Consider the following 136904-nt stretch of genomic DNA (forward strand, 5'->3'; position numbering starts at 1 on the left):
ATACCTTAAGAAAACCAATTTAAGGGCAGCAGCAGAATATTTTTGTCTTCAAGTTAGATTTGGTTAAAGTGTAATCCTTACAAACTGCCCACCGTTACTAGAAAGGTAAAAGCTACAGCTGTGTTGAGTCCCTTTTGCCTCTACAACTGTACTTGAAACCCTATTTGTCTTAATATAGCTGCTGGTTAAGAAATGGAACGTCACAGGAGGTTGAAAACACACACACCTTTGGAAGATACCAGGCCACCATGAGCTGGTTGTTTCCTGTTAATCCTCTCAGTGTGGGAGGTCTAGCCATAATGAAAGTGATGGTACTGTAACACGTGCCTGAACATTACTGATGCCATAATGTACATGTGTCAGGTGGATTTCGTAGGCTGCTTCCGTCCGGCTCCAGAGAAGTAACTATGCTCTACTTATATAGAGCCAAAGTGAATAGGCGCTATTATAACTGCTCCGTTAATATTAAATGATCAGTTAGACTTCAGAGCTGATGACACGCGTTTCCTACCCTCACCTGAATCCAGACTTTGTGCTGACCTGCTCCTTATTCAAAGTACTTAGAGAGTAACAAGCAGTACGTTTAATTTTTTTTTTTTCCATTCAGCTATTCTACAGTAGTGTAAAATAGTTCCCCACTCTTCTTGAGCCTTAACCTTTTTCAAAGCTGTAAGCGTTGATAAATCTGAATGCTAGGCCTTGGATTATAATATGGATCTATTCTTTGGTGCATAAGATGTTCCATGTTAGACATAACTGAAAGCCAAAGAATTTACACTGCAGAGACTGTCACGATACAAAGACAACAGCAAACCGAGGACTGAATTCTGCCATCTCGTGTGCACAGAAACTCATGGAATGAGGATGGCTACAGGCTAACTTGACTTATCTGTCAAGATGCTGATTTTTGTCCATCATATGGAGTAGGTTGTTTTTTTGTTTTCTTTTTAAAAAAAGAGGCAAAACAGCAATGAACTTTTGAATCAGTGAATTTCTCTTGGTACTTCACTTCATTGTCTGTCCAGAACTTTTGATTCTGTTCAATCTGAAAATATGTAAGGGTGAAAAGGCCACAGTGAAAGCTGTGTTGTACTGGCAGATGTATTAGATCAATGTATGTACTTCTGCCTTAAAGGAAGCCTTTATTATCACGTTTTTAACAACTTTCTAGTGAAGCACAATCTCATGAGTTTCTTGTATAAAATCAAAGTGGTACAATTGTTTACACTGAGATTTTTCTAAATAAAAACTTTTTAAAAAAGCAGTCTTTCTATAATGATACAGCACAATGAATATACAGTGACAAGTGCAATAAATTATAGCTTATATTTACAAGAAGCCTTTTAAATGCAAGAATTAGAGGTAAGTGCATTTAATACAAGTTTAATATTGACCAACAATTTGCTATTAGCTTCTGCTAGACAAACCGTGGCTACACTGTGAACGTATCCTTTATACCAGTTTGTTAGTTGCGTGAGTTGAAGGGGAAAGGTTGGCCAAGACTTGCATATGTTGTTGACATTCTGTCTTCCTGTAAATAAATGGTCCAGCTAGAGAGTGAATGGCCCCTAAACTTTTATGTCTGAATTACAGCTGTAGAAGCATCCTGACTTCCTTCCTGGACAAGTGGTAGTAGATGAGGCAGATCTGTGCGGGGAGTGGAAGGAAGTTGCATAAGAACAAGTGTGTAACATTACGTTGCTCAGTCAAATAGTGAACGGGAAAGACCAGCCAGGGCCTGAGCTCACGCTAGTGTTCCTAACACAGGGTGCAGCTGAGCCACCTTATGCTTGCAGGATCAGACTTAACCTGTGCTTGCAGAATAAGAGAACTGAAACAGTTGCTTTGGCACAATTTGAGATGCTTACCGTCATGACAGATTTCAGGAGGAGATTAACAGTCAAGGTGTAGTAACTGGTCCTTCTAGACAAAAGGCAATTAGGATGTTTTTATTATTTTGCACAAGTTGTATGCCTGAAGTCTGAAGTACTAACAAACACCACTTTCTTTACTCTAGCTTCCCTGTCTCTCCCCTTGTCTTTCCCCCTCTTCCCCCCAAAAAAAAACCCTCACTTGTTTTGAGTGTTTCATGCCCATCTGGTAAAACTGCAGCACACATCCAAGCAACTGCTAAGGCCAAGCTGCTATGTGAGTTTAAGACCATCCCAGCTAAATAAAGTGTGTGTGGGCATACTGTTGCTCTGCACGCCGTGGCTCTGCAGAGCTGAGCAGCCACCGTGGCGTAGAGTCAGTCTGTGAGAAGTCCAGGGGGTTGCTCACACCCCAATGCGTGCTCCCCACACGCCTTCCTTCCACAAGGCACATACGTGGTGTTCTGAAAGGTGGTTCTTCAATTATTTTTTTCTCCAAGGGCAGGTAGTTCATGAAAGCATGGAAGGTAGTATGGAAGTTCGTGGTAGAATCACAGAGTCCATGTGAAGACTGTTTGTCAGTGACATCCACAAGCTCTTACTACCATATTCCTGTATTTCTTCAAGATTACGTTAGAATTATCATCGAAATAAAGAACTGATATGGCATTTAGTTTGGTAGGTGCACAGCATGGTTTGGGAACGTAATCAGGATTCATAAGGTGAACCTGTTGCCAAAAATAAAACAGAACTGAGACAATGGTAACTCGTTTACAAATTCACCTATTGCTTTGGCATCTAGCTTTCTGGAGACTTACCAGAGTTTGTACAATGGCATGATTGGTCGCGTTCATGTGGGCATTGAGTGGGAATGAGCACTCCCCATCACAGTAGTTGGCTGCGTAGCCCTTTGGAGCGATTATCCAGTCCTTTTTAGGAAACAAACAGAACGTGATTCAAATTAAAAAGTTGCCAACTTGCACAGACAACTGCATGCAATTAAGAGCAGCTGAAAATTTTCCACTAACTCTTTTCTTGAGGGTGAAAATGTGTTTTCACTGAAGCTATTAGGGTTTGGGTTGTGTGGTTTTTTTTTGGTGAGCCATGACTTTTCCATGGGCACACTGATTTTACCATCCAAAGAATGGTTCACATCTATGTACAGCTTAACTGCCATGAACTAGAAGAGTTTTATTGCTAAAACTTGCTGGGTTGCCTTGTGGGGACTGTGGTTTGGATGCCTTTATGTTCCAACGTTTCTTACAGGTTAGGCCCTCTGGCTGAACTACCTTTTCTAGGTTGGATCGCAGCCTCACCTGGTGTCCCCTCCTGGAGAAAATCACGTACGTGCCTGCATGTGTGTGCACACATGCACAATTCAACCAGGGAGCTCCAGAACAGGAATATAAAACACTGATGTGGTGCCTCACAGACATTTGACCCTATACAGTCTTCTACCGGGACGGTAGTCAGCTAAGGCCACAGTGGGAAGTTTTAGCTGCATAACAGCTTCACCTCTGCCAGAGTCCTAAAGCAGGGGCAGGCCAGCCAGCCTGAGCTGCCTCTGCAGGCAGGTGGCCCCCGTGGCGATCTGAGCGCCACGCTATGGAAGAAGGCAACTCTTCACCAACATGCTAATGAAAAAAAAATTATAGCTTCTCTGCTGCTAACACAAAAGAGCGAAAGGTAAATTAAAAGCATCACCAATTAGCAGGAGACATGCCGCCTCCCTTGGGGTCAGGCTCTGCAGGTCACCCTGCAGGAGGACATACTTCACGTGCACATAATCCTTAGCTGATCTCACCTTTACCTGACAACAGTTACCTGGGTTAGCCTGAATTTTGCTGCAGCGGGCCTGAGCAGGCAGAGACGTTGCTGCAGCTTTGCTAGCCAAGTTTGCTGTTGGGTTGCTAACATGAGTATACTTGGGCATAGAAAAACCACCTCTTCATTTTACTGTACTAGCTCACCCATAATTTGCTCCCGGTAAACCAAGCTGTTTTTCATAAGACAGTCGGTCTCCTGCTACAGAAGCCAGTACAGACTGTATAATTAAATTTGTGGTTTAATGCAGTGTAAGGATAAGGGAAGTGCTCCACTAAAACCTTGATGGATGGCTGCTGCCCTGCCTCCATCCTCTCTCTACAAGTAGGATCTGGATTCCGGCTCCTGCAAAGAGCCCTGCTGGCCCGTGTCCTTCCTTTGGCAGCATCTTACCTTTCTGCTCAAGTCTGCAACTAGAAGGGTGAAGGCAGTGCCTTCAAGACCGTGAACTTCACAACTGGAATACGCTTCCTGCCTGGAAGCAGGGCAAGCGAGCTAAGGAGGGTTGAAAGACTGAACACAAGTGAAAAAAAAAAAAAGCCACTAACGAGTAATGGAGAATGGAGACAGCACGCAGCCACAGTTGTGGCTAGGGGGCTGGTGTTGACATAAGCTACAAAAAATGCTGCTGTCCCATTAGCTGGGAGAGGACTTTCACATGTAGGGTATTACAGAAGCAGCGGGGGCAGCCCTGGAATCCTGAATTATAACCTGGTAAAAACATTAGCTGATAGAAATGGGACCTCCCTCACAAAAGTGCTAAGTGAGAGAATAAAAAAAAAAAAAAAAAATAGAAGAGAGAAGATGAAGGCATTCTTTGAAATGGGACGTTTGATGACACTATGGCCTGGCCCTAAATAACTTAGTTTAAACAACTCTGTGGCCTCACGGTGTTGCAGCTAAACCCAATTTTCAGTCCACCTACCACAGATAGTGCTAATTGTGGGGCAGAGGGTGGAGGACTTCAACACAATGGCTGATCACTAGAAAAAAAACCTCTATTTGGTTAAAATCACTGCTTAACATCAGATTTTTTTTTTCCCTTATCATTAGAGGTACACAGATATGAGCCCTTGCCCGTACCGTGACTCCCATGAGTGACACAGAATGACTGTATACTTGAATCTCATAAAGTATCAAGCTTCCTCTGGATCTTATCAAATGTCACAACTATCAATATTTATTTGCCCTTCCCTGTGACTGGTTTTAGTGAGGAGGCACAAGGGACATTTTAAAGCGTAATGGCAGCCTCGAGTGGAATTACCATGACACTGTTTAGATAACATTTCATAACAAAATGTCTAGTTTACCCAGAGAGAAACATCACACACCTGCCATCCCAAGTCTTGGAAGCTAACGTAAAGCTCATGCTTTCTGCACGCCGTTTTTAAATCACTGCTGTTGTAATCTGTTAAAAGAAAAAGAACAAACCAGGAATTTAGAAAGTAAAACAGGCAGAGCATTGCTGGAGGGCACAGCTGGCCAGATGTGTGCTGCTATGGGCTCAGCAGCGAGAAACGGTGAGCTCCCTCAGCAGCCAAAAGGAGAAGGGTGTTGAGGGACATCCAATACAGGGCTGAAGCTTTTAAGATGCCTATGGGAATGGAAGCACCCAAGTAACAGTGACTTGGTTATAATTCCTTCAGCTGCCTTTAATAACTTGACAAGCAGTGCTTGTAAAACACCTCCAGTAAAATGACTTCTTAAAAATAAATCTGCTCCTTCAGGCCATATCCCTGCTGGCTGCTCAAACTCGCCCCCGCTTCCTCGGCTGCGGTTCCCAACATGTGCCACCCTAGGTGGTAAGCCCAAAATGCACACACTTACCGAGAGAATTACAACCCCGGGAAGTTTAATCACGACCTTGTGCCCCTGTACCTATTAGCAGAAGTCCTTAAACAGCTATGTGCCACCGGTGGTGCAGCCATGTCCCTGTCTCTCTGTACCTTGCCCCAAGCCTGCCTCGGACATCACACACAGCTCCATGCACCACCTCTGCTCTTGGACCTTTACAAGCCATGCTATGAAAACCAAGTTTCTCCTTCCCATAACCCACTTATCTGCAGATGAGAAAGGATTTGACACACTCTCAACATTAACTTGCTCCACAGTGCTAACACTGCACAGAAGAGGGGCAGTGCAAAGCCCTGACCAGAGACCTTCCCCCTTGCCACGACGCGAGGTACGAGGATGTTTCGACCGTGCAGGAGCAGCTCCCGATGGCCCTACAAAATGCAGCTTTTGACAGCAAGTGGAATTTCCCATTTATATTTGGAAAGAGAGGCGGCTCCGCACGCAAACACCTGGAACCGCAGTGTGCGGAGGAGCTGAGCCGTGACAGAGGGGCCTTTCACCCCAGGGGTGGCTGCACACATCCAGCCTTGACGGGCGGTGGCGGATGTCGTCACAACTCAGGCGGCTGCTGGACCTCAGCGCAGCAGCCACGGAAACCACCTTGGCAGCGGGGTGCCTCGAACCCGTGCTTCGTGCCCACCAGGGAAGCACGAGAGGAAGAGATGGTGGCAAATTCAGCCGAGTGGCGCGGTAGCCCAGGTCCCCATCCACGCAGTGACACTGGTCCCAGAGCTGGACCCAGACTGGCCGTGTTCTCCTCCCATGCCTTACCCACACGGGCCTCCTCTCCTCTCGCACGCCTCATTTGCAAGTAAAGGCGCTTCCGTCAGCAGGCAGATGCCACACGCTGATGCGACTGCCCCCCGCTGCCCTGGGCCTTTCGGCTAACCAGCTCCCCCGGAGCCCCTAACGCGGCTTGAAAGGGCACCCTCCCAGCGTAGCTTTCCCCAAATGCGGCAGCTGGGATAGAAAAATATTTTTAGTGACTTTTTCCTTGGCTCTGAATAAGCCTTTCTTTTTCTTCCCTCCACCACCACCACCCCCCCCCCCCCCGCTGCCCCAAGTTTGGGAACTACAAATGCAAATATTTATTTGAAAGAAAAACTATAATACTAAAAGCACATCCAACTGACATTAAGGGCAGCACAGCATTACAGCTGGGTACAGTTAACACTGAGGTCTGAAAAAACCCTACACCTCAAACCTCGCCTCCAAACCACCAAAGATTAGAAAGTTGTTTTTAGAAGCGGTTTGGGTTTTAAACTGTAAGGATTGCATTTCGGACTTTCAATAGCTTCGCTTCAATCACGGATTTAATCAGGTGAGCAGAGCTGGTTGACAGCCTGCTGCAGCATAAACATTCGCTCTTTCAGGAGCACTTGGTAGCAAGGACGGAGGCGAGTTTCTCTATTTAAGCTCTCCATTTTCAAACCAGACGTAGCCCGTAGAAACCAGGGTGTGGTGGGTTTTTTTCAGATGAAGCTTTTCAGTCCCTGGCTCAGCCTGGGAACAAATTTCTAGCATCCCATGTTTCTAAATGAGCTGGTCATAACAAGGGGAAAAAAATGAGCAGAAGATACTCTCAGTGGTCAAAGGCTTTCATTTAAGTACCTGAAAACATGACTTCAGTGTTCTTCAATGGAAAATATGTTGTTTGCTTAGGGGAAAACCATCCGTACTTTGACAGGGACTTACAGTGGAGTTGAGCTATTCACAACCGAGTAGGCAGAAAAATGCTACATTCCAAATCCAGCTACAACTTACCCAAATCAGCTACGGGAAAGGGGAGAAGGCAAGGGAGGCAGGGGAAACAGGAGTGGGAAGAAAGGCTGTAAGCAATCACACAAATTTAAGAAAACAAAGGAAAAAAAGAGCTGCTTAACAAGCCACACAGAGCAGAACATGTTATGAATGTGTCCTCTCTTGCGCTGCCTGAAATCGGCCCCCCAAAACGCGCCCCGGTTCACTGGTTGGCCAGCGCATCACCCGATTCACACCCTGCATGGAGCACTGGCTACTCTCCATCCAAGGCAGACAGACAGCTCTGCCTCCTCTGCCCAAACTCAGCCTTTGCTTTCTTAAATGCCGACTTACTGAACATCCCCTCTCCCGGGATTCGCACTCTCCCCTGTTTAACCCTTGCCCCACGCTCCCCTGCCCTCTCTCCTTGTTACATTTGCCTACCGTGTCTACTTTACGGAACCTACTTCAGCCCAACTTCAGGGATGTTGCAAACCTTCAATCAACCCTTAGCAATGGCTTTCTGAGTTGGGGAGAAAAAAGCAGCAATACAGATGCATGTAATAACAACCCATTCCCTATGGCGTGGGGTTCGGCGTATGCCCTAGAGCCACGTACATCCAATTACAGGCCTGAAAAAAAGAGGAATCCACACAGTAAAGGGTTTTTGGTGGTGAGCTAAAGCTCGCTGAGCTACTGAAGTTGGTCTCCATAACACATTTTCTCCAAAGCCTGAAAAGCAGTATGAGCTACCCCAGTGGAGCGTGTTCAACCGTTTTAACCCAAATTGATGTTTGAGGTGGTTGGCAGTGCAAGACCCAACATCTAAGAGGCAACAGGGTACATGTCCCTCCCCAGCAGCCCTGCAGCAGAGGGACCCGGCAAACAACTGCTGTGGGGCTGGCTTTCGCTGCCACGACACAATTTGCAAGGATTCCTTGCCAGAGACCTTCGAAAGGTCTGCGAGTTTAGGGAGATGCTTTGGGAGCTCTTACAGGCTCACTGTGGGTTTAGCAAAAACATCTTCCCCCCCCCCCCTAATGTACCAATTCAGAAACACTAGCTTGGCATTTACAAGGCACTGCATTTAATCACACTGCCAACTATTTTGTCTAAAACAGAGATTTAAAAAAAAAAACCCAAACCCCTAGTTCTGCACTTAAAAATAACTTCCAGGGCAGCGCAGTTAAAACGACACAGTTAAGACGGCTTGTCTCTGCGGCTTATTTGTAGTGAACTTCCGTCTGCCTTCACCAGAACCCAAGTCTGACTTTCTGTGAGCACAGATGTTTCACTTAAAGCTGGAAATTGGCATTTGTGTTGCTGAAAGGGGAGAGAGAATAGCCCAACCTTAATGGTCTTCCTCCTACAGATACTTACGCATCCACCTTAGATTTTCTATAACCTCTCCCACATTAAGTGCTGGCAAAGAATATATAAATATTTACTGAGGTCGATATGTCTGAGAACACCCTTACTGCTCCCAAGGTGCCAGCTTACCAAATTCCACATGGTAATTAATTGCTTCTGTGGTCCAAAATAGCTTTGACAGGGGTCTCCAAGGCCAGCCCCTTCTTCTTGGTGTTTGACTTTGGTGATTTGTCCGGATAAAGCTGGTGTAAACTGATGGCGCAGTTAATAACAGCCCACTTCTCGTGAAAGCGGTTTGCTTGGATGGGAAGAAGAGGAGATGTCGGGCTGACATGGACCTGCATGTGAAGGCACATACGGAAACACCGGCCACGCCGCTCCTATCTGCATCTGAGCGCTCTAATGGGGAGATTGGATGCGAGAGAATGATGTTTATTAACAAGACCCTTGCCACTGCGAAAGCATTTGGCCTTATTTGCCTCCAGTGTTTGTGCGTGCTGCCCTTTGCAGTATTTAGTTCCCATACATGTGGAGAAATCTGCCTGGTGCCGTGCACGTCTGCCGGAAGGAAAAGCCACTTGGAAGGCCCCTCCATTTCTCATGGAGCACCTCACACCGGTCCCAGAGGCCTTGGGGTGGCTGAAGAGAAGGACCCAAAAAGGGGCGCTACATGAGTTTCTCTCAGAGCAGCAAGTGCAGCCCAAAGTCAGATGTTTAAATGCAACCCTCCCCATAAGGAGGGACTGATGGGAAGGGATGTGCCTGAAGGCCAACTCGCAGAAGAGGAGGGTTATTCCACTGGACCAGGAGAGAGCCCCATACAGAAACCGTAACTCATGGAGGAGCTGGTTGTGTAGAAGCAAAGTCCTTAGGCTTGAGCGTCATTGTCCTTTACGCTGAAGACAGTCTCCATCTCTTCAGATTAACTAGAGGGTCAGCCTGGAGCCTGAGAGCATGCACTGCAAGACACGGCTGGGCAAGGGCCTCCAGACCTTGCAGACAACAGCAGAGAAACACCTGCACGCTCCTCCCACCCACCTCGTTCCTCCACGTCCTGCGCCAGAGCTGGCATATGATTTTCTGCCTCGACAGACGAAAGTACTTCCTTTTCTTCCTGTTCATCCTCCTTCTGCAGAAGAACAGAGCTTGGCTCCAGGAATGCATTGACGCAGGACTCTGTGTCAAAGCAGTTTATAACCATGGGGGTTATTCAGTTCTGCTTTATATAAGCCAGTCATAATTACGTGTTTATAATACAGGGAAATGAGCATTCTTGGCGAAAAAATACAGACCATTGAGATTCTTATGCCACAGCCATAACCTTAGCATCCGAGCACTTGGTACTGACTGCAGGACAACAACTGCACATCAAAGGGAGCACAGCGGGGTCCCAGTCCCGCACGTAGCAGCATGCCTTCACGTAACCGCCCGGCTCACCAGATCCAGCACCAGCCCAGCAGCACACTTCACACGCTCCGAGCTGCAGGACTCGAAACGCTTTCCATATTTAGATAGTAAATGGGGCTTTTTTAAGCATACTGCCCCAGCCCAACTCGCAACATCTTTTGGGAAAGGGGTTAATTTTTGGACTGAAGAAAGAAACCCCTGTGTGTATTCACTAACATAAGGGAAGGAAGGTTCAATCTACAAAAAAACCATCAACACCAGCCACTGCCTTGCTGCCTTCTCCAGGAGAGAAACTGCCCTCAAGCCCTGATAGGCAGCGGCAATCCGGGCTGGGCAAAGAGCACAGACCAAAAATCTGACAAGGCCTAAGATACAGTGAGAGAGGAAGACATGCAGACGGGGAGATGCACAAGAGGGGACCGTAGCATCCCAGTTCTGCGGCTGCTTTGGGTCCAGATGCATCGAAGCACCCTCAGAAGAGCAAGGCAGCCTCTGGGCTGCCTCCCTGGGCTCACCTCCTGCTGCATCCTGGGGCGAACACTTCCCCAGCCCCACCGTGCATCACCAAGGCATGGACGTAGGAACCCACACAACTAAAAAATAAAAAAACCCTGTGATCTCTTTAACGCTAAAAATGCATATCGGTCATTGGTGCCTCTTGGGCTATTAAATCAACCACTTCTTAAGGAGAACAGAGTCCAAGAGGGTGACACTTAGAAAAGAAAATAAGCTGATGTAGTCTCTCTTTTCTAAACACAGAAACCAACCAAACACACATCTTAACTTTAAATTCCCTCCTCTCCAACGCCTTAAATCCACAGAGGCTCAACTATACCTTGTTGACTACTGAACTGCCAAATTCCAGGTTTTAAATTAAAGCTTGCTTTGAGCTAGAAGAGCTCAAAAAAGCCCTTGAGACCACAGAACAACCAGCTATTTTTTCCCTTTTTGTCATTTTATAATTTTACGACCTGATGTGTGGCATAGTCAAGAAAGCAGCGATATAAAAATGCCCCTTTTTGCCCAATATATCTGCTCCCTCTGGAGCTTTGTGTCACATTGCCTGATTTAATAGTAGTCAAAATTTGGTTTTAGCACTGCAACACTTGTGGAGCTGGGGAGAGAAGTTGAAGCTTATCCTGACTCCTCTACCAGCACCACAAAAGAGCAACTCAGCGAGCATCTTTCTCAAAGCACTGCAAATGCATTAAAAAATTGGCTCTCGTGATGAAGTGAGCGTGGCAACCAAGCCCACCTGTGTAGGAGAACTGCACGCTGCCTGCGTAAAAGCTGGGCTTATTGCATATAATGCCCAGATGAAAAACTACCTATGCCCTTGGAGAGGCCATCACATGGGAAAGTAACCCAGGGAGCAGCTGTGATGGCCACCTTTAAAACTGCAGCTTGGAGACCCCCAAGCAAGACCAGGACTGAAGTGGGTCTCAGCAATTGGGACCAACAGACAGCTCCATCTGCGGGGCTGGCAGAAGGCTCTCACGCCAGATTAGATGATAACTCTTCTGGCAATGCCACGCTGGCACTGGTCAGCGTCCCTCAGGGAGGTCAGGCTGCAGGACTGAGTTGCTCCTCCTGCCCTTAAATCTCTGAAGTGACATTTCACACCCAAAAGACTCTGACACTTTCATGGCATTGCGTGGGAACCCACAGCCATGCTGTGGTGTGCACCATGAGGACACGCAACAGTTGTTAGTGGCCAACTGCTGCTGGCACGCGCTAGCCCAAAGGGCAAGTCCATCACCATGCTGGGCTGGAGCAATAGGGCTGCATCGGCACACTGCCACACTCAAAGCCTGGCTGCCTGCCCTGAAGGGGTTCCCAACCTGGCTCTGGCTCTCTGAGCACTCCCAGCGCCACGGCCAGCGTGGGGCCACCTTGGGTGCAGTGTGGCTCACCCACAACCTAAGCATGCAAGCGCAGGGGACAGCCTACGGATTCACACCAGCTAAGTTTTGGCAATGCTGGCTCATCTCCCTGTGCTGCGTCTAGACACAGACTAAAAAATACAGCCGCCTCTCTTACTTGGGGTATAGTCATTTCTAGACATGGGAAAAGCAGGGATCCGACTGGAAATGAAGGGGGCAGCATAAGCAAATTAATCAAGTAACTTGGAACGGGCTGAAATGTTTCAGAGGAGAGAAGGTACTCGATGAACGAAGGACTTGTAGCGCTGCAGGGCAGAGCGGCCGGAAAACAGACAAGACTTAGAAGACAGGAGAGACTCAATTTTTGCCAAAATTTCAGAGTTATCCTAGTGTCCCACCAGCCCGCAACAGCAATCCCAAGGCTGCTGTACACCACCTGCAACATGCAACCTTTCCACAGCAAACAGGCAAGCCTCTTTGCCTGCCTGGAAATGCACTTCACTGTGTATACACTGCTGTTCTCACAAGGAAAAACAGAAAGGGTCCCGTGCTGTTCTACCAGCATTTTTCCAAAGAAAACTGAAAGAGGACTCAGCTGAAAACGCGTATGTGCAATACCACAAATCTCAGTGTACGCAGAGATGGAATCTTTTAAATATTGCATTTCATGTGGCATAATTCTAGGTAAATACTGTGCAGCAAGCAACCTCCAAGCACAAAATTCAGAGTTAAAATGCCTCACCCCCCTGAATGCAATGGCTGCGACTTCACATGGGGGTCTGGACTCCACCCTGGATTCAAGAGGACTCCTGTAAGTCTCATTATGGGAGATTCCCTCTCCCATCCCCTCGCAGGTGTAACCTGCTCCCCCCCAAGGAAGAGCATCCCACCTCACATCCCCCTTCTTGCTTTTGCACTCCAAAGCAAATAGAAACATTGCAAGAAGTTGCCCCAGCTTCCAGACAGAATGGGTGTTGCATGATTACCTGTGACACTAGACACTCTGGAAACATCCTGAGCCTGGGTGGAGCGGTTGCGACTCTGTTGCCTTCGCCTGCTCGTTGCTGACCTAGTGGTCCGAACATGGACTTCGCTCACTTTGAAGAAGGCCACCATGAAAGGCTGTTTGTCGTAAGGGCCATCTCGGCCTATAAGGCCTGCTTCTCTAGGATTTACACCGAAACCTTGAAATCAAACCAAAAAGTGAGTGTTAGAGAAATGGTGCTGTTGGATTGCTCCTTCCAGAATCACGGCATCCCCATGAGCAGTGTTTCCTTTCTTCTTTCATCACTAAGCACTCCTCTCCTGCCACCATGACCTACAGACATTTTTACAACAGCATTCCATCCATCCTGGACAAGAGGCTCCACGGCAGCACCTGGCTCTTTGGTATCCCTATGGCATCTCTACTCCAGTTTAGGTATTGAAGAGGTATACACATAAATATGTGAAACACAAAGCCCAGATGGGTCATGAAGTTAGTTCTGCTGCCCGTGAAACACAAGAAGTAGAGATTAGGAGACTTCTAGGGAAAGCAGAGGGCAAAGAGATGGGATGCTTTTGTCAGGAGCACAGGGATGGGCTTTTAGCCCATTTTGTGAGGGGGAGGCTGGCACTAACATTTCCTCAGGGAGAACTTTGGACAGCCTGTCTGGTCTCACTTGACCCCACAGGTGTACCAAACCCCAGCATGAAGCCACAGGAAGAAAACATAAGGTTGGAGACTGGTTCCTATAGAGGGAAGATGTCACTGTCATCTTTTTGGTCACCTTCAGCCCATCTATATCCTCTCCTGCCCCACCCCTTATCTTCCAACACTCCATTTCATGCTCTTTTGCAGTCTCTTCTCTCCTTTTCCACCTTTTGAAGTTTCTGTGGGCTGTGAAATGCTATCATTGCAGCCACCCTCAGAGGGACCAGCCCCACACAGCAACCACATCGCTTCTCCAGCGTAGAGCTCCCAACTCAGGTTTAATAAGATCCGAGCAGCGATGGCAGCAGCCAGAGCAGCCAGCAGGGCTGCCATAAGCCCACATGGGAAGACACATACCCATATACTGGCCGCCTTCTCTTCCTCTCACCCCTAAACCTCACCCCACCTGGGATCCCGGCTCCATGCCCCTTTCCCCCTCCAACTCAGGAACCGGGACCCTACCCCAGCCCGCCTCCACCACCTCATCCTGGTACTGTTCAGAGACACCTGAACTCACTCATGGGGAATGACAGGTCTGTCACAGGACAGCCAAGAAGCTGAGAGCCCTCAATCTGGGCCCTCAGATGCTTTGCTCAAGGTGTTGTCTACAGCTGCCTACGAAGGCAGGGTGCTTACTCCCCACATCACAACTGGACTCTGTTAGCACCGCTTCTAGACAGCATCCGAGAGGCTCGTGAGGTTACCTGCATGAACTGGCCCGTAACCTACCATCGCGGGTCACCACGCTCAGCTGCAGTCCCATGTTGTGCTGAGGATTCATCACCCACATGTTACTGGTGGCAGTGACGTCAAACTCCAGCCAGCCCTCCTCTGAGGCCCACACCGCCCGTGTGTCCAGCAGAAACAGGTCAGAGGCTCTGCAGAGGAGAAGCGTAATGACAAGATTGTGAGGTCTGGGATTTTCTCCCCTGGCTTTCACTGAAATAAGAAAAGTGATGTTAATAGCTAGTAAAAAACAAAAACAATCCCCCAAATCTGCCTGGTTTCATCCGGACTTTTGCCATGAGATGCACATACTTCTGCATGTGAAATTCAGGATTACAAAGGTTTTTCACCGTTTTCAAGGCTGGAGGAAAGCAATCCTCATCCTTAGGTCCAGGTGTTTCTCTATCAGCAAAGGGATTCGTAAGCCACTCTTCTTCCTGAAGAGTGTAATGCTGGCTCTGGCATGGCAGTGGTCAAACCACCAGCATTTCCAGGTATTCAGTGGCTTTCGTCAAAGGGGTTTCATGGTTTCAGCCCACCTTCCACAACATAGCTAAGAAACCAAGCATCAAACAGTGAGGGAAAATGAACCTCTAAAGGTCTCTAAAGGCGTTTTTCTGAGGATTAGCAACAGGGATTAGAGCGCCTTGTTCCAAGGCTGTCGGTACTCTGTCTCCTTCATGGGCTTCAGCTTCAAATGCTACCAAGTCTATACCTTTTTCGCAGCATCAAATGCCTATCCAAAACTCAGTTCAATGAAATCAGCTGCAGAAGTATCCAGAGAAATCCCACGTACATTTTCTCACTGTATTATAGGCATTATTTCCCTGTACAAGAGAGCTACAATTCCTATCCTTAACCTGTGGCCATCATCACAAAATGGATACCAGGTGTCAATCCCATCTTCACCTGTCTTTTCTGCCTAGACTTTTTTTTATAACAATAACTTAATGAAAATGAGAAAACAGGGTACCTGTGCCTTCCACCCATCAAAGGTTAACTTCAGAAAAAAAACATTTTGATTGAGTTACATTTTATTTTTGGCCAACTGCTACGTCATACTGCCCAGCAGCTTGGTTTGCATGAGATCACACATGGAAAAATAAGCACTTAAGTATATTAGGGCTCCTAGTGAAGCTATTTTTACAGCGTAGAGGCTTTCCTCCACCTCACTGGTAGCCGCACGCTCTGTGGTTGACTCAGCAGCCTTTCCCACAGGAGTCTTTGCCACCGCTTCTCCAACGGGAAGAGGGTTCAGGAACAACTCTGACCTTCACCTCCAACAGCAGCAAGTGGCTGGGGCTGGCCAGCTGCTACATGTTTTGGAAACCTTAAGGTTGAAAGATTCGGGCTTTCCCAGGAAGGGTATATAAACTGAAGTGTAGCTTAAGGGAGACCGCAAACAGCAGCTGCAGCTGAGACCACTCTTCCCCTCTCCAGGTTTAAGAGAGGAATGAACTGCTAGATCATTCCCACCTCTGAATATGACTTACACATCGGTCCTCTTCAATGGACAACTATATTTGAAAAGGGGTTTTCCTAGCACCTGTTCTGACCTTCCCCCTCACACCAATTGCTTTTTGATCATCTGTCCCACCTCCCCTCCTCTAAAAGCTGTACTCTCCCTGGCACTCACCCACTCCAGAGAATGTCCCACTGGAGCCTCCAGAGTAGAGTACCTTTGGCATTATGCCCTCCAAAACCAAACATGTCTGGCTGCAGAGCTGTTGGGAACTCTGTAAGAGCAAACCCTCATGAAAACTCAACCACATGTGATTAGTCAGGTCTACAAAAACATGTAGAGGGGTCTCAGAGCCTATATTCCCATTGCCTTGCACTTTGGGAAGACACTTAAAGACATCAGAGAGCTGTAAAGCCTGAAAGGAACCACACAGCATCATCCAACCCATTCCCCCGAACTATGGGCAGGATCAACTGCATCCACGTCACTCCTGAGAGATGTTTGCCTGACCTGATCTTACAGATTTCCAGCCTCAGGAACTCCACCGTCTTTCCAGGAAATTGAATAGGTTTCACTTGAAGCACTTTCCCACCCCCACCCCCACCCATAATATCTAACTCGAACGTCACAACAATCTCCCCTTCTTATTAAAATAACACCTTCAGTCTTTCCTTGCAAGCCGTGTTTTATAGACTTTGACTGCTCTCATTGCTCTTTATAGACACAACTCAGATCAAGATCTCACTGATGCTAAGTACAGTGGAAGGATAATCTTGATGTGTCTCACAGACTATGCCTCTAGTCATACATCTCGGAATATGATTTTGGCTTTTTCACAAAACCCACACTGTTAACTCACATTCACCTTGTGATCCACTATAATCCTTAGATTCACGCTGCTGAACCGCAAAGGATATAGTCATTTCCTGTGGTGTACTTACATCACTGATTTTTCATGTCCAAATGCAATTCTTCTTTCTACCAATCACACTTTTTTTACCTCAGATTGAACCTCCATCATTATTAGATTGCTTAGAATATTCACTTGCCTTCCAGTGGGTCTCCCTCATCTTAGTGTCCTCCACGAATGTAATAAGCAAACTGCCTGACCAAGGTATAATTCTACCAAACGAGAATGCTCCACTTAATCCCAGTATGTCACACTCACTTTGGAAAGACTTCAATTTCTTTGGAAAATGCAGGAAAACAGACATCTGTGCTTTCCAATCCAGTTAACTCTTTGCAAAAAGTTTCATACAGGACTGGTTTTCAATCAGCTCTGCTATTCAACTGACTTTTGCATTGCTCGACCGGATGAAGCCAACACTGAGGGTTCACCCCACAGGTATTGTAGGTCATAGTAATAATGCTAGCAGGTAACACATCCTAACACTTTCTACTTAAGCGTGTTTTCAATTCATGTTTGTCATCCAAACCTCACAAAATTGCATATAATTTCTTACTAGTTTTGGTTTTGGCATGATGGTTTTAAAAAAATATTCAGTCACCTATTTCCAAAGACAAAATTAGGAAAAAAAATATTTAATTGCAGAAAAAAGAATCCCAACTATTTAACTCAGAGTCTTTAACCATTCCTTTATTTTTCAGAATAGAAATGTTGCATGTCCTTCCTTCTTTAAGAAAATCACCTCAAATTTGGCCAAGCAGTAAGTACTTGAAAATTGCTGCCCACACAGACTCAACAGAGATTCAGAGCTTAGCAACAAAATCCTCTGGACCTCTGGACTTTTTGTATGCAGGGAACATACTTTCCCCTCCTTTCCCCCTTGATAAACCAAGTATCATGTATCACCTGAGGGCAATCTGCTCTTCCCTACAGCTACATGTCCGAGAAGAAACGTGCTTGCTACTCCTTCAACAAAGCCATACAACATATGATTTTGGAACAGAGACTGGAAGATCTCCCAGGTTGGCCACAGGTGGAAGGGAAAGAATATCTAATTAGATGGGGAAGGGTGAAGGATTTGCTGCAGTCATGGAAGATACATGGACATGCAAGGCCTAGATGGAGAGACCCTGGATAAAAGGAAAAAGACTGCAGAGAAAAGGGAGCAGAAAGTACCCATGGCCACCACACCTCTATGAATCAGGGCTATTTTTCCCGACCCAGCATCCTTCTGTTTCTAGAAATAGTTGGGAAACTACCAGCATCTTCCTGCATCGATGGCTCACAGAGGGCTACAACCTCCTCCTGCTGCCATTTGCAGCAACACAGCTGCCAACAAACATGGTGAGAGATGTCAGCGACGTGAATCTCACTCTTCCAGTCTTGCCCCAGTGTTCACAGGGAAATGCAGCCACACAACTGGATTCCCCCTCCCCCCCAAGTTCTGCTTTCTGAAGACCACAGAAAACACATTTATTCCATTCCTCTCCTACTAGGGCTGCAAAAGGAAGGAAGGAAGCATGAGAGCTAAAGCTACTGCGTAGCCTTATTATCACTCCTGATGCTGGACTGATTTTGGCAGGGACCATTTTTGCCACTGGTGTTTGCTTAGCAGGTCCACACTCTACAGCCCTACCTGTTGCAAAAGTTGGAGCTCGCACAGCAGATGAGCAGGGGATTCCTGCAAGTCAAAGGGCAGTGCTGGAGAAAGGAAAAAATATCTGAAAGTGGCAACTAAACCTAGCGGAGACAGTTGACCCTCATCGGTATATGCATCAGTTTCTCATCTGTGTGATGAGAACAACGCCACTAGCTTCACCTTACAGCCATGTCAAAAAAAGAAATAGTTTAGGAAGCAGTCAGATACCTGCTGAAGAGTGCTACACACAAGTAGATGCAAGCCCATAGTCAAAGCAAAACCTGAAGAGTGGACAAGAAGGTGTGAAACAGATCATATACCGCACAAGTTGCATGAAACGAAGTATTGAATTTCTAGTCATTAAGTGATGGCATTGATCCTGTGCAGTGAGGCGGGCAGTGGCTTTCCAAGAGAAAGCACGCAACCATGTACGCGGTCACATCAACGGAAAGGCATCAGAAAACTTTGGCATTTGAGAATAACAGAGGCAAGATGAGACCTGAGGGAAACTGGAAGAGAGGATGAAGAATGCAAAAAACTAGAAAAAGAAAGGCTGGAAGAAATGCATGAGCCAGCGCTGTTGAGCAGAGAGGGAGTATTTGATTGCGGCACATACTGAAGAAAACAGTCAGTCCAGAGACTTCATGCCCAAGCAACCCCGCATGTGAAGGACACCACAGGACCTCTGGCACCTGCACAGCAGGACTTTCAAATTCAGAGTACAGAAGAGAGACTTCATCACCAAAGCAGGCAGTTTCTTAACATCCTCTCTGCCTAAACCTGCCCCTGGCTTATCATACAGCTACTGTCATCTCATAGTCACTATGGTGCCTGACACTCTCATCTTTATTTTCAGTGTGCTTAACCATCTGGATGAATTCAGTTAATTATTTCCATAATAAGGCTGCTGCAAGCATAACATGTATTAACCTCAGATTATTAAAGGGAAGCAACTAAATGGGGAGAAACTGAGGCAATGAGCTGAAAGAACTTTCCTGAGACAAGAGAGGACGCTAAATGGGAAGATGCAAGTTAGAGATTCCCAACTCAAAACAGGAGCTCTTCGTTCTGGATCAGGGCCCTAAAGTACGTTCTCAAGTCCCAAGAAATAAATGGGAGTGTTTCCATGGCCTTCAAAAGACCCTGGAGGAGGACGGAGAAGCAAAGGTCAACAGAGCAATCACAAGTGGCTGCAATAAACAGAAAGAAGTACACAGTTTACCAGAGAAATATGGCCTGTGTAATTCAGAAGGCAGGATTTAGCTCCAGTGTTCTCAGAGAGCGAGCTGATTTGTCAGATATAAATATCAAATATAGCTACTATTCTTAACGCTGGCATCCCAACCATGTACTCGGGGCACTTATAGCAGAAACAGCTTGCATTTAATTTCAGTGCTTTCCTCCCCATAAGATAAATATTTTGTTAACTGAAACCTCTGTGTAAACCTTTCAACGAAATGTCTCTGGGTGTTAATTCTCTTTAATTGAACACTAATTAGATTAGAATTTAGTCAAATTAGTAACCAGGTCAAGTGGTTAATCTTAGTTACTACTTAGTGAAATGTTCACATTAAAATAATTTCTCTGTTCTGGGTACACATTACAACATGGAACTTTGTTACAGGAAAAACACCAAAGCCATAAAAAGCTAAATTTAAAGAAGCATCTGTTGAACTAGGTTTTTTACTTTCCCACCCTCCCGGGCCTTCTTTCCCCAACCAGGCAGAAGTTTTACCAGGGAGACAGCGAGAACAAACAGAAATCTCACCTTCAAAATGACCAAGTTAAAGGTCTCTAATTTTAATTACAGATCTCGGAACAACATTTTTGGCCCAACTTCAAAGCTCGCAATTACCCAGGTGTTTAAAGGATTGTTACGCATCAACAGCCATTTACCAAAGCATTAATTACTGTAAGTCTCTAAAACTTTCCTCAGCTGAACCTTTTTGTTTACTTTTCTTCAAAGACAAGTTGACATAATAGTCTAGACTGCCTAGCAGCAGTTTCTCAAAAGAGAATTTTGCACAGAAGTGTGTGGGATTTACATTTTAATTAACGCACTTTCTAAATGCTCTTCTCTTCTGCGTACCTCAGGATCTCAGTCTTCTGTAAAAATTATCCCGCATATAGCAAACTAGCAAGATTGTTTGTTCTTACCCACTAATGACGGACTAATAACTGCCCTCACAACTGACTCAGTCTTACAGAGTTGAACAGAGATCCACATAGATAAAACTTTGAAATCACAGCCTTTTCAAACCTGTAAAGCCATCGTCTTGCAGCAGATGTAAGCGCTACTTTGAATTTTTATTACTTATAGAATGTTTATTACTTATAGAACAGACTGTATGTGGAGCTCACGCAGCATGAGGTACTGCCAACAGATGTAATACAAAACTTTAACAACTTAGTATATCCAAATGACCATTACTCCAAAGATTTAAAAGCATCGTACAAAATTTAATCAATCAGTGCTCGCTTGTACAGGGAGCCTCAGGCAGGGGAAGGTATACCATCTGTGGGCCAGGGGACAAGGAGAGACGTGCCAACCTGTAAGAGCTCCTTAGAAACAAGGAAGGAATTATTAAGAGCCATCAGCCTGCAAATGAAGTTACTTCCAAGGTGAAACGGACGACCAGCAACTGGGCATTAATTTGCAGGGATTAGCAGCCAGGGAGGAAAAAGCACTAAACAGAGATGCCTAGACACTATGGAGGGGGTCTGCAACTTGGCACAGGCAGAGAAGAGAGCCATCCTGGATGCATCCAGACATGGGAAGGCACCAGAAGGGACAGGCAGGTAAGCTCAGCTTCTCGCTGCTCACTTACCAGCCCCACACACAACCGCGCTGTCTGATAAAAGCTCCCCTGGGCTGAAGAAGATGCCCTGTATCACTGTGGGCATCGCCCCTGGATGTAAAGTCTGCAGGGGTGGGGGGTTAAGTCTTGTAGACTCTCTGGAAGCGCAGCATGGTGAAACGTTGGTTTCAAGGCTGCATCTGGCAAAGAGCAGAAGCTCAGAGCCTAGAGCAAGAGGATGTAGCCTCCCCGCACCAAGACTGTAGGAAGCTCTCAGCCTACAGGTCCGTGATAATCCCCAGCAAAGCCAACACTGATGCTTGAGTGCCAAGGTGTCCCCCCACATCCAGCTCAAGGTCTTCTGCTTCACACCTCTGAGGAATGAACATTTTGCCAACAGGAACAGTGAAGAAAGAAAAAATTGTCCCAAGTCACAGGGATAGGAGACGTATTTCTCATTTCCTTGACTATGATTTAATGAGACTACGGGGTATTGTAACTGTAGTGATGGCTACAGTACTACACCTCAGAGTTTAAATGCAGTTTGAGGCATAAAGGTGGGGGAGAGAGCAACGGGGTAGTATTTACCTTTGTCCTTTAAGAAAAGAAATAAGGCACCGATATAGTATTCTTTAGTTTTGCTAGAAAGAGCCAGCTGCTTACAGAACAAGTAAGTTTCATCCAGAATAGCTTTGACTTTTAAACTACTAAAAACTAACCACCCTAAAACACAACAAATTGCATACCCACAGTGGGAGTTCAGCTGAAATGCGGACAGACGCTTCTCTATAGCATCATGGAAACAGCTCTATCATATACAAATATATGCACACTATATACAAATCTGACCCCAACTTGAAACAGATTGATGCTAGCTTTGCCATTTGTATTACACAACCCATTCCAAAACCCAGTCGAGGACGGTTATTTATTTTCTAAGCTATAAACACTGCCGGCAAATCAATTTGCCCTTTAGATTAGAAGCTCGGATCGCATTTGTATAAATATCCTGTTGCAAAGAGGAAGACTTTATTACCACTGTAACTGGCAGCTAAAAACCGACCAGTGCCTTAACCCTTAAGGAATTGTGTTCAGCAGCAGAACCTACTCCCCGGGCGGTCGCTCTGCAGGGCACACCTATGTCCACACGTGTCTGATCATACAGGAGGAATCTTTCTGCACATCAAGTCCTCATATTTCATTCTGGGTGAAAACGAAACTGTTTAATAAACTTTGACCATTAAGGTACCGTATCTTCCTTTGATCACTAACACAGGCCACTGTGTTTTTCATAGATCAGTTGTTTGGACAGTGTGGGAGTGTTTTGAGGTCTGCATTAGCAGGATATTTACACTTGAAAACATACTGATGATCCAAACCAAGGACTAACATCTTTGATCAACCACAAGCTAGTCCTGACCTGACACCTCTCTGGGTGAGAGCAAGGAATTTTCGAGAAAGAAAAAGAAATTAATGAGCTGTTTCCAGGGACAAAGTAATTTCTTCCCTTCCCTTGCAAAGGTCTCGCTTACGTGGCAATCCACTCCCAAGAGGTACCAGAAGTCACAGAGGGCTTTGCTGCTGGTCCCTCCACAAAATCAGCGCTACACCTAGAAATAAGCCCACGTGCAGGGCTCAGCTGTGCGTTGGTACCACCGACAGGAAGGGAGTTGACGCTGTGCAAATCCTGCCTGCTGAAACTAAACGCCCCCTCAGATATGGCCAAGGTGGGACAAGCACCTGGAAGCTGACGCTACTTTTAGTCTTCCTAAAACTGGTGCTTTGGCAAATCTCCCCACTTTCTGCACACACCAAAGTAAAGAAAAAAAAAAAAAAGACAAAAAAAAAAAAATCCCACCTTAGCACAGTCTCTTAAAAAACTCAGGGGAGTCAGAACCTGAAGGGCGGCAGCATCCGGCCACCGTGTGCCTATTCCCCTTCCCAACGTCAGCCCTACAGCCCATGTCAAAACCCAGAGTCGTCCCCCTCAGAGCAAACCAGACGTCACCTCAGCCTTGTTTGCTGAAGCCTCTTCTCCACACAATCCGACACGCATACCACTGACGGCTGGCCACAAGCTTGACCTATCCTGAGGATTTCATTAATCTCTTCGCAGCATCCCACTGACAACTCCAGCAGTTTGTGTTATGACAAAATGTGGCCGTTAACTGCGGTTTGGTTATAAAACAAAAGCCTAGTTTCTAGGCACTATTTTTTTTACCTTACGAAAGGGTGGAAGGAATGGGGAGATGAAAATATTACTGACATAAGTGAGTCAGTATTAAAATGTTTTCTTTTTTAAGAGAGAATGTACTTAGACCGCGCTGTCCTCAATGTGCGTTTCACTGCCTGGAGCCTCCACAAGTATAATTTTCTTATTTCTGATGGCTTTGAATGAGAAGAGGGTCAAATTTCTCCCCAAAGGTTATTCTATTTCAATCAGCATTGATCTCTGATCGTTTGCGCTCTCGCCACATACACCCCTATCTAGGAGACCCATATAATCCTTGCTTTTAGCCTTGTCTACAGAGGCAAAAACTCAGTTTGATAATTCAGTAACGGGTAGAAATTTAAGCCTCAGGCTTGGTTTTCGTTTTTAGCCATCAGGGAATGGCCAGCAGTGCCTTGCAATTCCGTGCAGCAGCACACACATCTGGGCTGGAGTCACACGCTTACGTTCTTACTGTCCAGCTGAGCTTTTTTATTTTTTTTCTTTGCTCAAGTAATCCTGAATTAAGCCACTTCATTACACTTAATCGGAGCCAAGGGATACTTCCAGGCTGTGAGCTTTGGTGAAGATTTGTATTTACTGAATCTTTCTCTTATCTCCTGCCCTCCCAAACTTGTTTCTTTGAGAGGAGCAGCCAGGTTTCTTTTTCTTTATGTTTTTTCACCTCAGAGGTGCACGCTGCCTTTCTCTTATGGACTGTTGGTTCAAATCCATACGTGCCAGCTGCCCTGTTAAGAACCATTTGCACCCAAAAGTATTTTTTTTTACCTACCAATAATCGCCTCAGACAACTGTTAACCTCATAAAAGCCAAGATTAACATGGTGACTTCAAACGTTGTCTAGAGACTGCCAATGTTGACTCAACAGGCACTTTCTGTGGCCTTCAGAGACGAATTTCCCTGACCAGAAGGAATATTTGTCAGCAGAACAAGATGAAAAAAGGTGCTACTTCAACTCCTTCTGTTTCACCTGCTAGTTCGCCAGCTAGACTTCAAGATCTGTACAGACTCTTCCTCCTTATGCAATAAAGTATCATCAAATGTCAGGAAATATCAGGCTGTTATTCAAACCATTAGTCCAAAGGAAGTGTGACACAACTTTTTTTAGGTTGGGTTTTTTTTAAGTCAAAGGCAGCTGTTATTTTCTGGCTCATAAGATGTCTGCTAAAATGCAACAGAAGCCTTACAAATATTTAGCAAGTTCCTTCGAAAAATAGTGGTTTGGGGTTTTGGGGGGTTTGTTTTGGTTTTTTTTTTTTTTTTTTTTTTTTTTGTAATTTAACCTTCTAATGTTCACTACAGGAAAAGAAAACATTATCTTCCAAATTAATCCACTGAGACAAAAGGAGGGGGAAAAAGCACTTTGGACTTTTTTTCCACACCGTAAAAGCAAGTAAGTGAGTTGATGATCAAAACCCAAAACCCCTCAGAGAATACAGCTCCTTAAGGCACACCAGAAGAATCTGAGGCATTTTTCTCCTCCATGCAGAGATATTACTGAACAGCTAAATACAACTTTTTAGTATTTGTTTTCAAGAATGTTTACAGGCCAAAGTCCAAGCAGGTCACCAACACAGCTGCACGGTTGAATCTACAGCAGCAGCAGCCCATGGAGTCAGAACCTCAACTGAAGGTAACGCTGAAGTGGTAAGCAGCTTCTAATACCTTATTTTAACTGTCTTTTAAGATCCGTGCATTTTTAATAGAGAGGACAATTACTATAGATAACAATTAATATATATACACTCTTATATACAGGCACAGAGAATACATACATATGCACATATTTATACAGAAGGACACATGTTTTCATATGTGCTTTTATGTTTTACATGTACATGAAAGGCTCCTTTAAGCTGAAAGGAAAACGGGCGGAAAAGGGCACGTCCTTTTTGCAACTGCAAGAATCTGTGAGACACGTTTTGGCCCCCTCTGCGCAGATGGTGTGACAAGTCCCGCAGACTCATCCCAAGCGCAACTTTCTTTAGCCAAATATCTCCCTCCTTCCCACCAGTAAAAATAAATAAATAAAGAAGGAAAAGAAACAAAAAGGGAGCCTTGAGGGACCGGATGAGTCAGAGGTTAGTAATGAACTACAGACACTCATCCGTGGGTCAGCGGTTCACGCCTAGCCTATGTCAGGAGGGACGGCGAATTGCTGGCAGTCTAGACCTAGAGGAAGCCGCTTTAGGATTCCCAGTCCCAACGGCGGGATCCCCTCAACACAGCTGCCGGCAGCGGCAGGAGGAACATGACAGAAGGGAACTGAAACACCCAAAATACTCGCCGGCTCTGGAGAGAGACCACCCTGGTGGCCCCCATCTGAGCTGCTGCCTCTGCTCCATCCGCAGGGAGGTCTCTAGCACCCAGTGATACCCAAGCACGTGGAGCCGCCAAACCGCCCAGTGCCAAGGGACACGTATTGCAGCTTCACAGCGCAATGGGATTTTGGCATGCTCCTGGCATGGTATTTGAAACAAAGATATGAGGTGCCAGCATCATTGCTGTACACAGAACTAATAGCCACTTTCAGAACAAAGAGTTTGCAAACTTGTTAGGAACAGGGTCCGTTAGGGGCTGTATTCTCTACTTTTATTCTCTTTCCTGCAATGCATCACTTGTTTGCTCAGTTTACCCTGAAAGAAGGTTATATGCATATAAAAGTTGACAGTTCTCCTTAGAAGGGGGAACCTTAGACCTGACATACTCTGTGCCCTGCTTTGGCGACCGACCCAGAGCAGCATATCGACCACTTCCACAGTCACTTGACAGAGGTTTTCCTCCAGCTCCAGAGGTGGGATTTCTACTTGTGAAATCTAAACCAGACCAACACTCACTATTTTTTATTCAATGTGGCTACAAGTGAACAATACAGCTAACATCTACGAAATCTGCATGACCATCTCGACTTCCTTCAGCTCTTCAAGTGGGTATTGAGGTAGCATCCTAACCAGCAAGCGTACTACCCCTCGAGGATGCACTCCTGCAACCCACAACTCAAAGTGCAAAGGGAACACTGACCTTTTAAAACTAACACCTTCTTCCCCATCATTTATATATCCTCGTATTTCTCTCCATTACCCCAGAGGCCACATTCGCCACAGAAAAACCATTAACTATTTGATGTTGCCCTCACAAAAGCAAACGATCAAAGGCAGATCCCCCCAAATTATATCAACGGAAAGGCTGGAGAAAGAAGGACCAGAAAGGAAAACACCCAGGAGGTCTTCACAGAGGGAAGAAATTGAGATTTTTTAAACACTGCTGTTCCCAGTTGCAGAGGAACAGTTACAGTCCTGACACATTTCAGCAGAAGTAACAAAACACTTTTGTACCACAGCATTACTCTGACATTTAATCGACCGTGTATTTCTATCTTTTTGCCTTGCATGATTCCCCCATCACAAACATTACCCTTTTAAAATTAACCCCTCCATTTACACTTGTTTGGATTTATGTGTGACAGTTTCTATTTGGCCTCTCTTTTGCCGCTCTCATTGCCACTGAAAGCCCAGGAGTGATTTTGTACCTGTGGTCAGCATGCTGAATTTTCTTCTGCTTCATTTACTTTAATGTAAATCCACCTGAGAGCAGGTCGAGTCTGCACTAAATACCAGTATTTTTCAAGCAGGCTATGCTTTTTATGCCAGTAGTATTAAGTTGAAAGGGGATATGTGTATTTCAATACACAAGAGCAATGCCATCATAATAACTTTAGTTTAAAAATCTACTGCCTCACATCAGATTCTTGCTCTATTTAAAGGCAACACAAAGGTTGGAGCTAAGTGACATCCTAGGCTACAATGGCATGGACTTTCTCGGGCTGAGGTTCATTCTGCACCCTACCATGCCCATTTCCCACAGGGAAAGGATCATGCAATAAAATAACCCCATTAATGTGAACAGAACCGGTATTTATTTAGCATGAGTTCAGCCTTCCCCAGGACAGCAGCTGGTGGCACAGAGCAAGTCCCCTCTTGCGTACCTGTTCTGATGTTCCTGTAGCACTTGGTAGATGCTGATAAGGAAAGTTTGGTTTTTAAAGCTCCCCACAACGCAGTCCTTGTAGATCCGAAACTCAGCAGCTGTGACGGCCTCACCCTCAGGAATCTGAGACAAATTAAACTTGAACTCCTTGTGGTGCCGCTGGTGAGGCGTGAACTCCTTGTCATACTCAACTGCAGATGGGAAAAGGAAAGAAAAGGAAAAAAGGGAACCGTGACTAAAATTTAACAACAAAAGGTTTCCGCATGCTGCCACCTGTTCCTTCAAAAAAAACAGGAATCCTATTTTTTTCTCCAAAGATAGCCTCGGCAAGCGCCAGGAAAGCTTACGCAGCTAAAGCCCTTCAAATGCAGTACTTGGAAAAGATGAATGTTCACCTTCTCTAGCCAATGCCTTTGAGATTTCCCATTTTTTACAGAAAAGCCAGCTTCGACAGGTGAAATATGACCATGCATTTTGCTCCTGTGAAACACTGAAGCTGTGACTTCCCCAGCCATTTTCCACCTGTGGATCTCCATGTTCTTTACAGCATTTCCTTAAGCCTCGCACCCCTCTTCCAACAGAGGAGACAATTAGCTCCATTTTGCTCTAGCACATAAAGGCACAGACAGGGCTAAGTGCTAGCACCAGGTCAACCAATTCCCCAACTGTCCTAAAAACTGCCGTGTTCTGGCTCCCAGGTTTGCGCGTTAGCCATTGGACTGGCTCGTGAGCAGAGTAAGATTAACGTGACATTTATTTCAAAAGTTAAAGTTAACCAGAGCTCCCCCTCCTTTTGCAGAAGCTTATTTGAGAATGAGAGAGCTGAGAAGGAGTTGACCCCTTTTGCTTTCTGGCCTTAGCCCTCCTCAGGTACGCTATCAGATATAGATATAGATAGATAACCAGAACCCTTCCCTTCTTCAGGCCTCAGGATTTGCATTTTCTCTGAGGCTCCCTTTGCAAACCCTACTTCTAGTCCCCCGTCTTGTATTACTTGCTTGCATCTTGGTTTAGTCTGGCTTTGATTTATGGTTTGTTATTACTTCTAATTTTCTATTAGAAATTGCTTAAAATATTAACATATTATATAAACACACAAAATTACATCTTTAAAGCCCTGAGGGGAAAAAAATAAAACCAAAAAACTGTTCCCACTGGTGCAACTGAAGAAGTGTATGTCAATGATGAATAAGTCACCATTATATTATCCTTAGAGACATGACTGCATTCAGAGAAGGTGGCGAGGGAAGTACAGAACCCTTTTCATGTTCGTCTTTGTGCTCACTTTGTGTTGCTCCCCCTGCTTAACACATCAAACAGCAAAGGCGTCCATAAGCCTCCCCTCACAACATCCCATGAGGTAAGCAGCAATCCCGTTTTACAGCTGGGATACTGAGTCACCAGGAGAGTGACTTGTCCAAGGACAGGCAGCAGAGGCTCGTGGTGGAGCCAGGAACGACGGCCAACGTGCTTGAGGTTCATTGCTTTACCCACAGGTTACCTCCCTGGAGAGCAGATACGTCTCCCGGTCGCTGGAAACAGCCCATGGAGATTTTCCCCTCTACCTTTCCCAGCTGCCCATTCCTCCTCATCCCCCAGTCCCAGTTTCATCTGTGTCCTCTCCCTTTTCTTTGGCAGCCCTTTCATGCGAGCTGCCTCATCTGGCTGGGTCCGTGTCCTGGCTCCCTGCGAGACAGTTAGTCACATCCTTCTCTTTGAAGCTCGCCTGGAAATCTTTTCACCTCCCCATGACTGCTGCCGAGCATTTTGTGGGACACCGCACTGGGAGATGTTGTGTTACGAGCTGCCACGGGGCGAACAGGCAAGCTCACAAACCACTGTTAGTGTCAGACGCCGCTGCCGATTTTGGCAGTCTCGCATTGCATCTGTCTGAGCAGTTTAGATGTCAAACGACTGACACATGTGAGGGACCAGACCCTATGGCTTCCAGAAACGAGGTGGTGACACCCAGCATCTCTGACAGAGATTGCACTAAAGCAAATGACAGTACCGCCCACTTCCAGTGCCACCTAGGAACTACCTCGCTGGCCACCGGTTACCAGCGAACTGGGCTTCCCTTTGAAGCACCCAGCCCTGCTTTTAACTGGGAATGACTCTGGCCATGCTGGACCGGTTGGTGTCACTTGTGTGTACAACCTCCGAAAAAGAGCCCGAGCTGCCTTATTACTCTCTACCCCAAGGTGAACGCCACAGGACGCGCTTCCCAAAATGGAGCGGCCACATACTTTCAGAAACTCGCACTCATCCAACCAACAAGAAGCCACGTTCGGCTGCTTGCAGCAGGACGACATGCCCAACTTGGCCTTTTTACTTGCTGCTACAAGACAAGAGGATGTAATTAATGGTGAGGGAATGTCTAAATCTGCAGGTTTGGAGAGACATGCGTATGAAGCAACAATTCTCAATTTAGAACTTGCTAAGTCCTTGCTCATGGATGCAATGAGCAGCTGAAATCCACATCCCCCCCTGTGCTGTCACAGGGATGAGCTGACCTGCAGTCGGCTTTGCCCGGGGCTCACAGCTGAGGATGATAAAAGGAGGATCAGGAAGAGCAAGGGGAAGGACACAACCAGGATGAGCAGCAGAACCCCATCAGGATGCCGGAAAACTAAAATTACACCAGAGAGAAACAGCAAAGGGAATATTCGACACTGCCTGCCAGCTACGGCCCCACATCAAGATGTGATGTGGCCGCCAAGCACACGAGGCAGAGCCGTCCCACCCAGCACAGGGCTCAATACAAGCCAAAATGTCACTTTTTATTGTTACTTTCCAACCTCAAGACAGCTACAGCAGCCTGACCTCCACTCGCCTCCACTACAAAATACACAGTTTAAAAGCAGTATAGCCAGACTCGACTCCTTTAAATCAGTATTTTCCCACACCCCTCTTTTAAAAAGTCAAACACAAGCCACAAGAGGAAGAAAAAGCCACCCAACCACTCACCACGGAGCATCAAAAGTAGCAGCAGGTACGATGCTTGACTCCAAGTACCCTTTCCCAGTTTATAACTTGCCCAATATATTTACAATAGTATTTTCCTGTTTTTTAAAACTTTCTTCCTTTATCCCTGTCCTTGTCCGAATACCCCATGCAATCACAGAAGCTGAGTAAACTGATTACAAGGGAAACTTTCAGACTGATTTCATTATCAGGCTTGGCAGAATAAACAACCTGAAACACACAAACAAGGAAACCTTTTTTTTTAATCCTTCAGACTAAGTGATTTTGCTTTTTCTGTTATGAAAAAGGCACATTCAGAAAGAAATACTGTTCAGTTGATGGTGTCCTCCTCAGCTGCGTTCAGAAGCGTCCCTACAACATCACAGGATGGAAAAAAGCCTACATTAAGCTTGTATGAAGCAAGTATAAAAGTTTAACGACTTGGAAAGTTTTTCTGGCTATGTATCTTCCCATGATACAATGGAGGGTGGGTTTTTTTTTTCTTTGTGGGAGTGGTGAGATATTTAAGTTCTATATACTCATTGTCACCCCATCAAGTTAATAATCAACTGTTTTCATTCAGCAAGACAGCTTAAAAATATAAAATGCCAACAGTTCTTCTCTGGGGGCTTTTTACCCCCTGGAAAGTGTTCATTTTTAACAAAGAAGTCAAGTTTTAGAACAGTAAAATTTGGACAGGCAAGATCTAAGCTGCCGGTTCCCAGGATTACCCAGTCTGTATTGCTATCGCGCTACACTGCATCAGATGACCTCATATTCAAAATGCAGAAAGCATATGCCAAAATGCCAGGCAACAAAAATAAGAACAAATGCTTTCTCAAGCTGCTGTCCAAATATTTTTTTTCCACCTGAATTCGTTCAAGTTGGTCAGATCGGTGATATGTGAAACCCAAAGCTAATTTCCATCTGAAGATGGACACGTGCATGTCCCAACTGTGCAAAGACCTCGCAGGGAAGAATCAGGCATCTCACAGCCAGGGCAGGTTGAAAGCAAGCAGATATGAGCGGTGCTGGCCTCCCATAACCTCTTCCCAGTACTGGCCAGACCATCAGGAGCAAGCCAGGCAAAACCAGGGATTGTAGGGTCATGACGTGAACTACAGCCTTATAAAATTTATCATCATGGTCAAACTAGATTATCCTGAACATTATTACTCATTTGCCAGAGTAGCTCCTTGGAGACTACAGACTCAGGCACACACGTACCAGGGCGAGCTGGGAAAGGACATGGCAAATAGAGGTTTTAGCCCATCATGGGTGTACATCCTCTGAGCCAAAGGGACTGTCGCTCCACCATGGAGGTCTCTGCCCCCATCATGGCTGGGGCTTTGGCTGCTACTTCACTCGCAACACAGAGAAGAGTCTGAGCTGTGGGCACCAGGAGTACTCGCCCCCAAGTTTTCATTACAGCTCATTTCTGAGCAGAGCGGCCAAACACACACAAATAGTTAACAGAGGAGCCTGCCAGTAGCTCTTTACATTCTCCTCAACAAATATTTTTAAATACTATACAAACACAACACTATTGTTGAGCAGTTAAAAAGGCAAGAATGGCAAAATTAGGGTTACTGTGGTTTTGAATTTTGTGGATTCTAATTCTAACCCAGTGTTGCAACAGCCAATTTCAGCACAAAATGTCCTTGGTTTAAAAATAACATACTGTTTACAATACTTGTTACTTTAAAAACATTGCACTGAAAAAAAATAATTAAGAAATTAACACAATGCATCTAGTTTGGTAACTATACTATCCCACTTCCATTGGAGTGCGTTGCATACACCTTGGACCAAAAGAAATGTAACCCTAATGACAGCCATGGAAATAAACTCTCCTCGTGTATAGGAATGTTCAGCATTTCTTTTTCGATCTGAAGTAACTGGAAAGAAGAAATGACAGGACAACAGTCTTTCCTGAGTAAACACAATTTTCACTCAGAACAGTAGCACCAAGCGTCATGCTATTCGGTGCTTTTCTCCAGTTCTCAGCTGTTAAGAAAAGTGTTAGGTCATGTCCTCAGGTGAGAATCTCAATGGTGGCTTAAGAAAGTCTTTAGCTCATACTCTAGGAGATAAAGCCAAAAATACTACCACGTATACTCAAAACCTAGAGCTCCAAAAGCAAACTTTCTAAAATACATTGTCTATATAAATCCTTGTAATTTCTACAGCAACCTGGCTCCTTGGAGGGGGCGGAGAAGGAGTGGGGTCGCAAATGAATACATGACTATTTGAGATCACGGAATCATGGAGTTTTCAGAGTTGGAAGGGACCTCTAGAGATCATCTAGTCCAACTCCCCTGCTAAAGCAGGATTGCCTAGAGCACATTATTCAGGACTGCATCCAGGCGCGTCTTGAAAATCTCCAGGGAAGGGGACTCCACAACCTCCCTGGGCAGCCTGTGCCAGTGCTCTGTCACCCTCACCGTAAAGAAGTTTTTCCGTGTATTTGAACGGAACTTCCTGTGTTCTAACTTGTGCCCATTGCCCCTCGTCCTGTCACTGGGAACCATTGAAAAGAGCCTGGCTCCATCCTCCTTCAACCCACCCTTTAGATACTTGTACGCCATAATAAGGTCTCCCCTCAGCCTTCTCTTCTCCAGGCTAAAGAGTCCCAGCTCTTTCAGCCTTTCCTCATAAGGGAGGTGCTCCAAGCCCTTAATCATCTTAGTTGCCCTTCGCTGGACTCGCTCCAGCAGTTCCCTGTCCCTCTTGAACTGGGGAGCCCAAAACTGGACACAGTATTCCAGTTGTGGCCTCACCAGTGCAGAGGGGGAGAATGACCTCCTTTGACCTACTGGCCACACTCTTCCCTATGCAGCCCAAGATTCCATTGGCCTTTTTGGCAACAAGGGCACATTGCTGGCTCATGGATAATTTACTATCTACTAGGACCACCAGATCCTTCTCCTCAGAACTACTTCCCAGCAGGTCTACCCCTAACCTATACTGGTGCTTTTTGCAACCATCCTGTCCCCAGCAAGGCTAAAACTTTTGAATGATTGTTTGCACCCCAAGATCTTCAGTGACGACTTGGTTTTGCAGGATCACTGCAACCACACTCCTGCAAAAATGACTAGTATTCGTCACCTTATGCACAAGTACTGTATGAGTTTTGCACAAATTTTCATTAATTCAGTTTGAGTTCAAATGTAAGCCATTCCTAGTCATTTATTCTCAGCCTTCATGCACGACCCCCTTCCTAATAAAATGAGAAAGCCCCTAAAAACCGGAGTCACCAGCAATAGTTTCGCCACCATAGCTACATAACAAGCTCAGAGGCAATTTCTCCATTTTACGTCACCAATTGCTGCATTAAGTCAACAGCATTTATCACATCTGGAGCAATGAAGCAGTGGATTAAGCCCCAAATACTTTAAGCATTACCACAGCTTTAACAGTCCCCTCTAATAAAAGGACCATGTACAACATATATTACTGATCTACTGCTGCAACCTTACAGCTGCATCACCAGAATTTCTTCAATAATAGCTGTCAGTAGTTTACACAGGACAAAATTTATGTAAGCTTAAAAAAAACCCTCAACCTTGGTCACAGGTGTTGTAGACAGAAGCAAAAGGCAATAAGAATCAAAGCGTAGGGCAGGATTAATAGAGAAGTCAGTGGTACTTTTGTAAGACTAACTGACACACGGTGCCGGAGGACAGAAGACAAGCTTTCAGGCATGTAAGCCTTTTGTGCATCCAAGCTGAGGGATGTCAGACTTCAGTGCAAAACTGAGTCTTCATTTGGGTCTTACAATTTGCCTCCTATTTCAAAAAAAGTGCTTACCTAGACCATCCGACACAGGGATAGTCACGTATGAGACCTGCAGCACATCTTTTTCACTCTGAAGAGATGTCCAGGCTATGCCTGAAGGCTTGACTGTATTTTCCTTATCTATCAGGTCAATCTAAAAAAAGACATCGAGTCTCCTAAATCATCCCACCTCCCTGGCAGATGATCACATCTGTGGAAGTAGTGTTACTACTAAAGATTAAAGCTGACCTTTATTACTAAAATAAGCAGTATTTCCTAAATACGGTGTAAAAAAGAACAAAGAGTACAACCCAAAAAGTACAAAGTACCAGTTTAACATCTTAAAATGGGAAGAACAGAAGACTAAAAGGCTTCACACCTACTTTCTGCTGGTTAACAAGGAAACAGAAGTTATGCTGTACTGAGCGGACCCGCAGGTGCAACAGCAGGTCAGCAGCAAAAACAGATGGCTCCTGGAAGTAGCGAGGATGCATCAGGGAAAGAAAGGACCGCTGCTGTCTGTTTTTCACACTTACATATACGGTACATGCCACTCTCAGTTGGACACCAGGCTAGAGAGACGTGCTGTCTAACCCACTGCAGTGACACCCTAAATCCACTACTGCTTGGACATAGGACTGACCACTTTACAGTAGGGACCCAAAAGAACGCAAAACCTTCCCATTCTCCAAACTAAGATTTATTAGCGTGCCATTTCCCAAATAGTGAGAAAGAAATTTCTTTAAAACAGAATGAACTCAGGTGAGATATTAAAATAAGAGGTCTGAAAGCAAATCCTCCCCTGCCTAACTTGCACAAGGGTGGGGGAGATCCTTTCTTCCCACCTTGCTCTCCGCCCAGTGCCTTCAAATACTTTCCATGATTACAGCAACTCTACACAGCCCCTCAGGCTCTCTAAGACTGTTTCTTTCCATCACCCCAATTGTGGTGACAGATCCATCTCCTACATCAAGCGCACTGCCTACAGCTCCTGCTGCCACTCTCCAACATGCCAGGTCTCCCCAGACCCCCCCCCACCTTCGCCCCCCTTTCTGAAAAGCAGAATGAGCAAAAATAACTAATTTCAAAAACGGAGCAGTCCCTCTGCTTCCCAGACATCTCCCCTGGATTTGCAGTACAGCATCCCCAACGAGCAGACCAAGGTTTGTTCTCATAGATAAGAGCACGTAAAAGCTCACTGGACATCAGCAATGAACTTTTCCTGCTTGCACTCTTGGTGATAAAAAGCAGTTTCTAAACAGAAAAAAAGTTAAGATACTTATGGTTGAATCTGGCATTGCACCTTTTGTTGATCCCTCTGGGTCCACCTGAGGTGGTCTGGAGACAACAGCTAGCTGTGCTACCATAAACATAATGCCATTGGAAGTTAATGCCTAGACAGCTTAAAAATGAGAAGATTCAAGGCCAATAAACTCCAAAAGAGTGCTTTCTTCAAAACAGCTATAATATCACATCTGGGCCGCCACAATATAAAGTGGAATTATTCCACTAACTTCAGTGGAGCGATGCCAGTTTACATCCGATGAAGACCTGGCTTTATGCTCACTAGCTGTGAGTGCCAGAAAAGAATGACTCAGAAAAATAACCCATCATTAATCCAATCGCTATGTAATTATGGAGATTAAATTTAAACAATAGCAAATCACTTTCTAAACATAACACTCTACAGAAGATCTTCAAAGGAGGAGGGCTTTTTACTTTTGGACAGAAAATACAACCAAGCTCTTCTTTGGTTCTTTGTGCTGGGAATCAAGCTGGAATCGGCTTGTAAAATCAGATTAAAACAGTTGCACAACAGCTTCCTTTCAGGATTCTTGAACCAAAGGCAGTTTAAAAATCAAAATAATGCACTAACCAAATATGTAATACCATGGGACACCAGAAAGTACTAAAAGGCATTTTCACAGTATCCACAAAGATGCCTACTGTATGGCCAGTAAAGCTTTTCCACTCTGCACTGGGAGGCAGGCGGCAGTGGAGACCAGCCTCGCTCCGGCACATGATGGGAAGAGCTAAAGCAAAGGTGAGGAAGAGGAGGAGGAGGAGGAGGAGGAGAGCCTTTGGCAGAGCACTCTGGGGGGGAGCTAAGCCTGGGAGGCTGACTGCAGGCCACTGGCATCTCCACCGCCGGCACTCACTTCTGGGCTTTCTGTGCTGTCCCCCTAGCAATGACAGAGAGCGCTTTGCAACTGGCAAAGGCGGCCGCCTCCTTCGTCCCCTCCCCACGGCTTCCAAACACAAACGGTAACAAAACTGGTATTTTCTTTCCATATGCTGGCACATACGGCAGGTCCCTGCACTGAAAACAGCGCTGTATCTTAGGAAAACAAAACATCTTTCTGCTTGAGAGATGCCAAATTGCTTTATCAAAGGCACTACTGTTTGCATTTTTGTGGCAGTATTAATGCAGTTCCCACTGAGAAGTTGATAAAGACCCTGCCTGCAAAAACACCCCTCTGGAAGAAGTGATCTGAAGCTATTTCTGTATGGAGTTTCCAAATAATTTATGATTAAAATAATATTATGCTTTCCAAAAAACATTTCTACTTCACAGCCAGGTTTCATGCACGCAGACCCAGTGCCCGGGGAAGAAGGCGATGCTGTCACCCCGCCGGCAGGGACATGCCATAGGAAGCGCTTTGCAGCTATGTACATGGAAGCAAGAGGATGCTCCTACCGCTCCTGCACGTTCCCATGGCTTTACGTTTGCTCCTGCGTCCATGCCCACGCAGTCATCACCCGGGACACTCAGAGCCACCCGTGGAAATCTTCTGCTCACGGCATTTCCCACCCTTCCAGGCTCGCCACAGGTCACGCCGCATTTCCTGCTGGCATGGCCGCCGGCACGCATCTCCCTGGAAGTGCGCAGCTGCCCCAGGTGCACCGACTGTGTCTGGAAACGTTTTTAGGATTTTTTTTAAATGGCGTAGCAGTTGCCTGGCTTATCTTGCATCATCTCTCAAAATTATCTGCCCTTCCGCAGGAATTTAAGGCAGTCCAAACCAATTCACTTGCACGTTTGAGCTAAATTTCAAAACTGAGGTTGTGCAAAGTGGGAAAGTTTTTTTTTAATTTATGGGAATTTCCCTCTCTGTTTTTTTCACAGGGGAGGTTTCATGTTTATCAATAAGACTGTGAATCAACCAGCAGCAAGTAGGAAAGCAGGCGACATAAAAATGTTTGCAATTTAAGTTCCACGCTTTCATTTTGTTGAGCACTCATCTCTCCACATCACAGGCAGGTTTCAGCTTTTCATTTAATAGCCCAGCTGAGAAAGGTATCTCCTGAACACAATGCAATCACTCCCTGTAAAAATACTGCCCAGAGTGCTTAAGGTTTTATAAATTATTGAGAAGGTTTAATCCAGCACTCGAGACACCGATACACAGAAAAAAATCAGCCGTGCTTCCGAGCTTGTCACGCCGTCCTGAAGCCTACACCACCACACTGTAACGGTACATGACTTGTGACTCCAGCGGACACCATGAAATGCTGTTGCGTCACTTATTTAGCGTTTAGTATCTTACAGCAGGGCTCCAATTTCAAATGACTGCGTTAAGCAGCATCCAGCCAAAGGACCACTGAAGAGCATGAGCTTTGAGGAACTGGCAAGGCGCTCTGTGAGAGAGCACAAAGGACACCAGACTTGATATCGGCCAGAGAAAAGGGAAGACATGAGAAAGGCAGAAGCCCTGCACCTAAGGAGAGCAGAAAGTGACACCAGGGATAAAAAGAGTAAAATCATGGTCTGAAGATGCCACAAGTTCCCAATGTTCGACACAACTACAGAGCAAACGCTCTCCAGGAGAGTCAAGGCAAGAAGACGCCACAGCTCTGAAGACTGAAGAGAACAAATGCGTGAAGTGTTTGAGGAAACATGAAATAATTTTAAAGATCATGATTCCTGGTCATACATATTTGTCTAAGGAGCAGTGTGGTTTGGCAGTGAACCCCCTCCCTGCCTCCGTTTACCACAGGCCGGCTCGGCACACAGATTTGGAGGAAGCAGCTCCAGCGCATCACCAGGACAGGAGGCTCCCAAACACTGTTGGGGTTGGGCACCACCACAGCACCAGGACAACCCCCTGTGCCAGCTGGAAGAGCCAGAGCTTTGGAAGACGTCAAGCACCCTTGCTAAACCTGCTGTTTCTCTTGCTGCCTTTCTTATTTATCACTCCTTTCTCCCCAGCCTTCTGCCCTGGGGACTGGGAGAGACACAAGGCAAAGCAAACCCTCTCTAATAGAGAGGTGAGGAGCCCCAGCACTGGCCACCCCGATTCCTCCCGCTCTGCCGAATCACCTCTGAAGGCTTTGTCCCCTACAGGTAATGAGAAGCCTGACTGCCCGCAGGGTGTACATAACCCTGCTCCCCAGCATGCCCTTCTTGTAGGGCCAAAGCAGAGGGCTGGGAAGGAGAGTGAAGGACAAGAAAAGAGGGATGGAAGAAAGGAAGCCTCACCACTTCCACAGCCTCCACCAACCAAGGCAGACAGGCCATGAAGGCCCTTAGGGATGGATCTCACTGCGCAAACCTAACACCTCTGGGAAGCACGCAAAAGCCGCAACCATGAAAAGTGTGGAAAATTTAACAAGAGACAGAAATCCCAGAATATTTTACAGCAACTACATCAATGTGAGGTTACTGTCCCTCTCTCTGAGGCAATAACATCTTGCAGAGCTCGCTCCCCACGCTTGCCCCATGTCACTTTTCGTGGCCACCATGCACATTTCCCCAAGTTCACACTCCTCCGTGACAGCTGCATTTACATGGGACTGGCCACGCCAGCCCCAACCAAAGCTCCCTGCCGCCCGCCTCGCACCTCCTGAGAGCAGATGCCTGACAAAAAGCACAAAAAGCAGAAGAATGGGACAAGCCTACCCAACACATCCCCAGAGCCCTCTCTTCGCAACCACCACAGTGCAATCCCATGTCCAGCACTACCCAGACCCTGGTTTAGACAAGATGAGCTCTGAGCTCATTCGCCCTCCATGCAACCAACCTCCAGGAAGGATGCAGACAGGGGCAACCAGAGGGAGCTCCTGGCATGCCTTGGTCATAAAAACGGAGGTCTCCTGCCCTACCAAACCACTGAAATCCAATTTTTTTTTTTTCATCTGCCCACAGGCCATGCCAGCAGGGTGCAATCTGGGAGGTGACTTTCTTACCTCTGAAATCTCATCTGCTGTCGACCAGTGATGCGGAGAGCCAAGCAGCTGTCAGACATGTAAAAATTTGCAGCCGCTGTGGGCGGTTGGAGCAGAGGTCACAAAATGGTCATTAATAGTTTTACCTAACCTGCAGCCTTTCAGCTTCTCAAAACACAGCTTTAAAAAGAAAAGAAAATGACATCACACAGCTTTAACAATCTGCGTAGGGGTAAAGAATTTCACCCTTTAAAAAAAAATTAAAATAAGAAAAAAAAACTTGACAAAAAGCCCCGGTTTGCCTAACAGCTTTTCTCTAAGCCTTCCTTTTTCATTATTTTTTATATTCCTATATCCCCCAGTGACCAGAAGCATACTTGGAATGTCTCTGTCCATCTGATAAAGCCATCGGCGGCTGCAGCCCCGCACTGGGCCCGCGGGGGACACAGCTCCTCTTCCCGGACGCAGAGCAGGCTCCCAGCCTGGTCAAAAGCCAGGGAGATGCAGCGCTTTGAGCAAGACGGGAGAGTCCTGATCAGGGTGGGAAATCCTAGGGAAAAAGTAAAACTTGAGGAAAAACACCATTAAAAGAACTACTAAAACAGGATTTGTGGAATAATCCTTAGTTCCACATTGTTGGCCTGACTTTTATACAGTAGCATAGCTGGGTAGTTCACCTGAAAAACATCCAGCAGGAAAAGGGACAGCCTCTGCCAAGTTCTACTTTTCCCCCCCCCCTCCTCTCACTTTCACCAAATACACAAAGCAATCCTTGGGCTCTAGGCATTTAAAAATCAAAGTTACGTACAAATGGTCTTAAAGTAACAGCACATAAATTGACTCCAGAAGTCCTCAGGTTAACAAATAGGAAATTAATAAACCTCACTGGTTTAAAAACCCACTCAGTATGTAGGCATTTTGGCTTTCAGTTTATCTTGACCCTTTTCCTTAAAATATCATGTTCCTGGAGACAGAATTTAAAATGAACAAAAGAGAAGGTGTTAAAATTCTCAGCAGAGCTGCTTGCCCACAAATTAATTTTTAGACATTTGGCTTCTATATCTTCCCTCCTTGCGATTCCTGTCCCGGCTGTTTGGCTATCCCAGCATTTCTCTGCCCCACCCAATCCAGCCTTGTCATCACTGATTTTATTTTTCCGCTCCTTCTCTCTTAGTAATGCCCTCCTCTCTTGCCTTGACTGGTCACATGCCATCCTTGGAGAAAAACATCAAGACTCTTCCAACTTTTAGTAAAGACAAATATATAGAGAGACATCGATTTAAATAAATACCCAAAACCAATTTCAAATTTTGGTCTTAAAATACATCTTTTGTTGTGCCTAAGTGTTTTCAATGTTGTCAACAGCTGAATTGCCCAGACACAGACTTTAGTTTATGACTCAGTGGCGAGCATATTGGTTACAAAAAAATTTGCCTTTATTTTTTTTTTAAAGTCTATTAAAATCTTTTTTTCTTTTTTAAAGTTACTGCATGACGGTAATGATATAGATCTGAGTGTTAGCAAGACTCCAGGGAGATAGCTGCCATACCTAGTCGGTGTTTGTTTGTGTTTTAATAAGAAAACCATCAACCGTTAAAAAGTTTGGATCAGGCTAGCACCTCAATGCACTCTCTTTACAGTCATACAGACAGTAGGGCGATCTGACAAGCAAAACTCTTTTTAATACACATCTACTAACTCATTTTTACCCCTGCAAACTAAACCACCCTAACAAGTGGGGTTGTGGCTTACGTGAATGAATGTTTTTACTGCCGGTCTCGTGTAGAGACAGCAAGGCTAAAGCTTTAAATAATGTTTGCATGCAGAAAAAAAGGCAATTAATTATATGGCATATCCCAGTAAAGAACTCCCTCCAGTCAAAATAGGAGAACAGGAACCTAAACGTTGTATAATTGATGTTATTAGCTGCAGCTGCTATCATACTCGGAGAAATCTCCAACTCAGAAACAGCAGTGATGAAGCGCTCCAAGATGAGTAATAATATGCTTGATATTAAGGGAGGGGGATAAAAAGGATTCTAAAAAATGCGCTCTCTGGTACAATAACAGTCTCTCAGAGAATTGCCAGGCAGAAAACACTGCGGGACACCAAAAGAAAAACACACCACATTTGAAGAGTTGTCTCCATTAAACTGAAATTGAGGAGGGGGGGGAAGCGGGTAGAGAGGAAACCCCTTGTATTTACCTAACCTACGTGAATGCTAATGCTCACATGTGTGTTGTAACAAGATTGGGGACTTTGAAAGCTCTAATCAGTAGGTGCATGAGTAAATATTTATTCTGATCCATTCCAACTCTCTGTGGTTTGTAAATCCTCAAGAAAAAAAAAAATCTGCAGAACAAACCAGTCTAGACCACAGATTTTGCCTACTTTATGCTAGTTAGAAAATTACAGGAAATAGGCCAACTCCAAGGGGTTTTTTGGTGGACATTTTTGTTTGTTTTCTGAAGACCTGTGACTACCTGATGTACGCGCACTTGTTTGGATAGCCGAGGAATATTCTGTCGGGCATTCTTTAAAGCATAATCACCGCAATATAGAATTCCACATGCTTGATGTCTTGGCAAGGTGTTGATATATATAACCTCGCAGACTCTTTCTGACCCACGCTTTTCATCCGAAGACATTTAAAAAAAAAAAAAAACAAAAAAACCCACACCAAATAATAACGCCTTTGTATTTCAAGATCCTGAAGAGTTTCTAGCAACATTATCTCTCACCCTGTTACCCAAACGCATGGAAAGAATCACTCTATATCTTTCCATCAGAGGAAAATCTGAGCTGGAAAATATTTTAGATAGAAGGTTTATCTTATTGGGGATAGCATCCATTCAAAGTGTTAGAAGATCTTTCCATCCAGCATTAGAAAACTTTTATATGGGATGAAGACAAAGTTTCTGCCTTTACCATGTGGAAAAAATCAAAAGCTTGAGCAACTCTGCTCTTGGCTGAGCCAGAAAGAGTCTGGGTGAAACAGCACTCTCGGGTCCTACTGTAGGCACTGAGATAAGGCCGGGGACATAGAAAAATGCTGGTAAATACATTATATTTTCTAATAAGTATTTCCATTAGAAACGCTTTTCTCATAATTATGCTTTTAATATTTTGGATTTGGGGTTGTGTTTTTTTTTTTTCAATTAGGGAGAACAAAAACCCCACAATGAGATATTTTTAGTGGGAAGAAATATTTCTGTTCAAAGACTAGCTTTTATTATAAATACAAAAAAAGCTGATGCTCAACAACAGCAAAGCTGATACAAACCTTCCTGAGTATGTACTTTAACCTCCTATTTCTGGTTCAATTTTATGAAAAGTTTTTTTCCTCTGCCATCACCTTTCTGCTGTTTTTCATAGCTGTTCACGGTGGCAAGAGCAGCACCGATGCAGTGACAGCAGCTGGGATAGTTATCCTGCAGTCAATGCATCATTTGCCATAGGACCTACCCGAGTTGCACCTCACCCAAAAAGGCACTGGGCATGGGCAACGGTCTGATAACTGACAACCTGTCTGACCTGAGATAAGGTTATTAGCACCTGCGATTTACCACAGTCATATATTTAATTTGGCTCAGTGTGTCACAAATAAATCCTCTTTGGGTACTGCAGGATTACCAAGTGTAAACATCAAGGTCTTTAGACAGGTATCTGAAACAGTATAACTATTTAATTTAACAACAACAAAAAAAAAACCACCAAAGAAAATAAAAAAGCCCACTGTTCTCTGCACAGAGAAGAAAATGCAATAGAAAACTTTCAAAGAGGCACCCAAATCTGAATCCTGGCATGGGAGCTCCCTTCCCCTACAACCTCCCCTGTCCCTAATTGCCTTCAAGGGGGGAAGCCTCTCAGCACACAGACTGCTGCTGCTCAGCACCTTTCAAGAAAACGACCTTCCCATGGGCAACTGGATGACCTGAATGCTCCGCAAATTCAACAAGCTTATTTTGTTTCCCTTGTTCAACACAAAACTACTGAGCCCCTTTGGGCTGTCACCATCACTTTCACTCGCAGCAGGGCCAGACCATGCAAACGCTACTCCAATCTCAGTGTCTGCCAAAGTCCGTGGTTGCTGGTCTCAGAGCACCTTGGAAAGCCCACTCCGACACTTTTCTGGATAAAGTGAAAAGGAACGGAGTAAAGGAAGTGTCTCGTCTTCCCTCCCTCTTATAGTATTTTATTTGCGGCAGCTTTACAGTTAAGTTTGCAAAGGTTCTCTGAAAGAAACTAGATTTTGGCTCCTCCTCCCTGTTAAAATCCACTTTAAAAGTCATATTGCTTTCAGAATTGATGAGCTTTCCATAAATAAACACATGTTTAGAAGGATTTGTTAAGGCCCTTTTATTTTGGTTATGTTGCTAACAGCAAAATGTGCACTGATAAACTTTCCAAGTTAATACATATGTAAGCGTGGGATTCATTCAGTTCAAATAAAAAAGAGTTTTGCTACTGTAATATAAAATATCTCTATAGATTGCCTCTATGTGAGCAACTTCCCCCACATTATGGCAGGACCTCACAAGTCCTATAAAAACAGAAGCGAAATAGATAAATGGGTGCAAAATGAAAACTGAGAAAAATTAATACAGTGAAGTGCATTTACTGTCTGCTAATACATACAAATAGCCAACTCTCAGGTTAACATTCTGTGCTCCTTATTGCTGGTGTCCTACAAGCAGAACAATAGAAGAGATTAAAGTTGCATTTCTGTACGGCTCAGGTAAGGCTGTAGGTTGTATTTTCACTATATCCTTCCTCAAAGATTTGTAGTTCTTGTACACACAGCTTTAATGTTGCATTTCCTGACATGGATTAGTATTCTTAAAACTGAATGTTCTTGAAAGGCTGCGCACTATTAGATAACCAATATGGGCTGAACCAAAAGCCTCTTAGATAGATACATGCTATACTCAGAATACAGCAAATATTACTTCTTTCCCTTTTTCTTGTCCAAGGAGATACACCTTAGAAGCTCAAACTTGCCAGCATTAAGCAACAGCAAGAAATTGCCTCTCAGAATCCCTTCTGACACAGCCGCCTTTGCTAGGAAAGTTAATGGTCTTACTTGATTCCCACATTACAAGAAAACAGAGCTTCAATAAGGAATATTACTGAATAAGCAGTAGAAATGTCTTATTTTTCATCCTATTAGAAATTCTTTACAAACTTTGCAGATACCATCATGGCTTATATGCCTTACAGGTAGGCATTAAAATCTGAAGCTCACGGGAACGCACCTAGTCATCTTAAAAAGGCCCGGGATTGCGAGAGGGCTAGGAACAGAGCTTCCATTTCCAAAACACCAACACTTCCAAGTGGATGCTGAATAATGTCAGACTGGAACCAAAACATCACAAAGTTAAACTAGTGAACCAAAAATACTGAAATTACATTTTGCTCACGCAAAAAGTTTCATGCTAACAGTATATAAAAATTCAAACTTGCAAGAAAACAGGAATCACTAGGTGAAAGGATACAAACAGCCTAATTTCACCTCTATTTACTCGGAAGTTAACAGATTATTTTTTTAAATGAAATCGTCTTGCTCCTGGGAAATACTTCTGTTTCAAACAAAACTGTGTTTTTCAGCAGAAAACAAAATTTTGTCCCAAAATGCCCACCCAATCCCAACTGTGATCCTAGCTGCAGCGCTGGGTGTGCCCTTGGGCTGCTGCCCCCACCGAGGACAGTCCCACCCCTACAGGGAGAGCAGATCAGCAGAGGACCGGAATGCTGCAGGGGTCGGTTCCTCCAAAACAGCACCGATCGCTTGTCCAAAAAGTTTAGCAGCATTGGGAAGTATGGTGGTACCACTGTACTTTCAAGGCACTGGTATCACAACAGGTAGAAACACCATCACCACCACTAAGACAGGTTAGTCCTCTATGTGGAGGTCCACGGATCACTGTGTGTATTTCCTCTTATGGATACACTTGATAAAGTCCTTTCCAGAGACACAGGTGAGGTTTCTGCAGTGATTTAAGCCCAGCTTTACACAGACCCTGGGTGATACTGGGGCGGATGGCAGCATTTCCATCATGTTGCGTGAAACTGCCCATCAGAGAGGTCAGAACATGCAGAGAGACAGCGCCCATGGAAACCTGCCTGGTTTCAGGGGAGGCTGCTGCTTTGTAAGACAGAATCCAGAAGTACACTTCAGCCACTTCAGATTACTCACAAATTGCTCAGCTGAGCTGAAACGGTTATCAGAAAGCCAGAAGGTCTTGCACGCACCTCTGCTTGGGCCAGAAGGCTCAACCAAAACCAAACCTGACACTCTTGAGTTATTTGAAGAACTGCAGTCAAAACTGTGTCCCTCAACTAGAAACACTGTAGGACAAGTTATTTTATTAACTGATGTAACAGCCACACCTTTCACAAACCAGCAACAGGTAAGTTAAGAGTCTCCTGAAAACCCCCTTCTGCTCTTAACTCATTGTTAAGAGTCTCGTGAAAACCCCTTTCCATAATGCAACCTCTCTCCAAGTTATTTGACCAACTGCAGGTATTTGCTTCTGATATAAAAACAAACATGAGTCTGTTTGCTTTTGGTTTTTAAAAAAAAAATACCTTGGAAAGAACTTGGGAAACTAGAATGTAAATTATTTTGCAGCTTCCCTCACAATGCTTTTCTCTCTCTACAAGATGAAATATTTTGCTGGCATCTGTAACAAATCCATATTTTTAATACCAGTAGCACACTGGACAAGCAAGGCAATTTAATGCTGGAAAATATTCTACTTGATTTTCCTCATTTCCCAATAAAATTGGCTGAACTTTATTTGGCTGTTCACCTCCACCAACTAAAGACCAACATCTGCTTTTTGGTAATAGAACGTTTCCATTTATTTAGAGTTCATTTTGTGTTCTTATAGACAGCAGAAACTGTAACAAACTTTTGCACTTGCAGGAAATAGCATTCACATCACAAGGTATAGTAGTAGACATTCAGAAAGACTAGAAAATAAAAATCACACCTCATGATCGAATACTGAATCATCTGTTTAGCTGAAAATCTATTTAAGCTCTTAAAAAAAAATTACTACTGTTCATCCTGCTCATTCAGTGTACAATGCATGCACTTGCTATACTTTTATCTACATTACCAATGTAATAGTGTAAAAAATGTGGTTGCAGACCATGTCCCAGTTCTTACTGTAGAGGTAACTGTGTTTTATAAGCAGGAAACAGATCAGAAGCAGATGGCATCATCCAGTATCCGCGTAGGTGCATCAATAAAGGCATGGAACCCTCCTTCTCATTCGATCACAACAGTATAGCCACAGATGAACTGCGCTCTTACCGTTCTTTCTCCTGCCCACCTGGCTGCACCCTTACTATGGGTCGAAATGGCAAACGCTGTGTACACAAGTGACTGCCTTCCCCCACGCAACCCACCTGGAGTTAGAGCTCTCCCCGCGACCCCCGGGCACAGACAAACCAGCACTCGGTTTAATTTCATTGTGGGAAATGCCATGAGTACTTGTAGGTCCCTCGCAAGCACCACCAGGTACTATCCCCACCGAGATGAACTGCTGAAGCTCAGCTAGGACGCCTTCAACACTTCACAGAAAATCCTTGCCTTGCCTTGCCTTCTTTTGGGACAGGACTCATGACCACGTTTCCCTGCGTAAGCAGACGTTCATACTCCTGCTCATAAATTCTTATCTCTGTGGACCTTCATGGATGCAGTTCTTGCACTCCCCAGCTGAGCTGGCTGTTTCCAAGTGTACTATCCCTCGCTCTCTCACACACGCTCACTAAACCAACAATAGTGGGATGGGGTAGAAATGCTTATGTTCATTTTGGTGATGAGAGACTGGTAATAGGCATGTCTGCACACATGTTCAAACTCACTGTTTTCTTGCATGTCGAGTTTGCATCCACATGATAAAGCCCTTCAGTCCTCCCTAACACCAGCTATTACCTAGGGAGGACCATGGCTTTGTATCAGCTGATACTCACAGTGCTGTACCAACTCCAAGCAAGACACTTGCCTCCAGCAGGAAGCGAGAAGTGTCTCTGTGGCAGACATACTCCATCCACTTCTCTTACCTCTTCAAATAAGAGATTAAGAGAATTGTTTAAAAATTAAATCTTGCCTTCCCTCTTGTTACGTGCATCAGATCATTTGTATACTGCATTGTCACAGACCACCGGTGAGATACTGAGAGAAGATGATATTGTCCCTCTCTCTAGCACCCTGAAAAGTCAGAGAGGGAAACAAGTTACTGGTTCCCTGGTCACTCCCAGCACGTTCACCTGCAGCACCAGGAGAGCGGTGGCAAAGTCCTGCCTTTTTCTTACCAAGCACAGAGGTTCATCAAGGTGCTGAGAGTTTTGGAAATATGAACTTCTTCCGCATCTTAGATTTAGCTTTAAACAGTTGGACAAAGAGATTATATATTACGTTATATATAAAGCCAGTTGTAGAGCACACCAAACAGAATCAGTGGAGCTGTGAAGAGCTTCTAGGAATGAAAATGGGAATTTTGGCCTCTTTTACCTGTGGGAAAGGCTAATGAGAGGACTGATGGAAGAGTCTGTTTCCAGAAGCTTGACCGGCCGCACCAGTGCCCATGCAAGCTCAGGGTGATTAGCAGGGGCTCGCGCTCTGCCAACTTTGTGCAACCCCGTGGCACGCTGTGAGTGCTGGGACGTGGGCTGGGAGCACTGGCCCAGTTCCCGGGGGGGCAGAGCTCAACCTCTGAATGCAAGTTTTAAGTGAGTTAGACACACAGTTCTCCATATGACGTATTGGAGTTGAACAGGGTTAAGCCATCTGCCCAGACGTAGCCAACTATGCTTTGAAATAAAGCCTTTTAAGACTAGGGCTACTCAGTACAGTATTTTCAGAACTTTATGCTACTGTACTCAAAGAGCTGGGGGTGGAGTGAAAAGAGAGAAGATGAAACCCCTTCCATAAGGGCAGCTGAATCTGAGGTTTAGGTCTACAAATAAGTTTAAATCCCCAGGAAGAGCTTGCAAATGCCCAGCATAAATTCCCCATTCTTTGTCTATTGAACCTTTTCCTACTATTCCCAGCCCAGATGAAGCCTCAAGTTCAGCTACAAACCCAATTCACCAGCTGCAAAAGCTTAAAAGAGATACTCACAATAAATCACCCCTCAGGAAAAAAAAATAAAAAATGAAAATCTCTTGCCATTGGCTTTCTTATGGATTCTGAAAATCCCTAATGGGTGGTGAGTGGGATGTGGTCAGTGGTCAGCAATGTCTCCTGCGCATACATGCTTTCTGTGCAGTCCTCCGAGGAGAACAGTGGTTGTCTGCAATTGATTTCTGAACCACATTTTCGTCCTTTTCTGCCTGCACCCAACCACAAAGAAAAACAACATCCATGCCGCGCATTCTTTTCCCAACTCAAGAGCTGCTCTTCCACTTCTCTTCAGGACTGCTCATCTGCTACAAAGCACTTCATCTCACAGCCTAGCAAGATAAGCTGGGGTGCAAACATCAAGACCGTCAGTCTTTTTCTGGGGGGGACCGCCAGGCTAATTAGCGCTTGTGGGGATGCCTATCTATTTCTGTCTGCAGAGGGTTATAGACTGAAACCACTTCTGACGGCCCAAGTTAAACTGCAAAGAGGAGGAGGAGGGTGGGGATGGGTAGGGGGCGAAGCCCTTCCCAATGTATGGATGAAAGACGACTGTGTAGCCTGTCATTGTTTGAAAGCACTGGAATTTTTGCCAGAATCTGTGTGGTTTTTGAAAGAAATGACTGTAGGCTTTCTTTACAGTTTCAAGATTTCAGAAGTTTAAGGAAGCACCAGAAATAATGAGAAGCGGATGATGCTGGTTACTGTGGTTCAGCCAATTGTCCAATTCTCCCTGCCTCTCAAAGTAAATAAAAATAGACAACTCTAGTGCCGGTGGTGAGGAGGAAATATCAACATCTTTCTTAGCCTTTCTGTTTCCTAAGAACAAATGTTCAATCAAAAAAAAAAACATAAAAAATTTCAAAACCAGAATCTCAATTGAGCTATTTGTTGCCTTTAGTTCAGAGTAACAGATTTTGACATGCTGGCTTCAGCTTCAAGACACTGAAAAGGTCTCAGAAATAAAGATTTATGAGATTCATAATCCCGTTTTAGAAACATCCCTCTGTTAGGCCTTGCTGATCAGAATACTTCCTCTGGCACACAACTTAGGAACAACAAGAGCCATGAGAGGACCTCGACAGATGATACATCTAGAAGAACGTTAATCTTAAAATTTAAGACATTTAATTAATCATGCTGCCTTTTACTAAATCATATAAAAAGTAAGCCACAAATCAATATACACTAATTTAACTCGTCGTCCCACTGTTTTATACAGCCACAGAACTCAACGCTGACATTATCTATGCCTTTCTGAAATAAATGTGCCAGAATTCTAGGTTAAAAAAAAAAAAAAAGTCTGAACGGACAATGTTAGCACCATAAAGATTTGCTTCTCTTAGATTTTATACTGTAGAGACTATTGCATTCCTTTAAAATTATGACTAAGGCAAATTGTCCTCATGCCACTCCAAAAAAGGCAGTATATTAAGCAGTTTCTTAGCCACTCTCTTCTGAATTATTAATACTCAACAAGGCATGATAAACCACCACAAAAGTAACATTGCTGACAAGATCCAAGAACACACCGATTTCTCCTTAGTTACTCATTTAAGACATCCATCACTACAGTTAAAACGTCAAAAGTCACCAGAGATATTGCGCGGTATGTCAGAAAACCTCATCAAAATGGTTTTAACCTGTGGACATTAGGTCGGCATTCTGTCTGCTAATTTTTGCCACAAAAATTGCAAGAACATGGGATAGAAATCTCCTCCCTTCTGGATAAGGGTTTTTTAGGGGGTTGGTTTGGTTTGGTTTGAGGTGTTTTTTTTTTTGATTGGTTGGGGTTTTGTTTTTTTTTTTAAGATTTGGTATACAATATGAGGAATGGGGAACGTAAAGTCAGAAATGGGAAACTCTTGGGGGGAAAAAAGGCAGCGCTTTCTTGCTTGACCTAGATTGGACACTTGCTCTCTGAGACTCTCATAGTCCAAGACTGACATGTTTGTGTAACGTAATTCATCCTGGCAATCTTTGAGGATGCAAGAGCACAGATTTGCCAGGACCACTCTGTGAAGAACAATAGGATTTGAGAAAAATATGTTCTTCTGGTTTTGTTTCAGCTCTCTCTTGCCAGCAGTAACAGCACACTGTCTTCCTTGAAACGGGTGAATATGAAAAAGTCCCAATCACAGACGTCCACAGGGTTAATTTTGTATTCTCAAAGACTTAAGTTTAAATGTATTAAACATTAATCGTTTGCAATGCTTTGAGCCATAGTGCTGACCTGACCCATTAAAACAGAGCAATCCCTATGGGTGAAAAGCGTGTAGTCTTTTTAACCTGACACTTCACACTTCAGCAGTAATGAGACTAAAACCCAAATGAAGTCATGTGTCGCTTTGACTGGCGATAAACAGAGCTAACTCTGCTTTACTTGATGACCTCCCATAGTGTGGGAAGGCTCAGCCTGAAATTTTTCACATACATATCTAAGGCATTGAAGCTTTCGTGACATTTTTCATTGTACAGTATTTTATGCTCTCGTCTGCGTCCTTTGATGATCCTCTCTGGGATTCTAGTTTGCCTTAAATGGTTCTGCAAGATCCTTTTTGAAATAAAGACTGCAGAACCCACTGTTGATGCCATGTTTGTTTTCTTTCGTCATAATGAAGTATCAAGTAATTGATTCATAGTCATTCTCGTTACATGAAAACTTCAGCATGACCCTCACTAGGAAAGATCTGGTTTCATTCCAGAGTATCTGATGCATCTGCACAATTAAAATGCCATCTATCCTGAACCATTTAAAACAGAGATAAGCTATAAGAAGAAAAGGAACCTGTGGAATGCAAAAAATATTAGCATCTCAATGTCTGAACTGTGCAAAGTTATCATAGGGAAACAGTTAACTCCAGTTTCCTATTCAAGCTAATTACTGCCCAGATAACAATCTCACCTGTGCTGAATAGATGCAGAGCCCTTCTCATACCTGTATATCAGTATATGATTTCATAATCCAAAAAACACGAGGCATGAACTATGCATTGTTAGGGACATTTACAATGAACTCACTTGTAGCAGTTTGGCACACCAAGGCCAAGTGAGTCAGGATCTGACAAAGGCTGGTTTGTTGTAAAGGAATATATACATTTCTCCCTTCCTGCTTGCAAAGCAGGAAAACAATAGGGCATTAAATGCCACAGGTGTTTTAACAAACACGAAGTTTTTACAATCATCACAGAAAGAAAAACATAAAGAGAAGCCCTCAGTGACAGCAACCACCCTAACATTCATGCTGACCTTCACAGAAGCGATGGAGGAAGCAAAGCCCAGTGCAAGCGAAGCTGGTTACCGTATTTCTGATCAATTAACGGAAAACTGCAAAGATTTTTAAAAAACAATGCTTTTGAATGATACAAATAGGTGCATGGGGCATAGTACGGACTACGTGTGAAAAGCTTTCCGTTGTATTTTTGTTTCTTTCAAATGAAGCGAGGGAGGCAGATGCTCTGCTCTCCTCCTGGTACAGAGAGGAGTTTCAGGATGCTCACTGGGTGATACAGGCTCTCCTACACCAAACATCACATGGTTTCCCAGGGTGCAGGAAAACAATGCCAATCCTCCCTCCATTACTCCAAAATGTGTTATTCCTCATGTGACGTTAGCTTAGCAGGCTTTGACTTGTCACTCACTCGGACTTTAGATCAGCAAGACAGGCGCAAAAAAATTAGGAAGGCAAAAACTTAGTTGTGACAGAAACGTGATAAATCTTTCAGATGAATGAATGAATCTTCCCCCATTGTTCTCCAAAATGCTCCGAAGACGGAGCAGCCAGCTTCCCAACCCAACGGCAAACAAGAATGGCTTTCAGGAGTTGAACAGGAAAGGCAGAAGAGGCATGAGCCAAGAACCACAGGTTCAAAGGGCAAGGCCCCTTATGTTTCTTATGGGAGATTACATGATTTACATAAGGTCAAAAGGGAGCCAAGGTTCAAGCCGCGATCCGAATTCAGACGTTTTTGGAAGCCTCATTTTTTGACACAGTTTAGAGTGTTTCATCTTATCAGAAGAGAGCCTGGGAGTCTGCCTCAACATTCCCAAATTAAAGAGTGCTCAACTAACCACATGCCCTGCAATTCCTCTTTTCCTCCTCCCTTCAGGGCTTTCAGGGACAAGTTTTTCCCAGGACCCTCAATCCCAGCCAGCAATAAACACAGCAGGAGTGGCATCAATCTACTGCACCCTGGGAAAGCACAGAGTAACCAGCTGTGGAGGGAGTCTGTAGCCCACACCATGTCCCTAAGCGTCCCCCCAGCACCAGCTCAGTATCAGCCCACTCGGGCTCTGCCAAAAGGAGAAGACAGGTTCCCACAACAGCCACCCACAGGGGACACCTCAACATCAGCATCTGGCATCAGCACTGAAAATGCGGTGTGGAGGAAGCCCTCCTCCTCCTGAAATGCTGTCTCTTTGCCTGCCCAAGCAAAGCCTGTTTGCTATAGCTCTGCCGAGCAATGAGGATTCAGTCCTGGGGAGCATAAACTTTACCAGCATGCTGAGTGCTAGTTGTACTTTTACAACTTTGATGTATTGAACATTGGAAAGACTTCTTTTTTTCCTTGGGACTTTTTTGGGGTGGGAGGAGGAAAGAGCGCTTGCTCTTAGGAAAAAACCTGTAAGAGATTATTGATATAGAAGACTCCTGAGCATTTAATAAAGTGGAAAGTTAGTCTTTTGGGGGGGGAAAATAACATTTATGGCCTTCCCAGTGTCTGTGCCAAAGGTAGACCTCTTCAGAAGTAAACTCAGTGTCCATCAGGCAAGGATTAGTAGATTATAAGGAGCAATTGGGCAAAGATTATTCATCACACCTATTGATTACTTTGCAGCTAATACAACTCAGTGTTTGCTACTCGTATTTTTTAAAGGTTACACCTGAGTACGGCAGTAGAAACGAGTGCCATCCCCAGCACAGGACCAGGATGCAGAAGGGGAGGTGTGACTATGGTGGCCTGCAGCATTCTCTTCTCCTCAGACTGCAGAACATAATCTGCAAATTAAAGCAACAATTTAACCCCCCTGTTTGGTCTGCTTTCCACCCCAGGTCTGAAAAATCCCACCGAATCAGTGGAGAAGCCCCCTCGGAGGTACGATTAACCACCCCTAGGAGAAGGCACAGCAGATGCCTGAGGAGAGCACCACACGGGGTACGAGGAGATACCACGCCAGAAACAAGTCCCAATATTCTGTCTCAAAATGCTCCATACGACACACACAAACACACTAAAAGCCGCTTCAGCTCTCAGCCAGATCAAAAGCAAGACAAACTTTTTGGCACAATAAAAGAGAAAGCAAGCAAGGCTTTATCATATGATTCCAATCACAGACAAGAGGCCTTTCAGCCCTCCAGAGATTAGCTTGAATGAGCAGCGTAGGTCTGGGGTGGAAAAACGCTCCATTTCTTAGGAAGTTAATCTGTCTAATTTTGGCAGGGGATGGTGAAGGGGGCTCTCCTCCTCAGGAGATAAGCTGCTTTTGTAGTCTTGGAAATTCTTACAGCTGCCAGGGGCATTAACAAGCTTCATACACACAGCGTGAACTTCTCCCTTTTCAGTACGAGCAAACCTAGAGCTGCTGGCAGCCCTCTTTTACAGACATCTCCCGACAGGCAACGATCGGGTCACGCCACTGACAAACAGGTTCTCTCAAAATGCTTCCCAAAGCATTACCAGATTGTCTGCATTAGTTTACAGGAGACTTCCATTTGCGGTCTTTTTTTTTTAATAGGAGGCAAAGGAAGTTTCAGCATTTTCCTCAAGGATAACTATGTTTCTGACATGTTAATTGCTACTCAGAAAGCCTGCAATTAGCCAAGCCTAACATCATGGCTTTCCATGTCTATCACTGAAATCATCATTTCAGACCAATTAAAGAAGCCCTTCACCCACCTGATGAATCGGGTCGGGCTCCTTTGACAAAAACCTTTTGTGGTGGATACAATTACTTGTCTGATGATGCTAGCCCATTCACCAGTTGGATGAAGGCTCTCAAATAAAAGTTTACTGACAGAGATCGAAGTAATTCTGCCCCTGACAGAAAGAATATAAAACTACTTTGGGACCATCTTCGAATCCCGTCCATCCCACTTTCTGACTTATGAACAAAATCCTTCAGTTTGCGTTAGCATCTGAAAGGCTACTCACGTTCGAACCTCCCCACGGGATTTGTGTCTTGTCATGCTCCTCATAATCATCTTTCATTTGCCGATGACCTAGTATTTTTGGCCATATTCTCATGATACAATCTCCAAACCATGGGGGTTAGAGACAGCAGCAACATGCTGCTGAGCCCGCCACCTTCTCGCACCTCCTCTGAAGAAGACCGGCACCTCTTAACATAGCTCCTTCCCAGGTGTTTCTATTCATCGTTTTCTTTCCCCAGGTGTGTGACAGAGTGCTCCCAGGATGACCACCAGACACAGGAGCGACCCTGTTAGTAATGTCCATTCGTACCAGAGGACTCAGTGCATAGTCCAAACATAGCATCTGCACTTACTCATTTTGGATACTCTCTGCAATTAGACTATCAGCGGAATTTGTCCGTGTGGTGGGTTGACCCTGGCTGGACACCAGGTGCCCACCAAAGCCGCTCTATCACTCCCCTCCTCAGCTGGATGGTGGGGGTGGGGAAATATAAAAAAAGGCTCATGAGTCGAGATAAACACAGGGAGAGATCACTCAGCAATGACCACGACGGGCAAAACAGACTCGACTTGGGGAAATCAGTTTAATGTATTACCGATCAAGTCAGAGTAGGGTAATAAGAAATAAAAACTACATCTTAAAACACCTTCCCTCCACCCCTCCCTTCTTCCCCAGCTCAACTTCACTCCCGATTTCTCTACCTCGTTCCCCCCAGCAGCTCAGGGGGACGGGCAATGGGAATTGCGGTCAGTTGATCACGTTGTCTCTGCCACTCCTTTCTCCTCGGGGGGAGGACTTCTCACACTCTTCCCCTGCTCCAGCATGGGGTCCCTCCCACAGGAGACAGTCCTCCAGGAACTTCTCCAACACGGGTCCTTCCCATAGGCTGCAGTTCTTCATTAACTGCTCCAGCATGGGTCCTTTCCATGGGGTGCAGTCCTTCAGGAACAGACTGCTCCAGCGTGGGTCCTCCACGGGGTCACAAGTCCTGCCAGCAAACCTGCTCCAGCGTGGGCTCCTCTCCCCACAGGGCCACAGGTCCTGCCAGGAGCCTGCTCCAGTGTGGGCTTCCCATGGGGTCACAGCCTCCTTCAGGCATGCACCTACTCTGGTGTGGGGTCCTCCATAGGCCACAGGTGGATATCTCCTCGATCATGGACCTCCATGGACTGCAGGGGGACAGCCTGCCTCACCATGGTCTTGACCACCATCTGCAGGGGAATCTCTGCTCCAGTGCCCGGAGAACCTCCTCTACCTCATTCTTCACTGACCTTGGTATCTGTAGAGTTGTTTCTCTCACATATTCTCACTCCTCTCCTCTGGCTGCTGCTGTGCAGCAACTATTTCCCCTTCTTAACTGTGTTATCACAGAGATGCTGGCACCATCGCTGATGGGCTCAGCCATGGCCAGCAGCGGGTCCCTCTTGGAGCTGGCTGGCATTGGCTCTCTTGGACATATGGGAAGCTTCTGGCAGCTTCTCATAGAAGCCACCCCTGTTGCCCCCCCACTACCAAAACCTTGCCACACAAACCTGATACAGTCCATGACCACTGTTTAGCTGCCTGAAGTCAATGAAGCCATCCTAAATGCTTTTGCCTCCTGCGAATTCTCAGCAATATTTCTTGACACAGACTAAGATAATCCTCCGACTAGATAGAGGTTTTCTGAAGCTGCTGTCAAAATGCATAGGGATTATTTTCAGCAACATATTACAATTTTGGAACTTGATTGTGGTATCTGCCACAGAGAGAAGAGTTTCCTGACAAGCCACCTCCATAAATTCTGTTCGCACATTGGAAATCACTCCAGGGAGGTGACTATCTGTAAGTTTTATTCCTTCATTACTGCTGGCGACATGCAGAGCAACTGCAGAAGGGAAGCGAGGCATGAAGTTCTAATATTTATTTTGGCTCTTCCAAAATATATGTAGTGTTTTACTCTAAATTGCCTGAACAACAGTAGCATAACAATAAACTTAACACATTCTGGCTTCGTGCTGGACCTTTTCAGCCATTTCTTAAACCTACTGGAGAATATGTTAGAAAAATAAACATCTACGCAATACGTGACCTGGCAAAATCCATTTATATCCTGTCTCAGTATCTAATTACAGTAGATTACAGCATCAAAGCCCAAATTCTGCCCCCCTTTGCTACAGGGGTAGTTGCACAGGTGCATCTGAAAGTGAAATTTACTCCTAAAATGCTGATGAAGGGGAAACAATTTTCCCTTCACCTGTATTTCCTTCCCCTTAAGAAGCACTCAGACCCAGCCAGGCAAAAACCAACTTCACACTGTGAGTTCTCACAGGTATCTTTCTATCAGGTTTCAACATATCAAAAACTGCTCTGGGTGGTACCAACAGCAGCAAGCCCAAACTCCTCCACCCCTCACACCGCCTTCTTTGGTCAGGGGCGGCTGGATCCCAACCCATCACGGGGGCGAGGGTGGCAAAACTCAGCAAAAAAACAGTTTCATGGGGAAAAAAACAGAGAGTCTTTAAAGGGTGACAAAAGAATTACCACTTAACTATATTTGCTGTGAATTTAAGTAGTCTTTTTTTTTTTTTCTCCTCTTCTGAAGGCTCATAAGCAGAAAGGAGAAAACCTCCGACAGGTTAGTTAAAGGCAGCGAGTTTCTGTACAAAATGCAGCTGGCAGCCCACCAGGTGTTAGCCCGGGGGTATTCGTTTCCCTGAGTCCGGCAGCTGAACCACAGGAGATGCTGTGCCGAGGATGACTCCTCCACTTCACTGGAGAAGCCTAAGCAGAAAATACCACTGTTTAATCACTCTTTTTCCTATACATCTGTCACACCTGCTTCCTCCTGTGACTAATCCCCTTTTCTGTTGCGGAAATATCTGGTTATGAAGACGGCGTGGGCACAGAGAGGTGGCTACAGGCTACAGCACTTGCCACCCGTCCATAAACACGGGAAGTAATGGGAAGACCACCAAGAACAAATACACTGATCTTCAGTGCCAACATGATTAACTAACAGCTGCAAAACACAGGGCCCAATCCAAAGACCAACAAAACGAACGGAAGCTTTTCCATCGGTGGCCAAAGACGCTGACGGCAGCCTTAGCAAGGGCTTCGTTACAAACACTTGTGCCAGGTCCTCACCAGCAGTGCCACTCGTATGACCCACCCACCACCAAGGACGGCCACCGGAGCCCGGCACCACCTCAAGCCAAGCCACGCAGGCTCAGCTTCTGCTTCTCTTACATCTCCCTCTACACACAGGCTCATCTGGAGCAAAGCAAAGGAGCACCCGTCTGCCTGCAAGCTTGCCGCAGTCACAGAGAGCCTGGGACTGAAACAGCTTTGTGACAAATCACTCTGCTTTCTAGATTTCTGTTGTACACAGAGGGAAGAGGCATTTTGCAGGATTATTTATGGGTGGGATTTTTAAGAGCGCCTGAAGCCTTTTCAAGGAGGTCCCCGCGACCTCAGCTGACAGGGGAATTCATTAGTCCTCATCTGTTCGTGTTCCGCGTCAAATATCTTAAATCAAATCCTAACTTAACTCGTGGTCCAAGTCAAGATACTGACTTTGGCGTTCACGAAAGCACATGTGAACATGTCACACACAATGCAACACAAAGACAGAGGCTAAATAAAGTTATACTCCAACTTGCTCTGCCTAATGAATGTGTGTATAAAAAACCCTCTGACCAGACAGTCACGAAGATAAAAAAAGATCACTTAACATGCCAACAACAAAAAGCAGTCACAAAAGAAACACCACGATTTTTGCCTTCAGTTTCTTTTAGTATTGTTAAAATGTGCTTATGCTGGTCTTTAAATATTTTTCTGATCTCCAGTTACTGCCTGGAGGCATCTCTCTGAAGAAGAGTGTTCTTTCCTGCCCGTCTCCAGTAATATCCTATGTTAAAAAGTGAGGGTTTTTTTAAGAAGCCAAGACTGAATACACGATTTAGTTTGTATGTCCAGAGTCGCATGATATGTGACTTTTCTTAATGACAGTAAGATCCTTATGACACAGGTGTGCTGCTGAAATGGTGACATTTCTAGCAGTTTCCAGAAAGATTTCTCCTTACTGTCAGTGCTGCACCAAAGCGTGCCCCGAACAAATAAACTCCTGCTGAAATGTTTGTAACCATTCATGAGGGACACAGTGACGGGAAGGGTAGTGGTTGTTCCCAGGCCAGGTTCTAGAAGAAATGTCAACATCTGGAAGCCATCTCAGATGGAGTCCTTCCAGCCAACCCCTGCGGAAAGGCTCCTGAATAGACAGAGGGATTCAGCCACCATCTCCTCAGGTGGAGGAGAGAGGACACCAGTGGAACAGCACGGCACAGCACGTATTGCTGCTGCTGCCCATCCCAAATGTGCCTCACAGAACTGCTAAGGAGTACCAGGCAGCGGTTCAACCCTCCTGCTTTACGCGGCAATATGTTCATTTTTCCAACAGGGCTCACTCCTGCCAGTGCTGTGAGCTGCAACTTGTTTTTAATCAAAGCAGAGGGAGGGCCGGTAGCAACCTGGAGTCATCAACAAGTCACAGCATATATTAAATGCCTGGTCAAGAATGGCCGGTGGGAGTGTCATTAATGCAGAGACTTTCATTAGTGCTCTGCCTGTGTTTCTTTGCAGACTGAGCTGATGACAGTTGAGGCTGCAGTATTTAGGTCCAAGACTCCAGCAGAGGTGTCTCCATTAGCTTTGCACTTTTCCAGGCTCTTACCAGGAGATCATTCTGCCATTGTAACCTTCGGCTGAACATAGCTCAATTAATCCAACTGTGAAAGAATACAAAGCATATCAGCAAAACAGTGAGTCTCATAGCTTAAGATAGAGCTTTCATACTTTTTCTATGAATTTTGTTTTTATAAATGTAAATCTGGAAGCAACAAAAACCACCGTGCTTTACTATTTCTGTCTTCCGGTTCCCCTTCAGCTTGTAGGTAAAGCTACTTAACTGCATCTAGTTTTAATTAGACTGTAAACTCTCCTAGACAAGGATTGATCCTTACGTTGACTGTCTTGCACAACAGGAGAGGACCAATTCAGATCAAGGCTTCCAGATGTCACCAGAACACAAACAGAACAGGATGTTCATAAATGTCAACGCTTGCCCTGGTATGGAGTAGCTCTTAAGGGGTAAAAGGTCATTTGTTTATGCACTTTCTTCACATACTTAGGCAGGAAAACTGCACTTCCACTTGGTAAGTCTCATAAAAGCAAAGGTATTCCCTCAGAATTGTTTGAAGACTTGGGAGTGGCAAGATACACAATCATAATTTTACAGCCGTCAATTGACATTTTCTTAGCTAATTAGGATGCATACAACCAACATAAATCAAAGATACTAGAGCATACATCGAATTTTCATAAGCTTTTGGAATCAAGCTGTTTGGAAATGTCGCTTCCAAGTTCATATTTAATATACTATAATGTTTCCAAGAGGGAATAATATTTTCTGCTCTAATTCTATTATGTAAAAGTATGTTTTCTCTGCCAGTAAAACATATGGGACAGTTTTTCTGTTGTTAATAACTGAAGTCATGCAGTACAGATTTTCACATTTAGTATTCTGAAACTAAGCCCTTTTTGGTAAAAATGTTGGCCAAAAATAATCCTAAACAGAAGTGAAATTAATTGCTTTCCCATCATCTTCTCTAAGGGTGAATTTACATACAGTATTTTTTTAATAGTCATTGAAACGCAATAATCATGGGCGACAAAATTTCTTAGTGCAGATCTACTGAAGTCAGTCAGTAACAATTCTGTAAGAGGAGGGGTTGTAGAAAGAGGCTCTCAGGAAGATGCACAGTTGTTCTTCTCAAGCTAAACGGAACAAAGCAGTGCTCCCATTCAGTTGAACCTGAATGCAAATTTTTGCTTCACCAGTCCGTGAATGCCTCAGCCCTCCAAAATGGTATTCATGCGCATGATTTCTCAAGTTGTATAAATTCCAGCCAAACTTAAGGAGTCTCCTCTGAGTACACAGGTTTAAGCATCAGCTTCAGCTTTTGTGGAATTCAAACATAAATCAGAAGCAAGTAGGTTTTAAAGAGAAAGAGGAGCTCCTTATCTAAGCTAGCATCTGGGCAGGACTGGTAGGTTTGTATGAATTGAAAAAAAAAAAATCAGACCTCTTATTTTTTAGTAATGAAGGTGCCTCGCTTTAGGATATTAAAAAGAAAAAAAATCCTGACTCTTACTGCTTAATAAACCTTAGCAAGTGGTTTTGTCCTAAAGAACATCTTTACAAATATGAAAGCCAAATACACCTTTCTAACCTTATATTGGTTTTCATATCGCATTTCCTAATACTGCAAATGCCGTAATAGGGAAGAAATTACAGGAAAAATTTGCTGCATAATTTCTTTGCTGTTGCCAAACTGCCTCTCGCCATGCTAACTCTGAAGAGTTTACTTCAACAGCAGATAAGCTCTGAAACAAACCAACTGCTGTAGCTTTTGCCTGACAATAGAACCGAAGCAAAAAGAGCTCAAAGTTACTGCAAAGTACCCAAAGTATGGAAGCGAGTTAACTAGCAAGTACCATCCCTGGTTTTGGCCCTCCTGACTCAGCAGGCAAAGAAACTGAGTTTTATTTTGCACGATACCATGCAATTCTGGCATGTTCAGCTTGAACCCACTTAATATGGCACGGGAGAGGCAGATCACTCTGACAGTGATGCAGAAAGGGGAGTCCTAACAGAAGCGATGCATCTCAAATGCCAACAAAAAGCAAGATGCAGAAGCAAAGAAAAATTAAAACCAAGAGCTGGTCAAGGCTACATATATCTTCTGTAATGCATTTATCATTTCAAAGCAAGCTAATGATTTCTAAGTAGCTTGCTCAGCTCCATAATGTACTTTGCACAGGGCTTTGGAAACTGCTCAGATCTTGCCAGCATATAGAAAAGACCTAAAAGCATCACCCTGTGAGAGCCTTTTTGCCCTACAACACTGTATCCCCTAAATATTTACTAAATATCTCAACTGCATGACCCGCAGCAAACACAGATAACCAACGCCTGTGGTCACAGCGTGCAGGTACTACCTGACATCCTCCACTTTCAGGACATCTGAAACGGCCAGTATTGGTTTTATTTCTTTAGCTGGAAAGTTAAGAAGTTAATGTTTCGACCCTCCCAGCTCCAACTAGCCCCATCTATGGTTATTCCGGTCTGTTTATACACTTCACTTTCAAGAGCTAAGCTGAAAGATGTTTCAAATGGGAATTCACCACCATGCGCTGTGAAACTTGGGGACACACCACCACTTGCAAAGTGGCAGGCTGCTCAGCAAGTGGGAGAGGGAACGGTCCACCTCTGATCCAACCGTGTGTGGAAACTGGGCCACAGGCACTCCTCCTACACGCTCCTAAACTGGGCCACAAGTACTCCGCCTTACACACCCTTCCCTTTCACGGGCACTCTGATCCCAGACCAGAAGGTGGGTGCCACCATGTTCCTGCCTTGACCCTCCTAGAAGGGATCCTGCAACCTTCTGGCTTCCCTGCTGCACAAGCACACACACATTTGATAGCAAACCAACCCAACCAAACCCACCCCACACATTTCTCCCCCGCCCCTGGACAGGCAGGACGCCCGGCAGGGGTGCTGCCCTCCAGCCCCACTGCTCCTCTGCCACAGGCGACCTCCGCTACAGCCTCCATTGAGGATCTCCAGACATAAGTTAAGAATGAAGACTAGCCTCCAGGCTCCCTGTCACTCCTCTCCAGGTCGTGGAGTTCCCTGCCAGCTTGCATAACATTTATTCTATTCAAATTTGATTTCTCAGTGCTTTTTCCTTCCATGCCAGTGCTGCCCCCACTCCACATGCTCTGCAAGAAGCCAAAACGCGGTGGCTATTTATTAAAAGAGAATTGCAGCATCTTGCACTCAGTTTTGCAACACCACACGGTTAATTTAACTCAGTGCGAGGGGTGACCAGATGAGCCCTTCTACAAAAGAATCACACAAAATGCAAAATCATTTTATCACTCGTTTCTTTATCCCACAAACCCCTTTGGTTTGGCATCCAACCTTCCAGCTGCTACTCCGAGAATGTGCACTGAAAAAAAATTAACCTTATTTCTCAGAGTTGCAAAGTTGTCACAAGTAATTATCTGCCCAGCCCAGACGTGACAACGCGATGACGAAAGAGCTGACAGGCCCTCCGAGTTAACAGAGCCGGACCTGGCCCTCAACCAGCCATCTCCCTGAGCATCCTCCAGTCCAGGCGGCATTTGGAACCTGCCATTATAAAACTTGAAACCTCATTTAGGAAAAAAGGCAGCCCTGGGTTTATCGGCCTCGCACAACAGGAGCAAACAGGGCTGCAACAACCCCGGAGCCCCACCAGCAGCATCCGCTTGCCCTGCGCTCCTTCAAATCAAAGAACCGCCGTAAAGAAAATCTGAAAGGAAAAGCAGCAGATGGAGCATATTCATGATTTTGCAAACAAGTTAAGAAACAAACAACTTTGTTAGAGAGCGGGTGGAGAAAGGATTCATCTTTGGACTTCCCCCCCTCCTCCCCTCCCCCCCCCAAAACAATCCGCAGAAATCTGTCTGCTGAAAGGGAATATGAATGGGAAAAAATCCGGCTCATGAGCCAAGGATTGAGTCGCAAATGCCTGGGGATTTTTGTCCGCTGGCCAAATAGGGCGCTCTGGCTTGTTTTCATTCTTCCTGCTTCCCATTACCTGCGACTGAAACACTTATATATGGGTACGGGACACATCTTGGCACATCAGGGAACACCGGAGGGGCTGACAGCAGCCGCAGGCGAGCAAACGCATGCTCTCCACCGGGATGACAGACAGGGAATGTCCCTGGATATTTTAATCCGCAGACCTCACTGAAGAACCAGAAGTGAGGCAAAAGCCACCCCACTGGCGTGCCTCTGGACACCATAGAGGGGCCTCGACGCAACCCACCCTCCTCTCAAGCCCTTGTCCATCGTCTTCCCGGGTCGTTTTGGGAAAAGCTGTAGGTATGTTGGGTTGTCCACCCCAGGGGCTGAGCCCTCCGGACCCCTGTGCCCGGGGGGTTGGCCACGACGTGCTGAAGCGAGCCCCATTCTGCAATAACAGGTGCTGCCCGGCCCGGGGGTCTGCCCCGGGGCCTCCGCCAGGGCTTCCACCGAGGGAGCCCCTGCCAGGGTTGTGAGCCATCAGCCTTCCTCAGGGACTTGATAAATAAAGGGAAAAACAGACGAAAGACGGGAAAAGCAGCTGTTTGGAAATGAACTGTAAAAACATCTGTAGTGCACCACCGACCGACCGCCTCTGGCTGCGGCCACGGAGGGTTTTAAAGGGCCACGATGCTGCAGCAGAGGAACGGGGCCTCGCAGCCACCCAGGCTCGAGGCGCGCTGGCACCGAACAGCGCCCCAAAGCAAAACGAAAAAACAAAAATAGAGAAAAACCCAGTTGTGCCGCCACAGCAAGCCCTCTGGCTTCTGGGGCCACGCAGAAGAAGGAAAAGAGGAATTAAACCATAAATAAGGAGAAGTCCTTACTAACACTGTACTACTACACCTCCAACAGCCCCTCACAGGTGATGTGCTTTTCGGCAAGTGGCAGGGAGGGCAGGTTTAAAGAGGGCTTCACAATGGTTTAATTTACTGCTGGAAGGCCGGCGGCTGCACTACTGGAACTGGTTAGTTCACACACAGATGAACTCTGTCGCTGCCGCACTTGACTAGCTGACAACATACCGAAGAAACATTAAAATCAATCTATTTGGCTTTGGTGCGTATCATTCCAACACAATTTTATGCATTTGCTTCAGACTTGGGGGGGGGGGAAGAAGGTTCAAGGGTCTAAGTAGCTCAATTTATTTTTCAGTAACTAAGTTACCAGAGACTTGTAGGGAGATTGTATTTATTTTCTGAAGGAGGCTCCAAGTTGGCAGAGAGGTCCTTGGAAGTACATATTTCTTCACGTTCTCTTGATCTCAGTGTGTGGAGATTCACTTAACAGCTGTTTTATGTGCAAATGTTTTTTCAGGCATGTCCTCCCCAACCATAAACAGATTTTTAAAGGAAACCCTCTTAAAAGAAGTTAAGAGACAACAAATCTCTGAGCCTCTTCTCACCCAGAGCTGGAGATGAGATGTCAGCAAAGCCCAGAGGGTCTTCACACCACAGAAGATTGGGGGGTGGGGGGTTGTTTTGTTTCTTTTTTTTTTTTTTTTCCATGTATCAATACTGTAGTGGCCCTTCCAACAGAAAAAAAACAATGCTCTGCCCTCTGCACAGCTGTACTTCATTCCTTTTTTTACATACATTCATACGCGTTCCTATGTGCAATATCTATATCAGGTCTACCTACATTTAATCTTAAAATGACAAAAACAATGAGGTTTTCTGGCAATGCAGAAAGCAAGAGAGACAGTCATCTTACAAGCACAGCAATGAAATCATGTAACCATTTGGCTACCACACAAACTAGGCATATCCGTAGGTGTATATACGTGAGTGCATACAGGCAGAGACAGTGAATTCAGGGGAGGGGGGAGGCCATCACTTCCTAACGTTTTCTGGGGCACAGATTTAGTAGCAACACTTGGGGTTACTGCTTATCAACCCACCTCAGAACCAAGGTCCTACAAAAATCACTTAAAGGTTCTACATCGTACTACTAAATTGTTTATGTTAACTTCTTCAGGTTCATTAGAACATGAAAGGACCCAAAGGCTGGGCATCAAAACAAATACGTAAATTGTGCCTTTAATGAAAAACTGTCAAGAAATCCAGCAAGAAATAAAACACGCAAAACTGTTTTGAAGCACCAAAAGGAAAAAAAACAAAAAAAAATGGAAGAAGGAGGAAAGACAAGCCTTTGAAGGGACTAACAGCCAGCAGCAGAAAAAGCACTTCCGAGGCCACCTGGAGAGCCAAGACAGCAGATCCCAGCTCTAGGAGAGGGTAGTCCCACGTCCTACACGTCCTTTGGTGGCAGAGACAGCTTAGAGGTTGCTGTCTGCCTTTCTGCTTCCAGGATGCCATTCTAGACATCTCCTCATCCCCAATGGCTGTTGTTGGCCCCTTGTTGTGCTGAGTGAAGCATCTGTGGAGCCAAGCTCCAGGTCAGATCTGCAAAATGATCTGGCTAATAAAACAGAGGGAAAAGGGTTGAAAATCAATATTAATGCTGATGCTGTGGTTTGCTGGTACAGTGAATCCAGCTTTAAAACTCCTACTACCAAATCCAAAAAACGTGATAAAGAACCAAGATATGGTAAAAATTTCCTCTGGTGGTTTAAGCTTGCTCCACTCTTTGCTACCTATTTGACTTTGTATTGGCAGGCTCCTGGCCAAGTCATCCATCAGTCTGTGCCTCCCACAGGCAACATAAAGCCAACATAAAAGCACCGAGGTAGCATTAAATCCCACATTGTCTGTTCTCAGCTGATCCAGATCACATCCATACTGCAGAGTGATCCAGTCCGAGGCAGGGACCTGGGGCTGGATCATGGATCCATGGCTGAGTCATTGCCTCACATGAATGAGTAGGCAGGACAGTTGACAAAGCACTGATGAAATCTGCTTCCTGCATTTAACAGTGCCATTACCTCTTCTGTCCTGAGCTGTCAGCCAGTAATTAGGATCTTGCAGGTTGTTTCCATTAGGAGATGAAATCGGAGCCAGGTATAGAGCTGGCGGAAAAACAGGATTTCCAGTTGTCAAGAAATTTTCATTTCTTTTGAGTACGGTTTTGGACTAAATTGGATGTACTTCTGCAGCTGGGGACCATGGTTAAGATCCTACATTTATACCTGTGCTGGGATTGGGGGCCCCAAAACTCCCAGCACCTCCTGCCACGGGGGAGGGCTGCTACATCCAACGTGTTTCTCCTGGACTCTGGATTCAGCAGCAGCTCAGCAGCCCAAGATCTTTCAAGTGAAACAACCTAGGCTGAGCTACTGGCATTTCCTCCTCGCTCTTGACAAGTATTTCCTCACGCTAATACACCTGATTTACAGAGGATTTATCCATATGGAAAGTCCTACCCCCTGAATACAGTGGAGGGCTCTGCTGAGTTCTCCAACATGCCTCTCGCATCCCCCAAACTGCAAACCAAATGTGTACTATTTATGTTCTGAACACAGAGAAGTGATAAATGGTCACAACAAAATTCAAGGTCTGAGATAAATTGTCAGAAGCACCTAAGAGAAGTGTATGGAAGAAGCAAATCCTGCCTCTTGGAAACCCATTGGCCCAGAGAGTAAAGAGGAACGATGGGAGCTTGGCTGCAGATACCTCCCAGGTGAACCAGGGAGGGCGAGGGTGATTCATACCACACTCACTTTTCCTGAAAGTTGCTATGAAAGGCATCTTTCTGAATTTTAACTTCTGAAAGAAAAAAAAAAAAAAAAAAGCCTTGAACTAATGCTCTTTATTTAGTTTGTAGTGCTTCCCCCACCAAGCACTGCTGTTCTCAGTTACTAACCCTACAAGGATTCAGCCAGCCAAAAGATGTTATTCCTTTTGCCAGTCTCCACTTGCCAGTTGTCAATGAGTCGTTTGCGAACATCCCAGATCTGTCAGTTGGAATAATCCATTCCACTGTTTTCTACAATTAACTTCCAGGGACTGTCAGCTGCAAACAGGCAGTTCACAGCAGCAGTTCACTGTCCGACCTACTGGCTTGTTCAGCGGACACTAAATCTGCAGCTTCTTTTCATTCACATATACAACCCCACTAAAATTTTGTGCTCATGCTTAGCATCAGCAACATGGACATTTTTGCAGGCTTCTGGATAGGGAAGTTTCTTTCTCCTGTTTTGGTCTAATAGTTTTCCAATACAAACACAGAATCACAGAATGGTCAGGGTTGGAAGGGACCTCTGAAGATCATCTAGTCCAACCCCCCTGCCCGAGCAGGGCCACCTACAGCAGGTTGCACAGGACTGCGTCCAGGCGGGTTTTGAATGTCTCCAGAGTGGGAGACTCCACAATCTCTCTGGGCAGCCTGCTCCAGTGCTCTCCACCCTCAGAGTAAAGAAGTTCCTCCTCACGTTAAGATGGAACTTCCTATGTTCAAATTTTCTAATTCAAAATTCCCTTTCTATTATCCCATACTCAGCCAAGTTTTAACCCCTTCACCAACATCCCTGCCAATGTATTCACTTGTTTGCAGACAACAACATAGAAGGAGGCACAAATACAGCTAAAGAAATTTATTTTGCAAGAACAAGTATCTATGAAACTTTTTTTCTTTATCCAACTCCATGTCCTTCTATTTAATTGTTGTCAACATAATTAAAAGGCACTCCTACTAGTAACAGCTAGCATCAACATGATTCTCATTTTTCAAGACAAATATTTGGAATCCAGGTCCCAGCCATGCAAGTATCAGTATCTGTCTGTCATGTAGGTCGATTCCCAATTATCCACTCACTTGACACACACACACACACGAAACAAGCAGATTCTTGCAGGATCCAAAAAACACACAAAAACACAGCTTTGCCCCCAAAACACAACACACAGCATGTGGACTGGGGCCAGTCCCATCGCAGGACCGCTGCTCAGCAAAGGTGGCAGAACCATGCAGTGCAGCTGGGGGCTCAGCTCCCCCATCTGCTCCATATCCACGGGTCAGCAGCGTCCACGGGCACCAACACAGTTTGCGCTGGCACTTACTTTCCGAGTCATTTCAGGACTTTCTAAGTCAGTTGTAAGATGTCCCTACGGTCTTGAACCAGAACTTGGCATAAAAACACCCCCTGAACTAGAACTGGATACTTTTATTCAAAACAAAACAAAACAAAACCTTGAAACAGCTGTTTGCACTTTTTTTCCCCCCTAATTGTAGGTATGTCCAAACCAAACAATCTTGCCTCAAAGGCTTACCATTTGTGCGTGTTCTCATAACATAAGCCCCATATTAATAGCGGGTTTAGTTTTTTTTTATAGGTCTATAGTTTACCACTTGGGTATATGCTCAAGGACCTTTAATGAACACATCTAGAACTGAAATATCAGTTACTGGTACCTATGAATTTCTCATCAGCATAACACACCTCGCCTGGTGCAAAATCTGTCCAGCGGACAACAAGAAGGGGTTTCCTGAAGCCACAATGCAGCTGATGCCCTCGTACCATCAATATTGCACTTCATCTCATTCCCAAATTGAGATGTTTTTTCATGAGTTTTATAATAAACTTGTATTTTTTTTTCACATATTCAAAATCCTTGAGTCAGCCACTAAACTAAAGCAAACTCCTTTTCGTATTAAATTATATATATAACGGTATCTTTCTAGGCTTCTACAGGAAAACTCAGAAGAAAAAAGAACACCCAAAAGCAAAGAACAAAAATATTAAGCATCTTGTTCTTTTCGGCCAAGACAACAACCTGAGGAGTTTGATCTTTGTTGTTTGTTTCTGCTGCTCTAGAAACACAAGGAAAAGAAAGGCTGGCAATCCCACTCCCTGCAGTTTTCACGTGGGAAAAGGCTGAAGGGGGCAAAATCACAAAAAGCTGTGATTGTGTGCCCATGGCAGTCTGCTCACAAGTTCCTGTCCTGACAGCAGGCTGCTCTAACACAACGCCCAAGCAAAGCCTTCCAGGAAAGAAGACCGACAACAAATGAGCGAAGGGACAGCTTCCAATAAAGTCTCCCGACGCTGCTCTATGACAAGCTCAAAAGCTGAGGGATCTGCCTCTGTTTCAATTGCTTAATCAAAATACACAGTCACCAAAGTCTGCTGCAGGGCTGAGGCTGAGGCTGATCCTTCAGTCTGTGCCATAACACTGAGCAAGTCACGCTTATTTACTCACATGCCTCAGCTTAGCCCTGTGCAGAGCAAACAGCCACCTCTTGGGCCTTCTTGGTTTCCCATGATCTGTAAAATGCTTTGGAAAGAAGGTACAGCCACAATCAGTCACCTCTGTCGAGCACTGAAATGGTTCATCATACAAACAGGTAAGACTCAAGAGCTAAATCCTTCCCTTGTGCATGATGAATTTGCTCAGAAGCTCATCCAGGACACAAGCAGACGTCCTTTGAGGTATATTCTTAGAGCCTAGGCTAGGTTGAAAACCATCATTCTTTTCACTTGACGGTTCTTTGGATTTTAAAGGTATGAACTCTGCAGTCATGAAGCCAAGGGATTGGTAGCCTTTCCCCATGGGTTTCCACCATCGTATTGCTGATGAGCTACATGCTGCTCGCACCACAAACTGGAGAGCCCTAACTAGACAAAGTCAGATTCATGAGATCATAGAAACAGCCTTAACGGACTCTTTAAGTTAAGAGTCAGGCAGCCCAGCATCTTATCTCCAAGGGTGGCCAGTAAGAAATGTTTAGGGACAAACACAAGGCAAGAGACGAGACAGAAGGATCTGCACCCTGACACATAGTCCTCCAGCCATCAGAAGCTTAGCAGCTTCCTGGGAAACAAAGACCATCACGTTTATCAGTTACCAATAGATGTATTATCTCCATCCTTTTTGGAACCATTCACACCTCTGGCCTCCACAACATCCTTTGGCAATGGCTTCCATAATGTAATACTGATGCACTACAAAGGGAGTCTTTCAGGGGGTGGGAGAAGAAATCGCACTTATAGGACAAATTGAACAAGGACTGATAATAAGATACACACAGCCTGCAGATAGAATCTAAGCCAAGCAAAAGTTGGTAAAACAATGAATGCTTAAGAACAAAATTAATGACAAAAACACATGTTCTGAGATAAAATCTGAGAAAGACAGCAAAGGAATTTTTGAAGTACTGTGGAAGAAAAAGTTATGAAAAGGCAAGATCGACACTGTGAAAGAAATACTTACGCATGACCGCATGAAAAGAACTGATTTTTCAATTATTTTTAATAGGAAGCAAAAACATTGCTCCAAGGTTATTTTTTTGCTCCTGGTTATTTTCTTTGCACTCTACAAGCTAACCTTGGTATTTTTTCCCCCTGGTGTTTTTCACAGTGCATGAGATGCATGTTTTCTGTATAATTTGTCTGGACTAAACAGTTTAATCTTTGCCCACTGCATATCTTTTGGCTGGTTCTCTCATTATAATCTTACTCTTGGAAACAAAAAAAAAAAAAAAAAAAAAAAAAAAAAAGAGGACAACTGTAATGCAGAGATCCACTGACAAAAATGGATTCAAGAGACCAACTAGGTAGCTCCAAATGGTAAACTGAGCTCATAGCATGAAAAACCCTCCAAAATGAAGTAAATGAAAAATGAGATTTTTCCATATTTAAAATATTTTCTCCAAGAAAAATGGCTGGGGGCTCTTAAAAAAAAAATGAAAGAAACTTTTACAAATATCCACCGCATATGCCAGTAAAAGGATGGAAAAAAGAATCTTTCTTAATGGAAAAGACACTCTAATTTTTTCATTTTCTTCCCCTTCCCTTTTTCATTTCAATTTCAATAGAAAAATGAATAACGTCCTTAAAAAGCCCAAACCATAACACTTTAGCTCTTTTGTTAAAAAAGCTAAAATGTTAATTTTTCAAAAAAATTGACCAACAATAATGCTGAAATCCAGCAATGCAACTCATGACAAGTCATACTTATGCAATACCATAAGGATTCCTGGCACCCAGAGACCAAGAGCTTTTTCCCCATTCTTGCAGGTGCAGTTGAGACTTAGGTTGGAGAGCGCCACTGAAAGTCAACGGTACCAAAATTACAGCAACTTGCTTTGCAAACTTGTCCGCTCCCGCAAAACGTTGCTCACGGGGTAATTCAGTATCTCACAGCTCTTAAGAACGCTCTTTCCATTTCTTTAATGAGATCATTTACTATCCCTTCCACAAAAAGCACTGGATTTCTGGAATGCTGTCCCAGCTACCACCAGAAGCACAGCAGCACCCTTGCACACAGCCTTGAAGCCCAACCCGCTCACACAGTGCGCCGGTAAGCCACCTCGCTCGCTCCCGCACGCACTTACTCACCTGCCCAGGGATCCATGCAGAAATGTTCTCGCCTCACGCTCACCAGCTCACCCATTTTACCAGCCCCACTTGTCTCTCCCCTCCAACCTTGGCCAGTGCCTGTCCTCAGCCTCTGGCCACTTTTTCCACCCTAGCCTGGCTTACCGCTGGGCTCTTCTCACCACCAACAACCAGGGGCCCGATTTACCCTCTGAATTCCTCACTGCAATGTATTTCAGAGGAGCCCATAAACGTCCACACTCAGCCCAGAACCCACCATCTCTCACCCATGAGGGCCAGCAGTTCAACGGTGCAGACCACAGGCTGTACAAAGCCAGCCTAGAAGGCACATCGTGAACACTGGCTGGACTGCGGTGGAGGTGGCTGCTTTCTTTAGAATGCAGAGCAGGAAGCTCAAGAAATGAAGCCCCAAGAATGAAACCTCAGCGTTTACCTAATCAGCAAACAGGAGGCTTAAATGTTAAAATCCGAGACAGTAAGGGTGCGACGTGGCGCACAGCCTCCCACACTCCTCCACAAAAATGTGACCATCTCAGAATTACTTGATCAAATTACAAGCCGTTGCACAGCTGAGCAGACAATGTTCCTCCACCGGGGCATGGACTGTCTTCAACTGCTGCAGATAGCCCACAGCAAAGAAACTCAGAGCTGAGACAAACACCAACTTTATGGTAAAGAATGGGAACATGTTTTCATTTCTGATCTCCTCGGGCAACTTTAGTCCATTGTTCACCCCACCTGGTCTCAGTGATTTCACAGTGTGGACATCAAAATGAATATTCATAGGAAGAACGCCAGAAAGTCCATCCAGCAGACATGGGAAGAATGTGCTTCTCCCCTATGGGGAGCCCATAAGCTCCCCTGCAGAATATACCACCAAATGCAAAGCCATCCCTACGACCTCTGAAGATGCCTACAGCAAACCGTGGGGGCAGGAAACGGCATGTTACTCTTACCTCAGTGACTCCTTCGTGTCACAAACCCCACAGGACCTCTTGCCATCTTCCCAAAAAAACTAAGTTTAAGGGAAAAGGTTCTTTTCCATCCGTGTTTGGGCTGTGCACTGAAATAGCGATTTGTCCACTCTCCTCCTGTTCAGTTGACCAACTTGCGTCCCTACATGCACGCTGCCCAAAAAGCAGGGTGATTCTGTATATTCTGCCGAGACCAACTGTCAATACAGGTCCATCATTTCACAACAGAATTGATTCCTCTGCTCTCCCCCAAGCAGAGTTCAATACATCCCTTCATGATCAGATATCCAAATTCTAAACCCAGACATCACCAATGCCTCATTTTCTGTTTCAGTTTCACCAACCTAAAAATTATTTCTGTGTACACATGCTTCCCAGGGACACGGAAGCAAGATTAGCTACAGAAGATTACTCTGCGCATACACAAATAAATTTTGTCCGATCCTTACTTTTCCTTAAAGAGAACAAACCACGTAGATCTCCAAATGTTATATGAAATACTGTAAACTGCATGTTGCCGCGTAACTGATACATAACACACTGTATTTCAAAAAAATTTGTCTAATGTGGGTAGCCACGTATTTATCTGTTAATCTCTGTGCATTTTGTTACTCTGTCCTCCACCCCTTTTGTTACTCCTATCATCCCGTCATGTCCTCTTAGCTGTCAAGGGCAGAGCTGCCTTCCCTGTTATGTATTGGTACAACGCCCAGCACGGACTTCTCATTACGAACTCCAAGCCCCGTTGTAAAAGAAATAGCAATTAAACCCATGAACAAATAGATAAATTTCTGAAGAGAATGTACAATTTACATAATGACACAAATTCACAAAAATGCTGGTTTCGTGTTGGTCAGCACTGCAAACGTCAACTCCCTTGAGAACCTCCATATTTTATAGGGCTTTTTATGGTGCACTGGGACAGAAGTGAGAAGATGACAGCCTGAAGCCAGCTCTTAATCAAATGCAGATTTACCTATGGAGCACAGACCTATGATTAGCAAGTTACATTAGAAAACAGCTGGGGAACCAAGATGAGTCTTGATGCTAACTAAACCTCAGCTCACCTGAATTTAAAATAAAACCCTTGAAGAAAAGACTCTTCAGTTAGGCGTCATTTTTTATTACCGGTATGTGGGACACTCCCTGCTACAAATTCCTGCTTCTCTGGGTGGAGACTGATCGCTTCTGAGCCATTTCTTCACTGAGTCTGAACCACCCACATCTACCAGGAAAATTTATTGTGATGAATAGACCTATTAATACCAGCTTCACCCCACCCTATACTGCTTCAGAGTATGGAAACTCAATGGATGTATCTGGTTTTGGTTAATACGCCATGACTCTCAAGTTTTACAATGGGAAGGCGGAGGAAACACATTATGTATTTTATTGTGGTATTTTGGCACATTCTCCATAAAAATGGAAAATTCAACTTATCAGGGATCCAATTTGCAGTCTTTGCTTATCAAACCTTACATCCTCCTTTGCCTTTTTTCATGAAAATTCTTTTCTCCTTTGTTCCTTGCCTCCTTGTCAGGAGAAGCCAAGAGCAAGCCTTAGGTCCTCCTGAGGTCAGGTAGAAACCAATTCCAAAAGGACAAGGAGGGGACAATAGCATGTGAGGCTTTGTATGGGAAAATCTTTCAGGAGCAGTTTTGAATGTAGCACGGACTTGGTCTCCACTCACCTTTGATAGCCTTGCCACGGCTATTCACAAAAACCTATTGACTTCAGAAATTAAACGCTGATCTAAAAATCAAAGTTACTGCAACCAGAGATAAACCCTACACAGGTGTCACTCGGAGGAAGACACCCACACGAAGGCAACAGCTTAAATTGCTGCAAGTTATCCCGCAATTACAGATCTCAGCAAAGAAAATAAAAGTAAGCCAGACGGGACAACTGTGGTAACAACGGAGCCAAATCCGGGCAGCTGGAGGGGGGAAGCCACTGAACTGCTTTGGTTATGAGGCAAATGGCAGGCCCACTAACCCTAAGAGGAAAGGAGGAAAATGCAAGAGGCTTTCAAACCGTATACACCTTGTTTAAAGTCCAACTCCTCAGGAAAACCAAAGAATGAATTTCCTCCTCCACGGGTCAGCTGAGGCTGCTACAAGACAGGAGTCCAACTCCCCTTCCAGCACTTCACCAACATGGCTTCTGGATAGGGATGCCCAAAGTACAGGACCTCAGGTGGGCTCTGTATGGAAATCCTCTCAGAGTTACTTGTCTGCCTCCAAGCTGCTCGAAAAAAATCTTACTATTCTAGGTTTCCTGGCACTGCAGGAGATGTTTGAAGGCCACTTCCTAAGGGCACAGGGACTTGCAACACATTCCAGAACAGCTTAATTTTTACCATTACTAGTGTGACCATGTCCCACCTCTCCCTCCCAGTGAAGCACCTTCCTAACTACTTTGGCAACTCTTGCTCCTCCAGGTAGGAAGTAGCGAACACCAAACGTGGGGAAGGGCAAGAGGAGCAAGCAGTCCTCCATCCTACGTTTCAGGGCCACAGAGACCAGCCAGGACCGCAGCAGGGGGGAGAAGCAGCATTGCAATGGCTCCACTTTCTCTAGCTCATCTGATAGTGCCATTAGCGCAACTGGCTCCCAGCCACCAAAGTGAGAAAAAGAACAACTGGAATTGTGAGGAATGATCGAATAAAAATTTAACATCTGCATAAACAGAACAAAACATCTGGCGAGACGACTGTGGTCCAGCCACACGTACCAATGGCACCAGCAAGAGGTCCAGCGTTGCTCAGCACCGCTGCAGTGGGGAGAAGCCTTGAGCTCAGGCTGGTTCCAACGCAGACCCTGTAAACAGTTTTGGGCCGCTTCTTGGCAGAGCTCTTCGGTTTATTTTAGACCGCCGGCACTCGCCGGAGGGAACTATTGGGAGGCCCATAAAAAATCAAGTTTCCTCTCCTAGTGTCAACTGATGAAGTAGTCTTCGCTTCCTGACCTCAGTCATTGTATAGTGCTACCGCCTGCTGCTACAGAAAGTTGCTGTGTGACAGTAAGCAAGCTGACACCTAATTGTTAAATTCGACCAAGTGTTTTAATTAAGGGAAGAGTGTCTTTAAAATAAACTCTTAGAAGGCTTTGGCCCACGTTCAGGAAAGCACTTAAGTACAAGCCTTATTCCGTCCCTATGCAGGAAAGCACGTGCTTAAGTGCTTTCCTGAATGCAGATATATTCCTGTCCTGGGGCCTTAAAAGTGCACTAAATAATAAAATTTATTGCGATTTGACTTCACTGTTTTCTTGAAATATTTATTTAGCTGCTTCTTTATTAAGAGTAGAGTCACTTAAATTTTGTATCTATTTAACATCCCTTACCGCTCGCTGATTGCATTCCAAGAGACAAACAATCTGTTAATGCTGTTTCAGTTAAACTGTACATTTTTCCCCCCATTATCATGAAACTGTCCCATTTTCTTGAAAAATACCCCAATTAAACCAGTTAGCCTGATTACTGGGTACCTACCAGCCACATACCACTTGAAATAATTTACATGGAGTTGGAGATCTTTTGAGTTCATTCTCCGTCATATGCATAATAAGGATATAATGTCAGATTTTACCTAAACCCACACCAGTGTCCGGGGCATTCACTGAACAATGACATTCAGCCTTCTACAAATAATAGCGCACATGTTATTACACCAGAATAGGTGTCACAAGTCAGACCAAAAAAGCCAGTTTTCCACAAAAGCAGATCCTTCCCCCCTAGCCAATACACAGTACCTGTGTTATACAACTCTCACAAGCCACCTCCAACACCTTCCCGCTGCAAATTTTAGATTTTCCTAAGAGAAAGCTGACGGCGTTGAGCAGGAGGGGAAGAGAGCGTGAGCACGGCCATACACACATCCACGTGAAAAAACGGGAAAAAAGTTGGGGCGTGCTTTGTCCTACTTAACCACTGCTCCTGCAGCTCCTGAAATGGGAACCTGAAACTTGGGAAATGAGGCCAGAGGTGTCAAATTTGTCAGTGCCGCCAAAGCACAAGGAACTGAGAGGTGATCATCGTTCTTCTCTGTTCTTTTGGCCCACAGTTATACCATACTAGTCCCATGTTTCGTGACTCACATCAACAGTCTGAGCCTTTTTTCCTGTGGTCCTGTGAAGCGTCCGATATTGACCCCAGCTGGAGAAAGAGCCTCAGCACCTCTTGTGGGGCAAGAGCCTGCTGGGACCCAACTACTGAGTTACGGTCAATCTCTCACACGCAAAGATAACATCTGCAAAGGCCAAAACCAAGAAGGAAATTTTCCTCAAATCAAAGTAGGAGATTGTTTCCTCAAAACCAAGTAGGGAGAGTGTATGAGTTAGGTCTTTTCTCTTGCCCCTGTAACACTGAGGGTAGCCCCACATCCCACCTGGGAACATCACCTAACAGTTGCTGCCCTGCTGCGAGGACCCATGGCATCAGTGCCACCGCTGATCTCTCCTGCTCCGAGGCACATCTCCCCCAGCAGCTTACAGCTGCAGGTGCTGCTCTTCACTTCTTTGCTCTCGATGTTTTTTTTTTTTCCCCAGGGCAGCTGGCAGGAGTCCCTTGACCTGTGGGACACCGGGCGGGGAGGGGGGAAGGAAATTGGGCAGGATTTCTGTGGAGCTTGCTGGACAAAATGCCTAAAGCTTTGTTGGCTGCAATGGCCCGGAGGGTCCTTGCTAGTCCCAACATCAATTTACCTTTCTTGCTCAGATTTGGGCTTTTTGTGTACACCGTCACCACTAATGAAAGTGCCAACCGTTGTACCTTAGCTTACTACCTCTGGATTCCAAGCACACAGAGAAATGCCAAAGCAATGGAAAACCAGGACATTTAAGTGTATTCACATAATCTGCCCAATACCAAAAAAAAAGTTTTCAAAGGCTGAAAAAGAATTTACAAGTTGAATTGTCCTCTGGCTACATAGAGAAGCAGGTGAAGATATAGGTGTCCCAGCTGTGACCAGCAGGTACATAATTAAGGGAACACCACAGGCCGACATGCACTTAATTTGTTCGAGTGGCAAGGTTAACAAAATAAGCTCAGGGAACAAATGCGGCACAAGCAAAATGACTTAAAAATGAAGAAAAAGCTGGTCAAGATGAATCACACGTCTCAGTCAAATAAAGGAAAGTCTGCTTGCTTTAAACTTGATTGTAATTGGTTTCCCCTCACCTTCCAAAAATGTATTCAAAAAGGAAAACCGTGTTTATGGCGCAAGCTAAACCACAACCATTTTATTCATCTGTTGTTTCAGTTTTTCCTTAAGGCTTGCGTTTAAAGACAACCTGGAGCAGCCTACTCTCAGCAGCCTTTTAACACGCACTGCATTTAACAAGAAGAATAAAGAACATTATGAGCAGGTTTCCTAGGAGAGGACATCGCAAGAAAAGCAGAATAGCATCATTTCCTCAGACCTCCCTCCCCGGCACCACCAGGCTGGGTCGGCTCACCTCTCGCTCGCACAGCCGCTCAGGGAGCCCCACGGGACACCACCCAGGGATGCCCATAGGATATCATGGACAAAAAAAAGGCTTTTAGGATGGAGAGCGTGCCCGTTTTCTCAGCTCTGTCGGTTGGTCTAATAAAGGCGGCAAACCTCTTGCCCCTGTGAGCTTTGCTTCTTCCACACAGCTCCGCTCCCACAGCAACGAGGCGCCGTTACGAGTGTTTACACAGGTCTGAATCATGCAAACTAGGAAAGATGGAATAAGAGGTAAAATAATCAGAAGCCACATCAGCAAGAGCTGTGGTTTCATCCAGCTGAAAACATTATTTTTAGAAAACCAGAATCTCTTAGGCACCCCTCCTTCAAATCCACTTGCCTGCACAGGCGAGAGCCAGGACCCCTCTCTCCAATCCAGTTCGTTCTTCCTGCCCGCCGGGTCTCTCCTCTCCTCCATGCCCACAGAGCCCGGCGTGCGTAGCCAGCCCAAGCAATCAGCTGGACATGACCCACCCATGACCAACTGCAGCGTCTGCTCCAATACTGGTGGGGTCTTCCAAATTTTGCTTGTTGTTGTATCCAACATTTTAGAAGTTGGGGGTTTTTTCCAGGGGTTATCCCCAGTTGTGCTTCACGTCAACTTCAGCCCCAGATAACAAAGGCAGCTTCCACAGCCCTTCTGCCTCAAAAAGCACTCTGATTTCTTTTTCTCTCTCCTCAAGTACAGCTTGGGTTTATTTAACCAGAAAGAGCAGAAGCGATGATGTGCGCCCTTCATGCCATACATAGTGAGAGGCAAATACTCTGTGACCCAGCCAAAGACGGTTTGAATTGGTAGATAATCGACTTAAAACCTTGAACCGAAATCTGGGTTGGCACATGGCATGCGATTCAGCTGAGAATTCCCCTCTTCTTCCACTTTGCTTCCCTGCATCCCAGCTAGCCTGAACGCACCCGCACGCTCAGGGGAGCCCTGCCTGCCACAAAACTAATGCACAACTCTGCTCCAGCGCCTGGCAGGGAGCAGTATGATAGCAGTAAGCTGAACCCCATCAAGAGACCGTAGCAGAGCCCTGGCAAGGTATTTTTGGGGTTCAGAAGCAAGCTCTTGTCTGCATGAATTTCTGAAGCGACTCTTCCCCTTCTTATCGTCGGGAACTGATACCGACCTCAGGCAACTTCCCACAAGCCGGAGGGCGGCAGGACAAGAAAATATGTGGAGACAAGCCGTGCATCCCAGGAAGGAGAGCCAGCGTGTTCTCCCAGGACATTATGACCTGGGCTTGGGACACAGTCCCTAACCTCGGGTTTGTTTTTTGTGTACTTGCTAAGCACAGGTTTTGCAGTCCTTACACTCAAATAGCAGCAGTGAATCCACAGGACTCTGCAGACTACAGCCTTTTTTCCTCCAGGTAACTGCTGCCTCCAAATCTGACAGGAGGCTGTACTTTCATCAGGAGAAACACATTAAAAAGCCACATTAAAAAACCAACCTCCCAGGGAGGTTGTGGAGTCCCCTTCCCTGGAGATTTTCAAGACGCGCCTGGATGCAGTCCTGAGTAATGTGCTGTAGGCAATCCTGCTTTACAGAATCACAGAATCACAGAATTATCAGAGTTGGAAGGGACCTCTAGAGATCATCTAGTCCAACTCTCCTGCTAAAGCAAGGGGAGTTGGACTAGATGATCTCTAGAGGTCCCTTCCAACTCTGAAAATTCTGTGATTCTGTTTGATATCAAAGCCCTCGAGGTTTCTTAATGGTCCTTCATATTTTTCTGTAGCTCGGTAGAATTTTAGAACAGTTTGCTAATTTAAAAATAATGTGTTTGTTTAATCATGGTATCTTTCTCTTTAATTGCTGAGAGGACCTGTAGTACAAATCCAAGTTTTCTTCCGTCTCAAACTGGTACAGTTCAAAGCCAAGAATACATATGTTACCAGCTGGAAAATAAAGTGCCCTTGATTCCTAACTTTATTTTGGACAGTCCGCTCCAAGTCATTAAAAGCCAAATTCAGTAGTGAGAAAATATATATAGCTTCAGCTGTTTTGTGTGGGTTTAAAGTAGTATTTGCTTTATGAGTAAGAGATTCAATAATGCATATATTTACATAAAAATAGTTTTGACATTTAAGTTAACTTCTTGCCAAGCTGGTGCAAAAATGGAAATGTAAAAAGCATAAGCACAGAAATAAGCCCCTATGCTGTAAGTCTGCTATTTACAGGTAATTTTTTTTTTCTTGGCAATAAGACCTGAACAGTATGTTTTATAGCACTAGACCTAGCCACTCTGAGTCAATTTAGTGTTTATGGAAAGTGCCAGACTGACAGTTCGGGAATTAAACTCTCCATGCCAGCATATAGTTGAGTAGTGGTAGCGGCAAGGAGAGTTTCCAGAACCTGAGCCACTGATGGGCCCTGGTTGTGTTCTGCAGACATGGCAAAATTCATGATAGCACAGTCCAGTACGCAGCAATGCGAACACCCAATTATTTCTCAAGCTCCAAGAGGCTTCTGTAGAGGGTGGCACCACCATGTGCTGCGGGAGAGCGTGGGGTGAAGCACCTAGTGCAATTTGAAGCCCCAGATGGCTATGAAATGTCTGAAACTCTCAAAGCAGAGCTGTTCAAAAGACCAAGTCTATCTCATAGAAGATTTTAATATTACAGAGCAGATGTGGATTTGCAGCAGGAGATAACCTGCCACCCTCAGGGCTTCTAGGCAGCTTGTCAAGGCCCCTGGGACAGGACAAGTGGTTGGAGAGCCAGGAGCTCACGGAGACCTGCCTTGCAACAGCAGAGCCCAAAGCAAACCACTGAGGAGTCAGGACTTAAGACTAAGCTTCACAACCTCCCAGCAACACATGTACAACCAAGCTAGCCAAGCACCAGGAGAAAAGCTTGGCAAGAAGCCTTCAGAGGTACCACCACAGCATGTCAAAAGTGAATACTCACACGGATCATGTAGACCTAGCTACGTCAGCCTTCCTCAACACAGCACGTACACACAAGCACGTTGCCCTGGAGGACCCCCTGACAACAATTCCTCCAATGAAAGAGAGCCTTATCTACTCTCTGCTATTTTCCACCTGAACTATCCAGCTCTTTTAGCCTCCACTTTTCTCAAAGCCAAAGCAGAAAAAGAAATCTCTTTAATGCTTGGTTAGGATAGGTGATGCACAATATGACATCAAGCGCATTATTAATTGCATGGTGGTAAGCCATACAGCCTTACTCTGCTACACCTGGGGATGACTGTGCAGCAGTCACTGAATAATTGATGTGATGGACAGAGGAGGTTCGAAGCTGTCTTTTCTACTACAGTAACCAAGACCATTCTTTACTCTTTTTTTTTTCCCCAGAGCAATTAGTCAGCTGAAGGATGTCAAAAAATATAATTGGGCCACAAGACAAATTACAGGGTAAGTGCTGCTGCTTTGCCAATGACCTAGCAGGCTTGGCCCTGAAGTTTCCAATGTTTGAAGCCTCAGGTCCCTTGTTCAGTATTGCAGTACTCCTAAAGACATTTTAATACAGATAAAATGACAGGCAAAGATACCTGCACAGATCCTTCATATGGTAAGGTGGTAAGGCATTGGAACAGGTTGCCCAGAGAGGTTGTTGAGGCCCCATCCCTGGAGGTGTTCAAGGCCAGGCTGGATGTGGCCTTGGGCAACCTGGTCTAGTGGGAGGTGTCCCTGCCTATGGCAGGGGGTTGGAACTCGATGATCTTCAAGGTCCTTTCCAACCTAAACCATTCTATGATTCTATGAGTCTATGATGATTCATGTATATTTATGAATAATAACAAAGCCAAGTTGACCAAACCGATGACATATTGGTATGAAAAAGAGAAATATAAAATACGTACATATACATTCGTTAAGCCTGTGGTCACCAATTCAGACCCTTTTGCAAAAAGTTCATGACAACTGGCTCATTAATACTTAATACTGACTGTCTCAGCTGAATGGTCTGGCAATTAAAAAGGCATCTTTACATTCTAGTTACCCTACGGCATCATAAATAGATGAAAATATATAAACAGAAACAATTAATCAGAGCTGAGGATAGTCTTGATCCTTACTGCAGCCTCATATGTTACATATTTTTTCTGCTGTGATCTCACTAGCAATGCATCACTGTTTTTAACCACTCTGAGCACTGATTCTACACTCAGCAGCTGTGTTTGTTTACAGGGCTAGAAATTAGCACAGGACAAATGGACTTCATCCAACTGAAATTTTTTTTGGCTTTTCCACTACACTTCACAATATATTGGTTCTCATAGTCCAATTATGTATTTGCCACTGACGCTGGCCAAGGAGAGTCCGTAAGCAAAGACGGTGCTCGCTAATACCACACGGGGATGCGTTTTGTTGCTCCAGACGCAAGCTCCCTAATTACTAAGCACGTTTCAAACACTTGTAGCTAGGGAGGTCCACTACTGTATTGTCCATACTTTTTTCACTAGGAACATAAAGAATGTCATCATAATCCATCCTGCGCTTTGCATTCTGCCAGTTCAGAAAGAGCGATGAAATGCAATGATATTTTATACTTGAAGGGACCTGCCAGTGCCTTTCACACTTGTAACCGAGCTCCCAAAGCCAATTCCAAAAGATTGTAAACCAAATTCAGGCAAGTCAGCCCTAAAATCGTTTTCCACTTCAATACCCCTATGCTTTTTCACAGACAGTTATTTAAAAACAAACAAAAGAACAGCCCTGTGCCCCTCTGTACTTTTCGTCTCCTTGACTGTTCCCTTAGCACAGAGTTGGGGGGGACTTTGTTTTTCCCCTATCCCATTTTAGAATAAGCAATTAAAGAGGAGTTACTGATTTCACCTGGACATGGCAGCAAACACTCCTACCCTAGTTCTCACACACCTGAAGGTAAATATGATTTTGAAAGTTTGCCCTAATTATTCAGAATAGTTTTGTAAGCCACCCCTATTTATGCTAGAACTCACATAACAGATAAACACAGCATGCATTAAGTTGTCGTTTTCAGACCGTTTATACCTTCCACGCTGCTAAAAATACTCCAGTTCCACCTTATAAACCATATTATACAGAAACTACCAAACAGCCTCTTGGGCAGCTGCTGGATGCTGGTATTCAAACAATTTCTCAATGCAAATATCCACAACTGTCTGTTAATTCACCAGTAAACCCTGATCAGATACCTCTCTGGACAGAACAAGGTTAAAAGCGCTATGCAATTATATGTCCCCTTCGGGACCAAAAAAGCCTGTTTCCAGGAACATTTGCAGGGCATTTTGTTTCTGAGGGACTGCCTCTCACTATTTTTTAACTTTGTTTTGTGCAACAAAGTCCATATTCCTCTGATAATTTCAAATAATAGCAATGATGACGTTCTGACATCACAAGACGCATGAAGAACCCTGTCAAAGTAATATATTGCACTTTGCTGTGTAATTATGTTATGTTGGAGCGGAGTGTTGGAAAACTTAGTATAATCATTAGCTGAGCGCTGAATGTTTTGATTGTCAGACAGGTTGTATATGATGCAAATATATGACTCAGAAATGATTTCACATAAACATTTTGGTAACAGTAATCTGACTCATAACCTCCAACATAGAAAATAACAAGCTGCACAAAACATCTGTGCGCTCCGAGCAACCCCAGCCTGTAGCAACCTTCACAAGTCTCGCAGCACCGAGAAACCAGAGGGTCCCATCCCCAGGGACCTGAAGCCAAGAGGTGCTGAAATCTACCTTCCCAAAAAGAGTCAAAGCAGGAGTAAAAGGAGGCTTTCGTTCCCACCGAGGATCCCTACCGAAGAGCTCTGGTAGTTTACGCCACCTGATAGCCTGCCCGGCGGGCATCACTTGGTTTAGGTCCACATTTAACAGGGGTAAGACGGGGGGGAAGGTTTGTTGTTATTCCACCCCAAAGCTTCGCCACGTCAAGTACGACACAATGAGCAATTCTTCTTCTATTTATTTTCTCATTCATTAGGAGATGGACAGCTTCTTTCACAGCCCCTTTCTGAAGACAAATGTGCAGTCTTGAGTGACAAGGAGGATTTACCGTCTGTTATTTCAGAGGAGGTTTGCCATGTTTATTCTGGAAAGTGCCATGAATTAATGAACTATCTCTTCAAGCCTCAGTGAGTCGGAGCTGCCAGCTCTCTGGCTGCCAGAAGCAACAGACTGTTTTTACTGAGACTAGCGATAGCAAAAGTATCAGGCGGACCCAATCCCAATAGCTCCTGAAACATAAAGGAGTCATTATACCGCCTTCAGCCATTACATCGTATTTTTATTCGGAGGTTCTCAACAAAACTATCAGTTAACTCAGAAGAACACCTACTATTAGCTTCCCTGCAGTATGGATATTACCAAAAGACGTTACCACCCTGCAGCATGGATGTTACCATTATCAGGGACGCTACCAAAAGTCAACCAAACCTTTACCAGGCTCTCCAATAGTTTCAAGTAAAAAATGTGCTAGCCTGTGACCTCTTTCGTCTTTCCTGTTCAGCTTCTCATGGACACCAGCTTACGCCTACGTACAAGAGCATGTACCAGAGCCTGCCCACTCACTCATGCAACCACCCACTGCACCCAGGCATCTCCTGCGCCATTCGGTCAGAGACCCAAAAGGATGATCTGCTCTCTTGCAAAAGCCATCACTTAGGGCAAATAGTAGATATCATATACAAATGGCTGCCTGGTGAATATTCGTGTTCAGGTAGCACCCACAGAGAAAGCCTGGAGGTGTTACCGATGTTGAGCTGTTTACAAGCACGTCTGAGGAGCCGTGGCCCCTAACAGAGCATAGGCACAGATTGTGCAACACCGATGAGCAAGGTTCGCAAGTGCGAAGGACTAAAGCCTAAGCCGAGTGAGAATGCGTGGCCTCCAGCTGACTGATGCTGCAGCCTCAAGGAGGATGGGTTTCACCAAATAAGACCCTCCTGGTTCCACCGACTCCATGAGCCACTTGGACACCCGCCAGGATGGTAACGCAGCACAGGGTTCTGGGGTTAGATGGCAGGACTGGAAGCAAGAACTTCAGGGACCTCATCACAGCCCCCGTCCAGTCTTGCCCTCTGAGCCTCAGCTTTGCCATTTGGGAAATTAGTATAGTAGCAATTTACATTCGTCAGAACGTGCTGTCAGACTTCAACGCTTATAAAGTGTTTTGAAGTCCCAGATAAGAGGTAGAGCAGTATCCTTACGTTGTCAAGTAAGTAAGCAGCATTACACATCCTGCAGAATGGAACATTTTTGCACGGGACGGCTGCTAAAATCATTAAAGTGTAAAAACTATCACCTGCAAGAGACAAGATACAGACATCTCAAAGTGAAAATCTCTCTTGTAGCGTGTTAAACAAATGTATTTTCTCTGCAGCTATCTTCCATAGCATAATAAGTTGGAACTTCCTTAAATATGAGAATTTTTTTTTACATCTCCCTTTTTTCTTCACTCCCTTCCCCCTCTGCCTTTTTTTCTTTGTGGGTTAAAAAAAAAAAAAAAAAAGAGAGAAATTGAAAGGGCAAGCCAAGAGATTCACAGTCACCAAAGCCTGCAGAACATACAGTGAATTTTGGCAGGACACGCATGTTTATCCTTTTCATATGCTGTTTAAATTATTTTTATAAACAAGCCATTATCTTGCATAGCCACTGCTTGGTCGCTTTCATGTCGAAGACGTTTGATGTTACAATAATTAAGCAAAGGGGTCTGCATGCTTGAAATGCAGTCTCAGGACGGATGGTTTGTGGGCAAGAGAAACTGCTGCTTTTCTGAAACGAAGGGTTTCTTCTCCAAGCTTCGTTGTTTAAGGCAAGCACCTGGGTTCTGTACTTGCAGAAAAAATGTTGGGTTAGATACTTAAATACCAATTACATACCAGACTGAAATTTTAGAACTACACTCCTACTATTTTGCACCAAAATCGCGCACAGCCTAGATGCACATTGCAATGAGAAAAGCAGATTTAATAACCAGGACCCTACCAAATCAATCCCATCAGTTCATCATAAAGTTGATACTTAAAAATAAGCGTATGTCTCCTCTCACTCACGTATGTAATTGAGATACAGGTTTTTCTATTCTTTTGGAATTTTAAAAGCCAGGCTTTGTATCTGCCTGCTCAGCATCCCTTGCTGACCGCTAGAGACGCCCGAGACAAGGACTGGGTGCACGACGGCACCTGCACGGGACCCCTCAGCAGAACAGGACCCTCCATCTGACCCCCCGTAAGGCAAGACAGGTCAGGACCAGGCTCGCAGAGGAGCCTCTCACCACTTGCACGCAAACGTGTTGAAGAACCGGGCTTGGCATCGTCATGAAAAAATAGACACGTTAGAAGCTTGTAATGCCTCTTTCTGCGCAAAGAAGTCTGCTTGTCACGGCTGAGCTGGACCACACCACCAGTGTGGGCACGAGAAGAGAAGAAACACGAACAGGAAGCCCACGGTAAGCGACAGATAAAACGCTTCCTCCTTTTTTCCTGCAAAGCACCTGGCAATTAAAAGACTGCCTCTCTGACCTCTGCTCATCTGGGTTCGGCCAGAGGGACTCTGCCCCTCTGCGACATGCCACTCTGCTGAGCTTAAGAGGAATTAAAGCTCCGACAGCTTCTTTATTCCCTGACACAGAGCCTTATTCCAGATACTTTTAACGCAGTTTGAAAAATACAGAAGTCAGGCTGCAGCGAGTGTTCGTGTCCAAATAACTTTTCTTACAGAGTTTACAAAGCCAGAGGCAGACAAGTCTCTTGCATCTTGTATGTGCTTGTTACCCTTCAACATTTTCTCCAACTCATTTGGACAATTTTATTCCTTGTACGAGGACGGGGATGGACTGCTTACAGTTTGATTCTCCCAGATACATCTCTCAAACGGTCCAGAAAGCCCAGGAGACACAAGGGTGCAATAAGGCACCTCTGTTTCACACCAAAACTGCAGACCCTTTCCTCCCTGCAACACCTCTTGGCTCACGGGTGCAACTATCACAACCTGCCCACAAGCTCTAATCGGTTCTCATTTTTTAAGTTGCCTGGTGTGGAGCTAAATGCCGCTGCTTCAAGAGACATTATGTCACACCTTAGCCCTTGTACAAACAGAGTGTCTAATACCTTGACCGTATGCGCCACGCGAACGCAATGCAGTAAATGACAAGATAAGAATACTGCATCTGCGCCTGCATACAGTAGTACACCTCACCATGAACGCTTGCGTGCATGGTTTAAATACAGCGTATTTTACAGCCTGCACTTGATAAAAGAAGTTGTGGCTCTCCATTTGCCACCGGTAAGATTTTGGTTTGGTCAAATACATCTTATTTACAGGGGGGCTTCAAATAGCCGAATCGTACGTCTTTCGTACTGCAAATAACCATTAAAATACAGGGGATAACACATCTTTAGAATACTGTTTGAAAAACACTCTCTCATTTATTATCGGGAAATTTGACTTCTTCGGAACAAGTGTTAACGCTGTCTTGATTAATTTGTAAGGCTATTCAAGCCATGAAGTACATCTGCACGCTGAGTATGTTTCAAATACTGTGCTTCTGTTTTCATTTTCAAAATGTTTTTATTTATACACTAATATTTGACCTATGAATATTCCAAGTTTATATGGAGCCAGCTGTTCTAAATTCTGGTTACGCTGAGCATTCGTGCAAAACATCAGGTGATATCATTGGATATTTTTAAGGGGAAAGTTCTTAGGAAAGCAGTTATGTATTCTTGTGATTAACACCACATTGGATCAAAACAGTCATGTCTAGCTCTCTGAAAATACAGCTACTGTTTTAGTTAGCAGAACACTTCGGCTCTGTCTACATTATCCTTTTTTGCCAAAAATTCCCACTGTTGCTACCACTGATTCAATTCTGTCATTGTAACACTGCAACATAAAATAAAAAGAGCTGCAGGCAGTGCTGTCAAAATCTTTATGCCTTACAACAAAACAAAAAATATCTCATGACATCACTAAAAAAAAAAACAAACAAAAAAAACCAAAAAAAAAAACGAACAAAAAACCAAACAAAACCACCCCAAAAATCCAGCCAACCCTACAATGCTGTTTCTTTGCCTGGAAGCCTAAGTAATTGAAAGTTCAGGCAACACCAGCCCAAATCCGTAGCAGGTTTTAGGAATCAAAGTCCAGTGCGATGCATTAAGCACCCCTGCAATGCCACATGGGCTTGATTTCTTTGCTTAACTTTTTTTTTTTTTTTTCCTCACCTGACACAGCCCTGTGGCACCTGCAGCCCCATGCCCTCGCCAAAGCCACCGCCTTGGGAACCTGCCCTGGCTGCAATGCACGGGGCCGCAGGGCTCCCCGGGGAGAGGGCGCCTCTTTGGGGTGCTGGCATTGGCCACCCCTGCTGCAAGCACTGTAGCCACACAGGAGTCGTGAGGAGGCACCACTCCTCTTCCTCTGCCAAGCCATGAGTGGAAAAAAGGTGGAAAGAAACAACCCACTTACCGGTTTTCAGACATCCCCTCACCCTTGGCATATCACAGCTGGAGAATCCAAGTCCAAAACGCCCTCTCCACACTCAGAATCACAGATGGTTTGGGTTGGAAGGGACGTTCAAAGATCCAACCCTCCTGCCATGGGCAGGGACATCTTTCACTAGATCAGCAGGTTCCTCAAAGCCCCATCCAGCCTGGCCTTGAACACTTCCAAGGATGGAGCTTCCACAGCTTCCCTGGGCAACCTGTTCCGGTTCCTCACCACCCTCACCGTAAAAAAAATATTCTTCCTTGTATCTAATCTAAACCTACACTCTTTCCATTTACAGCCACTGCCCCATCAAATAGGGAGCCCAGGTATGACCCAACACCACCCTCCAAGAATCAAGTGCCCGGAGAAAGACTTTCTGGTCCTTAACCTTGGTCTCCCAGGCTCTGATGCCTGCTAAAACAAACAGGAATCTCCCAACCACAAGCCCTTTTTCCATTCAGACGGTACTGTTTGCTCTCTGTTCCACACAGCTATATAAATGGTCAAACAGAAGTGCTAAATTATCAGTAGGTGGGCTGTACTTACGAGCATTACTGTGCATCTACTGGGATAGAGCAGGAACGCACCATGGGACTGTTTACATCTCAAGTAACTCATCTTCCTCTAACCCCCCAGCAAGTTAGCAATGAGGCAAGATGACTTAAAAAGAATCATGGCATGGAAAGTCTAAACACCACCTTCCTTCCTCCTCAATAACAAGCACCACTTAAAAGTTTATATTTAAAACTGCGAGAGAGCACATCACCGCCGTGATGCGCTGGGCTAGACGCAGCAAGGACCTGCAGCTCCGCGGTGGAGGCACAAGCCCGTGGCAAGAAGTCCCTGCTGGAGGTCAGCACAAGACGCCCGTGACAGAGCCGCCCAAGGGATTTTCTGATGAAACCACATTCAGCTGGAGGAAAACTGCCAGAAGAAAACCTTTTTTATAAGAGGCGGTTCAGTTTCATCTTTGAATGTTTGAGGAAAAGAACTACTAGGAAGTGCTGCTTTTATTTTTACCAAAAAATCCAAACAAACCAACCCCACACCTGGGTTTAGATTTCAAAATGCAACTTTTCAGTTATTTACACATACAGAATTTGACTCGAATCAATCAAGACTGCTTTGGCAATACTAACTTTTTCCAATTACGATCACTTTTTATTGTTGTTGTAAGACTTCAGCATTTCACCCACATTTAAGACAGCGTACATTTTCAAGCCCTGAAAAGCCTTCACAGGACAGAGAATCATCCTGCTAATGCCACGCAGTCTGGTTCCAGTAGCTTAGTCCAGATGACATTCAGACCTGGATAAACCGCTTATACAAACGTGACCCTCCACTCTTTTCACCAGCCCAGATTTTGAACAGCAGCTTCTCTGGGAGCCACACATCTTCCAGGGCTCCTGGCCAAGGGCAGAAGGACGACGGCAGTCCCTCAAGTACAGGGTCTGGAGGAGAGGAGGACTTCTAAAAGCAACGCCAGGCAGAGAGCAATCGAAGGACCATTTGCCTTTTCTTTAGTCGCATCGCCAGTCAGCTGCGCGCTAGCAGGTAGCTCGCAAGCAACGACGACTTCAAGGAGATGACATAAACGGGGACCTTGAGCTGCACCAGTTGAACAGCAAAAACGTAAGGCTGCTCTCCGACACTTGGGATCTGTCTTGGCATGGAAGGCCGGTATACGAGGTTTGGCAGAAGTCAGTAAACGCTCTCTCCCGTCATCAGCTTCATGATTTCTAATACTGGCCTGATCTGGACACACGTGGAGGACGCTGCTCGCATGCCGAGAGCACGAGGCTGTACACAGCCAGCTGGCAGCACAGCCAGATCCGCAGCATCACACACTCCAGTTATTCCCTGTGAGTAGATGTCTTGACCTTTACAACATGTGGCCAAGAGTACAAACAGATGGGATAACAGTATGAATGGTACGGTCCCGTCAATGTAATCACGCAACGTCCCTGATACATCTTGGTTGCTTCATTTCATATCCCCCGACACCAAGCACGGTACCAGGAAAAGGACAGGTGGGCTGATCAAACGCTTCAGATGAAAAAATTCACCTGCTTTTGAAATGCAGGTGGGGATGCTGGAGTGCCGCTTCCTTCCCGCGAAAAGCCATGTGGAGCAAAGGCACACTGCTTGCGCCAAAATGCTTGCCATGGATTTGTGCAAGATCATTCCTAGAAGGAAATCTGGTAGGTGACGGCTGCCAAAAAGATGAAAAGCCCGTTTGGAAGACATCACATCCATAAGTTGCTGCTTTATAGGCGAGGGGAGAGAGAGCACTTGTACAGCGAGCCCTGCACTGACCTCCGAGCAGCTCCCTTGCCCTGAGAGGGAGCTCCCGTGCCCCAGCAGATACTTGGAATCTTGCAGGGAAGATGGGGATTGCCTTGGTTTTTGGGATTTGAAGATAAAGGAGGCTTTTCACTGCGGTCCCAACTCCAATCACGTGGAAGAGCTTCAGGAAACCCCCTGCCTGCCTGGCAAACAGCTGGGTTTCCCCTCATCCTCTTGCCTGAAGACCTCCCAGGAGACCTGTGGGTCTTGTGACTGAAAGGGGAAAACCCGCTTTCCAAAAGTACAGAGATACAGTGAATCCATGCTGTTGTCTGCTACAAAAAGGCACAGTACTGTGGATAAAACCAGGCACCAAAACCCAAAAGCTCACTTCTTACAGTCCTTGTCCCTGGAGGGTTTGATGGGTTCAGACTTTTCCTGCACAGCTCTCCAGCTGTCAACAGCACCAGATTTGGGTCATAGCAGAAACCCGTAAAGACTGTCATTGGATTCCTTGGGTTTTCCTGTGGGAAGCACAGGGCCTTTCTCCCTTGGTGCGGATGCGAGAATAAAAAGGCATGGGTGAGGACAGACAAGCTTCTTCCCCATTTTAACACAGGATTGCTCCACAGCACCTTTCATTCCACAGGGAATAATTCTGGCCACAGCTAAAGTACCAAACTCTTCCAGCGCCTCGTTTCTGCTGCCACACGTGGCACGCACTGCTCTCCAAAGACATCAGCCAGCGAAACAGGGGCTGGAGAGCAGCTCCCCTTCACATCAGCACTGATGAGCCCGAGGACACCAGGGGGACTTTAGGTCTGCCCCAGCCCGCAGTTTGCTTTCAGCAGTGACCCCTCTCTTCTCATCCCCCTGGACTGAGGGGGGAAGGGGTTTGTTGTGAGGAACTCGGTACCTCTCTCGCTAAAAAGAGCCTTGGCAGCCAAATATAGGGATGCCTGCCCGAGTCCAGCTGTCAATCCAGCGTCACTGCCCCAAGGTTTATTTTGTGAGGAGAAAGAAGAAATAAGCCTACCTGGTGCCACAAAGAAGGTACATTAGTCAAACAGGAAACATTAATAGATGTTATCTTCCCAATAGCACTATGGCAAGACATGCAAGTTCTACATTTATACCAAGGATGCTCCTGAATACGAGCCGAACAGTTTCACGAGGACACCAGTTGGCCCACAACGCCCCCACCAGCACCGCAGCCCTGCTGTACAGCCATTCCTTCGGCACAGAAGTTCAGCACCCTGCTTGGTCTGATAAATCCCAAATTGAGAAATCTAAAACGCAGATGTTTCCATCTGCACTAGATATCCAGAGTTCCTATGTAGGAAACTGAAAGAAACAGGCACTTTTGGGGTGCCTCATCCTAGCGAAAACACCTGAAATAGACATTTTTAGGATCATCTTCCCAAAATAGGGAGTAGGTTTACCAGGGATATCTAACTTGATAAAATAGAACAAGTTCAGATAATTTAGATAATAAATTTCATTTATGCGTGTTTTTACTTGTAATGGGGAACAAACACTTATTTCTATTCCCTGATATGGCTGTCTGGGTGCTTTATAAAACAAAGTACTAAGCATCTCCTAGAAACCCTAGACACTCGAAGGCCCTCTGGGAATTATCACCCACACCTTGCAAGTCCATACTACAATGCAGACATCACTAGGTAGGCAAGATAAATCCCAGACTCTACACTTTGAAGACTGACATTTCTCGTCCTCCCTGTAAGACAGCAACTCCCTCCGTCTGGAGAACCTCCATGCCTCAGTACCCCCTTTTTTTCCCCCACTTTTTTTTTTTTTTTTTAATTAAAAAGAAGCTGTCTCCTGGGATATCACCTTTCAGCCTGGCTGCTTGAATAATCTGAGACCTCACCCAAGTCCCTCAACTTTGCAAGACCTCGACAAGGAGGACTCTTACCCTGAGCACATATGGAAATATAGCCTTCCCCAGGCAGAAAACACATCTGCTGTATCCCCAGACTGAAGGAATGTGTATGTTGGTCAGGAAGGGATAGAACACCGCGCATTTTAAATTAGCAGTCACCACAAGCTACTGACTCTTTTCAGGCACTTTAAAAAGAACATTCACACCTGCAAGCTTTCACTACAAAGCATGACTTCTCCACACACCTGACCTAGATAACGGCTTTGCAGCACAACCAGATGTATCATCAAATGTTGACCCGGTTGCGGGCCGCAGCAGAAGCAGTATCAGCACCTGAAGGCAGGTCACCCCGGCCACCCGCATCTGACTTCACACATCTTCAGGGCAACCTGCACCAGGTAATTCCTGATCCTGAGAGAACGGGAAGGGTCCCTTACCCCTCTTTGGTAGCTGTCTCTTCAGTAATGGAAAGACAAGTCTTTAGGGTTGAACAAGGACAAAGCTCTTCAGAAGCCAATTTTAATCAAGCAGAAGTTATTACAGGTCCGATGACATAAAGAAAACCCTAAATAAAATAATTCTGGCAGGGTCTGCTTACAAGGAGACTCCAGCCATAGGTTTTCAGAGTTGCTTGGCATACGCTTCATTGGAATAGCCAGGGTCCTTGAGGTCAGGAAGTCCTCCCTTTCTCCTGCGATCCCACCATCTTTTGCTGCATTTTCTAGACTACATCGGACAAGCCACTTTGATAGATCACAGGCTGGCTTTCTCCCATCACACCTTCAGTTTCTATATTGCAATATAACCTTAGGCTTCCTCTAATTTTCTGGCATGAATTACTGTTTAGTGGAAAAGTAAATGCCAATGCACATGTGAAAGACCACCAAAAATCTCTGCCATGTCAGAGGAGCTGCAGAAAACCGCCAAACAGCTGTCCGGTCTCAGCCCGTCGATTTGCCAACCCTCTGGTAACAAACAATCACGTTAAATGACATTATGGTTTATGACTCGGAACTTGGAAGTTGATGAGAAATTTCTGCAGTTGATTCATACTTCCTGAGACTCATAACTAGCATTTCAGTCGTGCTATTTTACTACATTACATGAATAATTTTCCTTGTTGTTACATAAGTGTCTAGATCCAAATTATCAGAACTGATTTGAATCATACGAATGAGGGTTTTTTTATTTTCAAAAGAAACAAATACTTTCAGGTCTACTGTCTAATGCTGCTTTATAAAGCAGGTGGTTAAATACCTTCCAAAACACCATGTGCTCGTATTTCTCCCTCCTCTGGGAACCACCCAGCCCCCTGCAAGCACCTTGCTCTGCATCCTTCGAATAAAACACGCTACAAGGATTGCTTATAGACAGCTACCGCCGACACCGTGCTTCTTAAATTCACAGCTTCAAGAACAGGTCCTGAAAGTCCCGAAGGCAGAGAACAGAGGCAGCAGTGGCCGCTCTCTGTATTCAACGGGCAGAGAGGTCTGGGGAGGTTGGGAGGGGAGAAGCACAGAAGCATCTGCCCTTCAGACTCCAAACCCATACAGTATTCCCACATCTCAGGGTCCGAACCAGACACAGACTACAGACCACACTGACTTCATGGACGGACGGTTTCAGGATGTCTCAATCAAAAGCATCAGAGCTCTGAGATGGCAGCACTACCTAAACACCCTTGAGCTAATTTTAAACGAGAAGGCTGAGACCCCGACAGCTCTACATGCAGCACACAGAGCCCATAGGGTGCTGCACTGCTGGAAGGGCTGTGTGCCCCAGGCAGCGCAGCTCTGCCAGCAGGAGTTGCAGTCACCTCGAATTTATACGGAGACAAATCCTTCGACAAATATTCGCAGCACAAGGGGGGCAGTTCTGACCCATCAGGTACAAAAATCACCCGGCCCTGGAGACTAGAGCTAAACTTGTTCTAAATGTATATACCCCGTGGTACAAACCTATTGAGCACATCTACCAGCGCTGGTAGCATCCCACTGCAGTGAGATATCACTGCTGTAGATAAGGCAATGCACAATTATTTGTGGGGTTTTTTTTTAAAACAAGGCAAACTGTTCACAGGTGTCATGGTTCTGGCGTACCGCTCTGGAAGCGCTAGTGAAAAGACAGAGTTTTCAGCTGACTGGCTAAGACACTTGAGCTTCACAGGAATTCCCTAAAAAAAAGGAACTGCAATTTGCCAAGTGAAATATTTTCATTCTTCACATTAGGCTGAATCTAATTACACTGTTTCCTCATAATTGCAGTCTAGTATTCAGGGCTCCTTCAAGTAAAAAGCTTCATGGCTTTCCCACTGAGATGCCCACCTCGGAGCCCTTCACATCAGTAACACGCTGACAGCATGATATGTTTGAAGAGCAGGCTGACATCTAACACAACTTATTTCAAGAGTTCCCCATGATACAGATTTTTTTACCACTTCACTGACTCACTCACCAGAATATCCTACACGGAGCCACATATTCATCATCGCACTAGCTCAGATCCCCTCTACAAAAAAAAAAAGGAGACGGGGACACCATGGAGTAGCATGGGACACTTTGCTCCAGCCCCAAAGGCATCTGTGTCCTGCTGGACCCTGCGCGGAGAGAACGAACACAACTCGCGCTCCGGCACAGCCGCGACCGCGCTGCCCAGGACCCACAGCAGCGTGGGTTTCACCCGAACGACAGGCTCCGACCGCTATCATCATAACGAGGACAAAAAGACTATTAAAAAAAAATATATATAATACACCCTTTTCTCTTTTTGTTCCCTTCGGGTTTTGCGATATGGGGCTTTTTGGCTTTTTTTTTTTTTTGGGGGGGGGGGGGGGGGGGGGAGGGGGATGGGAGGTTTTGCCCTTCGCCGAAGGCAGCTGCCCTCCCGGCCACGACCCACGCAGCCCGAGGTGGGTCCCGTCCGGCAGAGCCCCGCGGACCGCCGCCCTCCGCCCCGCCGCACTCCCCGGGGCGCAACCGCCTCCTTCCCCGGGGAAGCTGCCCGCGGGCGGCCGCCCCGGCGGGACACGGGTGCCGGCGGGCTGCTGCGTGGGCTCCGCGTTTTCCCCGCGGCACTCACCCAGGTTGACGAAGCTCATGACCATGTCGGCGTCGTTGAGGAAGGCGCTGTCCTGCGCGCTGGGCAGCGGCGGCGGCGGCGGCGGGGCGGGGGGCGGCGGGCGGCCGCCGGGCTCCGCGCCCGCGCTGCCCTCCGCGCCCTCGGCCAGCGCGTGGTAGAGGTCCAGCATGAAGCGCGGCGCCGCCGTCAGCCGCCCCGGCGGCGGGGCCGGCGGCTCCCGCGGGAGCGGCCGGGGGCGGTGGGGCAGCCCCAGCACCGACAGGATCTCCCGCTGCATCTCCCGCTTCTCGTGCGACTTCAGCCGCCGGTAGAGGAAGCCCGAAGCGGCGGCGGCGGCGGTGGCGGCGGGCGGCGGCTCCCCGCCCTCGTTGGGCAGCGCGGGCTCGGCGGGGCGGCAGGCGCCGCTCAGCAGCGCCCAGCAGCAGCAGAGCCAGGCCAGCCGCCGCGGCATGGCGCTCGGCCGGGCGGAGGCAGGCGAGGTCCCCGCTTCCCTCCTCTCCCCGGGGGCTCCCCGCCGCCCTCCAGCCCTCTTCCCACCCCACCTCCCCCCCCCCCGCCCGCGGCGGCGGTGGCTATCGCCCGGGCCGGCGGGGGGCAGCCAGGCCAGAGGGGCTCAGCGCTCGCCCCCGCCGCCGGGCATGGCCGCCCGCGGGGCTCCGCGGTGCAAGCACCTTCCCCCCCAACCCCCCGGCCGCCGCCGCTGCTCAGGTGCGGCGGGGCCGCCCCCGGCCCGGCGCGACCGCTCAGTTCTCCATGCCCCTGCCCGGGGTTCGCCGCGGGGTCTGCGTGTTGGGGGAAGAGGAGGAAGAAGAAGAGCAGCGAACTTTTCCCCCTGGCAGGGAGCGAGCGAACGAGCGGCTCCTGCGGCTGCAGCCCCGGTCCCCGCGGGCTGGACGGAGCGGGGCTGCGGGCGGCGAAGGCAAATCACCAGCGCGCCCGCCTCTCGGCGGGGCGGGCGGCCGCTCCTCCGGGGCGGGGAGCGGGGCGAGGGCGCAGGTAGCGCGGCCCCGCGGGGAGGGAGGGGGCGGGATGGAGAGGGGGCGGCAGGGGGATGGGGAGAGGGGGTCAGCGGAGCAGGTTGGGAAGCGGCGGCCCCGTCGGTTGTCACCGGTTTGGTGCGCTGGAGCGGCGCTCCGGCGAAGTCATAGCGGCGCCGGCCGCCCTTCGTCTCGCGTCTGTGCCGGCGTGGTTCTTCGTAAAAAGAAGGATTCCGACCACCACCCCCCCTCCCAGCCCTTGGGGGGACGTGGGTTAATTGTCCTGACAACAGGCAGAGTGCTGCCTATTCTAAATCTGAAAAAGGCGCACGGTTAATTTTAACGGGTCGCAGCATCCTACAGCTTTTTTTTTTTTTTTTTTTTTTTTTTACGTGGAATACCTTGCACAACTGAGCACGAAGCGTTGGTCAGTGGCCAGGTACGGGTGCCCCCACCAGCCCTCACCGATGAAGTACCCGTCTGCACTGAGAAACAGGTGATACTGCTATAAAAGAACATTACTACAGTAAAGGTCTGAGGTTGCAGCTCTGATTTCAGCCCTTTCATAAAAGGGGGGGGGGGGGGGGAACCCAGCCACCCAAACCACGGCTGTTAGGTTGAGCGAGAAGCAGCTCTTCCATATGCTGGTCTCTGACTTCATGAATCTTGCTCGGGCTGGATGAGTAAATCCAGGCTAGCCCCGCTGAAATCAGTGCAATTGCTCTGGGTTTGAACTGGGATAATTTCATAGGAGTTGGCCCCGAGAAGAATATCTGGACCATTTGAAGTCACTGGCAAAATTTCCATTAACTTTATTAGAATCAGAATCTGGCAATAAGCTCATATTCAGTTTCCCAGAGACACAGCTGAGAATATTCAAGACAGAATATGTTATTTTCAGAAGTGGAGGTTACACCGAGCGTTCACTTATGTTACAGTAAGGTTACAGATGGGTGTTTTAACTGCACCAGTCAAGGAACGCTGTGATACTGGGTATTTAAAAGCTGGTTTTGGAAGGAAAAAAAAATGCATCTTTAAGGACATTTGAGCATAGATATTGTGGGGCTGGGAGGGAAGAGTACAGAAGTTGCTTTTGCCACTGTCCGCTTTTTTCATTTCGTGAAGATACTCAGAATTTGGAAGTGAGGGTGCATGTGACAGCATGGCCCCAACATGCTCCTTTTGCTATACTGGACCCCATTACCTTCATGAAAGAGGTCTGCATCATCCCCTAGGGAGTGGGGAAGGCAACATCCAGGGAAACTTTTGTTCTGCTGATTCATTTACCCACTTTTCTCAGCTTAGCACAATGGGGCTGGTTTAATTAAACAGGGAGAAGAGGGCTCACTCCCAGAGAGGAGGTGAGCAACAGCCCTCTCCTTCTGCGAGGCAGGGTGGGATCCTGCTGGGAAAACCCAGGCTGCCGGGAGGAGAGCCTGATGCACAAGCTATCCTGCACCCCTCCCAGCCCACCAAGGTGGTGTTTTATAGTCACCTTAGGAGGGACATTTGGAGGCTGGGAGGAAGCACAGGAGCTGATGTCATTGAGGGAGATTTCCCAGGCAGGTATTTATCCCGCATATGGTGAGGGAAGAGAGCAGCTACTTCTGTACCATTCAATTCCCAGTCTCTGAGCCTGTTCGGATGCAGTTCATGCGGCTGCCTCCAGCAGAGCGTTGTAGCCTCCGCTTCCTGTTTTGACAATGACAGAGGGAAGTGTCCCATTACACGGGTATCTCTGAAGAATGAACCCCTCCATCCGAAGTGTCCCCAGCTCCTCTTGAAGTCAGGCAGAGATGGTGCACATTTAGCAACAGCCACTGTTAAACTCCAGGGCAGCTGTCAGGCATTTCTGTTCCTCAGATGCTCAAATGAGTATCACCTATACGTTTGTATTCTGAAAGAGAAATATTTGAAATACTGCCATTTGCATAGGGGTTACTGCAATAAACAGCAGCTATAATAACAGTTGGCAGCATTTGGGCATCTGAGTTTGATGCAATCTGGGAACAGGGACACACAGCAAACCTTCAAGTACATCCCTGTTATCTTATTTTGAAGGTAAGTTCCCATGCGTAGCTAGGAAGCTAACACCCTCCTTAGGAAGTCACTGCACCTTCTGTTAAGTTTAACTTAAGTTTCTTTCACTTTTTTCAGCCGTGCTTCCCAGAGACGTACACTACTTATCCCCAGGAATGCCTCTCGCCTGTAGATGTGAATGCTTTACTGTGGGATTCAGCTAACGTTATCAGACCTCGGAAAGTCACTGCATCACTCAGCAACTTGCTAAGGGGTGAAAGAATTACGTCTTCTTACAGAAGCCACCTGCGGCAACAGATTTCAGATATCCCTGCCATCTGAAAGGGTGAGTTTCTGCAAAGGATTTTAAGATTTCGGGGGAGAGCTGAATACCCAAGTCTCTGGAGGAGCGCAAAGCCTCTGTATTCAGCAAGAGCTGCAGGCTGACACACATGTTTTAAGAGTTAATTAAACATATATTGTAGTGCTACTGGCAGAACTTTCCACTTGCCAAGGAGCCTTCGTAGCATATCCGCCATCCAAAACTCTGCGTTAACGTTTACTTTCACTCAGACTTTCCTTTCGCTGTCGGATCGTCAAAAATACTGTGGATACAGGCTCCTGTGTGGCGTTCAGGTCATCAGTTTTTCCCTGCTCATGACGGACACCTGGTGGCAAAGTGGAGAAATTCAGGTTTATTCCTGGAAGTTTTCCTCGTTGGCAAGTTAGCAATAACACCTTTTTTTTTTCTCTCTAAAAAAAAAACCCCAACCTAATAATTCAAAGAGGTCTCCTACCTCCCCCAGAAAAATCCTTATTTAATCTTCGGCCCATAAGCTAAACTTCAGTCTGTATTCAAAAACCCACACCTGCTCAGTGCTTTGTGGGGAGCGTATTGCCGTGACCAGAGCCCGTACCCTGCAGGACTCCTGTTCCAAGGTGTGGCGTGGTGCCAGCGAGGATTAACTACAGCAGTTAATTTTTTTTCTGTCAGTGCCAGTGTTTAGGTTGCATGCAATTAAAAGCTGGGCTACCAGTTTCTAGGCACAAAGGATCAGTTGGATTTTCGGTTGCCTTCACTTAGCGAATCGTTCCTCTCTCTTATTTAAGCAAATTAGGTTTTTTTGGTTGTTTTATGCACAAGTTGTGAGGAGCAGTTACAGGCATATGAAGTATTGAAGTGGTAAAAAGGTAATTTAACTTTAGTCAGAAGCTTTCAGAATAAAAAAAAAAACACCAAACAAAAAAAATAATAGAGACATTCCATTACTATGCCTTAAAATACACCATTTCATCTGGATTTATGAGGCAAAACCTTTGTCAGTGCTTTTAGGTGTACAACTTCCCAGGTAACAGCGTTACACAACTCTAGCAGAATGATACACTTTGAATTTAATATTTTTCAGGACTAATTATATACTTTTGGATATAGCGTAGAACTTACTGTTCTAGAGGTCCCTTCTCCACCTCCTGAAAACAGAAAAGACATTTGACTTTTATCACTTGGCATTCCCACCTTCCCTCCAGCTGAACTGGCAGCTGCCGAAGTGCCTGTGAGAAACCGGGGCTCCTGCGCTTACAGGGTCAGCAAGGACGCTGCAGTAAGGGCAGCTTCTGTCTTCGCACTCGTTTTGCCAAGCAAAGGCAGGTACTTTTTTAAAGCAACGTGGAAGAGCTGTAAGTAATGAAGAATGACGTTTGCTTTCTAAAATAAAAACCCCCAAACCAGCGCTGTGTAGTACAATAATGACATAGCTGGAACGGACTATTTTCAGTGCTGCGCTTGGAGAGGTTGAAAATGCAAACATGCCTCCTAATTTTAGTGTACTGGTTTCCAAGGTCTGCTTGTGAAATGGGAAAGAGTGGTTGAGTATAATCTTAGTTCAAAGATCGAAGCAGACTAAAACCAGCATTTGCTATGAAAGCTCAATTTTTCCTTTCGCTTGCTGAACTACTTTCTCCACTGCAAGTAGGGACAGTTGAAAAATAGTAACATCATCTTATTTGCACATACCAAACCACTACTTTCTTTACTCAGAAATCTCATCTAAAAATATGCAATAATGATTTCCCAGATCAGAACACTTTAAAAAATGGTTATAAATATTCGTTCAACAACATGACTGGACTGCTCTCCTTGCAAAAGCAAACAGTTAAAAGTGAAGTAAGTCCCAGTACGCATCTCACAAACAATTCCGACTCTGTTCCAACCCTGGCCACCATCTCCACCCTATCAAGGATATACTTATGTGCGAACAATTATAGCTTAAAGTATATTTGAAGTCAACAGTATCAAGTATTAAGGGAAAGTGACTTGAAATGGCAGCAATTAAATAAATATTAATATATCATATCATTAATATATTTTTCCCGAGTCTTTTCATGGTATTTGCTTTTCATTTTATTTTTGCTAGTAATGCTTTTTCTGTTTAAAACTGAGGAAAGTAAATCAATGACTATAAAAGGGAAACAGCAAAAGCTGCTCTGTACAGGCTGTGAATTAGACTTAGTAAACTAGAAAGGCAGTTACATCAATCTCAATTCTACACATAAAAAGTAAGTGAAAGGCCTGTAAATGTAGAATTGTATTAGCCAACCCGAGGTAAGAATATACCTTTAGCCTATATACAGCTGTCACAGGTAACAACATTAGCAAAGATGCATTTTCTCCTCCATACAAGCTGGGTTGAAGGCATACCTGTGCTGCCGTCCGACCTTCCGCCACCGTGCAGATATGCCCACGTCTGTTGGGTAACGCTTACACCAGTACAAAAGACATAGTGCCATGTCCAGCCTGCGTAGACGGCTTCAGCTGGAGTTTGTGTCCTCCAGTGGGATCTCAGAGAAAGAATGGAATTTCTTCCAAACGCTGACAACTGGAGAGGTACCTGGCTACCAGCACATTTATGCTGCAAAGAGAAGCAACGAGAGGAGGAGAGGCCCACGCGCCATCCTTGGCTGGTGTTGGCTGGTAAGCCATCAGCCCATGTCCCTCCATGTATGTTGTCTGGGGTACTGAGCAGAAAAAATTAAACACCCGTTGGGGTAGCTCATAATGTGAGGATGAACTGAAAGACCGTGGTTTTAGCAGGTAGGTCATGACCTTTAGGGTCACGTAAGGTATAACGAATGGATGCCAAAATGTCTGTATGATAGGTTAAGGTTGGGAGAGGATGAAGATGTAAAGGGGAGTCCACATGTAGATCTTTACCAGACTCTCCATTTTCAAATATTCAATCTGGATTTATGTTTTCTAATGCTTTAAATTAACAAACATGTATTAGTAACCCTAACTCTGGCTTACATTTTTGTTGAGCAATTAATTTATGTTTGTTCTTTTTGCATAGAGCCACACAGCAGCAGAAAGCTTTTCTGTTAGGCCAGTTCAGCTTTAAACCTTGGCAAATTAACCGAAGGGGCTAAATTAAGAGAAGAGCCCTCTTTCAAGCACTGGGAGCTCTCTCAAAGCTTGTAGGAGCTGGCATTTCTGCCCCTTTTCAAATGTATTTAAAATGGTGAGCTCCATGAACTTGTAAAAGCCATTGCAATTGTGTAAAGAAACCGGAAAGCTGGAAAAACATGAATGGTTTCAAATACTATTTATAACTTCAGAATGTGCCGTGTGTTATCAAATGGGAGCTACACTTCACAGGTTTAGGAAAACTTTAATCCAAATAATCTATCCATTATAAAGCTGAATACCCGACACACTGGGTTTCTGTTTTAACTCTTCACATTCTCTTGAATGGGAAAGACTCCCAAGATAGTGCAGGACTCTGCATTAGCCAGTTACCAGAATTTGGGAATAATTTCTATCTCTAATGTGGTAAGGATGGGGTTCAACTGTTTTCCCTCAGATATTACATATTTTTACAGACAAAGGAAAAAGTGTATTTTTGAGATACAAGGGCCTGGTCATCACATTTTGTTTGGCACAGAAAAGAAAAAAAAAGAACACACCCCCTCCCCAAAACCAAAGAGGCAAGAGCAATGATAATAATTAAGGAAAGAACAGCTGTTAAGATTGCTAGCAAATATTGCAGAATGGGACTGGAAAATATCCTGGAGAGAACAAAACTAGGAGAAAAAAAAGTTATGAAATCTTATTTGAAGTAACTCTGATGAGGTCTGCTCTGACCAGTGTGCAAAATACGTCTTTTCAACAACACTTTTCAATAAAATTGGGATAGACCCAAATAGCATGAGGCCACAGCAGGGACCGCCAGATTATTTAAGTCTGAAAATACAAACGCTGTTCCCAGCAGCATCCCGTTGTAGAGGCGGCTGTACTCGGACTGCCTTTCCCTCATCCATTTGTACACAGGGGCAAGTCTTCAAAGTCCCTAAGCACCCTCTAAAAATAAAGGTCAAGGTCATTCCCTGCTGCATTAGGCTCAGAAGCCATTTCGTGCCCAAAAGCCAAGCTGCCTCGCACCCATCCCACCCCAGTGGACGTCTCCCTCCTGGGTATGGCAGCTGCCGGCAGCGCAGCGGGCAGCTCACTGCCTTCTCCCATCCTTGGCCATCTCCGAGACTCCCCCGCTGCCGCTGTGGCAGAGCTGTCACTAAGGGGTTTTCTGCCTTGTGGCCTCCTTGGGCTCTAGGGGATAAAACACATTTCCTCCAGGTCTTTGCTGCTTACGGACATTTAGTAGAGGCCACTCAGTTTCATTCACAATTGTTTTAAAAGACGCCTCATACGGTGCCAACCCAAACATGAGTATTTTGGGAAAAAGCGGGGTCTCAGAAGGCACACTGCACAGGACAGAAAGTCTACAAAGGGGGTTTTACACATCAAGAACTGTAGCGGCTTAAAAAAACCCTATTGTTTCATAGCATTTTCTTTCATGCTTGAGGAACAAAGCACTCCCTCATCCCCCAAAGAGGTTATTTTTCAACACCTCTCCTTACTGTCATGGCTAATAGCCTTACGGGTTAGTTCCTTAAGGGAACTAATTCAGCCAGGAGGAAAGGGGACATGAGTTGTTCCCAAACACCATTTAATGTTTGGATTTAAGAGTTACACATTGCAATAATCACTTTGTTAACAAGTCAGGAGAAGAGCTGAGGTAAGCAGCAGTCGTATATCAATTTAAGCTGAAGAGATGCAGCTGCTACTGTGCACTAAACAAGTCTCCATGCCAGCGCAAGATGAGGTAACTCAGAAAAGAGAATCATCCTTTTTCTTTCTACAGGAAATGTTTAGAGGCTGATAGAAAAGATTTTATACATTTGCCTTCTGGAGGTAGGTCCTGCAGTGATCACAAAGAAATGTGGGTTTTTTTAAAGGCTGTAAGGAGGAAGCCTTGTAAAAAAAAAAAAACTATTTCTGTGTTCTTAGCCTTCTCTAAATTAACAAAATCTCCTCCTTGGTGAAGCCAAAGTGATAACCAGCTAGTAATTGCATTGCTTATGGGAGGCTTCAAGTTTCCAGAGCAACAGCACGCCTGTAATGCAAGGCTTGTCTTTGTTGCACTGTCGGCCCAAATTTTCTGTCTCGGCCAGCTCGTGCACAAGCTCCAAAGCCTCTATCGTTCCTGTGGGATGCCGGCAGCCCAGACCTGGCCGAGTCCCGAGGAGATGCAGGCTGAGAGGTTGCGGCTGCTGATGCTCGAGCTGGGAAAGCCGGTTGGGACTGGCTTTCTCTTACAGCCCAGCTCTGTGTTGCTGGGCTGTAACGCAGCGTGACTGCTGCCTCCAGCTAGCCCACCCACACAGGTCAGCATGACTGTGGGTGCAGCCTTGCGACCATAGCACTGAAAAGCAGGTAGGACCTGCCTGTGCCAGCCACGGCCCCGGCAAGCCATGCGGGAGGCACCTGGGCAGCTGATCTGCTCTGGGTCCACGTGGGTCTTTGCTCATACGTGAAAGGGTGCCTTGACACAGGGCGGACAGAGTAACCCCTAACGTGTTGGTACTGTTTTCATATTTAACAAGTGCAGTACTATAATAAATAATGTAAAACAATAAATAAATAATGTCAACTAGAAGATAGGATTAGCTTAAAACCAAGTACCTCCGGTGTGTAGGAGCACCTTACCTGAGCTGAGAAGGCAGCTCAGCTCAGTGCGGTTTTGGGGAGAGGGGAGAGCTGCTACGGCAGCTCCAGAGCCACATCCCCCTTTTTGCACCGCATAGATGGTCACATTCAGGACAAGGTCTCTGCACCTTACTGATCCTTTGCTATCAGAGACACACAGCCACCTTCAAATAGCTTATTCCACTCTGTGCCAGGGGACTCTTCCAGCAAAAAACCAACAGCCTCAGAAACAAGCAACTGAAAGGTCATTTTCAGGTACTTTCAAGATATTTGGTGTAACTCCGAACACCACAGCTCAGACACCAGAAGCTGCACAGTTGCATTAGCATGATGCTCTGCCCAGGCTTTCTAGCCAGATCTCTGTGGGTACCCTCTAACCCATTGAGCTGGGGTGGTGGGGCAGTCCCTGCAGACACGCCTAGGGCTGCAGGACCCTCTCTTTCACTGCTTCGAAATTAAATGTTGCCCAGGATGGCCCCCCGGGACTGAGCCCTGGGCACAGAAAGCTCAGGTCCACACCACTACTCCTTTACTCCCCAGGATTGCCACTGGTCTGCACTAGCAGCCACCCATCTCAGGAACCATTTGAGATGACACTACCTGTCCCAGTCCAAAATAATGCCCAAGACCGCTGGGTTCAACCATGCAGATGATCCTGTCCCAGGATCTAGGAATGTAAAGGGGCACTGCTTGATGTATGGGCACAGATATAGCATGAGCGCCTGCCAAACTGCGATGCAGGCTGGCTGCTTCGTGAGCATCCACCGCAGCCGCATAGGGAAGGGCACCGCTCTTGGCCCTGGGTAAGCAGCTGCGATCTGTGCTGATGTAAATTAAAAACATGACTCATTTCAAAAGGCTACCCGAGGTTTTGGGCAGTTTTTTCTAACTGCTGGGCAGAGCTCCCAGTGGAAACACAGCATTTGACTTGGGAGGGAAACATTTCTAAGCTAACTTCTTGCTTAGAGTAATTCTAGTCTCTTACAACGTCTTTATTTCACTCGGCTTTGAAGAGATAGAGGCGGCAGATAATTAATTATAAAAGACAGTTTAAAAAAAACCCAAAACAACAAAAAACCCCCAGTCATTCTAGAGTCTTACAGCCGCAAGACAAAACATATACACCAGTGACAGCATATGGGCCCTTGTTAGTGTGGAACCAAACGCCTGCAGCTGATCTCCATTAGAAAAGCCTCTGTTCACTTCCCTCGCCCAAAATGATAGGGAAATCCATTTCATTTTCTTCAAACCATACGACAACATTTGGCAAGTTTTGTTTCCTCCCATTTAAAATAAAATAAAGCAATAAAATATGATAACAGTCCATCAAGTGATGTTCCAGTTTCATTTACGTGATGCTCAAACAGCTTGTGGCAATGAAAGGAACGGGTACTTGAACAAGGTATTATGGTTAGCAGCCCGCGAGGAGATATATTTAGTTTAAATACTAATAATAGCCTAATAGCAGCAAGGCAAGATAATGGAATGTGACAGATGTTGGATGTTCTCCCTTTGCACTGTGCCAGATGTATATTTTAAATTACTGTTTGCATCACGAAAAGGCCAAGAGGCCTCAGTTTTGGATTCAGGGCCCTACGAGGCTGGGCTCTGCAAAGAAGTATTCAATCCCTTCCCTAAAAATAGAAATGACAAGTTATTTTTATCACATGTATCAATATTTTTGCATAGCCTAGTCTTCACAGAGCAGACCTAAATGTGGCACCGTCAAAAGGCACACATGAAAGCCCATTTATTTCCCCACACAGGTCATTCAGTAGTAACCTTGGCCATGGGGAGCACTGCTTGGCAAGGTGAGGACTCCAGGCTGGCTGCCTGGACTGAGATCCAAAGTTCCCGGGGGATCGCTTCATTTGGGCAGTCAGACAGTGCCACTGGCAATCAGAGGAACCCTTTCCAAGAACAAAAGTTTATGGATATTATAGACTTCCTTTGAATGAGGTTCATGCCAGGAACACTCTGCACAACTGAACACTATCATTAGAAAGGTTTTTTAGTATTTGCCTTTCAGATTCACAAACAAACATTATGTACAATGTCAATTGCAAGTTCGTTTTATAGAAACCACTCTGAAAATGACAGTGTTGACTTCTGTGTTTTCCTCCTACCAGTGATACCTGATAGTCATTTCCAAGTTATTCATCAGTAGCATGAACTCAGCCTGGATTTCTAGACTCGGACTATGCCCATTCCTTCACAGGATTCCAGCACTGAAAATGCATCCACGTTGGTCCAGATTATGCCCTGAAAGACATTTTTGTAGACTTGATGCCATCAACAGCATTTTACAGAAGCTGTAAATTAGTAAATCATTGGGCCAATGCTGCAGCAGGAGTAGGAGCTTCCAGCCCACATCCCCTTTACTTTGTCAGAAGTAAAAAACAGAGACCTGCTGGGAATCTCTACAATTACAAAGCAGCAAGAGCTGCTTTCCCATGACAACTCTCCAGATTAGGGCTGTATTATAATTACATGCTGAGATGAGCTGATGTTGCTGGGAATAACTCCAAAGGGTCAGTGTTGTCTTCCATGTGGCTGCTCTGTGACTTAGTAAGTTACTGCACTCTTTGCTCCGACACCAAAGTAACTCTCAGGAGTTAGAAGCAGCAAGCACACAACCATCTTCTGTCCTACCAACAGGCATCATTTGGGGCTGAATCACTCACACACCAGAGGACATCCACACCTCATGTCTCCAATTGCACCCATCCTCGCTCCCACCATCATCAGAGTGCCTGGATAACCCAACACTTAATGGTGCCTCTGTGAGAAAGAAAAGACATATTTTCACCCGGAGAACTAAGGAACAAGGAGAATGAAACAGTCCTTCCGTGGTTAGACGGGAAATTGAGAGCTGAACCCTGTTTTTCTGATTCCCAACCATTGCCCTATACATTAGCCTGGTTTTCCTCCAATAACAGATTCAAGCTGTGACAGGATTCTAACATATGGATTTCCTCCCCTCCAAGGTTTTTGAGCATTTGGGTTTCGATCAGCCACTGTCACCACCATGTTTCTTCAAAGAGATGCTCTGAACTGTTCTAACAAGCATCAGCCGCAATCTGAAACAGGGAGAAAGGGAGAAATGGTTCACAGATCCTCAGAGCTACTATGCGGATATGTGGTTGGGATCAAAGGGGACTGTAGATGACAACAGCAGCGCTTAAGAGAGATCTGGAGAGTTGTGTTTTCTTGCACAAAGTTTTATATAACCACATCACTTTGTTCTCAAATATTTGAACAGGTTAGTGACAATGAATAAACTATAATAATTATAACATGACAACATATTGAAGCCAGTGCGGTGAAAGTGCTTTGTATTCTCAGGCACCCTATGGTCGTCATCACCTTCGATATCTGACCATAACTCAGATCCAAGAAAGTATTAGAACAAACCAGGCTGCTAACAAATGAATAATTAGATATATCCTTGATTAACTACTTCCTTTACATAGAGGCCCGTGTGTTGACTATCCTAAAGTGTCATCAATAAAATCCTTGGCTGCTTAGTCAGAGTGCACAACTCTGTGCTGTGAAGTACAGTCTCAACATGACAACTCTTCACAAAGATGTTCTTTTTAGTTCAAGCCATGCATGAATTAAAGAAAATTCAGCTAAGACACACTAAGTAAATAGTAGTAACAATGACCAATAAAAACTTCCCTTTATGTCCCACCAAAGGACTTTCCAAACACCAAGGGGATTTCCATGAGACAGCCTGAAGTTCTCCCCTTCTTGCACTAAAGCAAATATATTTTCTTAAGGTGTCTCAAAACGGTGTAGACTCTTTCTAGAGTTTCCTGGTAAATGACCAGTGAGATACAAATACACGCATGTTTGGTAAGAAGCTATTAACTACTCTGACAGTTATTAAGTAGTGCTGTCCACTTGTTGGTGAGTATGCCTCCATGGGAGACGATACGAGCTCTGGACGTGTGGCTCTGGAAAAGTCAAGGACATGCACAAGCCATGAAAACGCCACTCTTCAAAGAAGAGAGTCAAGAAATGAAGAGACAGAGATCCAACACTTCCCAGCTCCAAAATAATTTCCAGCAGTTGTCTTGTCTGTTGTCCCAGACCCCTTTCAAAAATGGCATGGTCTTTACTGTTCAAAATAAAGGGGCGAACAGGACCGAGTATTGCTGCCTGTATAGGCAGCTGCACAAGTCTGCAGAACTGAGCCTCTCCACCCCCTTCCCTGAACCCTACCTCTTCCCAACACCCTGTTCCTCAAACTTCCCTTTGCTTCTGCAAATCCTGCCTGAGGCTCCATAATCTTACAACTTCCCTTCTCTGTAACATACTTCCCACAAGGACTACAAAAGAAAATACTTCAATAATACGCTTTTATGCACTCTGCTTTCACAGGATTCCCCATATATCTCTGACTTCAAAGACTGCGGTATGGAAAACATCAGGACAAAGGGTTTGCTTTGTTTGTTTATTAGAATGTGAAGTTATCTTTAATTTTAGTTGTGGATAAGCTATCACATACGTTTGTACCATAACTTTAATCAGACACATCTAACATTTTTGTCTCCATTTTCATTGTCTGCACACAAAATATTCTTGCTAGAAAAAGTGATAGAATTTAAGTTTAAAAAATTTTCTTAGTTGTAGTTACAATGGCTAGGTATGCTTTTAGTAGAACTTAAACTAACAGTTGATTGATTTAAATTAACAGTAACTGCATAAATGAAACATCCTACATCACGGTAGCAGTGTAAGTGAACTATTCACTTTAGAAAAGCTTTTGAATCTTCTCCAGGGTAGAGAGAATGGGAAGAACTGCAGAAGAATAATAAGATACAGTCAGTGCAAGAGGTGGAGGGACTGCAGCAAGCAGAAAAAAAAGGTGCAGGTATCACCAGAGATGCACTGGGGGCTACCAGAGCTCGTTCAACAGAACCAGCTACTGCAATCACAGCCTGCCCTCAAAACAGGTCTGAAAAACTGTTTCCATAACTTCCCCCTGCTATTGCCCCTTACCCAAAAGCCTTGCTGATCCTGTTTTGGGCTGCCTGTGGTTTTCCTCTGTTTGTTCAGGAGCAGACCCAGAAGTCCCCATCCCTCATGTGTAGGACACCAGCACCTCCTAACACTCCTCTCTTTGACCCAATGGCCAAATCACCCCAAGCGCACCAGTGTTCCTTCTGCAGAATGCCTGTCCTTGTAGCCTCTGACACCTGTATAGTGAGTGCAATCTCTGTGAATATTAGCTATAAACATCAAATCCAAAGGAAAGTTATAAGTTACTCCCCTCAGGTAGTAAATAAGTGGGTAAAATAATACTAGTTCAGTCACTTAGGCTGGATTTTTAAACACATTTAAGGATTAAGCATGCTGTGAAGCACTAGAAGAATTTCCAAAATCACATCAGGAGTTCCCATCAATTTAAATAGGAATCAGGCAATTTAAGAACTTCAGAAAATCCCATGTATATGAGTACACCTGCATGCAACAAGCACTTTAGTATCTCTAAAAAGGTGTCTTTTACTTATTGTCACTGCAAATTTGTATGTTCAAAACACAAGCTTGAATATATTTTTATCACTATATTCAAACTAATTACTTGGAGTATTTAACTGACCTAAATAAACGATTCTCCTTTGTTTCACTTTTAGTACATTTGGCCATTTTAGCAGCATCATGGTTTCATTCAGTCCACTGCAGAATAGAGCAAATGATAGTCTTTTCGCACATCCCTTCCCAAACCCAGCATAACAACATTTGCAAATTATCTCTTTCTTTTCCTGTTGACAGCTCTGAGTGATTATAATTCACAGTCATCTTGTATTACTATATATTAACAAAGTCCCTTGCTAGCATTGCTGACACATGTTCAAGGTCCATTCAAATTCAGCCTCTTTGCACTTATCACTATATTAACTGAAGTCATTGTAAGGTTTCTTCTTTTTCAAGCTTGCCTTAAAAAGCTGGCAGTTAAAAAAGCTGACAAAAGAAAAAGTAAGGGTGGCAAATCATGAGGAATTAGGTCTTATTCTCAAATGGGTTTGCATCCTTAAGTTTGCAAACCTAGAGCACACATAAACCAGATACCTGTAGGTTTAAGAACACAATTTGCAGCAAGATAAAGGGTTTGCCTATGAAAATTGGTGTGTGAGCATATGTACACAGAAGAGACTGTGAATGTAACAGCATTTTTAGATATTCAGCACTTGCCTTTTCTGTAGACACTTTCTCAAAAGCACCCTGAAGTGATGAAGAGAACTCCAAAGAGCTCTTTCCTCCAAAGCGTATCAGTCGGCTAAAAGTCCACCAGCACTGTATATATATCTGCTTCTTTCAACAGCCCCTGCTTAGGAAAACTTTCATGAGGAAGAATGCCACTGAAATTAAAAAAACAAAACAAAACAAAACAAAACAAAAACCAAAAAAACAAACACATACATATATATATTTATATATTGTTTTTATAGAAGAACCTGATTCCACAGAAACACACTGCAGTGGATAAATAGGATGAAGGATGCAAAGATTTCATCCAAGACCTCAGACCTGTGCCTGACCTGGAGTATTTCTGCAAGCTTGTGCATTGCAGTAATTCTGTTTGCAGCCACTGGACATCAGCTGTGCATGCTGATCCTGGATTTGTTTTGGCCAGTTGATGTTTTTATTAGTAGAGTTTGCATAGCTTATTGAAGACTGGTCTAGTGCGATACATCCCAAACACCTATCGGTGTAATAGAAATAAATGAGAGCCACTCCCATTTAATCAGACCTGTATGAGGGAAAGGTAATCCAACAAACGCTCACCCAATGCCAAGGTTTTAACTAATGTTAAGCAAGAGTCAACAGATGTGTATTTCTAAACTCCAACACAGAAGCTTCCCTACACAGGCTAAATACAACTGCCAGCCCAAATGCATCTTGCTGTGCATCTACACAACCCCACAGCTCTCCCCAGTAACAGGTGTGTAAAGTCTATTAGTCTTTTGGTTGTTAACATCCATGTGACTGTAGGATAAACTTTAGACAAATGATCTTATTTTTTTTTTAATTTCCAGATTGCTAAAGTTGATTGTTTGTTTTTTTTTCCCCAGTAGTAAAAGTGCAGCTCTGAAACTAAATTTAAGCCTACTATCAAACCCACTTTTCTTAAGTTACTTTTCACAGAGGCTTAGAAGCCGTCTGTGGAGACCCTAAGATCTGAGCATCACAAGCTGAGAATCTCTATTTTAGACAATGCAGCTGCACAAACCTCAGTTTGGATAATAGGGACTCTGTTCCTGGCTGTCACGTAGATAGCAGAGAGAACCACCTTTGACTTTCCCAGCCCACGTTAAGATTTTTAGGTGCTAGCAGCTAGAAAAAAACACTCAATTTTTACTTGTAAACTGAGCAAGAAAGTCCATGAACGTGAAACTTTTCTCACTGCCTTTTCCACTGATTCACTCTTCAGAACTGAACTGAGCTTTGAATTAAGGCAGAAATCTGGCAAAGACAAAACAACATTTAAATTACCATTGATAAATACCCAGCCAAAAGTAATTACTTCTTCTACTGTGGCTCATTAAGAAAGCGTTCCATTAAAGCTGTAGATTTAAATAATGAAGGAGATGACAGAGTTAAGGTTCAGTGTGCTACTGCGCAAATGTGAAAATGTTTGTAAAGCGCACAGATAGCTTTTTCAAAAGACTGGATCTTTCTCTCTGTATTTGCTACATACCTTAGTTCTTCCTAACATCTCTTTATTGACAAAGAGAATCTTGTCATTTCTGCCTGGCTGGAGCTGGAGGAAACCAGGCAGGCTACAAAGGGTTGCAGGGAGATGGTAAAGGGGAGAAGGAGCACTGGATTTCAGAGGACTTAAGCTGCACACCGCCATGGCTACTGTAGCTGGGCTCAGAGTGCAAGAATATGCGGAGAGGATGTGTTTGAGCTGGGAGTGTTAGAAGGGGCTGGATGCTGGGCTGCAGAAAGAGCTCGATGCCATTATATAAAATATGAAGATCAGAGTAGAGAGGTGATCTAAAACTGCTGGATAATGCCAATATGACCACTGACTGAATTCACATAATCAAGTTCTTTTCTGCATTATGGTTTTGGCTGGTTTTTGATAGAGCGCAATAACTGATAGAATATATCTTGCTTAACAGCTTGGCTTGATTTCTCCCGTTGTGCTCAAATTTCACATTGCAATATCTCTGTAGTAACTAGGCATAAATGGATGGTGCTAAGCGCTGAGCATCACTGATTACTTAGTAGAGAAATAACTTGTGTGATCGTGTCCCACGACCAGCCCACAGAGTTTTACACTTCTGGCGCACCCATTTCATGCTGTCCTGTTCATTAATTTATCATGATTCATCTTTCAAGTATTTATTCAGTTTGGTTTTGCCCCCATTACTCCTATTGGGAAGCTGTTCCAGAAGCCCAGAGCTCTGATACTGGTTACTCTCTTATTTTCAGTCTAAAGTTACTCGTGGCCTGTTTATACCCCTGCTTCTTATTTGCTGCTGCAGATTCTGCAGGTGGAGAGTAGAGTCACAAAACACAATCCATATTCTCAACAGGCCAGTACTTTAAAAACAGTGTACAGCTCTTAGCCTATACCTTTTGTTAGGCAACCTCAAACTGGTTTAGAAACCTGCAGCAGATTTCTTATTGCCTTCAGGAAAAGAAAGAACAGACGTGCGATGCCATTTGCAATGATCCATGTGCAGCTTTGAACAGCCCAGGTATTTTGCTCAGCGGAAGTATGTTAAGGCTAAGATTATTAGGATTACATGAATAAAGCATTTGGAAAACTAACTTTCAGGAAGCAAACCCTCTGTATTAGTTACATAGCTTTGTCTGTCAAAAACCAAGAGTGATCTACAAATGAGAGAAGCTGCTACAAATTTCAGGTGATACAACTGCCCTGTTTCCATTTCAACTGGAAAAGCCTACTGACCTTGCTGCCTCTAACATTACCTGAGGTGAGACCAGAAGAGATATAGTGAAGAGAGATAGATACTGATACCTGTGAATCCAATACTGATACCTGTGTATCTAATTCAAGCGTTTGCTTTCTGAAACTGTATCCACCTGCATTGCTTTTTATTAACAGGCCATTATGAATGTGCTTCTGGCAAATTCACTGCTAATGGAAATGTCAATATTTCCCTTGATACCGTCTAAAACAATTTATAAGGAATGGAGAACAATCACGGGGCGTGCAGCTGCAAATAGGTCAGAAGCAGTGGAAAAAGCCACTTGCCCAACACTCCGTGCTGGTAACAGGCTAGTGTGTCTCAAGCCTCTTTTGTAAGACAGAAGTCCTTCCACGGCCAGCTCTGAAAGTACTGGCCACTGTTTTTAGGAGCGTTTGACTCTGCAGTCAGCCTTTATTCCCCTGCGAGGCAGGGACCTCTCTCCTAACAATTCTGCAGGAGATGCTGTGAAAAGGACTCCACCCACAAGAGCAGAGGAGTGAATTACAGCTTCTAACATCTCAGACAAACCCTGCACCCTGCTTGCCACCAACACTGCAAAAAGAGGTCACCTGAAGAACCGGCTCAGGAGCTCTTGCTGAATGCCATGTCTTCTTTGCCTACGTTGAGAAGTATCTCCAAATCAATGTCAACCATTTTTCCACGGCTTTGGACTAACTGTCGGTCTCAGGAAGACAGAGCATACACGTTAGCCTGATCCTGACAATCTTTAGGGAACACTACACATATCCAATGATGATTAACTCCCATACGCAGTAGAAAAGTTCACCTAAGTGGGAAATTTTTGGACAGGACGATTTCTTAGAGATTAACTAAGCTGCAGACTACCAAAGCTTGCAAGGCTTTTGGGAAAACTCTGATGAAATTGAGAGGGGGAAGGGGAACAGATTGTGAACAAAACTTTTTGTCTACAAGGCACTAGTCATGACATTCCTACTTTTTATGCATCATATTTGGACTGCCCAGAGCTACTAAATTAGGGATGTCCTAATGAATGTCCTGTGGTGAAATTAAATTTGATAAACTCTCAGCTTAAAAGACAGAAAGACACCCAGCCAGAAATATGTATTTCCACTGACATACAGAAACATGATGGTATGACAGAGAGAAAACGTTTCAGAAAACAATTTATTTATGGCTTAATGACATTTAAACCAACTATTATTAAGTTAGCTGAAATGAAAAAGAACTCATTGGCAAATTGGAAAAGAACAACCCTTAGGTCAATCTGAAAAATTTGTTATCCTGCATGTGGGAAAACATCCCTTGCAAAATTTGAGCTTCACAGCTGGATGAGAACACATAAGCAAACATAATGCAGGGCATAAACTGTTGGTTGTCACCATCAACAACAATGTACAATCAGAGCACACCATGTAAATGAGAAATGACCGGCCTCTCTCCCTTTATTTAAAGCTGCTCGGAATTGTAGATTTACCAGCAAAACAAAGCTGTCTCCATTTCACAGTGGGCCAAAACTTTCCAGCAGATCTATTCAAAGCCACTTCACATACCGTGTTTGAAAACGGTTAAATGGCAGATCCTAGAATCCCCTCAATCTCTCCATAGCCTCTGCCTAGCAGCATTGCATTTCCATTTGAACTAAAAATGACCCTGTACACACAATAATGTAATTCATATTTATATAAACAGAGGGTACAGTATGTATAATTTGAAAGATTTCTGGGAGGGGATGCATCATAAGTAAACTCCTACTTTTCCCTTGGGGAAACAACCCCATTTGGTTTTAGTTAACTTCAAAGGAGAAAAGTATTTTCCCTTCTGTGTCAATAATTTAACAGAAATTTGTCATTTCTGTCCACAAATCAAACTCTCAGAGTTGCCCTAACTGTTAGCAGTAAAGCAGCAACACACACAAATGCAAGCGCGTGTGCGTGCACACACACATACACACACAAACATACAGAGCACGACAACTGCAACACAATGAAATGCTCCTGCAGCAATTTCTAACCATGAAAATTGAGTTTAGTTTCACTGAATTGCCAGAAATCTCTCCACACTGGGGAGCTGTATTTCCAAGCACGTACCATGGGACCAGGACCTTTGGTGACATGTTGTTCCAATTTGATTGAGGTCGGGTTGTGGGCCAGCCCTTTCAAATCATAACCAGTACAGAAATTACCTCCTACGAAACATCGCGAAAAAGTGAGACTGTGCAGCAGCAAACCCAGGAAAGCTTCATTTTAGGGTCAGTGCAGCTTTAAGCATCGTTAACATCTTTTTTCCCTCAGAGGTTGTCCAAGCGCTGTTTTGGGGGAGGCTGAAAGGACACTGTTTGCTTTTATTTGGAAATTTATGTTGCCCCGATTACCTAATTCAGAATTTGGGGGAGAAAAAAAGTACAAAGGTTTGAGGCAACAGATTTGGATAAGAAAACTTTACATATAAATCTTAGGCAAATTGTCACTTTTTTCCAGCCCGTTCACCGTCTGCAGCACAGAGCTAGGAAGGCGTTATTTTCAAAAGGTATTAATAAGAAAAGTGTAGCGATGTCTATCGTCTATAATAAAGCATACAACTTAATTCATACAAAGTCAAACTCTCCCAGTTTTAAAAATCTGCAAATACATTACCTGAGCCATACAAGAGCTGCAGCTCTGCTTCAATGGGAGTGACTTTAACCCTGAATGACACCAGGTTGATATTCCCATGCTTTCAGATCCCTGGCTGTCAAAACCTCAGCGCAGTCACTGTGCATCGCTTGCAACCGAGTCCATCCTTCTCCAGTCACTTGCTTCTCTGCAGAAGGGGTTACTAGCAGCTTCCTCACTTGGGAAACTGATTTTAGGTCAGGCTACAGTATTTCATAATGGATTATAATGTTTGATAGACCCATTCAAACATAGTAGAAAAACCTAACAGCTAGAAATATGTTCCTAAATACAGGCTAATCATGTATCTTGCTTTCAAGTGTTTTATTTTCATTTAGAAATTATTTGAATTATAAAATTCAATGGGGCTTTGGGCCCTATAAGTAAGTAAATATTTAGAGATACAGGGACAGAAGATTGGGGTAGTTTCCTTGACATACCATTGAAATTACACTAATTTAAACTAGTTGAAAATCTGACTCATAAATGAAGATATTTAAACAGGAAGTAACAGTTCTAATACACTCTCTGCCAGCTGTATAAAATATAAGCAAGAGAGGACAAAGTACTCTGTTCTTACTTACTTTAATGCCTATTTACACCACTGTGGAAATTCAAAGGTCCTTACAAAGGTATAACATATCTCAAGAGTGCAGGGAAAAGTCATAGGATATTCTGGGCGGCTTGCAGCAGCATTCCATTTCTCACTAGTAGCGCTACGTGCTCAGTAACATCCATTTCCATAACACTACAATAGGCTCAATGCATACCTAAGATTTTATTTTACATCTATTAAATAGCTGGTTGGAGAACTAGTGAGTGACAAAGCACTAATGGATATAAAAGAGAGCAGAGGGGAAAGTTGTACAGATAACATTAATTCTCCTCTCATAGTTCCTCGCTTATAGTTCCTCTTTCCAGTCCTCATTTTAGTGCTCTAACCGAAGGCAGCAATGAGGGCACAAGCCTCTTTCCTAAGGTGGGTGTGCCAGATGTTCGCCAGCTCCTGAGCGCCTTTTTCATTGCATAAACACGTGCCTCAACATTTGTTACCAGAGTCGTGAATAGCGACTCCTAAACTTTTAAATGAGCACCTCTGCCTTCACCCCAGGCAAAGAGCTCTAACCATGGGGCTAAGAAAAGTTTTGCACAAGCCCCTACCCTGGCAGCAGTCAGCACATCCCCTTAAGTACAGAGACGTGATAAGCTATGCCAACAGAAAATGTGGCCCACTGCTTTGCAAGTCAACAGGTCCGGAATCCATGATCTGAACAAAACAGGGATGGACAATGGATGGACAAAAGCACATCTCTCCAGGGAACAGTAAACCCATCCAAAGAGCTTAATTCACAGATAAATGGCATTCTTCCTTTTTTGTTGGGATCCCTATTGCTCAGCTACTGCATGTATGGTAAAGTATTGCAATGAGAGAAGACAGTGAGGTACTTCGTCTTCCCCTGAGGAAGAAAGCATCATTTCCAAACACAGTTGCATAAAGGAAAGCCAAAAGAAAGAAGCCTACAAATGCTGGATGCAAAGTGCTACCAGCTTACAGGGCCAGCTAAAGCTCGGTTACAAACAAGGATACAAACAGCTGATTCAATCTGTTAAAATAAATTAAAAAAAAAAGTGTAAATAGAGGTTGAAGCTGTGTCACTGTATGTATGACATCAGGAAGAGATGAAATAGATTTTGTTTTCTTGCAACAGGGGCGATGCAACATCATGTCACCATATAAAGAACAACAAAGAATGTTCTGCTCCAGGACAAGGATTCTCCTGGAAAGACAGTATGTTGACTCCTAATGAGATGTTTTGCCTGCCAATTGGTTAAGAATGAATTCATGCCCCTGGAAATTCCATGAATGGAGTTAAATCCAGTTGGCGGCTGGTCACGAGTGGTGTTCCACAGAGCTCAGTGTTGAGGTCGCTCCTGTTTAATATCTTTTTTAATGAACTCGACGAAGGGATTGAGAGCACCCTCAGTAAGTTTGCAGATGACACCAAGTTAGGTGGGAGCGTTGATCTGCTTGAGGGTAGGAGGGCTCTGCAGAGGGACCTGGATAGGCTGGATCGAGGGGCCGAGGCCAATAGTATGAGGTTCAACAAGGTCAAGCGGTGGGTCCTGCACTTGAGCCACATCAACCCCATGCAGTGCTACAGGCTTGGGGAAGAGCGGCTGAAAAGCTGCCCAGCAGAAAAGGACCTGAGAGTGTTCATTGACAGCCGTCTGAACATGAGCCAGCAGTGTGCCCAGGTGGCCAACGGCATCCTGGCCTGCATCAGGAATAGTGTGGCCAGTAGGACTAGAGAAGTGATTGTCCGACTGTACTCAGCACTGGTGAGGCCGCACCTTGAGTACTGTGTTCAATTTTGGGTGTCGCAGTATAAGAAGGATATTGAGGTGCTGGAGAGGGTCCAGAGAAGGGCAACGAAGCTGGTGAGGGGTCTTGAGAATAAGTCTTATGATAAGCAGCTGAGGGACTTGGGGTTGTTTAGTCTGAAGAAAAGGAGGCTGAGGGGAGACCTTATTGCTCTCTACAACTACCTGAAAGGAGGTTGTAGTGAGGTAGAGCATTGGTCTCTTCTCACAAGTTACAACCAATAGGACAAGAGGAAACAGCGTCAAGTTGTGCCAGGGGAGGTTTAGGTTAGACATTAGGAAAAACATCTACACTGAAAGGGTTATCAAAGGCTGGACCAGGCTGCCCAGGGAAGTGGTTGAATCGTCATCCTTGGATGTATTTAAAAGCTGTCTAGATATGGTGCTCAGGGACATGGTTTAGTAGTCAGCCCAGTAGAGTTAGATAACGGTTGGGCTTGATGATCTTAAAGGTCTTTTTCAGCCATAACAATTCTATGATTCTCTATCTTCTGAACCTTTCTTGGGGACGTTGTGAAAAATGAGGATGTATTCCTCTGAGCATAGGAAAAGGTCCTTATATTGAAAGTGGAAAAACATACAAAAAAGACATGCTCATTCTTTGTCCTTGAGATGGTCAAAACAGAGTTCAAAAATGTCCTTGAAAGAAGAGAAAAATCTCTAAGCACATGAGTTAGTCCCAGTGCTGTGGCAGAATGCATATGCAAATCTCTCATGAAACCACTTTTTGGAAGACATTAAAAAGGAACACCTCATGAACACTTAGAGTCAGCAACAGCTGTATAAACCTAAATGCCTACCTGCATCCCAAAATGAAAACAGATTAAAAGATAACCAAGATTTATTTCACCCACGAATGCTAAAGAGTTGCTGATCCAAATTAACTTTTTATTCAAGCTTCCAGTGTGAATTCGGTGAAAAAAGTATCAGGTGTAGAAATCCAAAAAAAAAAAAAAAAAGAACAAAAAAAGAAGAAAAAAGTTTTATAAATAGGGGAAAGAAATAATGCATATTCTGGCTCAAAGAGTCTCCAAGAACTACTGTTTAAGAGCATTAAACATGTCCATGGAAGCCAAGTGACAGCATTCAACTATTGCAATTAAGCACGTTTTATAAATGACTGTATCTGAAGTAGGCTCTAGGGCTATTAAGCCACTTGCTGTGGACCAGACGTAATAATGTTCAAATATATGTTCTAGCCAGGGCCTTTGAACTGCTAAGATTCCTAGGGACACACAGGATCAAGCAAAACACACAGTTGTAAATTCCAAATCAAAAGTCAATGCAGTATATGGTAGCACTTATGCAGGAAAGGAATGATTCACTTTCCAGTACTGCATCCAACGAACCAGGGAATATAACATTTTTTATTTCTCGGTGGTTACTGTCAAAATGCATTTAGTTTTGGGGAGATGAAGAGGGAATGCACAAAGAAGTGTAGAATAATTATGTGTTGAAAATTAAACCCAGTTGTCTGAACGGGGAAGAACAATGTAATGTACCAAAGGAGGTCTAAAGTGTTTTGGCCAACAAACTTAGAGGTCATCCAAGATGACATATTTTGTGAATGAGAGGCAAAGGCAGTTCTCTGTGGTGCACTCCTCACCTCCGTTCCTCAGTTCAGATCTATATTTAACACCGTAGAATTCATAGTTTAGTGGCATAGGACTGTTTCTCTCACACCTATCCAAAAACAGCGTGTAATGTCTGAGGACACAGAGGCCGGACCAAATTCTTAGTTCATGTGCAGGACTCCAGAAAGAGATTTTACAGAACAAATTGCCATTCAAAAGCGGCATGTAAGAAGGAATTTTCTTCCAGCTGCAGACCAACAGCAATGACAGAGTTGGAAGAACTATGAAACTCAACCTCTCCGGGATGTCTGTGGAGCCAGGGGTCTACTGGCAAAACTTTTAACTGCCAGCCTGCATCCTGAAGAAACCTGCAGGAGGGTAGGCTCTCTAAGGCCCAAAGGTTCTGTGTCCACCATAGGGAACACCTGAATTACAGTCTAACATACCGTTTCACTGCCATAAATTTCTGCTACCCCTCCAAAGAAGCAGTGGGAAGAAATAATTGTTACTGTGGAGGGCCCATGCAAAAACCATGGCTCCCTGAGAGGTAGACAAGATACCAAACATCTTGGTCCTGCAACCATCGGTGCTGTGACAGGGCTAGAGAGGTCTAGCGTGCACTCACTGTGGTTAAGACTTTGCTTCCCAAAAAGCAAATATAACAATTAAACGAAGTAAGATGCTTGCTATGCTGATGGTGGAGATTCTTGCCTATCAGCAAGATATCAGCGTTGCAGTGATTTTTCTGGTAATCTGTCCCATGTTCTTTTCTTGCACCCTGACTGATTATGCCCTGAAGAGATACTGCATTCCACAAAGACGTGTCATTGAAAAGAGAACAAGCACAGAGCCAAAGCAAGCCTTGCAACGACTGGTGCCAAGATGAAGGGGTACCCAAAGGGAGATTAGGCAAATGATGTAATTTGAGCGTTTTGGACAAGGGAGCATGGTATGCGCTTCTCAAAGCTGTGTATATACCACAAAATACAAAGGGAGACTGCAGGCATGTAGCTGCCATGTGCCCTGCATTTTAAGGATGGATACACAGAATAAAAAGTTTTATGTATTTCCAGAGAGTTTTGACAGTGTATGCCAGAAATAGATCCCCTCCTAATCCACAGCCATATTTCTTCATCACTGGGGGTATGCCTCCTCTCTCCGCGCAACCAGGCCAGACAGAGAAAACTAAATTCATTTTTGGGTGACTGGGGTATTGTTATTTTTAGGTGCTGCAAGAAAACTCAGCTGCTGATTACACCACACTGATGGAAATCAGAACACGGCATTTTCTATAATACCAGACAGTATGAAAACACCAAAAAAAAAATATCTCCAAAACATAAAATGAAAGCAGGAATTTCCCTTGTATGGTTTAAAAGACAGAATTGCTGTGAAAGGCTGCAAAATTCAATGTTATCATTTTGTCACTTTAATTCGTGTGCTACATGTAACTCATATGTATGGCCCAAGAAAATAAAGCTGTAAATCACACACAAGCCCCATTCTTTTTTCCATCTTTTCTTTTTTTAAAGTTTGTTTCAACAATTTTCATAAATTTGTGGGACTTACAATACCACTGCTTCCAATTCCTTCCTTTCACCTCTTTTGCCTTTGGATAAGAAGTGGCATGGCTTTGTAATTATGTACGTATTAGTATTGTTATCATGTTTTAAGTATCATAAAACAGAATAACCAACAGTCTGGAAACTGAGGAAAAAAGTGAATAGTTAAGCTGAGGGTGAAGTTCACAAAAACTACTTGTCATTCCCAGTGTTTTTCTTTCAGAATGCTCAAGTTACAGTATTTTAGAAGGGTTTTGATTTTTTTTTCTGAAAAGGTGGTCAGGACTCCTTTGAGTGATACCTTAGTAAGGTATCTCAGGCCATGCTCATTCAGACACTGCAAATGGTTAAAGGCTTTCTCTACCTCACTCCAAGGATGCCAGCAACAGTCCCAAAGGCATACAGACAACAGCTCTGCCTGAGCCAAAAGGTCATGCCAACTGGCTAGTTTAAAGCACAAGTGGAGAAATTTTGCATTTGTTGATGTCAAACTGTGTAAAGATGCCATCTGCTTAGGTACTCCAAAACCTAAGAAAAAGTTTCCCACAAAACAGAACATAAACACTTATGACTTATCTTTTTGGAAGCAGCTGGTAACATCAGGGATGGATTTTTTTTTCAGAGAATATGCTGTCATTCTGAATAACAGGTATATCTGTGCTCTTCAAGATTTTGGGGTTAAGTAGCTTTGCAGGAAAAAGGGGGAAAAAAAGATGCTGTGAATCACACTACAGAAACCATGAGACATGAGAGCAGAAACAGACAGCTAAATTCGTAGAGGCTGTGACTCTATGGAGGTAAATGAAGACATTGTCTACAGAAATTTGGCCCAGCATGTTTTTCTTGGATGAAGGAACAAAACTGTTCCAGCGCTGGGAGGGGAGGGGAGCTGTTCTTCCTGAAGCTCCTGGCCATCTCCTCTGACACTCAGGGGATGATAAATCAAAAGACTGATACACTCATCATTTTTGTGTGTCTTTGAGAAGTAGGATGACTTGCATCACAAGCCTGTTCCTTGCTAGTTGCTATACTGCCGCATATATGAACTTCAGTTCAAATAAAAATCATAGAAAAGCTACAATCACAGTGGGTTGCAACCAGCAGGGTGCTCGTATATGCAGTTACTGGGTAATAAGCTATTATACAGTTGGCTAAATTCTTTTTCAGTATAAATGAAAGTAAAAACAGATCAAGTTTTCATTTGTTCTTTCATTTGTTTTTTTTTTTTTTTATTTGATTCTCTAAATTTAGCAAAATGAAATTCACTGAAGACTCACTTGCAAACGCCTGGCCATCTCCAAACTTAGAACTGCAACGTTAGGTTGGGTGTTTGAACTGCTTCTTCCCTGAAATATCTGTTTTCTCTCAAAAATGACAGGATTTGGACTTTTCCAGTTCAGAAACTCCAAGTGAGTCCCACTCATTTAGTCTGCATTTTTAAAGTTTGTTGAAAATCTACCATATAAAAATGAATACTCCATTTTTATTAACAATATTTAAAAGGCTAATAATCAACGTTTGATATTCTAGGGTGCAGAGCTTATGCATATGTGCCTATATACCTTACACAGATGTCCATATGCACATCTTTCATAGTATTTTAAATTACAGAAAAGACCTGAATGCTAACTTAGCTAATTTGGGAGCCTTCAATTTACTCTCTTTGCATTTTGAGCAGTGATAAAATCAGCTCTGTTGTTGGATAGTTTCTAAGGTAAATCAGAGGACAAGGGCATACATGCAAAAAATAAGTTAATATAATAATAAGGGCGATTAGTTGTAAGTGCTACTGAACCAAATGCAAGGTGTCATTGCTAAGATTTTACCCTGAAAATGTAAATAACCGCCTTTGAACTAACACTGCAGGAACTGCAGCAACCATCCTTAATACTTTAATGATAAAAAATAGATACAAATGTTCCCTACCTAGACAAGGGCAGGGCACTTACATCTAATTAGCAATTAATAACGTCTCTCCTTATTTTGTCATCTTTGTTTGACAACTCACAAAAGTTCCCTGATATATTCTTTGAAGTGGGGTGCAGGGTTGCAGTTTCCAGAGCTGGGGTTTGCATATCACCTGTCCACTACTCCACTGATCAACTTTCAAGATAAATGACTATAGTACAAATGAGACGGACACATTAAATAACATGCATGCTCTCTTTCCCTATTTTGGGTTTCTTATTCATGTGCCTCTGGCTATGGCTACACTAACAAGTAGAGCAGCCCAAAACTGTTGGTGCTAAAGATCCAATGTCTGCGCTACACACATTTCAAGGGGGTTTTACTTTCCTTTAGTTCTGGTGTGGTCCTATGGGCAGAACATCAGTCAGTGGTTGGAGCGTAGCCACGGCAGTGCATCTTCCAGTTCAGTGTCATGTGGAAGCAACCCAAATTGTATACTTAAGACATGGAAGAAAACACAGTAAGAGAGGAGGTCCAGGAGCTAGGCTTCAGAAATACATCCCCGCTCCAAACTAATTTGCTAGTTGAGATGCATCCTATGTTTCACCCTCACAAACGTGCTAGCATGGAATGAAATAAGTCACTAAAGTTTTCCGTCATCCTGTATAAGCTATGCCTCCATGCAAGGACAATAAACATTCTCAGAAGTCACATAATACCCCAATCACTGTAACTAAAATAATTACCACGCTAGACTCTTTGTGGGAGGAAATAAAGGAAGACACGCTGTTTTACAATGGATGAGGCTCAGATACCGAATTTTCGTACTAACATGCTGCTCTACATCTTTAAAGAGAACAAAAATAAGACCTACTAGCTCAAAACAAAACAAAGATGCATTTTACAGCAAATATCAAAGAAAATCGGTACAGTGGTTTTAAATGTTTCACCTAGCCTCAATTTTAATTTCAATACACGAGTAGATATCTAAGAAAAATGTTGAGTATTTCATAATCCAAGCTCTTCATATGCCCATCTTTATCTAGTTGTTGAAACCTGTAGAGGATTAAGAACTTTTTGCTTTAAATAGATGCAAATATTTTTTTTACTCATTTACGTGATGTACAGAGATAAAAATCATATTTCATTATTCATTTATGTACTCATGTTTTAGCAAGGGCAAGGAGACATTAGAGGTGTAAAATAAACTCATTCAGGCCTTTTTATTTCCTAGTGCCCGACAATTTTAGCATCTTCAGTGACGGTGAGATCAGGAAAGAGGGCTTTTTATACTGAGAAGTCCAAATTTCAATCTTACTTTGGCAAGAAAAAAAAGAAGAAAATAATCTCCCACTGTTTAAAGAATAATTCTGTTGTTTTTCTTTCCTGGTGAAATATCATTTACAATTACAAAAAATCACTGTGTGTTAAAGCATCCCCTTGACAGCTAACGCTGGCCACATAGCTTGTTCATTACATCGGGCAAAGTAAACTCGAGCCATCGTTGGCAAGTGCCAGCAGAACGGCTCGGCCACAGTGGAAGAAAGGGATTCACCACAGCTAGAACCCAAGACTCTACGTAGCTATCCCTAAGGAAGAACTGCTGCAGTACAACCCCCCCAGCCAAAAGCCAGAAAAAGAAGAGCATTCACAAATGAACTACTTTTAAACTGGTTTTCACCCAGACTTATCTGGCTAGAAAGCACTCAAGACCCATAATGAGCTCTCACTGTAGTAATCTGCTGACCATTCACTGTCAGGGTTGACAGTCCTAAGAAACTTCACCTTTTTCAGGAAACACAGCTAGAGCAATCCACTTCAAATATATTGAGTAACAGTAAAAATAAAGCAACGGTTTCCAGGTTTATGGCATTGCCAGTTTCTGGCCTGTTAATTCCAATTGTCATAATGGCCCGGTGCTTTTCTGTACTGACAACTCCCTTCCCATGTGAAGACAAAAAAACAACAGTCAGATTAAAACTGTATTTGGATTCATTAAGAAGGGTGTCTGGTATGCTCATGTTCTCCCATTACATTTACTGTGACATTTCAAAATAAATACCAGAGGTGAACCTAGGGTACTATTTTTTTATCCCCACAGAAGTTACTTACAAATGCAGTCCGTTTCAAAGTATGATTTCAATTTTTACACTGCCATGTTTAAATAGATTTTGCTCAGTTTGTATTTAAAAATCAACAAATTAGAACATAGGCCATTTCCTGGGGATTAATAAGAACGGCCAGCTGTGAAGAATGGATGGTCTCAGGCACAGCTGGGGACCACTAATCTCTCTGCACAAAATGAAAAATATTAAACTTTTCCTTAATGCCTTAGAGAGATCTAGTTGGGTCTGTAGTCATGCACCATCTGTAGAGACTTAGTTCACAGAATCCTGCATGCTTCGAGTTGCTTGAAAACTCTCTTGGTAGTCTCCCTTCAAAAAACATCAACTTCTAATTAGGCAGTAATTGGGATTAAATGAGAACAGAGAAAAATTAAGTTTTCTTGAGATACAAGAATTCAAATGTACCAAGAAATGAAATCCAGGAATTAAATTCTATTCTCAGGGTAAGGAACTAGCCTGCAAACCTTCTGGGAAAGGACTGTCCTTTAGAAAATGTTTGAACAGCATCTAGCAAAGTGGTTCAGATTTCTAGGCACTATTGTAACGCAAAACAATAAAAATAACTGCACAAATTTACACAGAACTACTCCAAACAACTAAAGTGAAATGGTGAGTACTAGTCAAAGATGAAGGTACTTTCCTTGTAAATGTTTACAGTGCATATAATTGAAAATACAATATTTTGACTTTAAATAGCACCATGGAGGGAGCTGATGCTTGAAACTTAGAAGAAACAATATGGCTGATTTTCAGCCTGTTTCATCTTACTTTCCTCAATACAGCCAGTTGCATTTACACAAACTAAAGTTCTGGCCTTATCATTCATTTCTGATGGACCCAGGAAATGACTCATCTATCTTTCTGCCTTGCACTGGTGGAAACATTAATGCCAAAAACTCTTTCACTAGAGAAAGAGGGCAGGACATAATCCGTGAAGAGGTCTGTCGATCCTGCACAGCTATCTATTTACACACTTGAGGATAGAAAGGCTAATAGTTGTGAGAACAGCGTATTTTGTCATATATTATTATTCTGGATTGAGAGTGAGGAAAAACTGCTGGCTTTCCTTCTAAAGTTATTGTATTTTCAATTGCTCGCAAGGTCTCCCAGAGCCCAGAGAGGTATTCTGTTAAACACTGAAATAAATAAAAACTGCTGTCTGATTGGCCAGAGATGAATAATTTCTACTACCCCCACATGTATCCATCTAGGATGTGCTTATTTGTATGATATGTGAACTAATTGTTTAACACTACCCCAGAACATAGTATTGTTCACCCAGAGAAAGCTACACAATAGAAATTTATTGACTCATCACACTACTATTTTTTAGCCAATTATGTGCCAGGATTTTTCCTTCGGATATATAACAATAGCAGAAAGACGCTTCATTTCCTTGGGACTATTACTCTCCTGGGTGGCAAAATTAAAATCAGCCTCCATAAAACACACTTGTGACAGCTTACAGCAACCCCAAACAGCACAAAGGGCATCTTTTATTCTTACACGCTATTAGCAGCGATCCACAAAACTGAGGGGGGATAGAAGGGATGTTGTGTGAAACTCAGTGCCCTGTGGGCCAGCACAAAACCTGTTCATCACCTCTGCCCCACCAAAAGCTTCCACATGGGACAGCAGCCATCGCAAACAACAGGGGTCCAGAGGCAAGGCGAGAGCAGCAGTCGCAATAATTATTGAATAATGAGACACTTGGTAGCAAATTATCTTGCCACCATCCTTCGAAAATAATAATAGAAATGACCTATGCATGGTAATGGCTTCAAACTGGAAGAGGGTAGATATAGATTAGATATTAGGAAGATTTTTTTCACACTGAGGGTGGTGAGGCACTGGAACAGGTTCCCCAGGGAAGTTGTGGAAGCCCCATCCCTGAAGGTGTTCAAGGCCAGGCTGGATGGGGCTCTGAGTAACCTTGTCTGGTGGGAGGTGTCCCTGCCCATGGCAGGGGGGTTGGAACTGGATGATCTTTAAGGCCCCTTCCAACCTAAACCATTCCATGATTCTATGATTCTACAATTTTGTTTCTTTGGAGAGAGCTGCCAGGTGGGAGGAACCACAAGGCCTTTCCCTCCGCTGCCAGGGAGGGCAGCCGGAGAGGCCCCTGCCCCAGGGCCCAGGCAGGCCTCATTCTCCTGCCCTGCCCTGGGCGAAGCAGGCAGAATTCTCCCCGCTTAGCCCACGAAACAGAGCAAAACCCACGATATGAAGAAGTAAAAAAAAAAAAAACAAAACAAAAACAAACAAACAAAAACCCCAAACAAACAAACAAAACAAAACCAAAAACAAACAAACAAACAAAAACACCATCTAAACCCGTGCGGCTACACACGCGTGGCACCACCACAGGCCCGAGAAGTAGGTGCCGGCGGCCGCCGCCTCAGCAGCGCCCTCTGGCGGACGCCCGCTGCAGCCAGGAGCGGGAGGCGGCTCCTGCTGCTGAGCCCCGCCGGGGGGCGCCCTGCCGAGGCTGGGTCCGGGCGGAAGCAGGGCGGTGGGGGGCCATGGCGGCCGGGCCTCTGATGCCTCCGCGCAACTACAGCGAGCCCTCTGTTCGGCCGAGGCCCTTCGCGCTGGCGGCAGGGCTGGGTCTGGAGACCCCGACTGACAGCTGGATCCAAATAAACAGCCTAGGTTATAAAAATATGTATAAAATATATATATTTATCCCCCATAATTCCCACCTGGAGTACTGCATTCAGCTCTGGAGCCCTCAGCACAGGAGAGACATGGACCTGTTGGAGTGGCTTCAGAGGAAGGCCACAAAAACGATCAGAGGGCTGGAGCACCTCTCCTATGGGAACAGGCTGAGAGAGTTGGGGTTGTTCAACCTGGAGAAGGGAAGGCCCCAGGGGAGACCTTATTTGGCCTTCTTTCAATACTTAAAGGGGGCTTATAAGAAAGATGGGGAGAGACTTTTTAATAGGGCCTGTAGTAATGGTCTTAAACTGAAAGAGGGTAGGTTCAGCCTAGCTAAAAGGAAGACATTTTTTACAATGAGGGTGGTGAGACACTGGAACAGGTTGCCCAGAGAGGTGGTGGTAGATGCCCCATCCCTGAAAACATGCAAGGTCAGGCTGGATGGGGCTCTGAGCAACCTGATCTAGTTGAAGATGCCCCTGCTCATTGAAGGGGAGGTTGGACTAGATGACCTCTAAAGGTCCCTTCCAGCCCATTCTGTGATTCTATGAAAGAGTGTGGAGAGACAACTTTTGGTAACAGCATCTCAGTAACTGCTGGAATGGCACAGAGGCTCAGGCTCACGCACGCACAGTGCTGGCAACAATCCCCAACAGCAGGCGACATAGTTGTTTTTGGTTTTTTTTAAACGTCTATTAAATCTAGCAGGCAGCATTGTGCATTCCCTCATGGCAGCTGTAGCTGCTACATCCACTAATCAGGGACACTGGCTTCAGTAGGCATGAATGCGCATCCCTACAGAGGCATCTCTGGCCACCTTGTGTTAAACTCATGTTGCTGTTTTCTACACGCCTTCACACTGGCAGCCTCCCGACTGAACAAGCCATTTGGGTAATCAGGAGGCTGAGCAGTCTGCACAGGATCCTGCTGCTCGGGGTCTAGCACTTTTATCGCCCCTGCCTAATAGCTTAGGCAGATAACCTATGACTCAGACATCCCAGCATGAATGGATCCGCAGCTGCAGACAACACATAATAGCGTATCTCTGCAAGGGAAACTTTTATGCCTTCTACAGATACTCCTAGCTTGATTTTTCAAAATTCCTCTCATTCTTAAGAGAGACCTTGTCGAAAGTCCTTTTTACTCCAAAAACACTCACTTTACTTTTGAATGCTGCTAGTCTCAGCTTGTATGAGCAAAGCCAACTTTGCTTTTAACTGGTGAAGGAGCAAAAGTTTTCAAAGTTAGTATATTGAGCATTTTCCTTTATGAAATCTCAAGAGTTTGCTGGTAGATGGCCTTCTTCCGGCCATTTGTAAATATTCCTGCTTGCTTTTTCTCAATAGCCTCTTACTAAATAAAAGAAACACATGCAAATAGTAAACATTGTAGGTCAAAACACACGTATCTACATCATTACAGAGTGGGTCCCCAGCTCTTGTAACCCAGCTCTGACTTGAGACATGGCCTCTTGACTACAGTTGAGACTAGAATAGTGCTTTGGAGTCTGTTATGATACAGGCCTGTTGCGATACAAAATCAGCTATAGCACTGCCTGTTAGTAACACACACACACTCCTCACTTCACATCATGCATGTGAAAACTTCCATATGTTCAGCTATCATTTTTAAAATGTGGTTTCCTGTTTGCTTTTTCAGTGAATGCTCTTCCTTATAAAGTCTGCAATCCATAAGCACTCTGCAGCAAGTCTGGACTAGATTTGAAATATCACTTCCAGGTACCATCCCAATATCTGCTGTAAAACACGTACTTTTCTTATTCTTAACCTGAGTACATGTTTAGTCCTTAATGCACCAAATACTTGTTGCAATCAATCTGTGCCCTTCTATTCTGTCAAAACATGAGGAAAGTTTTAGAGAAAATCCCTCAGAACTCATTAGCTCAAATTGATTAAATTTACCTTTACCTTCTGAATTTTTATTGAATTTTATTGATTCTACATTCTCCTGTAAACAAAAGAGGATTAGGGAAGGGAAGGTGGTCGTCATTTCACTAGCCAAGATTTCATCCAGAGTTCCGATCTTCAGGATAACTAAATAATTAGTGCCATTCCCATATACATCTACTGCCTTTAATAACTTTTTGGCAGAATTCATAGTCTTCTACAACGGCAAAAGATAAAAAGAGTGTTCTTTACAGTGCTATCTATCTGAATACATAATTTGGCAAATTGTAATGCCTTTTTAATTATTTTATGTTAGGGAATGTTGCGTCTCTCCAGAAAGAATGTTTGGCTGGTCACAGAAGTCTCCAGGTTTCCAATAAATTAACTGATGAGTAACAGAGGTGGTTACGGTAGCCTCTCTTTACTGCCTGTAGAAAACCTCCAGCAATTTATTTGCAAGAGGCTTGGCTGTGGCCCAGAGCAGAGCTCTGAAAGTAAGGACCCAGCTGCATACCTAACTTGGACTAATACCTGGACCTTGGGGAAGTAGTGATTTAAGAAAGATGTGTACAGTGGTGTGGTATTTTAAAGGGATGTGAATGTTTTTTGACATAGAAGCCCTGAAAATATCCCCCTGCTAAGAAAACAAGAGAGACAGAAGTTTGGACTTTTGTCCGGGGTTATTAATGCTGCTATTTTTCAAATGACAATCCAATGCATTGGTGCACTGCAGAGTGTTGCGTGGTGTGAGAGGTCGCCTCTCATCCTGTGGCATTGTGAGGGAAAATCCATCAGCTAAGGCTCCCCAGGGCAAGGCTGTGGCTAGCTAATATGACTGCATAGGGAATCTGAAGCAAATATATTTGCTTTGTTCCCCCTCGCTATGGCTGAAAGACAAAAGAGCCTCAGCATGGAAGAAATTGGAGTCTGCTCCTCAGACACCTTCCCTTTGGGAACCAATGAGTTGAGAAACAGCATAGACTTTTGCCCAGAGGTCCCTCTCACACCCTGTGGAAGCAGAGCAGGCAGGTGGTGCCCAAGGGTATGTTACACCTCCTGGTGAGACCTGCCAATCACTCAGTCCACCAAGGAATCTTTTCCCTCCTGTGATGTCCTTACACCACATCATGGCTAAGTGATAAAAGGTCCTGCTAGCTTCAGTCAAGGCTCTGTGTGTGTGCATGTACAACTAGACAGAAGGCTTGTGTTTCATCATGATGTGTTTGTCACATCTGCATGACCCGTGTAAGAGACACAAACACACTTTGGCTATAGAAAAGGAAGGAGCAATGTCTGGGCCTCATTTTGGCTAGCAGGTTTTAAATATCAGCTTGATGTGGAACTTCCCTTCCTCTACTGGAATAGCCACTCTGAAACACGCAAAACCTAAAGATGAAATGGTTTTGTAGTACACCAATTTCCTTCTGTTTATTTCTCAGTGTGGGATATGCTGGCAGTAAACAGTCGGCTTCCAACAGCAAAACTTTTAGTTCCACACCAGCAGAGGCAGTGGCAGATCCCTAAATGTGATGAGTTCTTCGGCAATGAGAGATTCAAATCTGGTGTCCTGCCTTATCATCCCATCAGTCCTCCCTCTGTTGAGGCTGACAATTAAAGCAACAATTAAAAGGGACTCAGACTTAATATCTCAGTATAAGATTTTGTACCAGTTACACCAACTAATATAACTCTATCAGCTCACTAATTGGTCACCTATAGGCAGTAGATATATACAGGAAAAGCACCCTTTCCTTGGTCATCCTGAAGATCGGAACACCACATAAACAGTTTGACAGTTGTTCGCTTGAGTGCTATACCTCAGAAGGGTTTGTTTAACAAACTTAAAGCTAAGTACAAACAATAAATGAAAAACTGCAAGGCCAATTAGCTTGTTGGCCACGTACCTTGTTGCCTTTGTCCCCTGGCTCTCCAGGATCCCATTTGAAGAGAAAATAATTACAAAATTGCATTTGAAATTACACTCAGTGTCATTAATGTGATGTGTTCTATTTTTCTCCCCACCATATTTCAACCACATGTCTCAAGTTTCTGTTTCCTAAATGACTGTGTTGAGCTCCCCCCAAGCATGTTTATAGGCCACATTTTAAAAAGAAACACATTTTAAATTAAGGGTCATGTGACTAGAACTTGAGGAAGCATCTGCAGTTTGCTTTTGCAAATGTTCTGTGGTGAGGTGAAGACTTCTTTTTGTGCAAACTTTCTGAAAAAAAAAAAAAAACAAACAACTTTGCTTTTTGAAAATGTTTTCTGGGAAGACTTTCATTTGATAATACTTTTGATTAAAGAATGAATATCCAAAATATTTGTGTGGGAGAGGCAGGAATTGATCAATTTTTTAGCATGATTTTATGCATCAGTGAAATTAGGAAAAAGCCAGCCTTCCTCTCTAGCCTTATGGCTCCTTATCACTCACATATTCCTCATTTCAAGGGACATCATTGGGTTTAATACCAAAATATCTATCAAAACCAAAAAAAATGGTGTTCCCTCTTATTGTTCCAGATGTAACTAATTTCAACTGTAAAGATCAGGAATGTGTAATCTTGAACTAAATTAACAGAATTATTTCCATGGGACTTTAAGATTCCTGTGCTGGTGGTTCTTTGTGGGTTCTTTTCCTTTCTTTTTGGATTTTTATCATATGTTATATCATTTATTTGGGTCTTAGAAGGTTAAGAAGTATGTCTAGGCCTCAACACCATGGTGCCTGAGTGTCTCCTAAATTATTAAAAACAGATATAGCAACAACATGAACATCTATTTTTATGTATAGTGCAATCGTTAGTACTCTGACCCCAATTCAGAAAAGGATGTATATCCAGAAAAAAATCAGCATATGTTTAATTAAACAGTTGTATGAACCACATGGAAGTGGCAAGATTTAAGTGCACAACTGGAGCTAAACAAGGTATTTCTGTGAATCATGTATTTCATTGTATATTCAACTACCAGTGCCACAAGAAAATAGAACTGCAGAAAAACCCACTTGCTATTGACTAAAATATAATACAGGATCAGTTTCAAGGCAGTTATGCATTGCCTTTAAGTTATAAATGAGTGTAAAATTTCTGCTTATCTAACTGCTTGTCGCAGAGTTTGTGTCTTTCTGCAGAGCTTCACTCATTCTGGCGGATGTGCATAAATGAAACCAGGAGTCAATGGTCCATTTGTTCCAGCCACAAGAGAACAATCTAGAAGAAAATTTGAGCCTTAAATTAGTGGCAAGTAAATTAAAATTATAACTTCCGAGAATGATTTGTGGTCCTCTGAAACTGTAAAAAGATGAACTAGTACATTGATTTATGTTAGCTTACTACGCCTTTGTCAGTTGCAGAAAAGGATCAGTAGTCAAAGTGATGATTTCTATGAGGAACTGGTGCCAAGCTAAGAACTCTAAACTATACAATAATAAAGCTACCAAGAGCCCATATAGAATTCAGCGACTCTGGGGAAACAATGAATTCAGTTTGAAGTTGTTACACAGAGCTACAAAGCTTTGGGGTTTGCGTCAATAAAATCTGGTTGAAAACAGAGTTTGGTTTCCTTTCTCCAGTTTTCTAGTCACAAAGCGATGTGCTGTATCCAACTGAAACTGCCACTAGTTTGCTAAAAATCTGCCCCATCCATTTTGGCCAAGTTATTTTGTCCCTATATTTCTAAGAAAAAGTGTGTCAATGATTTTCACTCCTCTGAAGACCCATAAAAGTCCGCGGTCAAATTTTAAGGTATTTGAGAATAGCAATTCAGAAAAGAATCTCTATTACCAGTCAGCTTAAATTGGAGATTTAGGGACTATTCTCTTCATGGAAAAAACAGAAGAAATGCCAACAGAAAACTAAAATGCAGTTATTTCTCTGTGCCTTTTATTTGTACATCTCTGCACACACTACCATTTTCACATCCAGGTGCAGCAGCTAGATTCACATCCCCATTCCTAGGGGCATTTGCAGAGGTTTCCCTGTTCCAATCGTGTCTTCTAGCTGGGAGAAGTTACAGCATTTGCCCTGCTTATTGCAAGGCTGCGCATAGCTGCCAATATCTCACTACTGACCACCTTAACTCTGAAACCAGCATGGCCTTTGGCCTGACCCCGAATTTCGGGGAGACCAGCTTCACGTTCCGACACACACACACAAAAAAACCCCACCAACACTATAGGGCCACTAGATGGCACTTTCAAAACACTGTTTGTGCACTCTGTCCAGCAAACTGCGGTTCTGGGTCTGAATCGCGAGGTGCACCGTAGACCCATATAATAAACGCTGTTCTCCAAAATGTACACTGATTGCCCCGAACAACAGACATCTTCAAAAGGTTGACAAAGAAAAACCTCCTTTTTACCAAAGGCAGAATTTCTCCTGCCTTCCTCCGTAGTATCATCCTCTCCGAAACGCCAGGCCATCAGTATATGCTTTGTATGACATCTATTAACCCTTATAGCATCAGTAGGGAGAGAAACTTCACAACAGATGAGATATATGACATGGTGGGAGCAACAGTCTCCTTCCTAGTTTGTAAACTATCTGAGAGACTAGATTTTCTAGCCACAAGACTAGAAAACCTATTGCATTTTGATTATATTTTGTATGCTCCTTTCCTGTTTTATTCCTTCTCAGCCACTCATGCTAGAGACAATACTGATGAAGGAACTTGGTTTTAAAAACAGAAAATGAAAAGTCTTATTTTAGGCAATAAGTTCTTCAGGGCAGGGCCATCTCTATGTTTCTTTAGTGCTCAGCACCATGACAGTGCATACTGAGTGAGGTCTCAGAACTCTTCTGCAGTGCAGACATTAAAAATAATCCCATCGTTTAAGGTCACAAGATGTTGTTAATTAGCCATTAGAAGTATAACGACTACTTCTCTTACCCCAGGTCAGAAAAGATGGAAACATGTTACCAGTGCAACAGAGGGCCATAATCTGTTTTGCCTCTTTGTAAGTGGGCTTCAAATCAATATAACCTTGCAACACATGAAATAAGGAAGACCTCTGTGCTGCTATTCAGAATTCATCACCATGGATTGAAAATGTCTAATTTTATTTTCACTTCCATCACTCATTGACTACTCCTGCCTATAATATCTACCAACACTATGTCAGCAGACACTTTCATGCCTTGAATCCTGTTATTTTTTTAGAGCTCTGGATGCGTATAGTACATGGAATTAGCTGGGGTTTAATGGCTCTGAGTTTCTTTGTTTTCACAACAGTAGAAAGGCTGCCCTTATAAAAGCAACACGACCTCAACTCTTGAAGGATTTTCTGCAGATGAAGTAAAATTGGGTAATCCATGGAAATACCTGCAGTGTGCTATATATGTGGTTGTTCAAGAGATACTAGAAATTTAAAGCTCTGGGGGATAGTTCTCACAGTTCCGAATGTCATGGTTGAGGAAAGGGGAAGAAGATAGCTGTATTCATGAACGAGACAAGGCTTTGTTCCATTAAGCTAGCATTCTGGGTGGCGTTCAGAAATCTCATTAACTGTGGCAGTCTGCTTAGTCTGTAAGGATTCGAAATTTTTGTTAACAAGGAAGCATTTAAAGAGTTTTCCAGGGTAATTTCTTTGTGCAAATATGAGGAAGGACAGGTTTTATGAAAATGAAAACTTATTATGAAAATATGTGTCACATGCACAAGAAAAATACTAAAAGAACCTCTTTAAGGTGCAAAGTTGAGCATATCAGAGTCAGGAAATACCAGAATTAAGTTTACTTATAGACCATTAATTTGGTTCCTTTGAGTCTACAAATTCTGTTAGTCTTTAATTTCATTGTAATAGGTGGGTGGTGTTTGTTATCATACCGATCCTGTTTTATTGAGAATATATAACCAATTGTCATGTTATTTTGTTATCGGTGTGTATCTTGCCTGCTGTTATTCAATGTATGATCCTTATTTGCTGCATGTTATTTAAAACCTTCTATGAATTTGCTCATTAACTTTTCTAAAGCATTCATCTCTTGAATAGCTAGGTGCTTCATAAGTCATTTATTTTCGTAATACTCATGTAAATAGAGAGTAAATGAGACAAGAGATCTTACAGATGGGAAAGCAAGCAGAGAGATTAAGGTTAAAAACATTCCTTTTGGCTGCTTAGCTGGCGATTTCTACAATGTGACCTTTTGCATATTTACCATTATATGTCAGTTTACATAGTCAGGCAGGACTCTACTGGTGCTCATGCAGTAAATGAAATAGAAACTATTTTTTCATTAATTCTGAGCAACTTGTTAGCATCAAGACTAGAAGAAGCAAACATGTTCAATGAAGAAGCATATACATCTTAACCATATGCCATCTTTCCTCTTTTGGTAACCTTCTGCTTGAATTCCTAATGAGCATTGTCCAACACGTGTGACAAAAGAGACAAATCCAGACACAAAACAATGTCTTCATTACATGGCCTTAATATTAAGAATGTCATTGTAGCAAAGCCGGCATTTTCTTTGTGAATC

The 136904-nt window shown here is 44.5% G+C and overlaps 1 protein-coding gene across 1 annotated transcript; it reads right to left on the reverse strand.

Moving 5' to 3' along the window:
* Positions 1-2072: 2072 nt before the first annotated feature.
* Positions 2073-96133, reverse strand: BMP6 (bone morphogenetic protein 6; the record flags this gene model as incomplete). The annotated part of the gene is made up of 7 exons (XM_082479408.1): positions 2073-2599; positions 2690-2800; positions 5027-5103; positions 12937-13134; positions 14373-14521; positions 27391-27583; positions 95683-96133. The coding sequence occupies 7 exons, from the start codon at positions 96131-96133 to the stop codon at positions 2450-2452; spliced, it is 1329 nt and encodes a 442-aa protein (XP_082335534.1). The 3' UTR covers positions 2073-2449.
* Between the last annotated feature and the right edge of the window lie 40771 nt (positions 96134-136904).

This window comes from Vanellus vanellus (genome assembly GCF_965231255.1).
Source record: "Vanellus vanellus genome assembly, chromosome: 2".
Taxonomy (NCBI): domain Eukaryota; kingdom Metazoa; phylum Chordata; class Aves; order Charadriiformes; family Charadriidae; genus Vanellus; species Vanellus vanellus.